Genomic DNA, 124,869 nt, shown 5'->3' on the forward strand with positions numbered 1-124,869 from the left:
CTAATTTTTTGATTTATTGTAGAGATGAGGTCTCGCCAAGTTGCCCAGGTGGGTCTCGAACCCTCAGGCTCGGGCAATTCACTCACCTCGGCCTCCCAAAGCGCGGGATGACAAGCTGAGCCACTGAGCCCGGCTGATATTAATTTTATATGTGAGGTTGACACAGAGGTGGATATGCTGCCAACCCTCCAAGGAAGTATTTTTCTCCCTTGTGGGTGCGGTGTGCTGGGTCTTCCAAGTACTTTGCTCACTGGATATTATCAGGCTTTGATGAGGCTGAGTCCTCTTTGATGTGTATCTAATGAGACAGAAACACTGCAGATGCAAAGAAGGCTCAGAGGGACTCCTGAGTACATGTGATTTAATCATAGACGGCCCCAGCTGTTTGATCTAACCTCAGTGAAAAGGCAAGCGTGCTTCATAAGTTGGAATTCAATTTTGAGTGGACGATCAATACACTCAATGGTGTGATTTGGAAGTGAACGCAGCTGCTGCTTTTTTAATATTTTAAGTCAGTTTTATAAGGATACTAAATCTTATTGCTTATACATTTACCATATGTTCCAAGCTTATGCACTTGTATCATGATAGTAAAAAAATGCAAATGCCTTATGTTTTTGTATTGTTCCTTGCCTTTAGATAAAAAGGAATTTGATGCTTTTGTGTCCTACGCAAAATGCAGCTCATTTGAGAGTGATGCCACTGCATCTGTGAGCGAAGAACACTTGGCTCTGGATCTATTTCCTGAAGTTTTGGAAAAGAAATATGGCTATACCTTGTGTTTGCTGGAAAGAGATGTGACCCCAGGAGGAGGTAGGTTTTTCATGTCAAGAAAAAAATACAGAGCCAGAAAGAGCAGTTAAATGCAAGCTCGAAGTTTTTTTTCTGTAATTCTTTCTTTGGGGATATTCATCTTCTGGGAGGTTTCATGAGCTTAGGGCATCTTGGGTGACAACACAGAAAAATGTGTCCAGAGACATACTCCGTCATTAAAAAAAAAAAACAATCCATCATTAGAAGAAAAAAAATGATAGGGGGCTTAGGGAGGATTTCCGGAACGAAGATATCTTCTCTGGCTTCACAGCTGTCTTTGTTATCCCAAATAGGTACTTCTTCCTGATTTCTGGGGCTGTATTCCACAAATATTAGCACTGGGTCAAGTAGGCTTCTTGGACCTGAGCCCAGTCCTGGCCACCCTAAGATGTTCAGACCTCAGCCTGTCCTGCTGGCCTTTTCTGCCTAAGATACCCCCATCAAGGAGCCTGTGGCATTCCATGACCCCTGTTATCCTAGCTTACCTAGGACCAGCCTACTTTGCTTCCGGAGGTATTGTCCATTTGAGGAGACAGAACACAAAGGAAGGGATGTAAAATTGGGAGTCACTAGACACGAGAGTGTATCTTCAGCTGTCAATAGGGTTGACACAGTAAAAGTGATAAACATGTCTCCTTCCCTCCTCATATAAGAGTATCCATTGCAAGCTCTCTGACTCAAGGTTTAACAATATCGATTGCAAATAAATTCTTTTTTTCCCCAGTGTATGCAGAAGACATTGTGAACATCATTAAGAAAAGTAGAAGAGGAATATTTATCTTGAGTCCCAACTATGTCAACGGACCCAGCATCTTTGAACTACAGGCAGCAGTGAATCTTGCCTTGAATGATCAAACCCTGAAACTAATTTTAATTAAGTTCGGTTACTTCCAAGAGCCAGAGGCTCTACCTCATCTTGTGAAAAAAGCCCTCAGGATTTTGCCCACAGTCACTTGGAGGGGCTTAAAATCAGTTCCTCCTAATTCCAGGTTCTGGACCAAAATGCGCTACCATATGCCCGTGAAGAATGTTAAAGGATTCGTATGGAGCCAGCTCAAAATCCCCTGCAGGGTTTTCCCTGGAAGGGATTCCACCAGACAGAAACCACTGGGAGGAGCTCCCAGCTTGGGAATGGTGAAATGAGCCTCCTGTCCAGTCCCCGGGACAGAACACAGCATGGATCAGGCCGACAGGAAATCAAGAGTACCCAGACAACCTGGATCCGAATGCCAAGGTCAATGGACACTGGAGTGGGACTGTGGCCGTGGGTTAGAGCCTTTGGTTCCCTGAATGGGACAGAGGGAGAATGAACCCTCTAGACCTTGTGCGCCTTCAGCCCACGGCACTCCCAAGATGTCCCCTGTGGTCTGAGCAGAATCAGCAGATATTCTGCTACTTCCTCTCTATGGGTGTACACTGCCATGTCTCCTATGGATTGCGCATGTGACTTTACGAATAATCAGATAAATAAAATATGATTTTATTAGAAATGAGTGATTTGAACTCTGCCCAAATCTCTTCTATAACGAAGACAACTCTGACTGCATGTTCACCCATCAACTCTGGAGTTCAGGACGTAAGAATGAAGGGTGGACACCAGTGGGACACAGGCTAGAGAGATTGCAGTTCGTTTCTGCCGTGTCCTCATAGAAATTGCTCTCTCTGGGCAGATGCGCTAGGGGAATCATCCCTTTCCTTTAAGCAAGTGCAGGTCTGTGCTAGGATGTAGCTTGGGAAGAAGAGTAGGGCTAATTTCAGTTTCTCCTTGTGCTGTTGCCCAGACACCTTTGTGATGGGTACAACGCATATGACCTTCCTCGCTGGTCACTAAAAGAAGGGACCAATGGGGCCAAAGTTATTAGGCCAACGAGGAGACAAGAAATGGACTAACGGTTATGTACAAAGCAGAGGGGCAATTGTAAAAGTCTCCCAAGCTAGAAGTCTGGGAAATAAGTGTGTATTCTGATTAAGGCAGCAAGAACGAAGCTTGAATAGAGCGTCAGTCTGAGCCATTTGCCCCTTCAGTTGGGCACTTCTCCTGTGTGCTTCCTGATTTGTGGGTGTCAGTTTAGGTTCCCCAGAGAAATGGGGTGGTAGGAGAGAGGACCAAGTATTTGTTTCTGAGAAACAAGGCTAGTTTCATTCTCACAAGTGTGTTTTCTTAACCAGAGTTCAACCTGTGCTTAAAACAGTGTTCTAGTCACCCGTGGATTTCAGACACTCAGACTCTGTCTTCCGAGTTGGAAAGAAATGACTCACCATTTGAGCCACAAAGGAAAGCAACTCCGGCGCTCATTCATACGTTATGTGTCACGTCCATCCATCTGAATGTGATCCAAGTTCAGAGTGGCTAAAAAGTTATTTATTATTTATTATTTACTATTTATTATCATGGTTATTTAGCCACTCTTGGTGCCTGTGTGAAATGCTCTTCTGCCTTTTTATTTACAGAGGCTTCCACATCATAAAAACCACTATGGCTTTGGCACCAAGCAACATCCTTGTTGGAAATTCCAGTGATGAAGTTAAAGATGAGTTCAAGGGTATCAATTATTCCTTCAGGAAGTTTCTTGTGGGAAGGAGCATTGCAGGGTCTCAGTGTGGAGAAACCCACACTGTGATTGTACCATTGTGTTTTAGTGATGGCCAGGATCCCTGGCTTTCCTGCCGGCCACTCTCTGAGATCCAAGAAGAATCGTCTTTTGACCGGTTCACCCAGGTTTATTTTATTCCAAGACAGATATTGCCATGACTGAACTATCTGGAGATCCAGAGTTTTGTCGCTGGTTTTACCCCAAACAAAGCAGACAACCAAAACACGTTCTACATATAAGAGACTGGTTGTAATCGAACAATCAGACCCAGTGGAATATAATTAGAAAACACTATTATTTTCCCATCACACCTTCTAAATTAGGTGGTCAAATGTTCTGGTTTCTGTTTTACACCTGTTGTCAAGAGATCCTTATTATAGTGTTCTCTTTCACGCCAAGAAAGTGTCCTTATTTCGTTGACGACCAACCTACTTCTAACACACCTCATAGAGTACTCCCAATTGACCCTGTAGGATAGCTCAGGTAGTTCTCACAGCTTTTCCGGTTTCTTTTGGGTTTTAATGCCTCTATTTAACATCTACATTGTTTCCAGGTTGTAACTTCAGGTGAAATGGAGTAAGCACATAACATCTTCCTTCTTCCTATTAGTGCAGCTATAAAACATGAATAACACGCTTAAAAATCAATTTGAGGATCCTGAAAAGTAAATAGAAGGAGGCAGATTGAAGAAGAAAAAATTCAAAGTTTTGAATTTAACTTTCCTCCAATATTCCCTTACTTAGATTCAGCACAATCTGAAACCCAGAAGTAGACTTAGGTGATGGCAGAAAATCGTTCCAGCAGAAGGCCTCTAGTTTTGACTTGAAGACTGGGAAAGGGGTTCCCTAATGCTTCTGTATTTTCTACTTGATTGTTCTTCACTGCCCTACCCTTAAGCAATCCTGTAGAAATAGCAGTAGCACCTACAAAAGCAATGATAATAGGGACTGTCAAGAGCTTACATCTCTGAGGAAGGGGAATTTGTTTTCTTACTTTGATATGGGGAGCGATGGTTTCAAGAGGGTGTGGCAAACCTTTGTTGACTTTTTTTTTTCTCTGTCTTCTTGCCATTTGGTTATGAAGGTGAAAGCCAATTTTGGGACATGCACTACAGGGTAGCGTAAGTAAAGGCCCCAAATTCTGTTCAGAGAACCGAACAGAGGAGGAGAAGGAGCCTATGGAATTAGAAAGTGCTGTGGAGATTGCAGACAGATTGGAGCTCAGAAAAACAAACTCATAAAGGGGTTCATAAACTCCTCGGCTTATCACCAAGATGCACATAGATGGACGTGACTTTGCATGGAATACCATAAACTTAGGGAATTGAGCTTTAGGACGGTCAACTTTTTGAGGGTCAGATTGGCCACTAGAAGGTGTGGCCGCTAAGGCGGAGCGCCAACAGATGTCTTCACACACGCTCCCTGCTGACTGATGGGGAAAGAAAGAACACAGTGCAGAAGCTGGAGCCAGGAAGACCCTGCTTCAATCCCCCACCCCCGCCCCCCGGCCCACTGAAGAGCTCAGCCTTGTGCTCACTGTAAAGAATTCATGCTCTAAAAATTAAATCCATGACACAGAGCACATACCAAATGGTGAATTTACAGCGGAGAGGTAATCAATAAATTGATAACTTGCACAGGGTGAATTAATCAATCAGTAGTTACACAAGCAAACAATTGAATAATTTTCAGCAGTGTAAAAGAATTCATTTCTGACACATGCAACAACTTGGATGAGTCTCAAGGCTTAGGCTTAATGATCAAAGCTAATCTCAAAATGGCCCATTTTCCCATTCATGTGACATTCTCAAAAAGGCAAAACAATGACAGAACAGATCTGTGGCTCCCATAGGTTAGTGACGGAGAAGGGTGTGACTGAAAGGGAGAGCCAATCATCTGATTGTCTTGGTGATTATAGGGATTAAAATTATTAAAATCCATAGAGCTATCAACCAAAAAAGATATTATTATCGTATGTTAATTTAAAAATACATTTTTGAACATTCCTCTCCCCTTTCTCCCCAGCATTACTGCGACTGCCACTGCTCCTGGTGTAGTTTCTCTGGCTCAGTCTCATCTTTTGTCGCTGCAGCGAGGCCCCTAAGGGCTGATTCTGCCATGTGACTGCCAACCTGCTTAGCTTGCATGACACTCGCCTGGCTCACAGGGGGGGATCGCCCTCTTCCCCTCCATGGCTCCCATGGGCTTCCCTCTCTTTCTTTGCTTTCATTGCAGTTGTTGCAGTTGATCTGTCCCTGTCAGTGATGTCCTGCTGACGATAAGGCACCAGTCTGATTTTTGAGCCCCAAAGGAAAAATACTAATCACTTTGAATATTTTTTATTATTATTATTCTGCATCCCAATTCCATGATGCTTTCAGACGATAACTCCTTTGCTCCATGTGCCTTCCGTGGAGTGTGAATGTCAGTCCTTCCAGTTGGCAGACCTGTGTCTGTGTGTCTGTGAGTTGTCCTCTTGGAGTTCTCTCACTGTGAGACTGGAATGTCTCCTGTATAGGTCACTAGGAAGTGTGATGTGATTGTTGGACTAGTTTGGCTGCCCTTAGCAAATCCTGCAGGGGTTTTGTCTAATACCTCCGTTTGGACTGAGCGGCAAGTATCACTCTCTGTCTTTAAATTTGAGACCTGTGCCAAAATTCTGAGTCAACTGGAAAAGTTCCATTTAACATCTGATTGTACCCATTCCCACATAAGTTCCCGTGCCCTCTTAAAAACCAAATACATTCAGGCAAGTCTCTGACCAGAATTTTGCGTAGTTAAATATCACTCACCGGCTATTTTTACCTTTCAACTCTGACTCCTTTCATGCCTAGGAGTTTTTCAGTAACCTCTATGGCTTGAGTAGATTATTGAACAGGCTGCATTTACTAACCTACAGAAAATACAGAAAATAGCATTATTTTTCTTCCACTGTTTCCTCATTACATTTTAGGGGTCTCCTTTGTTTCCACTGATCAGATTCCATAAGAAGCAATTTACAAGTCATCCATTCATCTACGGATGGATGACACTTAAGCAAGCATAACTTGAGTCTAATTAGATCTAACTGCAATGGAGACAATTAGAGTCTAGTTAGAGCTAACTGCAGTGGGAGACAATGCTGTGTGTTCACCAAAGTCATCGTGTTTTTATGAAAACACAGGACAGCCACTTTCCCCAGCAACCTTTGTAGTTCATTTAGGCCGTGTGACTAATTTTTCTGGGAAGGTGAGTAGAATGACAGGTGATTTCTAGAACGAGGCAATTTCATGCAAATATAACTTTTGCACACAGTGTGCCTTGCCACTGTGACCGTGGAGGCCACCCCATGCTCGAGGTGGCATTGCCACATGATAAGGGACTTCCCAACCCCTGTCGGACAATAATGTGGGTGCAAAGTAAACTTGTTGTGTCGAGTCACTGAATATCGCAGCAGTGTGTCAATTCATTAGTCCTGATTAATATAAGAGTGAAAACTTTTCTGCTCTCCCCCTTCACATCTCAGAGCGTTCTTGGGATCTTATCATTTGAGATTGTCATACTTTTCAGAGTGAAATTCATGTTGAAATAGTTCTACTTTGATGTCCTGGTTTCCCTTTATATTGTTCTGCCTTATTTCTTTCGTGGGCTGCCTCCTTCTCACCTTCTTGTTCAGGACTGTGTGTCTGTGGCAAAGTGGTTCAGACACTCATTGCTGAGCTGAACTGTGCTCTGGAATGCCGCTTCATGTACTGCTACAAAAGTGAAGATACTGGTGAAGAATCCATCCCATCCCCTACCGGACTTGCACAAGCGGTGTCAACAGCTTATTCCAACAGGGGCTCTTTCCAACACGTTTCCAAGTCTTTCCACTTTCCTCCTCTTAAAATTGGCAAAATGTCTCTTCTCTTCTCCCAGGGAGGTAAGACCTACATTTCTCAAAGAGCATAGAACACACCGGAATCCCATTTTTTGCATATTTCTCAGTGAAGTGGGATTCGCTGTAAAGGATGTGGGTACCCTCACGCAAGTGGATTTAATTGGTGTGAAGAGCTCACATAAGCCCACCCAGCGTGACCAGTCCTCCCCAGCAACACACACGTTTGCTGAACGGAATAGAATAGAGCCAGCAGCACCAGGAGGAGAACAGGCAGCACAGCTTGCAGGGATTTCCTGCCCTTTCTGTTTCCTATGGATCACAGCATCCCATCAGTTTCTCTGTGGGATGAGATTCTTGACAGAGTTGACAAGATGGCCTCATTTGTGGTGCCCTGTAGGTCTTGATCCTAAGGACTTTTATCATGATTCCACATGAAGTTGCACGAACCATCTATGACTTCTGCTTAAGGAACTTACAAGCCCTCTGTGCCTTTGGCTCTTGAGGCACATTCAACATGGTTAGGCCACGCCTTGGAATGGGAGGAGGTACAGTTAGCATCTGGGTCCTTGAATTTTACCTCTGTCTCTTTTCTCCTGCACCCCTAAAATCCGTTAATTTTCTCTTACAGAAAACATCCTGATTCTGATTGTTGCTGTTCTATTCATGGAAAAACATGGAACCAACTGTGTTGCCCATAGAAGCTGGACTGGATAAAAAAAATGTGGTACCTATGCACGATGGAATATTATGCAGCCATAAAGAAGGACAAATATATGGACTTGGCAGCAGCTTGGATGGATTTGGAGTCTATCATACTCAGTGATCTATCACAGAAACAAAGAACTGAGTTCCATATGTTCTCACTTACAAGATAATCTTGAACAATTATAATGCTATAAGATAGCGATTGGCAGTAGTGGGAAACTGATCATGCAGGTACCTTTGTTGATGAGGTATGTCCCTCCCTGCCCTAGCAGTTTCCCTCAACTACCACTCCTACCCCCAACCCCTGACAGTTTATATACCTAACCCTGAAATGTACCCCACATCTTTATAATAAAAATTAAAAGAAAAAAAGAAACTCTTTTACCTGAGTGGTTCCAGTAATGACTTTGAACTAAGAACAATGTGGAAATGTCCATATTCCTACAGTAACACACGATTGCACCCAAGTTGGTTCAGTTTTAAAAATGCAACCTCATTGTAAGAGGCTTTCTTTGATACCTGAGTGCCTGGCAAATACCCCATGGGCAGGCCCTGCCTGTTGTTTGACAAGAGTCTGTTATCCTCCCACTTCCAGTCTCACATATTTCTGGAATTACACATGTTGTGTTACCTAGGACTTCTTTGCCCAATATCAGCATTGTTTTGAGCAAGTGTGTGTGTGTGTGTGTGTGTGTGTGTGTGTGTGTGTGTGTGTGTGTGTATTCTGCTCAGGAGCCTGTAGTCATCTCATTGTCAAAAAGGGGAAGCCAACTTCTCAAGCAGAGGAAGGGAGTATTCCCCCAGCTGTAGAAACTGAAGCCAGCAGGTAGGTAACCAAAGGCAGGGTGGTATTTCCAGCCCATGTGGAAGATGTGAGAATTTTAATCTGGGCTCTAACTTCAACCATTGGGGAAAACTCAATGTGGAAGTTTAGAATCTTGCTCTCCCCTTTGAAGGCATGCCTAGAAGATTGGTTAACTACAGCAATGCTTACTGGTCTCTGCTTCAGTGACCACTCAGCTGGTAACCACAAGGACGTTTCTTCAGTTCCGTGGAAGAGCCTTCTGGGATGAGTGGTCCATTTTCCTGATTTATTACAGGTGAGCCTCTGGAGAATTTATCTAAGCCTTCATCAAAACCCCTCTCTTTCCTAAAGTCTGACAATTCTAAATGTTGTATCATTAAGGGACACAAAACTCTGCCTTGCAACATAAAATTAATCTCAGAAGTTAAAAGCTGCCTGTGAAAGCTTCCTGGGAATATTGGAAGATACACTTTTCTGTCTTAAAAGAGGACCTAAGAAAATTCAGGTCCTGCCAGTTGAGACAGCAAAGAGAATAAAATTTCTTTTTCTTTTTTTTTTTTTTTTTTTTTTTTAGGTGAGAAAGCAGGATTTGCTGAGAGAATAGAAAAGCTCCCACAGTGGGGAGGGGACTCGATGGGGTTCCCTTTAAAGTTCTTTTTACCAGTAACAACTAGCTTTATCAGAGGAAGTTAGAGCTGGACAGTGGTGCAACTCTTTCAAAGTTCCTGTGGACTGAATTGTGTTCTCCAAAATCCATATATTGAAGCCTTGGCATCCAAAGTGACTGTATTTGGAGACAGGGACTTTAGGAAGTAATTGATGTTAAATGAGATCATTAACAATGGGGCCCTGGACCAAAGGGGGATCATTGTCCTTATAAGAAGAAATACCAGATCTCTCTCTCTCTCTCTCTCTCTCTCTCTCATGCTGGTATGCACAGAAAAAAGTTCACGTGAGGACACAGCAATAAGGTTGCTGTCTGTAAGCCAGGGAGTGAGGCTTCATCAGAAACCTAATCAGCTACCAACTTGGTCTTGGACTAGCCAACTTCTAGTACCATTAACAAATAAACTTCTCTTGTTTAAGTCACCCAGTCTGTGCTATTTTGTAATGACATACTGAATAGATTAATACCATTTCCAAACTTACCTAGGCAAGCAGAGCTAGATATGATGCAAAGCAGGCAGAAGCCTTGAAGAAAGAACAAATTTACCTGAGTGGAGTCATAGATAATGGGAGGTGGCAGTAGTTCACTGGCATGCAAGTGGGTTCCTTGAAAACTAATTGTGAAAAAAGGTCAGCTGGCTTCCTCCAAACCTATATGTGTGCTTGAAGGCTGAGCAGAGGTCAAGACTGCAACCTCCTCTGGTCCATGCTATCTTCCCATGTTTCACCAGCCTATGACTGTCACATCCACTTACCTAAACCACTTGAATATCTATCAGCATTCTTCTGGACTATCAAAAGTAGCCTCTTCCCAATGTTAGCCATGCCTTATATCCACCTTAATGAGAGTCAGTGTCCCCTGAAATGTAGTGTTATAGTCCTCCTTTGGGAATAGGAACTTGTTTGAGAAAAGAAAAGAAAGGGAGGAGCTGCTTTAGAAAAAGGAGAGGGATATGGCTGCACCACTGCACTCTAGCCTGGGCAACAGAGCAAGATAACATCTCTAATAAAATAAAATAAAATTAAATTAAATTAAAGAGAAGAGGGAGAACAGATCAACTAGGCATTGCCAGTATAAGTAATGGTGGTGGTATATGTGGTGTGAGGGGAAGAATTTCAGCTTCTGGAAGGGAAAGGAAAGAGTGGAAGAGGTACAGTTGCTAGCTCAGTCGTTTTAGTCTGGGCTCAACTAGACTCGTGACTCATTTTTGGAACAGTGGTGACTGGTGATAATATGAGTAAGTAGAAGACGGTGATACATTTCACTTTTAACCACCCGTTGTCTTCTTACTTCCAACCATCCAATGCATTTAGGGTATGTTGTGAACAAGAAAATTTTTAGGAAGTATTATGGATACTAAGGCATATATGATTTATATGGCGTTTATAATCTCTTTGAAATAAAATGAATCTAATACTTATCTAGTATCTATTATGCAATAAGCATTTTCCCCCGTGTTATATGTTATGTCACGTAATTTTCAAACTATCTTTAAGACAGGCATAACATCATTATCATCATTAGTGTAGATACAGCAGCTGAGGCTTGAAGAGGTTTAAGACATTCCAAAGTTCACATGGCTTCAAGTTTTTCCTCCTTGAAAAATTCCTATTTCCTTAGGGAACCCATCACATTAGAACTGTAAGAATGTAACATTCACTCTGCTGTGACGATCTGTCATATTGCAAAGCTTGCGTTCCTGCCTACCAATCCACCCACACAGCACGCGGTACCTACTCTCTCTTTCCTATACTGGGGAATCTCCTGGACTAGCCCTCTCTGAGGAGTGGAAAGTTGATTTGGGGAGCAGAAACAGCTCAGCTCTTCTGTCCTGAAAGAAGGGTCAAAGCTCTTGACTTCTCTCCAGCTTGGGATCCAGGCTTTCAATTTAGGAGTATGATGTACCACAATTTGATCCAAGGCCATCCAGCTTAATTGCTAGCTATGGGCTTGGAAAGCAAATCGTCTTTCTGGACAACACTGACCAATTCTCTATCACTTCTCTTTTTTCCTTCTTCTTCCTAAAAAAAGAATTGAAATTTGAGCCCTGACAAAGTAACAAAAGCTCATGGTCGAGCAACAGATGCTACAATCTCAGAAGTGCTGCAAAAACACTTTCTGGTAAAGTCAGTTACAGCCACACATTATGGAAAGGAAGAAAGGGTGTGCTGACCATTTTGTTGAAAACTGTCCTTGGAGAGAGACGACTTTCTAATTCATCATGTGTAGGGACAGAATATGGAGTCAGTTTTGCTCCTGTTTTGGGAGGGAGATTCTATAGACCAAGAGGTGCCTCTAGGAAACTGAGGGTAAACAGGGAAGGAGCCCCAAAACTCCTCCTCCAACTGTGCACAACTGAAGTCCTGGGGGAATGCAGATTTTCCTGCAGGGTATACCACCCTCAATTAGTCCCACGAGAGTAGACAGGATATGGCATTGCAAATTATAAGTCATTCACCGGAGAAAGGAAGTCAGGCCATTCATTGCTTGCCACAGTGCTGTGTGTGTGAGCGGGTTTCCCAGAGCAGATGACAAGAACCACAAAGATTCTTCAGACTGGCACCAAAAGGGGTCAGGAAGGCAAGTGAAAGAGGGGAGATTTCTAGTGCCGGTACAATTATATGGATAATTAGATCAAAACCTTCAGGGAAGTCATTAGCTTTTGCGGACTTAAAATTCTAGAATAATTTTTTTAATTCTCCCCTTTGGAATATTTTTCCTTTCACCTTTCAAATCCCTACATGTTTAAGTATAGACAGGTAAGTGTCCAGCATTCTATGATGCCCTGGTATGTCTGTGAATGGATCTTTTCCAAGAACTTAAGTGAAGTGATAATCATTGTTTGGTTCTTATTACTACATGGACACATCAAGATGAGTTTGGTTTTAATTAAACTATGATTAAACTATTAGGTTTCTTCTTGGTTCTAGTCAGAGAAACCTGCATACCACAAAGGGTGTTATTTAAACATCACAGTCTCTTCCTGAGACACCTTTTCTGGTGTTCCCAGGATATATGACAGCAAATTCATTTGAATGAATAGAGATTATTCTCATTCCCATTCAGTGATTGCCCTCCTTTTTATTACTTAGTGTTTTCTGTATGCCAGACATTGTTATAAGAATTCTATGACACTGTTTTATTAATATAAACTTATTTAATTACTTTTATTAATTTAGGTTTCATTCTTTTGTAAGTGGACATCAGGTTTTCCAGCACCATTTATTGAAAAAGGTATTTACAGTCTGAATTGTGATTGCCTGGCAGACTTGTAAAAAATCAATTGACCATAAATATAAGGGTTTATTTCTGGACCCTCAATTCTGTTTTATTGATCTTTACATCTATTTTTATGTCAGTATCACATTGTTTTGATTATTCTAGCTTTGTAGTAAGCTATGAAATTGGGAAGTCTGAGCCTTTCAAGTTTGTTCTTTTTAAAATACAGTTCTTGACTTGTCTGGACATATTTCATTCACATTTTAGGACCAGCTTGTCAATTTCTAAAAAAGAAAGTAAAAGATACACCGAGGACTTTGATAGTATGTTGAATCTGTAGTTCATTTTTGAGAGTATAGCCATTATACTAGTATCAAATCTTGTGACCCATGAACAGGGATTTCCTTTCTACTTATTTGGATCTTCTTTGACTACTTTCAACAATATTTTGTTTTTCAAGATACAAGTTTGACACTTCTTTTGTTAAATTTATTCTTAAGAATTTTACTTTTTGATGCTACATTACGTTGTTTTCTTAGTTTTATTTTATTTTATTTCTGAATCATCGTTACTATAAAAAGCAATTTATTATATATATATACACACACACGTATATATATATATATATATATATATATATATACATACACACACACACACACACACACACACACACACACACACATCTTTTTTTTTCCAGCCAGAATCTCACTCTGTCACCCAGGCTGGAGTGCAGTGGCACACTCACAATCACCATAGCCGCAAGCTGCTGGACTCAGGTGATCCTTCTGCCTTAGCCTTCCTAGTACCTGAACTACAGGTAAGCACCTGTTATATTAATTTTTTTTAATTTATTGTAGAGATGAGGTTATGCCAAGTTGCACAGGCTGGTCTCAAGCCTCTGGGCTCAGGTAATCTCGCCTTCACCTCCCAATGTGCTGGGACTACAGGCATGAGCCACCGTGCCCAACCCGTTCCTGTATATTGCTCTCATATTCTGCAAGCTTGCAGAACTCATTTGTCAAATCTAACAGTTTCTTAGTCAAATCTTTAAAATATCATGTCATCTGCAAATAGAAATTGTTTGACCTTTTTCCTAACAATCTAGAAGTCTCTTATTTACTTTCATTGCCTAATTGCTCTGACTAGAACCTCTGGTAGAATGTTGCATAGAAGCTATGAGAGTGTACATCCTTGTCAAGTTCCTGTTCTTTGAAGAGATGCATTTAGTTTTTTCCCATTATGTATGACGTTGCCTGTGAATTATGATGTTGAGAAAGTTTTCTTCTATTCCTAATCTATAGTGTGTTTTGACAATGAAAGAGTGTTGATTTTATGAAAAGCTTTCCCTCAGTCTATTGAAATGATCAAGTGGTTTTTCCCTTAATTCTATTGATATGGTTTGTTACTGTACATTAAATGACTTTAGATATTAAACCAACCTTGCCTTCCTAAGATAAATCCTGATAGGTATATATGTTTATCATTGTTATATAGTCTTTATGGATTGTTTTTTTTTTTATTTTTTTAAAGTTTATTTTGTCTATTAGTTGTAAAGCCACTTCAGTTCTCTTACCATATTTTTTGCATGGAATATTTTTTTTTACTTTCAACCCACTTATTTCTTTGAATCCAAAAGTATGTCTTCTGGGGACAGTATAAAGTTTTGTATTTTTTGTTGAAAACTGGCTATTTTAGATTACATTTTGTAGCAACTCTTGATATTGATTCCTGTTTCCCAACTCCAGGGTTTGTTGTTGTTTGATGGTTTATTTTTCAGTGACTTGACTAGACTATTTTGGTAAAGTCTATTTTCCTGTGCTGCTTTTGATATTACTTCTCTGTCAGTTTAGACTTGGACATTCTCATAATCCTCCTAAACCCTTCCTCTCTCTCCCAGGAGGACAGTGGTTTCCGCAGGCTTCTCTTTGACTCTTTTCCCACTGATCTCCCTGTTAACTTTCTAGCTGATCTGCTGTCCTATTGACATCACACTCAGTTGTTAGCCTCTGGTAATTGCTAGCAGAATGGTCCATTGCATTCAACAGTGCCTTGGGCCATAAATTGCTTCACAGTCTGATTCAATTAGTTCAGTTTCCTTTGCAGGGTAAACTTTGAGACCTGTCTTTGAGATTTGCTTTGACTTCAGTGGGGGCTCTCCTTAGATGTCTCTTTTTAAACTTCTAGTTGGTCTACTCTTTCACTTGCTGCTATCATGAAGTTATTAGCTTTTCTTACTTTCTTACAATCTAAATCTCCATAGTTTTTGACAGTGCCCTTAAGCTTGAACTTTATTTTGTTCCAAAGAAAGTCAGTCTGCTTAGAGATGGCTGTAAAGTTCTCTGTTCTATCAACTGCTTCCTTTATTTGTCAGAAATTCTGTTCTACCACTGTGGAGATGGAAACAGGGACAACAACCTGCTTTTCTTGGAGTGGTACCTGTACTGTATAAGAGAGAGGTTGGGCAGGGGTAGTGGTCGCTAGTCTTCTTGGCTTATTCCTCTTGGTGTGAAAATCCAGTCTTATGAGCAAGCTGGGGTGACAGTGATTGGGGCTCAGTATTCATGACCTGCTGTGTCTGTAGCAGTGCTTCTATCCTTTGAGTGGGACTGTCTGGAAGAAGGGCTCACTCCGTTATACTTGCCTGTAATGCAGCTTTGGGTAACACATTGCTGGGGCTAGGCTGAGGCACAGTTTGTTCACAAGTACTGACAGCCTGACTTTTCTGAGTAGAAAATGGAGCCTTAAACTGGGATCTGGAGATAGAGGGAAACGTATAGTCTTTGCTACATTTACCCAGAGAAGAATTTTCCTTACACTGAGTCGAGGGGTGGGAAGAAGAAACAGAGCATGCCACAGACTTTTGCATGTCTTACAGATATATAGAAGATTTGCTTCAATTGCTCTATGCCCTTAAAACAATTTCCAGAGGCTGTGTGGTTGTTTTTTGCTTTTAATGATTCTCACCAGTTTCGGTTGTTTCATTAGGGACAGAGTCTGTGGAGCTCCTCACGCTGTGGTTCTGGAAATAAGTGCTTCTTTTTTGCTCTCCTCTTTCTCTCAATTTTGTTGCCCTTGGTTTGCGCCACTCCTGGAAGCTTTGTCTCATACTCTTTACTGGGGAACTTAGATTAAGGAAGCATTTTAGGAAGAGTATTCAGTCATCTCTGTGAACAGATTTCATGGGTGAAATGATGCCAAGGGTTGACAAGTCAGAAAGCTAAATCTTTTTATTTTTTTGATTGAATTGGAGTCTCACTCTGTTACCTAGCCTGGAGTGCCGTGGCACACTCACGGCCACCCCAGCATCGACCTGCTGGGCTCCGGTGATCCTTCTGCCTCAGTCTTCCAAGTAGCCAGAACTACAGGTGTGTGCTACCATGCCTGGCTATTTTTGTTGTTGTTGTTGATTTATTGTAGAGACAAGATCTCACCAAGTTCCCCGGGTTGGTCTTGAACCTGCAGATTCAGGCAATCCACTTGCCTTGGCCTCCCAAAGTGCTGGGATTACAGGCTGAGTCACTGAGCCTAGCCAGGAAGCTAAATCCTAACCTGGGCCACTAAGCTGTGGCAGAACTCAAATTGTTCTCTTACTGTGCTCTGTGGATGGTCATGCTTTTTTTTTTCAAAATAGAAAATGAATCCTAAATATAAAGTTATGTTTCTACTTACTGATGATACCATCATTGCCTAAATGAATAAACAGAACTAAAAAAGTTCTTTCCCGCCCCAAATTTACCAGTTTAACCATTTTTAAGTACAGAGTTTAGTAGCATTAAGTACATTCACATTATTGTGCAACAAACACTGCATCCATCTCCAAAACCTTTTTATCCTCCCAAACTGAAATTATATATCCATTAACCAATAATTCCCCATTCTCCCCTCCCCTACCTCCTGGTATCCACCAATCTACTTTCAGTCTCTGTGAATTTGATTATGCTAAGAACCTCATAGAAGTGGAATTACCATATTTGTCCTTTTGTGTCTGGCTTATATCATTTAGCACCATCTATTTTAGAGTCATCCATTTTGTAGCATGTGTTACAATTATGTTCCTTTTTAAAGGCTAAATAGTATTCCACTGTATGTTGATAGGGGAAAACCCCAAGATTGTATGAAAGAATGTTTTCACAAATTGGGAAGAAGTCAAGAGACTAAAGAATGACTTGGACAAGTTCAGCTTGATGAGTAGAGGAGTTTATAAGGGCTTACATATAGGGCACTCCTGGGTTCTTGAGATCCATCCCACCACCTGCCTCTGAGCTGCTTTTAAGCTAATTTTCTGACTCTTTTCCTACTCTGTGCATGCCATGAGCTTGTCTTCTTTGGTACATACCTACATATGATCCAGTGTGTTTGGATTCTCAGAGACATCTGCTCTTCGGACATGCCTTTTTTAAAGAGGGATTATACTTTAACAATCAGTTGATTGTAAGTCTAGACAGGTTGTCATATATTCACAAAGATTTGGAATTTTAGAGCAAGAAAGGGCTACCTATCATGGACAGCATTTTCATTATATACATGAGAAATCTGAGACTCAAACAGGCAATTTTCCAAACTCAATCAAATAATTAATGCCTGAGAACAGAGATCTTCTGATTCTCAGTTGTGATTTTTTTCTCAGCGCACCATGGTAAACTCTCTCTCATCTCTTTTTTTTAAGTACAATAAAAATGCAAATAAAAATAGAATGCTTATCATAAAGTAGCTTTCTATTATAGGCTACTCATATATTCCTCTTTGAGGAAAAATAATTGACCCAATATGGTGCCCTTCTTGTAATCCACCTGATGATCTCATTTTAGTGACTAAGTCTAATTTATTCTGGAGTCAAACTAAAGGAAAGAGGAAAAACCCATATGTGAACTCTTAATTTTGTTGTCTTACAATAAATTTGCACTTAGGTGTTGACCCTTTACATCCATTTCTTCCTCAGTTTTCTAATGATTTTTTTTTAGTTGGGGTCTCACTCTGTTGCCCATGCTGGATTGCAGTGGCATGATCATGGCTCACTGAAGCCTCAAACTCCTGGGCTGAAGCTGTCCTGCCACCTCAGCCTTCTGAGTAGCTAGTACTACAGGTATGTGTCACCACACCTGGCTAGTTGAAAAAAGTTTTTTTTTTTCTTTGTAGAGACAAGGTCTTGCTACACTACCGAGGCTGAACTAGTGATCTTCCAAGTGTGTATGTGTGTGGGGGGGAGGGGCGTGGATCACCTACACTCACTATTTTGAACTAAGAAAAAACACAAATCATCTTGCAGATTGATGTAGAAGAGATACTGGGGAAGTATATGGTTTACAAATAAAAATAATCCCCATTTTCTTCTAAGTACTATTGATCATTACAACAGTGTGCATTTATCTTATTCTATAAACATAAGCAATGTCACTAAAATAATAAAAAACTAACATTTGCTTAAGTGTCAACTATATGGCAAATTATTTATTTGCTTTAGCTTACTTAATGTTTCCAGCCACTTGATGAGGTAAATATTATGCTCTCCTTTTCAGATAAATAATCTTTGACAGGTAAGTAACTTGGCCAAGTAGGTAGAAGAACTTGAACTAGATTCACAACATTCATTTCAAAATTCTTCTATGAACACTGCGAGACTGCTTCTTTTGAACGGCTGGACTTACCAGAACAAAATTCTTTAAAATGGAAAATTTGAAAGTGCTGTGTAATTTTTCAGGATTTGATTTTTAGGTGTATTTATGGATCTTGTCCTTTGACTTCTTGTTTTTTAAAAAAAATACTGTGTGAAGTTTATGAAGAGATGGATCTTTATCCTCTTATGAATTACTGCTCATGGAGTCAGGTAAGGCGCAAAAATGTCAGTGTTTGTTACCATCTTTTTCATTGCCACCTCCTCCTTCTTCCTTGTTTATAGAGACCATATACGCAGTTTTCCTGGACAACTCTGCTTTACACTGATGACTTGGCATAATCATTAATAGTCCTTCATTCTCAAAAGTGTTCTGACTTGGGTGATAACCACCGGGTCACCTTAATGAGTTCATTGTTGTACCTGCCCAGGGTGTTGTCTTGAAGGTGCCCACTAGGTGTCAGCAGTGTGACCTCTGGAGAACACAGAATTTCATTACAAAAGTCAAATCAGAGCAAATAATTAAGTGTAGCTCAAGAGCTACCTGCAGCCTTGGCTATTCAAAACAAGTCAGAGAGCAGGGGGAGGAGAGAAGGGACAGGTGCAGGATCCTTCCTGGAATCTGGTAGAGAGGGAAGGATTACCTTCTGCAGTAGAAGGACTCCAGTGACATATAGAATGAGCACTGTTGTGTCCTTTAAAGTGTTCACCCACGAGATGAAACCAGTATGCAGCAAAGTGAGGAAACGGCTTTAAGTGAAGATTTTTTTTCCTTCCTGAATGACTCTTCAAGTCATGATTCGATGGAGGATCTACAGGTAGCTCCTTGAACTTTAAATGATCTATTGAATAACTGCGTTTGAGCCGGAAGCTGAGTTGCCTGAGTACAAGTGACTGAAAGAAGATTTGGAAACATCTAGACGCAGAACTCAATGACACACTCGGAGTCTTCCGGAATGACCCACGGACTGTATATAAATGACCTTTGACCCAGAAAGAAGCCTTCCCCACTTCAGATGGGTCGCACACGTCGACACACTCAGTGTAGGTAGGAGAAGCCCACAAGCATGTGTTTGCAGATGTTTGTGACTTTCAGTCCTCGGAATTGGCTGCTATTGCTCGTGGTCCTTGAGTGTGCTAAAGCATCTTCTGATTTGAATGAATCTGCAAATTCCACCGTCCAGAATGCCCCTAAGGCTCTGTTTGCTGCTGCCAGCTCAGAGGGAGAGGAGAGAATATCTGTTTTTGAACTGGATTATGACTATGTGCAAATTCCTTATGAGGTTACCCTCTGGATACTTCTAGCATCTCTTGCAAAAATAGGTAAGTCCTTAAACACTGGGCTTGGGGACTTTTTTTACATGAGATAATGAAGGTGAACATGCCTTATAGATGATAGACTAAATGGATTTTAGCCGTTATTGCAATTACATTAAACATGCTCTTCCCTTCAGTAAAGGGAAAGTCATGACTACTTTGTACTAAGCTGCTTAATTCTTCAGTGTTTGAAATTTAAGAATATACTCCTGGGTCCTGAGCTGTTTTGGTTTCTTCTCATTTCAGGGTGACAACCACGTGACATTATATGGCATATAAAAGTTTCAAATTCTGTGCTTTAAAAAATATGAGGAATAAAGTATGTAGACCTAGGAGTGATGCCAGTTGGAAATTTCAGGAACCACATAATGTTTCTTCTGTAGACAATTCTTCCTTCATTCTTGGCTTCATCAATGGTCCCCATTGTTAATTCTTTAAAAGTGGCGCGTGCTCCTTGCAAATCGACAGAAAGCACAGAACAAGACAACCACAGGCAACTCTTATGTCACTCAATGATGGGATTTGGGGGCATACAAAGTGGTATCTGTTGGGAAAATATTGGTTTACACCTCGGCCACATGGAGCCAGGGACGCACCTCTGGTTTCCTTTGTGAAAAAAAGTAAACTGAAGTTCATGGATCAAATTCCAATCAAGGGTTCTTTGTGTCAGAAAAGTCAAAGTGGTGGTTTATAATCTGTGACCATTTCATCCCTAACTACACCCCTTATCTCCTTCAAACTAGCTCATTCCAAAGTGGGAAATCGATACAATTATATCAATTACTAAGCATAATGTCTCCTTTGCCTCGGCTAGAAACTTTATGCTATTTGAGTGCATAGATTATTTACTGAGATGGAATCTGCAACAATATTTTAATGCATATGTATGCATGTATATGTATATATACACAGGCGTGAAATATGGATTGAGTCTCAGGGTCTGGCGGTTAACATTTGTGGGCTCTGTCTATTTCTGACCCGGGGTTGGGGAGCTGGCACGGGTGTATTTATTAGGCACTCCTTCTTAACGGCTCTTTATTTTGAGCTTCTAAAGTGTGAAGATTGAATGGGAGTTGTTAGTCTGAAGAACTGTGCAGTTTGTTAAATGGTTAAATTACACAAAAGATCTCACATTATTTTTAAAGAAGAGTTTAAGTTAAAATGACTTTCCAAAGAGATCACATTCTCAGTTCAGAGCAAAGGATCTAACACCTTTCATGAAACCACATAGACACTGATTATGTTCAAAGGAATCCTATATGGCACTTGAGTTTTCTTTTGTAAACACTTCTAGAGTTTCTGAGCCCCCTACCCCCCCCCCCTCAAAACTCAACATCCTCTTCACAGTAATGACTCAAGTTGGTCTGAGAATCAGGAAACCAGATCTCTCACTGGCTAGCCAGTCACACTGCCTATCAGAAAACATCAAAATGCAGAAAGGAGGCATTTTATCTTGGTTTTATATTAGCGTAAAACATAGCTTGCGCTTTAAAGTCATTGCATGTGCCCAGATTTACTATGTCTACAAGTGAAGAACACTACCATTCAAAGACCTGCTTAAATGTTCTTGCTTTTCATATTGATGTAATCCAACATACTTTAGAAAAACAAAACAACTTAAGTAGGTTATCAGTCGCAGCATGGCGATTCAAGAACAATTTCATATTTGCTTGCCTTCAAGAATTCAGGTAATTTTTATATCTCAAATGGACAGGAGGAGTGAGGGGGGAGAAGATATCACATTTCTTGAATATATATTATGTGCCAAGGACTGGGCTGGGAGTTTTGTCATAATGGCTTATTTGCCAGGAGCAAAATAATAATAATTATTATAGTGATTTTTAAAACTTTAACATAAGAAATTCATATGTTTTTAAAGATTATAACAGCTGAATCAGAATATAATAAATAATAATTATTATGATGATTCTTTCTTTTATTTCTCATCTGTACATTTACTGAATACCCATGCAATGTGTGAAAGTGACCACGGTCTCTAATCAAGGAATTTAGACTAATGAGAAAGACAGGGTAACCTAGTACTGCCTGGGAGACATTCTGGCAGAAAAACACCAAAATTCTCCCCAATCCTTTTTAAAACTCCCAACAGTGCATTTATAAAACATCGATGTTTGAGAACAAAGATAATACAAAGTCACCTCAGACTTTGTGGTTCTTTTATTGCAGTTTCACTTCTTGGAACATCATGGAAGAATATTCCTTGAATCACTGGAAGAATGAAAATGTGGAGTCATCTTTTATATTCCTGTTCATCTAACTTCTAAGCCCTGAAACTGTAAAATCTTAAAGTGATGGATTCTACTGTCCATCATGAAAGGGAAAAAAAATTTTAAAATGTGAAGTGCATGCAGTATTTCCCTTTACAACGCCCTGTTTATGGGTATGTCGCCTCTTTCTGCCACAACCAGGTAGGGGGCACCTTGGCTTAAGGCAGGTGATTGCTGAATCCATTTCAGGAAACTCACTTCCTGGAAGCTGGGGCAAGCTGGGTAGACACAGGGCCTGAGAAAATCACCACAGTGACCTGCTGAGCTCTGATCACTTACCGTATTTGCTGGTATGTTCAATGCCCCTCATTGTATACTTATTTGTCACACAGTTTACATCTTCCACCTCCTTTACATGTTAAGACAAGTGAAGTTTGGTCGAAATAAGCACTACTGAAGAATTAAAGGAAAGAAAGGAGAAGGAAAAGGAGAAGATGGAAAATAAGAAGAGGAAGGAAAAGGGGGGAGAGGAAGAGGATGAGAAGAAGTAAAAGAAGAAAGAAAGATAATTTTTTTCCTAGAAAATGAGGAGTCCAATTTTCTAGAAGGGGGACTTCAACTGGACTTGAGGCCAGTGGGATAGAAGTGGGAGAGAGATGGTATTCAGGGATGATAATTATACCCCACTGAATTAACCTGCCTGCTTGGAGTGAAAGGAAAAGTTCAAAGCTGTGGTCAGGAAAGCCCATATCCTCTTTGGGTGGCTGAACATAACAGTTCCCAAGGAGAAATTCACTGACTCTCCTGGCCTATGGGAAGAAGCCCACTCTTTCTTAGCGTCTTAGCTTGAATTCAATGTCTTCCGTTTTTTGGTTCAAAATTAGATTCCAGTCTTCTCCTGATACTTTTTTAAATTCAAAATTTGTTCCAATCAGGTGGGCCTCCTCAATGAATGTCAGAGATACCTGGCTGGGCCATTTCCGCCTCTCTTCTTTGGCTCTTGAAGTTCTCTCTTTTCAAAATGTCTCCCATTTTTATCCCCATATGCAACTTTTTGCCACTCCCCAACGACCTGTTCAGTTTCTTTCCATGCAAAAACTTCTCTGAGCAATATTTAATCTGTCTATTCATTCATATATATACTTAGAGATTCTTTTAGCAATTAAACCAGCTGTTGTGGACAAGGCTCTTTGCTATGCACTTGGGGAGGTGTGAAGATATAAATCATTCTGCCTGAGTTCGGGGAGTTTGCAGATTAGTAGGGGTCATAACTCATGCACACACAAAAAAGTGGTAAACAGGGATCATGGTTATTAGACAGGCAGAGATAAAATGTTCTGGTAACTCAGAGAAAGCCATATCATAAAATCACGAGAAAGATGGGAAAAGCTTAGCCTCAAAGGCTGGGCAGGACCTAAAAGGATAATCCAAGCAGTGATAATAGAATAACAAGACAAGAAAAGGGACCTGCAGAGTGACAAGGTGTTTGGCTATCATGTAGGACATGTAAAGATAGTGGCAAACAGACTTGGAGAGAACACCACAGTGACATGCTAAGCTCTTATATCTTACCACATTTGCTGGTATATTCAATATGTCCCTCATCATATACTTATATGTCACATTGTTCTCATCTTCTTGGTTTGTTTGGTTTTTTTTGAGTTGGAGTCTCACTCTGTTGCCCAGGTTGGAGTACAGGGGCATGCTCATGGTCACCCCAGTGTCAACCTGCTGGGCTCTGGCGATCCTTCCACCCCAGCCTGCCAAGTAGCTGGAACTACAGGTGCGTGCTACCACGCCCAGTTAATTTTTGATTCATTGTAGAGACAAGGTCTCGCCAAGTTGCCCGGGTTGGTCTCAAACCCATGGGCTCAGGCAATCCACTCACCTCAGCCTCCCAAAGTGCTGGGATTACAGGCTGAGCCACCGAGCCCGGCCTCATCTTCTTGTTTGTCCATGTCTTGTTTCTAAAACTTTATCAGCAGTGGGAATTGTGGTAGTCTACCTCTTTGGTCTTCCACCTTGCAGTACATAACAGTGGATTGGGCTTTTCACAGGGATTCTCAATGAGTATCCCTTAGTTTACAACCCATGAGAGACTTTGTGTGCCTCCAGAGATTTCGGTGGGAACTGAGACAATTGGACATATATGGCACGGAAAAGTCATCTGGCAGTAGAGTGTGGGATGGTTCAGGGAGTCGAGGGTGAGACTGGAGGTTAGGAAGACGTTGCAATAATTGGAATGAGGCGACCCTAAATAAAGGCTGTGGCTGAAGAAATGGAGAGGAGGGGATGGACTTGAGGCGCAGGTAAGGGAAGTCGTGATTGAAGGAGTACGGAACTGATTGCATGAAGAGACAAAGCGGACAAAGGGTGGCTTGTGAGAATGCAGCCTCATTGTCCTCTTCAGTGGCTGGCCAGATGACAATGTCGTTGGTTAAATAAGGGGAACAAAATAAAGGACGTTTAGTTTTTGTGTATTTATTTGGTGAAGAAGGGATTGGAAGAAGTTTCGAGGACGCTGAGGTTTGGGTGACTAAGATACACCCTGCATGAGATTGACAGTTGGGTTTTGCATGAGAGCAGAAGTCTCATCCTCTCTTCTCCTTTCCCTCATGGACCCTCTCTGATCCCTGTGCAATGGGGAAGGTATGAAGGAGGAAGGGGAAGGTGACCGCTGTCTGAGAATGATTCTGTGCCCTACGCTAAGCTGGGCGAGTAAGTACTTAACCTCATTGACGGCCCTCGTGACACTTCCAGCTCCTGTGTAGATGGCTTCTGGGGCTCAGAGAAGGAGCCAGCTTGCCCGAGGTCCTATCTGCTGGGCTTGAACAGGCCTCGAGTACACCCAGAACCATTTCATCTGCATTCTAAATACCGTTCTCTGTTCTCTCCCAGGTTTCCACCTCTACCACCGGCTGCCACACCTCATGCCAGAAAGCTGCCTCCTCATCCTCGTCGGGGCTCTGGTGGGTGGCATCATCTTTGGCACCGACCACAAGTCACCTCCAGTCATGGATTCGAGCATCTACTTCCTGTATCTCCTTCCACCCATCGTGCTGGAAGGCGGTTATTTCATGCCCACCCGACCCTTCTTTGAGAACATCGGCTCCATCCTGTGGTGGGCCGTGCTAGGGTCCCTGATCAACGCCTTTGGCATTGGCCTCTCCCTCTACCTCATCTGCCAGATCAAGGCCTTCGGCCTGGGGGATGTCAACCTGCTGCAGAACCTGCTGTTCGGCAGCCTGATCTCGGCCGTGGACCCCGTGGCGGTGCTGGCCGTGTTTGAGGAGGCCCGAGTGAATGAGCAGCTCTACATGATGATCTTTGGAGAGGCTCTTCTCAACGACGGCATCAGTGTGGTGAGACGTCACGGATGTCCCAGGGGAGATGAGTAGACGAGGGTGGGCCTGGGACAGGGAGCTGTCCTCAGGGTCATGGGGAGGGCCTGAATGTGTTTGGGCCGCTGCAGGACAAGGCTGGTGTAGCCTGGGATCTGATGACCTTCCCCAGGGTCTGAACTGTGTACATAACTGCTCATGGATGCTGCTTGTCAGGAAGACAGTGCAATACTTGTCACCCCCGACCCAGCTAGTTTCTTTAGAGAGCAAAAAAGGAAAAAGAACACGTCATTCTTGGGTTCAATTTAGTTTTTCACTTAGCAAGCAGAAGCCACCACGAGTGGCTCTTTGGGGTTCTCACACTAGCAAAAGTGTGTAGCGTGTGCGTTCATTTTCTCTTACTCATCAGACCTCATTTCCATTCCCTTTATGTGCTCTTTAAAAAACATGCTTCGTTCGATGAGGTTAAATAAAAGATGGGGGTTAGGGGAAGGCGACAGAAGATTTGCAAAAATTTGTGAGCATCTGTATTGCTCAGTTGCAGGCCTCTGTGGGAAAAAAATGTGAACGAGGCATTTTTGCTTAGGGGATTCTTCTGGAGGGAAGCAGAGAACTTACAGGCTCAAGCAACACGTAGTTTTGAGGCCCAGGAGATGTCTGCAGGCTGAAGGTGCTGGAATATCCAGAACTAGCCGGCCCCACTGCTCAGTTTCATGAATTACTACAAACCGTCACCAATGGTCAGTCTATAAGACTTTTATACTTGTATACACTTTCATACACTTTCTCACTTTTAAATTCCTATTACATCACGTAATACCAGAATCATTTTCATTGCAAGAGTCAAGCAGGACAAAACTTAGAGCATAAAGCACAAAAGCTTCCACTTGTCCCCTCCTTGCCCTCTATGCAGGAGGAAGTCACTTTGATCAATCTGACTTCTCCTTCGGAGACTTTATTATATGCACAAATGTACACACATAGAGGGAGAGCCATATCTTTTTTCCATAAAGTGGGCTGATTGTATGTATTGCTTAGAAATAACAAATCTTGGCGTTTTTTCCACATCTTTTCAGCGGTTGCATAGTATTTCATGGATTAAGTTTACATCAACCTATTTAACAATTTCCTGATGGAAGGTTATTTAGGTTATTTCCAACCGTTCATTCTTATAAAAAATGTTGCAATGAATATTGAATATTACTGTTTCCGCGTTCCTCACTTTCTGCATTTCTGAGTATATTTATAGGATATTTTCTTAGAAGTGATATTTCCAGGTTAAAAATGTGAAATATGCTATTGTTTTAATCTCCACTTATGCACTCCACTGGTGAATGAGAGATTCTCACTCTCTAGGGTTATGGGGATGCCCATGGCACCCGACACCGGGCAGATGAGATCAACAGTGGTTTATTGGTCACTTTAATAGCCTAGGGGATGGGGATATCACATGCCATGCTGAGATACCCAGGGGCTGCACTTGGGAACAGAGTGAACAAACAGGAGCTGTGGGAGGTAGACTTTGCAGTAACAAGAGGGCAACGTGCTCCCTGGTTTTTCCAGGAGGATACGGTTGGCTTGCTTGAGGAATTTTGCAGGGAGTTGAAACCTGCTACTCAGGGATGAGCAGGAACTGTGTCTAGTTCCCTTGATACAGAGGGTGTTTGGCTGGGACCCCTTCGGCAGGGAACAGGGTGGGAAGGAGACTCTGCAGTTAGGCCAATTGGGGTCTTTCCAATTTTGTCAAACGTCAAGGCGGTACATAACATCAGACCTTAATTGTAGGCCTTACACCAAAGCTGCCAAGATTTTCCAGGAAGTTTTTATCAGCTTACTGTTCCACAGACAGTGTAATGAGTGTGTGTTTTCTTATGTCCTTGACAATGAGGAACATTGTTGTCTTAGTGTTTTCTAATCTAGTGAGCAAAAAAGGATTTTTATGTTTGTTTTACTTTGCATGATCATATTAAGCAACTTTTCAACCGTTGTGGATTATTTCTTTCTATGCTGTAAATCTGAAGTTCATATTCTTTTGGGGTTGACAGGCTTAAAAAATACGGTACACCAAATTAAATTTAAATTTTAGGTAAACAATGAATAATTTTTCAGTATGTCATATACCAATTATTTCATGCAAATATATTGCATCTTGTCCATTTTTCTTTGGTATGACTTGCTTTTAAAATGATTTGTGAGAACCTATTAAAATAAATTACCATTTATTTATTACTTTTTGAGTTCGGGTCTTACTCTGTTGCCCAGGCTGGAGTGCAGTGGGCAACAGAATCACAGCTCATCACAGCCTGGAACTCCTGGGCTCTGATGATTCTCCCACTTCAGCCTACCAAAGTGCTGGGTTTACAGGCATGAGCCACTGTGCCTGGCTGATTTCAAACTTTTATATGTGACAGAAAAATTAAATATTTTATTCCATTCTGTCACTTAAAATTTTTTAGATTATGATGTCTTTTATCCTGTAGATGTTTCCAGCTTTTATGTAGTCAAAGCTACTAATGTACTCTAGTATTGCTCCTGGCGTTCATGTTTTGCCTCTAGAGATTGTGTCTCACTGAAGGACAGGCAAACATTCTGGATTTTTTTTCAATTTAATATGAACTAATCCACTTGGCAAGCAATATATATATATATTGAGTTGGTTCCTCACTCTGTCACCCATGCTGAAGTACAGTGACACAATCATGACTGGTTCACTGTAGCCTCAACCTCCTGGGCTCAGGTGACCCTTCTTCCGCTTCAGCCTTTCAGGTAACTGGGACTACAAGCACACAACCACACCCAGCTAATATTTTTGATTTTTTTTTTTTTTTTTTTTTGTAGAGACAGTCTTGCTATGTTGTCCGGGCTCGTCTTGAACTCCTAGCCTCAAGCAATCCTCTCACCTCAGTCTCCCAAAGTGCTGGGATTATAGGCATGAGCCACTGTGCCTGGCCTTGGAAGTCAATATTTTTATTGTGGAAACTTTATGCAAAAATAGTACAGAGAGGCAAGGCTCTATTGAGAGATAATCTGAGCTATCTGTATGAATTTACCACGTGAAGACGGCCATATAGGAAACCAGAAGTCAGTTGATTTGTTCATAATGAGAATCCCTAACTGTCGAGGCAAGACACTGGAATCATCAGGCTTGTCTGTTGCACCCTCCTGGGCAAACTTCACAAAAAGTCACATTATCAGAAAGCTGCCATGGGAGTCAGATATTTCTTTTCTCAGAGTGTGGTCCTCAAGTCGTGTGCCTTGGAATCATGCAGGTGGGCTGGATGGGTATTCAGGTGTCCAAACCCACTGGCTTAGACTGTCAGGGGGTGGAGTCTGGGGATGTATATTTTTAACACTGCAGGTGATTGCCGAAGTTTGAGAACTACTAATTTATTGTCTTTAGGTGAGAGAAGCTGATGTATCTTGATCTAAAATGATAACGAGCCCAGAGCAAGGACGGCACGCCTCTCCCCAGATTGGGTTAGATTGGCCTCTGGGATTCCCTTTCCCAACCCATTCCTTATTCAGATACTTTCACAGTTTTGGCTTTGTTACAATTGTGTGTCCTACAATTGTCTGGGAATCCATTCCGTCTCTTAAGGTAGCCCCTCTGAGCCAGGCCAAGTTCATTTCTTAGGTCATCTCCCTAGTTCATCTCCCAGCCTCATTTCACGCATATCTAAATTCTTAGGGTTACTTGCTTACTCATACTCCCACCGCTGACTATGCCCTTAAGGATATTCAGCTGCGAAAACATCGGAGCCACTCTTGGAGGCTCATTCTGAGTCAACCTCTTCTTTGTCATTTATTAAAGAAGTCCAGAAATGACTTTCTACTTACCACTTCTTTCATTTTCACAAAACACGTTGTTTTCTTCATCAGGAAAACTATGAGATAATCTACAAAAATTCTTGCCAAGAAAAAGTCTTTATTAATGACCAGCAAAAGCATTTGACTTTGCTGTCTCTGTGGTGCTGTCCTCAAGCCTGACTTCACCCTGGGCCGACTCTAGATCTCACACCTAGAGCCAATCTAGGCGTGGCTTCTGGCCGGGGATTCTTTGCTAGCAATGTGGGTTTGATTTCCCCAAAGTTTAATTGCTTTTGAGGAGACATTTTTAGGAATGATCATTTCTGGATAAAATTATAGTTTTCGAGCGAGCGGCGGATCCGCCGAGGGCACTGCTGTGAGCTCCACCAGGCAGAGTGGCTGTTGCGTTGGCTCTGATGGGGTTGCCCACACGCCACTCCTGGGTCACTCTGTGGTCTCCCACAGCACAGTGAGTATTAAGTGTGTGCTGGCACTGCTGGGTCCCTAAGTGAAACCAGAGCAGCCCGGTGGCCAGATTTAGAAAGAGCCTGAAAGCCACGGGTACTTTCTTGTCGTCCGGTTGTATTTTGAACTGAGGGCCTTGACCTCACCCTTTCATTGAGGAGGGAGCCTTCGGAGGGCAGCAGTGACAAGCGTGCCCTTTCAGCAGGAAGTCTGAGTCATCTAGAAACGGCCTGTGATCGTGGGTTGCTTGTGACAGCTCTGAAGATCTCCATCCATCCATGAAAGAGCTCCCTTCCTACCAAAGAGAAGAAGCTTTTCCCAAACAGTCAAAATATCAATGGATTTGATTCGCCAGGTCTCTTGTTCCACTTACCTATCCATTTTGCTGAATAGTTGAGGTTGAGATGCTAATTATCAGAACCCACCCTTAATGGTGGGCAGAGGGAACAGAGACAAAACCCAAATTGCTTTAGAATGATAACCAGTACTGTTTGCAAACTCCACTGGACATTTGCAAAGAGAGTAGATTTTAGATGTTCTTAAACCTCTCCCCTCCACACACACACACACACAAAGAAAAATATGGTAACAATGTGAGAAGATTAAAATTTTAATTAGCCGCCGTGAGTACCTGTTTCTCTCCATACGGTACACTCAGAGCAAAAGTCTTGTTGTACAACTTGAATATATACAATTTTCATTTAAAAACTAAAGGACATTCCGATGATTGCATAACTAGTATTGCTAGCTGAATCTTATAGCTGAAAAATAAATCACAACAGGAAGACAGGTCCCATGGGGGTCTCTTTTGCATTTATTAGCATTTTATTAACTCTCTTAATCTTACTAAGAGGCATGGATGAATACCTTTATTTCACAAATAAAGAAGGCCAATGAAGTTAAAACAATCTGAACAAGAAACGCTGCTTGGCTGATGACAGAGCAGACACAGACACACAGCTCTGTCTCTTTCCAGTATACATTATTATTTTTTTACTTTTTTGCCATTTGAATTTTCAACTCATGGGTCTGGGAGAGACAGATGAGAACTCACTTGTTGCCAATCAGAAGAATCACCTTAAGGCCAGCAAATGAAGCCTGTGTTCCTTCTCCAAAACTGTACTGGTTGGCTCGGTGGATTCCAACGTGTGACTCTAGGTAAAATCCTGATCGTCTCGTGTCTTCTCTGGATGTAAAATCATGACAATGATAGTTCTCAGCCCAAAGGGTTACAGGAAAATTTATATTCAACTCTTGGTAAGTGACTGCCCAGGCTGGAGTGAGTGCTCAGTGAACGCTGGCTGTGACTTTGCATCAGGGCAGCTCATGGACACTGAATGGTGTTTGGCTCATCCTGAACAGGCAACTGATTTCAAGTATGATGCACCCTCATTTGCTGTAGGGTAGATTGCTCTTATAGTTATAACTCCTTGGTTTACCTGGGTCAACTTGCTGAATAAGCAGCAAAGTGAGACAGTCAAGGTTTCTATCACCTCCGTCTCTCCCCATCTCCCTGCCTCTTCTATCTTGTCTGAGAGGTCCAAGGGTCAATGGGCCAGGGTTGAGGCTGGAACTCAGACAACCTGGCTCCAGAGTGTCTCTGCTCTCAAGTCCCCTCCGTGATGACCCTTCATGTTCTCCCATCCTCTGGACTCTCTTTCTCCTCTCGTTTTCTCTCCCTTCTCCAGTGGTACCTTCACAGGCATCTTGAGGACTCTGTATTCCACCCTCTGGAAATATAGTGGTAGAGGGAGGGGGCTGAACTTCATAAGCACAGGCCCTGGGCCTGTCATCTTGATGGGTGCTGTATGTAGTTTTTAAAACACAAGCCTCGGCCAGGTGCATTGGCTCAAGCCTGTAATCCAGCACTTGGGGAGGCCGAGGCGAGAGGATTGCCTGAGCTCAGGGATTTGAGACTAGCCTGGGCAACTTGGTGAGAACTTGTCACTACAATAAATAAAAATAAGCCAGGTGTGGTGGCAGGCGCCTGCAGTTTCAGCTACTTGGAAGGCTGAGCTGGAAGGATTACCTGAGCCCAGCAGGTTGAGGCTGAGGTGGCTGTGAGCATGCCACTGCACTCCAGCCTGGGCAACTGAGTGAAACATCGACTCAAAAGAAAAAAAAATTCAAGCCTCACCACAACTCAGTGAGGGGGGACACCATGTAGAAGTTAAAGGTAGACACCCCTTGAGCCTGGACTGTCTAGGTCCATATCTCTGAACTGGTCCTTCCTTGAGCCTCTCAGGTAAGTTACCCCATCACCATGTTAAGTCTCATCTGTGTTATTTTCTTTCTCAAGACACAGATGCTCAGAGAAGTCATGTATCTATTTGTTGAATAGAATTTTTGTTCTATGCAGCTCAGGACCCAAAAGAGAGAGTGGAAAGTTGTCTTTGCACGACTTTGCAGTCAGCAATCCCTTCAGTTAGGGTGATCTGTAGCACAGTTTCTAGCAGAGACTGTTCCCCTTTATTCAGTTTGCAATTTACCCTCTATGTATTATAATTAATTGTTGCTCTCATTAGACGTGAAATCTCCGGATTTCTCATGCTAGAATTTCTTTACTCTTTTCTCATCAGCCCAACTTTTGCCATCTAGTTGCCCATTGGCTCTTTTTTTATATATACCAATGACATTTTTTAAAAATTTATTATAGATAGGTGGAGTACAAGACAGGATTAGGTACACAAGCAGGCTGTGTGCAGGTGAAAAGTTTGAACCTTCAACTAACTGGCCCCCACTTTCCCTGGTTTAGGACCAGGTACCCTTTGTAATACTTTGTTTCCCCCCCAACTCCCTTCCCTGGCAGTGCCCATCAACTGCTGATCCCTCCCTTGTGCTAATGTGATTAATGTTGCAGGTGCCACTTATGTGTGAGAACATTCAGTATTCAGTTCTTTGTTTCTGTAATAGATCACTGAGTATGATGGTCTCCAGCTCCATCCAATTTGCTACAAATTCCATGATTTTTCACTTTATAGCTGTGTAATATTCAATTGTGTATATGTACCACTTTTTTGTTTTTGAGTTGGAGTCTCACTCTGTCGCCCAGACTGGAGTGCAGTGGCCGCTTCTGGCCACCGCAGCCTCGACCTGCTGGGCTCCGGCGATCCTTCGGTCTCAGCCTTCCAAGTAGCAGGAATTACAGGCGAGCGCTACCACACCTGGCTGATCTTTTGATTTATTGTAGAGATGAGGTCTCGCTGCCCAGGCGGGTCTCAAACCTGCAGGCTCAGGCAATCTACTCACCTCAGCCTCCCAAAGGCGCGGGATTACAGGCTGAGCCACCGAGCCCGGCTTGTACCACTTTTTCTTTATCCCGTCCACTTTTGAGGGGCAATAGGGTTGACTCCATGTTTTGGCTATTATGAATAGTGCAGCTATAAACATGCATGTGCAGGTGTCTTTTTGGTAGAATGATTTATGTTCCTCTGGTTATATTCCCAGGAAAGGAATTGTTGGGTCGTTTGGATGGTCAAATTTTAGTTCTTTTAGGAATAGCCACACAGCTTTCCATAGAAGCTGAACTAGCCTATACTTCCACCAACAGCGTAGAAGCATTCTCTTTTCTCGGCACCCTCACCAGCATCTGTTGTTTTCTGAGTTATTGAGTGTCATCCTTACTGGAGTTAGGTGGTATCTCACTGTGGTTTTGATTTGCATTTCTCTGACGATTAGTGTGGCTGAGCATTTCTTCATGTATCTATTGGCTGCTTGTATATCTTCTTTAGAAAAGTGTCTGTTCATGTCTTTGCCCACTTTTTTAAACAATATTTTTTGGTTTTTTTCCTTTCAACTCTTTTGAGTTCCTTGTAGATCCTGGATGTTAGGCCTCTGTCAGATACATAATTTGCAAATATTTTTCCCATTCTGTGCCTTGTCTCTCCACTTACTTGATGGTTTCTTTTGCTGTGCAAAAGCTTTTCTGTTTAATGAAGTCTCACTTGTCTATCTTACCTTTTATGACTTTCACTTTGGGGTATTTGATCAAGAATTGGTTGCCTACTCCAATGTGCTTAATTGTGTTTCCTGCATTTTCTTCTAGGATTCTAGTTTAAGGTTTATGTTTAGGTCTTTGATCCATTTATAGTTGATTTTTGTATATGGCAACAGGTAGGGGTCCTGTTTCATTCTTCTGCATGTGGTCAGCCAGCTTTCCCAGCACCATTTGCTAAGTATGGTCTCCTTTCTCCACTAGTTGTCATTGGTAGCTTTGTCAAAGATAAATTGGATGAAAGATTGAGTTTTTGATTTTATAATCTTTTTTCTGTTTCATTGGTCCATATATTTATTCTTGTACCAGTACCAGACTGTTTTGGTCACTGTACCCTTGCAGCAAAATTTAGTCTGGAAGCTTGATACCTCCTGCTTTGTTCCATTTGCTGAGGATTGTTTTGGCTATTCATGCTCTTTTTTTTTCCATGTGAATTTCTATATGGTCATTTCCAGGTCTGAGAAAAATCATGTTGATAATATGATGAGTATTGCATTGGCTCTGTAGATTGCCTGGGGTAGGATGGACATCTTGACAATATTGATTCTTCTAATCTATGAGCATGAAATGTTTTTCCATTTGTTTGTGACATCCTTTATTTCTTTGAGCACCACTTCATAGTTCTTGTTGTAGAGGTCTTTCACTTTTCTGGTTGAGTGGATGCCAAGGTATTTCATTTTTTGTGTGTGGCTATTGTGAATGGGATTGTGCTTTTTTACTTGGCACTCTGTCTGCTTGTTGGTGGTGTATAGCATTGCAGCTGTCTTTTGCATATTGGTTTAGTACCCCAAGGCTTTACCAAAGTTGAGTATCAGTGCAAGGAGGCTTTTGACAGATTCCCTAGGAGTTTCAAGATATAGGATCATATCATCCGCAAAGAGGGATCGGTTGACTTTATCTTCTCCTGTTTTCCTTCTATTACCTGATTGCTCTGTCTAGGACTTCTAATACTATGTTGAACAAGAGGGGTAAGAGTTGGCATCCTTATCTAGTTCCCATTCTCAGGGGGAATGCTTCCAGTTTCTGCCCATAGAGCAAAATGTTGCCTGTAGGTTTATCATAGATGGCTCTTACTGTTTTAAAGAATGTTTCTTCAGTGCCTAGGTGCTCAAGAGCTTTTCTCAAGAAAGGTTGCTAGATTTTTGTAGAATTTTTTTCTGCATCTAATTATATAATCACGTGGTTCTTGGTTTTACATCTATTGGTGTGCTGAATTATGTTTATGGTTTTATGAATGTTGAACCAACCCTGCATCTCAAGAATGAAACTCACTTGGTTGTATTGGAAAATCCTTGTGATGGGTTGTTGGATACCATTTGCTAGAATCTTGTTTAGAATTTTTGCATCTGTGCTCATCAAAGAGATTTGTCTGTAATTCTATTTCCTTGCTGGGTCTTTGCCAGGTTTGGGTATCAGTATGATGCTTCCTTCATAAAATGAGTCGGGGAGCTTCCATCTTTCTTGATTGCCTGGAAAACTTTCAGTAAGATTGGTATCAGCTTCTCGTCATATGTCTTGTAGAATTCAGCTGGGAAGCCATCAGGTCTGGAGTGTTTTTGGTAGGTAGATTTCTTTTTTCTTTTGTGGGGGGGAGTTGGAGTCTTACTCTCTCATGCAGGCTGGAGTGCAGTGGTACACTCACGACCACCCCAGTGTCAACCCGCTGGGCTCCTGAGATCCTTCTGTCTCAGTCTTCCAAGTAGCTGGAACTAGAGGCATGCGTTACCATGCCCAGCGAATTTTTTATTTATTGTAGAGACAAGGACTCACCTATCTGTAATAGTCAAGTTACCCGGGCCGGTCGAACCCGCAGGCTCAGGCAAACCACTTGCCTCGACCTCCCAAAGTGCTGGGATTACAGACTGAGTCACCTAGCCTGGCCAGTAGGTGAATTTCTTATGACTGAGTCGATTTCCTGGATTGTTATTGTTATTGTTCTGTTTGAAGTTTCAAGTTCTTCTTATTTCAACCTTGGGAAGTTGTGTGATGTCATAAAGTGCTCCATTTTCTTTAAGTTTTCTAATTTATTTGCATACAGCTGTTCATAATAATCTCTGATAATCTTTTGAATTTCTTCAGGGTCAGTTGTGACTTTATCTTTTGTGTTTCTAACTGTGTTCATCTAGGCTTTCTCTCTCTCTCTCTCTTTAAAGTCAATCTGGCTAGGGGGTCCATCAAATTTATTTATCCTTTTAAGGAACCAGCTTTTTGTTTTGTTGATTTTTCCTATAATATTTTTGTCTTCTATGTCCTGCACTTGTGACTTTATCTTGGTGATCTGAATTCTTCTGCTGAAGTTAGGATTTTGGTGTTCTTACCTTTCCAACTCCCTCTGTGACGCTAGGCTGTTTAATGGTGATCTTTCTGCTTTTCTGATATGTGTGTACAATGTTATGAATTTTCCTTTTAATACTGCTTTCATGGCATCCCAGAGGCTCTGAATACGTGTCTTTGCTTTGTTTCCAGATATCTTTTCTTTTTCTTTTATTTTGTATCTTGAAACTTTAATTTGTTTTCAGTTCTAACAGTGTTTTGGTGGAGTATTTAGGGGTTTTCTATGTATAAGATCATCTTATCTGCAAAGAGAGGTGATTTTATTTCATTTCACTTGGTCTTTCTGTGTGTGTTCCTTGCAGGAATCTTTTGATTTCTCTCTTGATTTTCATGTTGACCCAGAAGTCGATCAACGGTGTCTGTTTAGTGTCCATGTCTTTGTGTGTTTTTTGGGGGGGACCTTGTTGGTGGTGATATTTATTTTTATTCCTCTGTGATCTGAGAATATGAATGGTATTATTTTGATCTTTTGGTATTTGTCTATGCTTTATTGATGTCCAAGAATGTGATTGATCTTACAGAGTAGAATGTATACTCTGTAGTTGTTGGGTGAAGTGTTCTGTAGATGTCTATTAAGTCCATTTGGTCAAGCGTCGAGGTGAGGTTCCAGATCTCCTTATTGATTTTTTGCCTTGATGATCTATCTGGAGCTGTTAGTGGGGCATTTAAGTCTCCAGTTAAGATTGTATAAGGGTCAATGTCTTCTCTGAGTTTACTTCGTAGTTGATTTATAAGTCCTGGTGCTTCTGTGTTGGGTGCATATATGTTTTGGATGGATATTTCTTGCTGGTGGATTGAGACTTTTATGATTATATGTGTCCTTCTGTATCCTTTTTACCTTTGGGTGGCTCTAAAAAGAGCCTTTGGGGTATGGGTAAGGACAGAACAGAAGCCGTGCAACAAGGGGCTCACTTGGAGCTGGTGTACTTGGTGATGACCCTGGGACATGCTGACTGGGCCAGCTCCACAGGCAGCAGTAAGTGCACAGCCATCTGGATTGCCCTGGAGATGATAGTTGAGCGCTTGTGGTAATGCACCAAGCACAACACCTCACCTGCCATGCACTCGAAGATGTCATTGACGAATGAGTTCAGATGCCCATGGCCTTAGACAAGATGCCGGTGTCAGGGTGGACCCGCTTCAGTACCTTGCACACATAGATAGGACAGCTCTTCCTGTGGCTGCATTGGCTGTTCTCGCCATCCTTCCTCTGTGCCTTATCAATGGCCTTCTTGGATCCCTTTTTAGGAGCAGGGGCTGATTTTGCTGGCTGAGGTATGGTGCCAAACAAAAAATGAAAGCTGAAAAAAGCAACCCTGCTGGCTTTCTTGATTTTCTCCCATCTGCTCTCTCCTGGCATCCCAGGACCCAGTCTCAAGCACTGAGTAAATGACTATCACGCAGCAAGGAATGCTCTATAGGCATTGAGTAAATGAATAAGGGAGGGAGTGATGAGGGCCAGGAGAGGTGCACAGGAACTATGCTGGCCCCAGGGCCAGGCTGCTGTCACTCTGGCTGGCCAGCTGTCTCCCCGTCTTGGCAACCCTCCATTCCCAGCTCCCGGGAGGGAGCAGACTGGGGTGTTTTCCCTCAGACAAACTGCTGCTACCAAATTTCAGCTTTGTTTCCTGAGCCTAAGTGATGGGGGTGGGATAAAACCAGGGCCAAGAGCGGGTGAAAAGGAGGAGGTTCCAGCCTCCTTTCTTGCACCATGGTGCACACTTGTCCTGATCCTGTACTGTCCTGGACCTAAGGCACGTGACGTTGAACCATGCGTCCTGCCTGTTCATTTGAGGGTGAGTTTTCCTTTGTGATTCTGTTTGGTTTATATTTTCCTGTCTCTAAAGGGGTCCTAGCAATCTCATCTCTCATTCAAGAGGCAGTAAAGCATAGCCAAGAGCATGGATGGGAGGCCTTACGCTTCAGTTCAGTTCTGCCTTCATACTTACAGACTGTGTGACTTGAGGCGAGTCACTGAACCCCTGTGGGCCTCATTTCTATTCTGTAAAATGGAACTAAGGTAGTGTGAGGGTTAAAATGAGCACACATGAGCATTTAAAATAGTGCCTGGCACAGCATGAGCCCATGTAAGTGTTTGGAATTATTGGTGGAAGTCCACCCACAGGAACACTTCTGAGCCATAGACCTCTCCCACACCCCAAGAGATGCCACATTGTCTTGTTTGTCTGTCTGGACTTTGCAGTCTCAACTTTTCCTAGAGAAGAGCTGTACACAGGCTTGAACAGAATCTTGAAGGGGCGTAGCCATCTTTTTGTTTCCTTGTTTCCTTTCATTTTATTCAGATTCTGAGGTCGCAGGCGAGAGAATATGGCTTTATAAGTTATGTCTATCTGTGAGGCATCTTCCCCAGTGCTGCTTTTGATGCTTTTTGGTGGAAGGGCAGAAATCTGATAACCACCCAGCCCAGGACCCAGGGCTTGGCCCTCAGACATGTGCTGTTAGCCAAAATATTTGGAGGTTTGCCTGGGGATCTTCTCCTCAGTCCATAGATGCCGCTGTCAGTAAGACATGGTGCTGGCTGTGTGTGTGTGTGTGTGTGTGTGTGTGTGTGTGTGTGTGTGTGTGTGTGTGTGTGTGTACCTCGAGCACCAAGATAGCTTGAGATGAAGCTTGGACTGGATAGGAGGGGGCAGACGTTCACCACATCTGACTCCTAACCTTCCACAACTGGTGACACCTTTCACTGCTGCACATCTAGCATCTAAGCTGCAGACTCTCCCTTTCACCAGGAGCCTGCAAGGCCTGTTCCTCAGTTGTGAGCTCATCATTCGGAGGCACGTGATTAAATGCAGGACTGGAGGGGTGCTCAACTAGTATTTCATGGCAACTCCTCAAGTTTGATTCGTGAATACTTGTTTGGTTCATTTTCTTCAGGTTGAAGAAGCACAATGGTTAAGTTTGAATTGTACAAATTAGTTTTCAACCTCGCTATGCTGTGAGTCGCATAGTGGTGGTAAGAACTCATTCTAGTTCACAAGCTCAAAAATAAAACCTACAAAACAAAAAACACAAAGTCTCGTGGGTCATCGAGTTGTCTCTTCTTTTCCAGGAGGCAGGATTGAACTGCCTTGGAAACAGATTTAAGGAAGAAACACTTATGGAGAAAGCAATTTTCTTTAGCACTTAAGGAAATAGTAAGAATGCGCAGAAAAGCCTGTAGCTCTTAAGGAAATAATAAGAACATGCAGAAAAGCCTTCTTTCCCTACCAACTGTTCTGTGGCTGAGGATACAAAAGTAAACAAGCTTTGTCTCCTGCCTTTCAGGAGCTGCAAGCTAATAACATGTGACTCATTTCTTGTCATTTGTAAATTGCTCTTCTTAACCTACCTAGTCTTCTGTATTTTATTATAACCCTTTCCAGCCACAGAGATTTCCCAGGAGGTTACATGATACATTAATGCAAACTCTTGACTTGGGAGGAAAAGCTAGAGTTCCAAGCACAATGTAGAGAGATTCCCAGTCCTGTGGTTTTCAGTACATTCCCTCATACCACCAACATGTGTGCACACATTCTCTAGGGTCTGCGGGCATGTTGGACTGTAGTGTGAAAAAAATATGCACAGCCTAATGTGAAGAGTCCCATGAGTTGGCTGTTTGGGAGGTGCTGGTTCATAAATAATTTCCATAGCTTCCTCAATGGTTGCATAAATGGACAACGTCCAGTTGAACCTGTTATACAGGCCTGCTGGGGAACATTTGATCCAGGTGATGGGTGGGAGAGGAAGCCTCTGATCCTGGCTCCCCGGTCTAGGGGAATCCAGATTTTGCTCCTTACCATCCAGGACCAGCTTTTGTTGTTGGTGAGTAATAGACTAAAACCACTGGAGAGAGTGAAGAAAGCATGAACTCAACTTCTTATTTTAAACAAGGAGTTTAGTCACTTTGGGTGAAGTCAGAGGTCCCCTGAATCCTAATCATCTGTTCGTCCCACCCACCCATCCATTTATCCATCCAAAACTATTGCTGAACAACCAGTTTCTACGAGACACTGCTCATTCCACTATGCTGTAGCAACCTCCTTCTTGGATAAAATAAATCACAGAGCTGGTCTTCAATGAGCTTAAATCTACTGGGCACATCTTATGTTTGTTTTTAGAGTTAAAAGAGTTTTGAGGTTAAATAGCCTTTAGAGACCTTCCATATCATGTAGGTATACTGACATCAGATGTTGAAAGATAGTTTTAAGGTTGTTTGCTCCAAGTTGGTGTGGGGATTAACGGAGGGTTAAATTTGCAGACTAAGGGGTATTGGGCTCAGGCAATTCCTTGGATGGCATCATGGGTGAAGAACAGTGTTGGTGGAGGTGGATGGCTACTGTTAGGTTAGTTTTGAACTGTTGACTCTGAGAAACTTAAAGGGAATCGAAAAAGATGTTAGAAATAGGAGTCTAGAGCTTGGTCAGAGCTTGAACAAGATGCATATTTGGGAGTCATCAGTGAGTAGGTGGTAATTGCAGCTGGGAATGATGGTAATCCTCAGTCCTTCTTCAAGCTCAGAAGGATTTCCAAACCGTTTAAATTGGAAAGGAATTCCTTAAAGGAATTTCTAAGCTGTGTTCTAAGTCAATACAAATAATTTACTGGCTCACACACACACTTTTTTCCTCATTACATTTTCTGCCATTCATTCAGTTCACCATCTTAACTTCTATTCTCTGAGGTTATAAGCAATGCATGTTCAGGGATCTCAATCCCAGGAGGGTTGGTGTACACCATGTTTGACTCTCCTCTCCTGGGCTGCAGGCTTTATCTTTTTTTTTTTCCTTAAGAGGGAGGTAAAAGAGCTTCTTTTCTGATTTTACACCCTTATACAGGAGTTGCTAGGTAATTGCTGGTACTCTTGGTTGGTTTCCTTTAGTGGTCAGAGAGTCAGCGCATGTGGTTGCCAAGAAACTGCCCTATGACAAAGTTTTGTATGTCAGTGCCCCTAGAAAATCGAGTGGATTCATTATGTGATTTTTTTGGTATAAAACTGATGAGTACCATTATTTATGATATTCCTTGTACCAATCCAGTATCTGGCATGCTGTAAAGATCATTTTTATTGTACTATATTGTGACCCTGACCTTCCAATACTTTCCATAGATATGTACTGACAGTTTTTAGTTAGACTTTTGTTTGTAAGAAACTGAGTTTATGGTACGCTCAAGCGATGAGTACCAATTATGAGGATACACAAGGCAATAAGGAAGACATAGATCCTGCATTAGTTTCTAAAATTGCTGTAACATAATGCCATAGAATAGATGACTTGAACAACAGACATTTATTTTCTCACAGTTATGGAGACTGGAAATCCAAGATCAAAGGTTCTGGCAGGATTGGCTTCTGATTGGTCCTCTCTCCTTGGTTTGCGGGTATCCACCTTCTTACTGTGTTCTCATATGACTTTTCCTCTGTGTGCCTCTCTCTGGTACCTCTTCCTCTTCTTATGATACCGGTTATGATGGATTAGGGCCCCATTCTTATGACCTCATTTTAACTTAATTGTCTCCTTAATGATCCCGTCTTCAAACATAGGCACATTCTGTGGTCCTGAAGTTAGCTTTCAACATGTAAACTCCTAGCTGACCTCTCAAAAACTCAGAAGTAGGAAGCACTTTATGATGAAGGCTCACAAAGGTCACAACTAGAACCAAAATGATTTTAGGAATTTCAGAAGAAGTGTTCATGGATTGCTTACCATGGATTGCTTAGACTGGGTTTTGTTGTGATAATAAACATACCTCCAAACCGAAGTGACCTAAAACAACAAATGTTTATTTACTTCTGTTTTGCTGGCCAGCAGGGCCCTTCCTTCACACTGGTTACTCAAGGTTTTGGAGCATCTAGACTATTGAACATTGACCATGGCCAGTCACTGTGCCAGAGGGAAGAAAGATTTCTGGAGAGTCTCACTTCAGCAATCAAATATCCCATCCTAGAAATGACACTTGTCGTTCCTGCTCATAACGTTTTCAAACTCAAAACTTGGCCATAGTCACATGGTGGCAACCAACCTCAAAGAGTCTAGAAGTACAATCCTACAAGATGTCTAGAAGGAAAAGCAATATGTGGTAAACTGTGCTGATAACTGTTGCGTTATAATTCTAGCTCCTCACCATGATTGCATTTGTTCACTTGCTCAGATTCTGCTCCTTTAAAAAAATAGATCTTTTTCTTCTTCCCAGTCCACATAGTCTATTCAGTTATGTTTTCCCTCCACTTTGTTTCCATTAGTCACATATTTGTGTCCTTATAACTCATAGTTCTTCATGGTCCTTTAACCTATCTCACAGTTTTTTCTGTTTTCAGTAGAGAAATATATATTCAATTTTCTGTTCTCTTCAGAAAAGAGGGTTTCCAGAGCTCATAACCAGGGTTTCTCCTCAAACTACTTCTCAGCCTCCAGTATATAGACAGGGTTTTTGAAGGTCTTGAGTAGAAGGTCTCGTGTTGGGAGTAATAGCCAAACAAGGCTACCCCTTTGTCAGATGCTATATCATAGAGGTTACCCTTACACAAACCAATTAGTGTACTAAGGACCATGGCTCTCATGACCAGGAAAGTTTTTATCACAAAAAATGCAATAGACTATCATTAAGGTCTCAACTATTGATGTCAAAAAAATCCATGAGATTTAATATTATAATGATAAAGAGCTTTCTCACTTTGGTTCTCAATGATGGTTTAAAGTCAGTGCATTTAAAGGATCTACACAGTTATAAATTTCTTAAATTTTATGTGAAGTGGTATGATGTTAACCCAAAGTGTATTTTTAAAAGTTAAGGATGTTATTGTAGAGCACCACTAAACATTATCCAAAGAAGTATGACCAATAGATAAAGTTAAAATGGAATTCTACAAAGGACTCAATAAATCAAAATGAATACAGGAAGGAACAATAAACAGAGGGAGAAAGGAGAAAAATTACAATATGTAGATCCAATTCTAACCATAACAACAATTACATTAAATGTGAATGTATAAATACTCTAAAAGCCAGAGATCACCAGGACTGATTATAAAACAAGATCCAAATAGAAGGTCTTTGTTTAAAAAATACAATTTAATGACAAATATATAAATAAAGTGAAAGAAAATGGATGCAAAAACAAGCAGCAGGCAAACAGTAAGTACAAGAATACTTATGTAGCTACATTAATTCCAGTTAAAATAAACATAAAGATAGAGAGATTTACAAAGATAAAAAGGGACAAATCACAATGATTAAGAGAAGCCAATTCATCAAGAATACCTAAAAATCATCCAGGTGCATGCATCTAACAGTAGTGCAATTAAATACTGGAAGGAAAAATTGACAAATTGCAAAGCAGAAAATGACAATTGTGCAACCATAGTAGGAGATTCTAATACCTTTCTATTAGGAAATGACAGAAAAGGTAAATAGAATATCAGAAAGACATAGAGGATATGAACACTTCAACAACCCTGCCCTAACTGCTGTCTGGAGCATACGATGCCCTAATACTGTAAACTAAGCATTTCTTTAAAGTATATATATATGCTCATCAAAGGTTAGCATGTATTTGACCATAAAAGGAGCCTCGATAACTTTAGAAGTCTTAATACTATACAGAATATGTTCTTTGAACAGTATAGAATTAATTTTAAAATAAAGTATGTAAGAAAATAATATTTGGAAATTAAGCAGTTTGCTTCTAAATACTCATGGTTCAAAAAAGAAAGTACAAAGAAAACAAGATAACATTTTAAACTAACTGGTAATGAAAATACAACATATAGAAAATTGTGGGTGCAGCTAAAGACGTGCCTAAAGGAAATTTATATCTTTAGTTGGTTGTATTAAAGAGTTGAAAGACCTAAACTCAGTGATGGAAGGTTTCACCTGAAGAAACTAGAAAAAAAAAGAGTACTGTAAAGCCAAAGTAAAAGGAAAGCAATAGTAAAGGTGGTAATCAATAATAATAAGAAGAAATATTTGTCTATCTAATCCTGAATTGCACCTCACACTTTTAAAATAAAATAAAATTAGAAAGAAGAAATAGCAAATTTTAAAGTATGATACCTTATCTGTTTCTTAAGGATGAAATCATGCTTAGTCTTCGTAAACTCTTTAAAAAATACAAGAGGAAGTATCCCTTTTCAACAATACTATGAGGCCAACTTTATCCTGACACTAAAATAAGGCAAAGACAATTCAAGGAAAGAAAACTACAGGCAATATATATATATATATATATAATGAATATAGAAAAAACAAAAAACTCTTAAACAAAATATATTTAAATCAAATTCAGCAACATATAAAAAGTATAATAAATCATGATCAAGTAACGTATCCCAGAAATGTTTCTTAAATATTGGAAAAACAATCTATTTATGTAATTCACCATAAAAATAGAACAAATTCTTATATTAATAAATGCAAAAAAACTATTTGTCAAAATTCAACAGTCGTTTATGGTAATAACTCTTGGCAAGGTAGGAAGGGTAAGCAAATTCTTCAACCCAAAAAGAGATATTTATGAAAAACCTATGACTAACATCATAGTAAAAGTTAAATATCCAATACTTTCCTCCTTTGTCAGGATCAAGATAAAGATACCATCTCTCAAAACTCATTTTTTTTAGGCAAGGGGAAAAAAAGGTATAACGATAAGATCACTAAGGAAGTGTTATGTACGTTTATTTGTGGATGACATGATGGTTTATGTGGAAAATCTGCAGGAACCTATAAAACATCTACCCAAATTAGTAAGTGAACTTATCAGGGCCACAGGAAATAAATCTAATGCACAAAAATCAGTAGAACTTTAATATATTAGTGACAAACCACTTTACCAGTGGCAAAGGGAAAACTAAAATTCCACTTAAAAGTACTGCTACTAGCTGTAGTGGCTCATGCCTGTAATCCCAGTGCTTTGGGAGGCCAAGGCAAAAGAATTGGTTGAGGCCAGCAGTTTGAAACCAGCCTGGGCAAAATAGTGAGACCCTATCTCTTCACAATGTTTTAAAAATTATCAGGGCATGGTGGTGTACACCTGAGACCCTAGCTTCTCAGGAGGCAGAGACAGGAGGATCACTTGAACCCAGGAGTTCAAGATGCCAGTGAGTTGTAATCACACCATTTCACTCCAGTCTGGTCAACAGAGTGAGACCCTGTTTCTCACAAATAGGTAGATGGATGGATAGATAGATAGATAGATAGACAGACAGACAGACAGACAGACAGATAGATAGATAGATAGATAGATGAAAAGAAAGAACGAAAATGAAATTCACAAAGCTGATTCTAAAATCTGTTTCGAAATTCAAATGACCTAGAATGCATGAAACAAATTTTAAAAATAAAGAGAAAGCTAAGAGACTTATTTGAAGACTTGCCACAATGCAGCAATAACTATAATAATGTTACAAGAATCACAATGTTGATTAAAGAATAGACATATAGGCTATAGAAGAGACTAGAGAGTCCAGAAATAGACTCACATATACTGGTCAACTGATTTTTTTTTTTTTTTTGAGTTGGAGTCTCACTCTGTCGCCCAGACTGGAGTGCAGTGGCCGCTCCCGGCCACCGCAGCCTCAACCTGCTGGGCTCTGACGATCCTTCTGCCTCAGCCTTCCAAGTAGCCGGAATTACAGGCATGTGCTACCACGCCCGGCTGATTTTTTGATTTATTGTAGAGATGAGGTCTTACTGCCCAGGCGGGTCTCGAACCCACGGGCTTTTTTTTTTTTTTTTTTTGAGTTGGAATCTCACTCTTGTCGCCCAGGCTGGAGTGCAGTGGCACACTCCCAGCCACTGAAGCCTCAACCTGTTAGACTTAGGCAATCCTTCCACCTCAGCCTTCCAAGTAGCTGGAACTACAGACGCACACCACCACACCTATCTAGTTGTTTGTTTGTTTGTTTTGTGATTTATTGTAGAGATGAGGTCTTATCAAGTTTCTCAGGCTGGTCTGGAATCCCCAGGCTCGAGCAATCTTCTTGCTTCGGCCTCCCAGAGTGCTGGGATTACAGGCTGAGTCACCGTGCCTGACCTAATTGATTTTTGATAAAGGAACCAAGGCAACTCAATGGAAGGGGAAAGTCTTTTCAATAAATGGTCCTGAAAACATCTGGTATCCATGTGAAAAAATAGGAAAATCACTCCTTACCTCAAGCCATATTTAAAATGTGAACTCGAGATGTATTATAGATTAAATGTAAAAAAGTAAAACTATAAATCTCCTTGAAGAAAATATAAGAACAAAATTTTTATAGCCATAGAAACAAAGTCTTGGAGTCGTCAAAGGACATGAAAAACACAAACAAAAAAAGAGGGGAAAGTAATACATTTGGCTTTATCGAAAGAAAAAGAATTGTGCTTAAAAACGTATGATCACAAAAGCAAACTACATAATAAGAGAAATTATTCACTATGCATGTATCTCACAAAGGATGTTCATAGAGCATATGCAAATGATTTTCAAACTCAAGAATATAAACAACTTAATTAAGATAGGCAAAATATCTGAAGATACGTTATAATAGATATATTAGTGACCAATAAGCATATGAAAGTATGCGCAACAAGATAATCAGGAAAATGCAGATTAAAATTACAAAAAAAATCACACATTCATTAGTATGACTAGAATCAAAAAGACTGACAAAGTCAAGGGTTGAAAACATCACAGAGCAATTGGAAGCCTCATGCATTTCTGAAAAGTAAAATGATACAATGACTTTGGAAAACAGTTTGGCAGCTTTTTAAAACTTTAATATGTGTCTATCATATCACCTAGTCATTCCACTTTTAGGTATATATCCAGTAGAAACGGAAACATATGTCTACAAAAAGACTTGTATATGCATGTTCATGGCAGCAATATTCAAATAACCAAAAACTGGCGGGTGGGATGTGGACAAATATATATTAACAGGTGAATGGGTAAACAAAATATGCTATAACCAGGTAGTAGAATACTACTCAGGTATAAAAAAGCATGGAACACGGATGTCTGCAACAACATGGGTAACTCCCAAAGACATTTTGCTGAGTTAAAGAAACCAGACACAAAAGAGTACAAACTTTATTATTCATTTTTCATGAATTGTAAATTCATCTCTAGTGGCAATAATAAATCAGAGGTTTTTCTCAGGCCAAGGTCAGAGGGAGGGATGGACTTCAAATGAATGAGGTGCTTTTCTGGATTCATGGAATTGTTCTATATCTTGACTATGGCAATGAGTGTATACAATGGCCAGAGCTCATTCATTTTAGATACAGTTTGTCATGTGGAAATTATTCCTAAAAAATTTGATAAAAAAAAATGTCAGCACTTTTGGAATTGATTCTCTACCCCAGTTGAGCCTTGTTTGGAGGGCTGGTATTTGCAGTCATTGTGTGAGTTTCTGTGTGTTAAAAGTCTTTGCAAACTTTTGCAGTGGTATTAAAGGGTTGCCATTATTATAATGTTAGGAGGTTAAAGGTAACACAGAAGACCCATTCCCTGAGACAATGAGTGAGAGAAGAGAGAAATTCTTCTATCTAGGGCAATGGACATGTTCGAGATTAAGTATTGGTTGAGCTTTTCCCTTCAGTATATAAAAGATACACATTATTGTGATTTGAAGTGAATCCAAAGAAAATTTTTTGCAACTGTAATGATACCCAGAGCCTGGTAATTTGAATGGTAAGCACCATTTCTCATGTCGTCATAGGGATTATAACTGCAAATGCAGTCTTCTTAATTATATGTATTGCTTTAGCTTCTGAAATGGCCATGGCATCTTCCTGCCAGAGCACACTGGATTCCAGAGGCCAGGGCTGGCCCAGCTGGCTTTCCCAGGCGACTGGAATGGTTTAGGTAGCTACTTATAATCTGTCGAGCTATGTAAAAGAGTTTTAGTTTGTGGCAACAATATTCAAATCTTTGAGTCTCAATCATATTCCCTGCATTTCCTCTGAATTTGAAAGTCAAATAAACTCTCAGGTTCCCCTTAACCTCATTTCAATCTGCCTTTTCTGGGCTTGCAGATAGTGTCTGGATCCTCATCTTGGCTTCACTCCTAATGTGAGCTCAACTCCAGAGGTGCAATACTAAGGGCTTCTGAGACCTGTATGTGGATCGCTCTGAGGTCAGGCAGAAGGTTAAATTGGACTAAACAAACTCACTGAGTTAAGATACAACCACTAAGTTTCCTTTGGGTTCGTTTTGAAACCATAAGTCACAAATTATCTTCAGATACTCAGCCAAGGCCTTTCTTGAAACATAGCTTCAGTTTGCTTAAAATCTGTTTTATAACAGATTGGGATTACAACAGTTGTGAAAAATATAATACACAAACAGACAGATAGATAGGTATTGTTCAGGTCGTCCATGGATCAGAAATCCAGAGGGCATTTGATGAGCAAGAGGTTTATATTATTTTCCTTCCTGTAAGGGAAAATAAAGAGGGAGCCTGGAATATGGGGGAAGCCTTCAGGCAGTAGTGCAGTGGGACCCCAGGAGAAGGTGATAAGGAAGGAGAGAAGACCAGATGGGTCTTTCTCATGGCATTTCTCAGAAGAGTTGAATCAAGTCCATTGGTAGCCCTCAAGCTGAGAACAGCTACCAGAGCAGTCCTGTGTCTTCCAGGAGGAAGTCTACCTCACTGTTCCTGCCATGCTCTGTCCTTAGCTGAGAACAGCAGATAGGCATCCCAGCAGCTCGAGATCTGAGGGACCAGAGAGAGGGCTGATAGATACTCTTAGTTTGGTGCAAAAGTAATTGCGGTTTCAAACCGTGAATTTCAAATCATCATAACTAGGCTCAAACACATCTTTATTCATCAAAATAGGAACCATTGCAAGCAACACATTTTTTGCCAATGAGAAATAAGCTTGTTTATTCCCGTAGCATAAAAATCCTTGCTTTAGGATTCACCAAGTTCTTAGAAAGCATTTTGTGCACCCTGCCGGTTGTGGAAGCATTTTCCCTGCAAAAAGTTGTGGGAATGCTTGCAAAGTGGTAGTTGGTTGGTGAGAGGTCAGGTGAATATGGCGGATGAGGCAAAATTCGTAGCCCAAGTTGTTCCACTTTGGAAGCATTGGTTGTGCGGTGTGCAGTCAGACGTTGTCGTGAAGAATGAGGCCTTTTCTGTTGACAAATACCAGCTGCAGGCACTGCGGTTTGGGGTGTATCTCATTGAGATCAGGTGTAATGGCTTCCCCAGGATTCAGAAAGCTGCAGTGCATCGACTGGCAGCAGACCACCAAACAGTGACCATGGCTTTTTTCTGCTGCAAGTGTGTCTCTGCGAAGTGCTTTGGAGCTTCTTCTCAGAATGACCACTGAGGTGGCCATTGCCAGTTGTCATATACAATCCACTTTTCGCCGCACGTCACAATCCGATTGAGAAGTGATTCGTTGCTATTGCATAGAATAGGAGAAGACGACTCTTTGCAATGACAATTTTTTGATTTTCGGTCAGCTCATGAGTCACCTGTTTATTTTTTTAATTAATTAATTATTATTATTTTTTTTTTGAGTCGGAGTCTCACTCTGTTGCCCAGACTGGAGTGCAGTGGCCGCTCCCGGCCACCGCAGCCTCGATCTGCTGGGCTCCAGCGATCCTTCCGCCTCAGCTTTCCAAGAGTCACCTGCATATTGAGCTTTTTCACCTTTCCAGTTTGCTGCAAATGCCGAACAACCATAGAATGCTTGACATTAAGTTCTTCGGCAACTTCTCATGTAGTTGTAAGAGGATGAGACTTGAGGATTGCTCTCGATTGATGGTTGTCAACTTCAGATGGCCGGCCACTATGATTCTCTTCTTCAAGGCTCTCGTCTCCTTCACAAAACTCCTTGAACCACCACTTCACTGTGTGTTTGTTTGCAGTTCCCGGACCGAATGTGTTGTTGACGTTGTGAATTGTCTTCACTGCTCTACGACCCATTTTGAACTCGAATAAGGAAATCACTCGAATTTGCTTTTTGTCTGATATCATTTCCCCCGTCTAAAATAATCATAAAATAAACAGCAAGTGTTGTTATTAGCAAAAAACATAAAGCGAGAAATGTGCATTAAAATGATGTATAACAGCCGGGCTCGGTGGCTCAACCTGTAATCCCGCCCTTTGGGAGGCTGAGGTGAGTGGATGGCCTGAGCCCACGGGTTCGAGACCCACCTGGGCAGCGAGACCTCATCTCTACAATAAATAAAAAAATTAGCCAGGCTTGGTGACGTGCGCCTGTAGTTCCAGCTACTTGGAAGACTGAGGCAGAAGGATCGCCGGAGCCCAGCAGGTCGAGGCTGCGGTGGCTGGGAGCGGCCACTGTACTCTAGTCTGGGCGACGGAGTGAGACTCTGACTCAAAAAAAAAAAAATTGTAAGACATATTGACTCAAAAAAAAATGATGTATAACATGACGATATTTAAGAATGTATTCCAATATCAAACAGCTAATATCAACAGTGCAAAAGCTGAAATTACTTTTGCATGAACCTAATAGATAGATGTTAGGTGGATAGATGATAGATTAGATAGATAGATACACAGATGATAGGTGATAGACAGATTAATAGATAGATAGGTAGACAGCAGGATAGATAGGTAGGTAGACAGATAGGTAGATAGATAGGTAGACAGCAGGTTTAGAAAAGACATGTTTATGATATTTACCATGATTTTCTCGGAGAAGGATTGTGGGACATTTGTGGGAGTTTTCCTTTGCACTTTTGTTTCTGAAATTTTCTGCAGTTTGGCATGTGTGTATATCCATAAGCAAACTTAGTTAAAGATTCCCTCAAGTCTTTGTCTTTATTATATTCTTAATTTCAGAAATTCACCATGTTTATGGTGTGTGTGTGTGTTTTTGTGTGTCCTTGCTTGGGTCAGTTGGGTTCAAGCTTTCTGATTCTTCTTCTTCACCTTCCCCAGCTTCCAAGGAAATACACTAGAAACATGTGATGGGGTAAGGAGATAAGTCTATTTATACACTTCTATCCACATTCTCTTATCTAACCAAGCTTACTGGCTACTGGTTGCTTATTTTTAGTCATTAAAAAGAGTGCACCAATGCATACACTCAAAATATGTGACCCAGACTCTCCTAAGAAACATGATTGAATCATTTGGGGGGACAAGCCACAGTTTAGGACCTTGTAAAACTCAAAATAAAATTATTTGTGCTCTGAGAGAATTATAACTGAAATTTGCTAGTCTGTAATACAAGTTAATTCTATTGTGTGGTCATTTTGTTTATAAAAGCTGTACTGGCCGGGCTCAGTGGCTCAGCCTGTAATCCTGCGCCTTTGGGAGGCTGAGGTGAGTGGATTGCCTGAGCCCGCGGGTTCAAGTCCTGCCTGGGCAGCGAGACCTCATCTCTACAATAAATCAAAAATCAGCTGGGCATGGGTAGCGCATGCCTGTAATTCCGGCTATTCAGAAGGCTGAGGCGGAAGGATCACCGGAGCCCAGCAGGTCGAGGCTGTGGTGGCCGGGAGCGGCCACTGCACTCCAGTCTGGGTGACAGAGTGAGACTCCAATTAAAAAATAAATAAATAAATAAAAAATAAAAGCTGTATTGGAAAGAATCGTGTCCCCAACAAAAAAAAATCATGTCCACCTGGAACCTCAGGATGGGACCTCATTTGCAAATAGTTCTCTACAGATACAATTAGTTAAGATGAGCTTCCACTGAACTAAGGTAGGCCCTGATCTGATGACTGGTGTCCTTACAAGGAGACCATGTGACACAGAAAAGACACGCAGAGAAGAAGCCCATGCCAAGACAGAAACGAGAGTGGAGTGATGCATCTACAAACCAAGGAACATGAAGGATTGCCGACAACCACCAGAAGCTCAGAAGAGGCAGGAAAGAATCTTCCCCTGGTGACTTCAGAGGGAGCGTGGTCCCACCCAGTATCTCAGTTCCAGACTTCTAGTCTCCAAAACAGTGAGAGGATACGTTTCTGTTCATTGAAGCCGCCCAGCTGGTGGAACTTTGTTTGCAGCATGCCTAGGAGATGACGACAGAAGTCCGGGGGACAAAGCTGCATTGTGGCGTCCTGTGGACCAAGAACCTGGGAGCAGAGGGCCATTGGGCACCCTCCCTGTGCCCTTCCCTAGTCAACAGAGTGCATTGGCAAGGAAGCATCCCAGGTGAGGACTGGTGACACCTGAGCTACTTTGAGGAATGTCCGGCACTGCCAACACACATTCCAAAGCCCAAAATCATGCTGTGTGATCTTTTTTAAATGTCTCCATGTAAGGGAGTAGCGAAAAGTGTACAAACAGTGACACAGTGGCTCCAGTGAAAGATGCTCATCCCGTAACCGATCGCTTCTTCTGCTTCTGTCTGTTCCTAGACGACACTTCTCTCAAACAAATATGACACAATCCTTGGAAGAGAGGGCAAATGGGACGAAGGGGGTCTTTGTTTTCAATGCACTCCAACTGCTTATGATTATGAAACTAACAAGATGGCCTTTGCAATCACTTATTGCCTGTCTCTCTGTGGGAAAACAGTAATCTTTAATCATAAAACTGACGCCATGGGGAGTGAGCAGAGACCATGCCTCCAGCAGACCTGGAGAGGTCAGGCCAGGGAAACGAGCCGGGGAAGGAAGGCCTGCGGTTGCCTGCCGGCTGCAGACCACAGTCAAGGGGGCCAGCCTGCCTGTAAAGCAGCACATCATCCCGGAGAGCCCTGAGGGCAAAGCCAAGGCCAGATGCCAAAGGCCATTGGGCCACATTGAGGAATCAGGGTGACATTGAGTGTCTCCATAAGGATGCTCAGAGTGGAGCAAGCCTGGGGAAGCCTGGTTGGGTGTAGCATGGGGGTCTGTGGCCCTAGGGGGGTGACAGTCCACTGTGACAATGAGGGGAAGGGTGGGGACAGACCCGGTCACCTCCAGAGGCTTTGTGGCAGTCCTTCTGCACTTCTGCAGCTCACAGAAAGAATTATAGGCACACAATATCCCTGAGTTGTAGCTTCTGTCCTCTGCTCTGATTTAAAACTTTTTTTCTGGTATAAACAAGCAGAGGCTAATAGGCATGTGCTGTGGTCAACAGACTCTTCAAGGGATGATACTCTCAGGGGTCTTCATTTTCTGCAGAGATCTTGCTTCATCTATTCTCTGCTATTATTTTTCAGAAGCTCGATCCTGATTTAGGACCATGGATTGACACTGAAATAGTCACGTAGATCCCTGCAACTTCAAAATGAATGTTGAAAATAGAGAAATAGTAGGAAAATAAAAATTAAGAGCGTGTGTCACACAGGCTAGTGCAGAGAGTGTAGCAAACTGGGTCTAATCAGGAAGGAGAAACCACACAGAAGGTTAAACAGAAAAATATGTTAATGTATAATTTATTAGCTATGATAAAGGAAGGACTATAAGAGATGAAGGAAATCTCTATGGTACCCTAAAGACAGCTTAGAAGTTCAACTCTCCCTGGGGAAGATGTGAATCAGCCCTGCATAGCAGAGAAGTTGGCTGGTTTGGCGAGATTGAACCTGGTCTAGAATTGCCGGCCAGACGACAGACCACCTTCTGGAAGGCAACTGGGGCCGCGTGTCAGATAGAAATCCCTGATCCAGGACTGCAATGGGAACCTGTGTGAGGGAGGGGACAGAGGGTCTTCCAGGAAGCAGGATGCATGTGGGGGAAAGGGAGAGGTTCCCAAAGGGAGAGCATCTCCAGTGGAACCCCGGACCACAGACATGTTGCACATGGCCATGCTGGGGCTTTTTGCAGACAGCTGATCGCCAGGCAGAAACTGCAGGGTTGCAGAGGGATCACTTTTCAGGGTCTGTGGCTCAGACAGTTTCCACCAGAAGTCTTCACATCCACATGGCTAACTCTCCTGGCAGGCCTCAAAGAAATTGTTGCACGCCCCTTTCTCCTGCAGTGTTCTTTTTGTGTACTCTATTGAGAAAACTTAACCTGGTGCTCCCTTTAAAGGAGAAATGCTTAGAGGCACTCCATTGTTTATTATAGAGCAAAAATTTAAAAATGAAAAATAAAACTGGAGCTTAGAGGTGATACATTAACTGACACAGAAAGTTTAGCAAAAAATGCTGGCACATAGTAGATACCCCGTGATTGGAAACTATGTTATACCTATTCAGTGAGACTGAATACATCTAAATTATTTGGAATACAGTTAGAAGTTACGTAGCCATGTTTACATTTTTTGCTGTGTAATGTATTGTTGTATGCTATTTTACTAGGCATAAAGCTGGTCATCTGTGTGTACGGTATTGCTAATTTCTAATTATGTTTATTTTCTTTTTGTCTAGGTCTTATACAATATATTAATTGCCTTCACGAAGATGCATAAATTTGAAGACATAGAACCCGTCGACATTTTGGCTGGATGTGCTCGATTCATTATTGTGGGGGTCGGAGGAGTATTGTTTGGCATCTTTTTTGGATTTATTTCTGCATTTATCACACGTTTCACTCAGAATATCTCTGCAATTGAACCACTCATCGTCTTCATGTTCAGCTACTTGTCTTACTTAGCTGCAGAAACACTCTACCTCTCCGGCATCCTGGCGTGAGTACAAACCGGGGACCACGTCTCCTAGTAATATAAAGCACATTCAGGACCACACCGTGTACTCCAGGCATCTATAAAAGGCATGACTTCTGACGTTAATCCTCAAAGACACTGCAGGACTTAGGAGGTTTTAAACTTGTAAAATCTGATCCAGGTTCTTTGCCAAACAAATATTCTCTCCACATTTGTGTTTGCTCTCTTCTTGTGATTTGCATTAGGAGAGCGTAGCAATTTTAACATCCACCCAGAACGCTAAGGAAAACTGTTGCTGTGGAGATCTGGGAAAAGTTCAAGGCTAGATTCTCACTTCAACAGGTATTTTTTCCCTTGAAAAATGAGGTTTAAAGATGAAGAGAGGAATGCAGGAGGGACGCCTGCTGTGGAATGAAACTAGGTAGATGGGATAGAACAGGAAATCTAGATTTCTTTGTCCTTATGAAGATAGTTTTAAAATGCCTGTCCTTGTATCCTTGAAATGCTTATCTCAGAATGTGGCTTCTCAGTCTGGTTTGCTATTTTTGGCCATGTTGTTTTCCCGATGATCCTCCTTGCCAGTTACTCCGGCAGAAATATGTAATTATATTGTATAGAAATGCTTTTTTTCCCCAATTAAATACCATAGTGTAAACTCTAGGCATCCATCATTTTCCCACTTTGAACGTTATTAAAACGACTAAGACAAGGCAAGTTTCTTTCTTTCCCCCATCCTTGCTAGATGTCTCTAGGACAGAAACACTTGAAATGAAAAATTTCGTTTATAATTGTAAGACAGCCGGGCTCGGTGGCTCAGCCTGTAATCCCGCGCCTTTGGGAGGCTGAGGTGAGTGGCTTGCCTGAGCCCGCGGGTTCGAGACCCGCCTGGGCAGCGAGACCTCATCTCTACAATAAATCAAAAAATTAGCCGGACGTGGTGACGTGCGCCTGTAGTTCCAGCTACTCGGAAGGCTGAGGCGAAAGGATCGCCGGAGCCCAGCGGGTCGAGGCTGCGGTGGCCGGGAGCGGCCACTGCACTCCAGTCTGGGCGACAGAGTGAGACTCTGACTCAAAAAAAAAAATTGTAAGACATATTGTTCGGTGGGAGGAAAGGGGGGCTTTGCTGACTTATTCCATCTAGGTACTGACGCGGATTTATTCTGGTTTAAGGCAGAGTAAAGGAGAGAGAGTTAGGACTGACAAACTCTTGATGAAGGTGAGCATTTTGCTTCCAGGAGCCTGAATTTATTGTGGGAAGACCATCCACACCCACTTTCCCCATATCACTCAGCTTTACCTTGTAGAGACTCCTCAGGGAGGGAAAAGCAGAAGAAAGAAAACCTGTGGGCAACCGCCACCAGGGAAGGGGAATGGAGATGCTGTTTCTGGATCCAGGCAGCCTTCATGTATCTGTGGCATCATCTGTGGCGAGGACTTTTGTGGGGAGGCAAAACCTTGCTGTTTCTCTCTGAGACTCTGCTCCTTTGTAGAATCACGGCCTGCGCGGTGACAATGAAAAAGTACGTGGAAGAAAACGTGTCCCAGACATCCTACACGACCATCAAATATTTCATGAAGATGCTGAGCAGCGTCAGTGAGACCTTGATCTTCATCTTCATGGGCGTCTCCACCGTGGGGAAGAACCACGAGTGGAACTGGGCCTTCGTCTGCTTTACCCTGGCCTTCTGCCAGATCTGGAGAGCCATCAGTAAGAGACAGCAGGGCCCCCAGAGTGTCCTGTCCTGCTTCATTTGTGGTGAACTGATGATTTTCTGCAGTATGAAAACATGAGCAGTGAGTGACTGGCAAACACTAACTGGTTTTACCAGTTAGGGGAGTCCCGGTACCTCATAATGACCAGGAATGTTTTCTATCTGCCCCTTCAATCAGCTCAAAGTAATTAGTGGCTGATAACGGTCTGTACTGATGCCAGGCTGGAGCAAGGAGTACTTTCTTTCATTGAAGAGAGAAGTTCACATTTACACATTGATGTATAACTCAGTAAATGAATCCTTTGCTCTTCACTTCTTTGCCAGTTTGTATCCGCTTGCACCTTAAGTCAGATATAGATTATAAGCTGTAAGCTTTATTTACACTTTTGCTACAGGATAAGTGAGATCTCACAAATTGTATTATATGTGAAACAAACACTGTTAGACAGCATCCCCTAAATAGTACAGGTTTTATTTGAGGGTTGAGTACAAGGGCGTGTGATATATGCCCAACAACAACAATAACAGACCAGAAAGTGAATATTTTAAAAAGAGCTTAGTATTAATTAGTAAAGGCAACTTTATAATGTAATTGTGTCACCCCTGTAAAATATGACTAATCTTCTAAAATGAGATGTCTGTAGTAGCTACTGATTTATCTTATGCATTTATGTTTCAGAGCTAGAAAAGAACATTCAACACTGAACTACAATATGCATGTTGCCCTTTGACCAATATTTGAAGCTTTTTGTTAAATGACTTTGACCAATATTTTCAAGCCTATTACTAAAAAAAAAAAGATCTTGAATTCATCAATTCCAAATTAATTTAGGATGTGCTCTGTATCTAAGAAAGAATAGCAAGAATACATAAATATTAAAAATTCATAAAAGTAACTCTGCATATATAGAGGGTGCCAAAAATGTATACACATTTTAAGAAAGGAAAAAAAAACTATTACAATTGTTAACACTCAATATATACCAATAACAAAGGATGAATACAAGTCACTTTGACCTCTGCAATTACAGGGGGTACTCAAAGGGGTTACCATCAACGTCCAGACACTTCTGATGATGGCAAACTAAAAATAATACATAGATAACACCTCTTAAAATGTGTATTCAATTTTTTTGGCACCCCTGGTATATGTTTGCTGAGTTCTTGGAGGGAAAATAATTTAGGAAACTATGATACAAGTTTATTCTATCAAATCAAATCCTGGCTCAATTACTAACTAGCTATTTGTCCTTGAACAAACGTTTAACTACTCAACATCTTTCTGCAGTGGTATGTTCTCAGCCATAGATTGAAGGATTTGGGCAAATTTCTTCATTTCCTTTCAGTTCTACGGTTCTAGAAATTTATGAGGGAGTAAAGCTAATGTTAAGAGAAGCAATATTGTTGAGCTTTAGCCTGGCCAACAAGAAAGGAAACCAAGAGGGAAAGGATTAATTATTCAGGTACCTCAACATCCTTGACTCTGAGTGACCCTCCAGTCCAACTCCACAATCTCATAGTTGAGGGAATTGATGGAGCAATCAAGAGAGTGACCACATTGGCCTCATTGTGGTAACTGACAAAGCCAGGTGTCAGAATCCAATTCTCTCACTCTGAGTCTGTTTCTCACCACCCTAAGTAATTATAACTAATGGTAGCTCACACTCATGCAGGCTTATAACACATAAGGCTCTCTTTTATGTCATTTATGGTTTTTAAATTTATTCAATTTTTACATATACCTTCATTATCTCCATTAAGCAGGTAAAGAGTCTGAGGACATAAAATGATCAAGAACCTTATCCTAGGTCACATGACTGGTATGTTGAGAAATGAGGACAAACAAAACAAAACAGCACTTTTCTTTTTTTTTTAGTTGGAGTCTCACTCCGTCACCCAGCCTGGAGTGCAGTGGCAAGCTCACATCCACCCCAGCATCGACCTGCTGGGCTCCGACGATCCTTCCACCTTAGCCGTCCAAGTAATCGGAACTACAGTCGTGTGCTACCACGCCCGGCTAATTTTTTAATTTATTGTAGAGACGAGGCCTTGCCAAGTTGCCCAGGTTGTTCTTGAACCTGTGGGCTCAGGCAATCCCCTCACCTTGGCGTCCCAAAATGCTGGAATTACAGACTTACATCACAAAACAGCATGTGTTAAATGTTGCTATCTTTTGTACTATCGATGCGCCTATTACTTAAAAAATGAAAAGTTTGCCATGAAGTCTGTGTGACTAGAAGTACATGAGGATTTGGAGAGCTTTATTGTCCTAAAGTGAAGTCTCTTCTGTAGCTAATTCGAACTTGAGTGAAAGGACACTTTCCACCAAGGTGGTAGCTAAGTGGTATGGGACACTGAGGATGGGAAACCCGTGCGGCAGAAATCTGTTTTAACCAAGATCTTCCAACCTACACCTTCTGCTTATAAAGCTCACTGGCAAAAACAACACCCAACCCTTCAACACTTCCAACTTCCTTTCTTGTTCATATTGAACCTCAAGAAGAACCAAGCCAACCAGCAAGGATTTGCTCACTCTGTAGAGACCAGTCACTGAGAAGGTTTGTTCTTCTCACTTTTAAATTACAGACCTCCACTGGGTATCCAATAAAAATAGGAGATAAGAAGAATGCATTTATTCTCCCAAGAATATTTTTTCCTTGACTAGTTTCACAAGGAAGAGCCAAGCAGGGTGCAGTGGCTCACATCTCTAATCCCAGCACTTTGGGAGGTGAAGGCAAGAAGGTGGCCTGAGCGCACGGGTTCGAGACCAGGCTGGGCACCATAGCAAGACCTTAATTCTACAATAAATCACGAAATTAGTCGGGCGTGGTGACACACGCCTGTACTTCCAGTTACTTGGAAGGCTGAGGTGGAAGGATTCCCTGAGCCCAGCAGGTAGAGGCTGCGGTGGCCGTGAGTGTGCCACTGTGCTCCAGCCTGGGTGACAAAAGTGAGACCCAACTCAAATAAAAAAATAAAGGAATGAAGGGAGGAAGAGCCAACATTATGAATATGGGTTAGAAAATACATATCTCACATTTTTAAAAAATCAAGATTTTATCCCTTTAAACACACACAACACTCACAATAAGAAGCTACCAGAGAAGATTCCAACTTGATTCACTGTCTCATAACTAGCCCCTAAGTGGAAGGCCATAAAAGATACTCTACTTGGGGCAGACAGTCATGAGTTTGTGATGGGATTTGGATGCCTTATTTGGAGGGTGCATGCACACCCCCTCAGTTCACCAGCACTGAATCTCTGTTCACCCAAGACTCTGCTCTAATACGTGTTTCCCCCCTTCCAGGCGTGTTTATTCTCTTCTATGTCAGTAACCAGTTTCGGACTTTCCCCTTCTCCATGAAGGACCAGTGCATAATTTTCTACAGTGGTGTCCGAGGAGCTGGAAGTTTTTCACTTGCATTTTTGCTTCCTCTGACTCTTTTTCCTAGGAAGAAAATGTTTGTCACTGCTACTCTAGTAGTTATATACTTTACTGTGTTTATTCAGGTGAGTCGATTTTCTTCATATTTAAAATATGTCGTTTCTTTCAGGACAGGGTATTAAATTAGTAAAATACAAGTGAAGTCACTTTATCTGATTTTTCAGATCTGTGTTCAATACCCAAATGAAATTCCCAGATGTTTCTAGATCATGTTTGTGGTCATCCCTTAACTTATAGAATATTTTCCCTTTAAATCAATACAGCACATTAATCAAAATATTTCTAGGTAACAGGTGAATAGTAGCTACTCTACCATGCATCTCTGAAAATGAGGTTCCAATTAGTCCTAGATAGCACCAGTTTTTAGCTGGAGTTCACTCTTAATAAACTAATGAAGTATTATTTTAAGGAATGAAGTCAAAGTCCTGTACTATAATGTGGACAACTTTATCCCAGCGTTTAAGATAATTAAGAACTAAAGTAAACATTGGAACATTTATCCCGTAAAAGCTAATGCAAAACAAACACATGCAAATTGGACAATCTAAAGATTATGCTAATAGTCTTCTCTATGAAGACAATATTCACCACAATAAAACTCTATTTTGTTATTTCTGACCTAGGGAATCACAATTGGCCCCTTGGTCAGGTACCTGGATGTTAAAAAAACCAATAAAAAAGAATCTATCAATGAAGAGCTTCATATGCGCGTAAGTTAACTTTATGTCATAATTAATAGTTGAATAAGATGTTTCTATTTGTACCTTTGATGAGACGTGTATATGCAAGACTAGAATTACAGTCTCTTTCCTCCTCAGATGCAACAATGGTGTCTGCTAGTTTCCTATTGCTGCTGTAGGAGATTACCATAAACTGAGTGGCTGAAAACAATACAGATGTATTATCTTATGGTTCTGGAGGTCAGAAGTTTGACACAAGCCTTCCTGGACTAAGATCAAGGTGTTGCAGAGCTGCATTCCCTTCTGAAGGCTCTAAGAGAAAGTATATTTCCTTGCCTCTCTTAGCTTTCAGAGTCTGTCTGCATCCTTTGGCCCATGACTTCTTCCATCTTCAGAGCTGGCAATGAGACGACATACAAATTGGACAATCTAAAGATTATGCTAAAAGTCTTCTCTATGATGACAATATTCACCACAATAAAACTCTGTCCAATTTGTCCTTCTCATACTGTATCACTCAGACAATGACCCTTCTGATGGTCTCTTCAACATTGAAGAAATTTTACGATCCCAGTGGGGCCACATGCATCATTCAGGAAATTCTCTCTATTTTAGGTAAAGCTGGTTAGCAGTCTTAATTCCATCTGCTACCTTAAATATCCTTTAAACTAAACTAACATATTCACAGGTTTGGAGGATTAGGACACGGACATCTCTGGGAGAAGGAAGCATTATTCTCCCTACCACAGCTGGCCTTTATCTCTCAAAGACTCACGTCTCTTCCATATGCAAAATGCAAAATGCATTCTGTCTATTCCTCCATCCCCAAAGTTTCAGTCCACTACAGCATCAATTCCAAATCCAAAATACCTTCTAAATTTTTTCAGTTAAAAAGTTTCAAATCTCACCATCTCAATCACCTAACTCTGGGTGAGACTCAGATAATCCATCTCAGACACAGTTCCTCTGCATCTGTGAATGTGTAAAACTCCAGAAACAAGTTATCTGCTCCCAAAATATATGGTAGAACCATCATCCGATAACAGTTACAGACAACCCCTTTAAAAAATGGGTAAAATGGAAGAAAATAAAAAGTCATTGATCCCAAGCAAATTTCAATGTTTTCCAGTGCAGGCTTTATCGGTTTCAAGGCCTAGAAATAATATCCGGCAATTCTTTGTTTCACCCTCTGGGTTCTTGACTTCTCCCTCTGAATCATTCTTCCTTTTTTATAAACATAGCATGAGTTTGCAGGTGAGTAGTTTTATCAGCTTCTTCCTTGTTTGTAGAATTGTGGAGGTCTGACAGCCTTCTTTCATTTTGTCCTCTCTCTGAGCTGGGCAGTGTTTCTATCAGAGTTCAAAAGAGAAGCAGAACCAATAGAAGATTGTATATATATATGAAGAGATTTGTTGTAAAGAATTTATTTAAACTATTCTGGAAGTTGGCTAGGAAAGTCTGAAATCTATGGGCAGGCCATCAAAAAGGGCATGTTGAAACTCTCATTCATGAGTGAAAGCTACTGTCTACAAGTAAGATTTTTTCAGGAAACACTCAGTTCTGTTCTTTTTTTTTTTTTTTTGAGTTGGAGTCTCCTTCTGTCTCCCAGTCTGGAGTGCAGTGGTACACTCACAGCCACCCCAGTGTCAACCTGCTTGGCTCTGGCGATCCTTCTGTCTCAGGCTACCAAGTAGCCAGAGCTACAGGCACACACTACCACACCTGGCTATTTTTTTGATTTATTGTAGAGATGAGGTCGCACCATGGTGAACAGGCTGGTCTTGAACCTGTGGGCTCAGGCAATCCTTTCCCTTCGGCCTCCCAAAGTGCTGGAATTACAGGCTTGAGCCACCGTGCCCGGCTCAGTTCTGTTCTTTAAGGCCATTCAGCTGATTAAATCAGAGCCACCAGATCATCTTGGCTCATCCATCTCCCTTGCTTAAGACAACTGATTGTGGACTCTAATTGTGTCTGCAAAATGCATGTATAACAACATCCAGAGTTGTGTTTGATGGAATAACCGGGGACTTGCCTAGCTAGATTGATACCTTAAAATACCTCAAAAGACTATTACAGTGATTGACACTCAGAGTTGTCCTACTCTTTTCTAAAGTCCTTATCCCTTGGAACATGAGGTCCTCTGCTCTTTCTGAACTCTTAATAGAGAAGGGAGTAAAGATTGCCTCTACTTCTGCAAACATGATTTAGTGGCATCTCAGTCTGGGATAGTCAAATATGAAGGTGAACATGGTTTCCATCTGTCGTTTAAGCTCAACATGATATTCAAGAAATACCGTTCTATTTTTTTTTTCTTTATTTCAATAACTTTAGGGGGCACAGATTGTTTTTGGTCTGGCTTTTAAATGTGCCCACCACTCTCGTTAGTGCACATTGCACCTGATGGGTGACTTTTGTCCCCTTTCCCTGAACCCCCTTCCGAGTCTCCAGTGTACCTCATACCATTCTCTGTCTTTGCAGATCCTTGATTTAATCCCACTTTTTAGCGAGAACATGGAGTGTTTGATTGTCTGTTTCTCAGTTAGTTCACTGAAGATGATATTCTCCGATTCCATTCAAGTTGTTGCAAAAAACATTATTTTTTTTTGTTAACCGAGTAGTATTCCATAGGGTATATATACCACAATAGATGCTGGCAAGAATGCAGAAAAGATAGAATGCTTTTACACTGTTGGTGGGAATGTAAATTAGTACATCCTCTCTAATTGGAAATCGGTATGGAGATTTCCCAAAGAACTAAAAGTAGATCTACCATTTGGTCCAGCAATCCCACTGCTAGGTATCGACCCAAAGGAAAAGAGGTCGTTATATAAAAAAGACACCTGCACCCGTGCGTTCATCACAGTACAATTCACAATTGCAAACATGTGGAATCAAGCTAAATACCTATCACCTTATCAGTGGATAGAGAAATGCCATTCTGTATGGCTTCAAGGAACAGAAGTGAGAACTAATGTATGAAAGGCATAGGAGGAGAGACTTCAGCTTAGCTAATGGAAGAACATTCTGACAGGTATGTCTCAATTGCCACCCTCAAAGGTGAAGTGGATGTGTGCAAGAGTCAGGCTTTGAGGGGTGACCAAACCTGATAAGTTTTAGGTTTCTTTTATCCCTGAGAGGTTACAGCTCTAATACTGGAGAAATGGATAGAGTCGTCCAAAATCTGCCCTTGAATTTCATGTTCAAAGTCTGAGGAACATAAGTAATTTAAATTCCAGGAAATCCAGATTTTAAAAAAAATTCAAAGCCATTTGAAAATATTTAACAGATGAGACTAGAGAGCGACTGCTTTAAAATATGTAATGCATGCCTCAACCTGACTGTGGAGTTTTGTCTCTATCTTTATCTTCTCTGATCTATAATTTTAATATATTATACCTAAGTCCACAGAACTTGGATATTTTACTCCTTTCTCATTTTTTTCTCAAAAAACTTGTAATTATTGGCAGAAGACAGGGAATCAATTAATTTAGTAGTACTATGTTAGTCATCTATTTTGCAAAAAAAAGTCATCTATTTTTCAAAAAAATTCAGAAGCCTGTATAGACTTCAATGATTTCTAATTTAAAATATCTGACAATTAATTCTTAATTATTTGGAAGATTATATCTTTTCCTAAATTTCTGTAAACAATTTGGGATAAAACAAATGTATTTGGCTTAAATGGTGAAATATAAACACTTAGACCAAATGACCAGATGCAAATAGGGAATAGAAATGTTTTGTTCTTATGTGTTAGCATAATAGAAAATCTGTTATGATAATACATAAACGTCATATCTTTAGAAGGTGTATGATTTGGATACTGGTGTATCCTTTTCTCTTGCAATGAAATTAAAAGTAACAGTTAATAGTGATTCTTTGTATCCATATTATGTCAATAATGAGAAATTTCCTAGATAATTCTTGAAAGTTATTATTCAAAGTAAATGCCAGGTGCCTCGTTCTCCTTGCAAATGATGTGAATTAACAAGCACCTTATCTGCAGAGTCTTTAAATCATGAAACTAAGTTGAATGACTCTGAAAGGCATCTTATTACATGAACAGAGCTATAGAAAAGCGGATACGCTCCAGGAAATTAAAGCCTCCCTTGTTTTCCCAAATGTCTTGGCTGTCCTTGTGTGTCTTTCAGAGCTAGTGTTTCACCAGCGTTCATTTTCTTGTGTCTGTTTGGCAGCTGATGGATCACTTAAAGGCTGGAATTGAAGATGTGTGTGGGCACTGGAGCCACTACCAAGTGAGAGACAAGTAAGGAGGCCAAGGATTTCATTTCCTAATAGAGAATATTTGGGGCGTGGGGAACTTCCAAAGGTTTCATTGGAAACTGGGTGTAAAAGGAGAAAGAATCCAGAGTAAGGAGACCAAGAAGATAAAGAACCTGGGAGTCATGGTATACAGGAAGCAATTGGAGGTCCTGGATGTGCCCGGATGAGTCACAGACCAGGAAAATGGAGAGCAGTCAGGTGGAGGAAGGCTTACACTTAGGTTTAAGTCGTTTCAGAGAGAAACAGGACAACTGATGGGTGGAAATGAGAAAAGTCAGATACGAGCTTAAAACAAAGACAAGGCTTCCCATGGTAAGAGCAGCTCATGCGTGGAATGACCAGCTTCATGAGGTTGAAAAGGGAATTTGTTGGCTCATTAAGGATCATGGGAAGATATTCCTCCATTGTGGGAGAGGCCACAGTGGAAGATCTTCAAAGATCTTTCCAACATAATAATTCTTTAAAAACACCAAACTCCCTCTTCTTGAGGATTCTTTCCCTGGGTTTAGCCTAAAGTTCAGGAGGAGGATTGTGGCAATTTAAAATTGTAACTTGTCAGTGAGCAGCTGGAAGCTCACTGCGGACAGGACTCTGAGAGGCTCTCATGCATGTGGTACAGGTAAGAAAAAGAAAGAGTGGAAGAAGATTGAGAAGTCAGAAATTTAGCAGGGAAACAGGAGTGAGTAGGGTTGTCGAGGGTACAAAGGAACCATCCAGCATGTCAGGAGACAGGACTCAGCCAGAAAGGTTAGGGCAGTGGCAGCCACTGGAGTTGAACAGGACAAGGTCAAGGTAAGCTCAGTAAGAGAAGGCGTGAAAGTTAGGGAGCCGATTACAGTGGGCTGAGAAATAAACAGGAACCAGACTCTCATGACGAAGAACAGAAAACTAGAAGACTGAGAGCTGACCCGTTTGGAACAAGGGGAGACCTGATCTGAGCCACGCACAGATAACAGAACTCAGGAAGTCAGCTTGTGAATCCCAGCAGGACTTCGCTGATAGAGTCCACTCACCTCACAGACCAGGAAAACAACAACCAGATTATAAGCCAGCCTCCTGGAAAGTTATGTTCCCCTCCAGAAAGCAAAGCAGGCAGAGAAACTACTCGTTGAATGTAAAATGATTGGAAGTGTTGAAAATTCCAACTCCAAACAAATGGCTGACTCCAAAGGCACCACATGCATCCGTCTAATGGGTCAGCCAGAGGTTCCTTACAATAGTCGGCGGCCATTAGTGTCTAGCCTATTCAGAGTCTCCATCAATTCAGACTGTTGGGACATATGTGGGTTTTTTTTTTTTTAACTCCTCCTTAATTGGCAGGATTCAAAATGATCTGCAGCATAATGGGGCAAAACTACTGTAACTACTGGGCCATTTAAACTTATTGGGTTCTGGTTGAATAGGCCAGTATTACTGTAAGTGCAGCTGCTGCTGTTATGAGCTATTAGAATGGAACACTTGTTCAAAAGCCTCAGCCCTCTCATTTCTTCTCTTACAATTGGAGCTGAGCTGGGCTGGGCCTCCCCTGCATCTCACTTAGGCACACTTTTTGCCCTGATTGCAGCTTGTCCCTTCCTTTTGTGTAGCTGATTTTCAATGTATTCAGGCCAGTAGGCCATTCTTCCTTTATTTAAAAAAAAAAGCATAAATACCATGAATTTTTAAGAAATGTGCTTAAATGCTATGAATTCTAGGCACTGCCCTGATGTTTTTTTCAGAATAAAGTTAAGTCGTAAGTAGTTTGTTTTAAGAAAAATGCATACTTACATGACACACACAGAGATGGGAGACTTCTAAAATGTTGGTTTTTCATCTTTTAGGTTCAAGAAGTTTGATCATAGATACTTACGGAAAATTCTCATCCGAAAGAATCTGCCCAAATCAAGCATTGTTTCTTTGTACAAGAAGCTGGAAATGAAACAAGCTATTGAGATGGTGGAGACTGGGATACTGAGCTCTACAGCTTTCTCCGTACCCCATGAGTAAGTCCTATCTGCTCTTTGACTCAGACGGTTCACTGTCAGAATTCCAAGGGGCACTGACTTGTTCTTCCGCTTAAAGGTAGCACCAAGAGTGAAGAGACAGAAATGCAAGGAAGGAATCGTGAAAAATGTAACCTGAGTCTTGGCATTTTTATTGTCTGGCCCAGGCTCAGCGTGTTTCCTCCTGTTTCTGAAAATTACTTTCTAGCCCAAGTTGCCTTGTTTCTGAAAATTACTTTCTAGCCCAAGTTGCCTTGTCTCTGAAAATTACTTTCTAGAAAAAGTTGCCTTGTTTCTGAAAATTCCTTTCTAGAAAAAGTTGCCTTCTTAGAAATGCATATTTTAGAAGATTTTCCTGTTTTCCTTCTGCCTAGAAACCTCTGCTCTTTAACCCCTACTCAGGGAATTCTATCCTTCCTGCCACCGTGTTTCTTCCCATAAGTCACTTCTCTTCCTCTTTGATGTGAGAGACAAGCTGGCTTTCTGAGGCGCTCATCTGGCTTTGGGAGTGAGTTATGGTAGGAAGCCGTGTGGTAGCTGGTGGACTATTTAAAGAGAAAGACTATTTGTAATCGTCTCCGGGGCAAAAGTTTATGTGAGCTTGGGAGGTTTTCCTTGAGTCTTTGTGCTGCCAGCTTGAAATAGGAGCAGGGAGTCTCCTGGGTCCCTGGGGAGCAGAGGACTACCATAGGAAATCTCATGGAGGTGAGGATGTGTGGTGCCAGTATACGAACCCACCATTGCAAGATGATATTCTGTGGTGTGTCTGTGGCTGCACCTAGTAATCAATTGTCCTCAGAGCTGGTTAAGTTTTAAAAAAGCTGTTTCATCTCTCTGACACTTAACAAGAGCCCATTCAATGTCAAAAGAATTAATTCACCTCTCAAAGATGCCTAGTTTTCCACCAAAGAATGGTTTATGAATTGGGAAAACTGTTCACAACGCACATTTAGAATAAGGAGCACAGACGCCCTCCGTTCTGTCATCTTCAGCAGGTGAAGACGCTTGATCATGAGCTTCAATTACATCCTCACATTCGAAAGGCAAGTTGAGAGAAAAGCTAAGAATAGATAGCCATAACATTATCACTATTGCCTGCGTGCTATTTCTCAGATAACACCTCCATCCCTTACCTGTTAATGAATCAGAAACACCCTTGCTTTTCTTACATGGCCCGGGATATCTTAACTCATGTCCCTAAGGATATCTCGGTGTAAATAAAAAGCTTTCTGCCTTATTTCTCAGTGAGATTCTTTCGGCGGGTTGTTTGTTTGCTTGATGCCGCCCATTTCATGGCTTTAAGGAAACTTCTGATACTAAAATGGGTGAGTGCTAACAAATACATATTGGCAATATTCTACTGGACTACAGTAAAGCCTGAGACAAAAAGAAACGTCAGGCATACTGATCCTGTTTCTATTTGAAACGTTGATATTTCACTCATCAAGGATTCCTTTGCATTGACCTTTATTTTCTAAAAGGATTGTGTTCAAATTGGACTTCTCTTAGCTGCAGGGCTTCTTGGCACGCCTCGTATTTTGTACCTTAGACCCAGTCCTGTCCGTTAGATGCCTGGACTGTGCCAAGCACTAGGAAGCAGACACAAGCCCTACCCTCCTGGTCACCTTACTCCAGGAGGGTCGTGACCTTCGTTAAAAAGTCACACAAACGTATAATCGTAAAGGATGCCAGGTATGCAGGTCTGCGAGGGGTGAGCCTTGTCTGGGCTCTGCACATCTGACCTGGTCACTGAAGAATGAATTCCAGTTCCAGCAGTGGAGGAGGCTGGGCAGTTTCAGGCTGTTTAGACCATTAGAAACTTCCTTGGTTGCTTTGCTCACTGGTTGTGTGAGCACTTGGTCTGAGAATGCAGGGTGGTTTATCTCAAATGGGAATCAGTCTATCAGGTGGTCAAACATGTTTTGAATCTCTGTATTACATTATATCAGCCATGAACAACTGCCCCAGTTTCAGACCTCAAAGCAATTTTTGCATTAGCTTTATTGGGAAGCGGCCTGCCGGTTGAGTCAATTATTTCTTTAGACATTTAATTAAGATTGGTAATAAGAGATTCTTATAGGTAAGCTAATTTTTTTTCCTCCTATACCCCAAACTAGTTGGCTGACTGAGTTGGGAGAGGAGTTTTTTAAAGCTAATATTTAATGCAAGTTTAGTGTTTAAATTGCATGTATTTGATCTCATCAGAAATCTGTAGGATGTCAAGCAAAAAGGAATTCCTCTCCTAAGATCAAAGCAGTGAATTTCTTAAAAAACAAACCTTCATACAATAATAGGAAAAAGAAGTGTGTACCCAGCTCGCTTTTTATTATTCTGTATGAGATGATAACAGCAAAATACACATATATTTCTTTTCTTTAGAAGTTTAAGTAATTGTTCTACAAAAGGTTTAGATTTTCAAATTCTGTGATCTTCAGGAGAAAGCAACCACCACAGTTGTTTATAGCACAGCTAAGATGATACTGATTTTTGTGGAATTCCATTGTTTTTATTTACATTATCTTATGTAAACCTCAAAACAACTCTATGTAATGAGTAGAATATATGCCTTGATTATTATTTCAAATATGAAGCAGTTTGTCTCACCAATGAGTGGTAAACTGTTAGAAATTATCAGAGGATAAAGGTTCGAGGTGATTGAAAGTGTGGAGGCTTTAAAATTTTTTATTAATATTAAAGATACATCCAACATTTTAAATGTATAGGCATAACAAACAACTGTACAACCTCAAAGTATTACATTTGAAAACTCCTAAATAATTTTTAACATGCCATTTATTTTTAAGAAAGCAAAGTGACTTCATCGTACTTTAAGAATTTTTTTAATTGATCACACATTGACAGGTTTCAATTTGAATTTCTGTATTCTCACAAGGAAGATTTTAGGATGGCCAGTCTGATGTCATGTTTCACTTCTATAATGAAATGTTGTATTTTGGGTAACAGGGCTGTCTTCGCAGCTACTTATCACTCATTCCAACGCTGGTCACCCTAGTGACCTCTGTAAAAAGATGCAAGGCAATTGTACACACAGGGCAGCTGGTGGGTACCACGAGGTGCACCATGGGCAAATCTTCCAGTAATCTGAACATCCTCTTCCTATGGATTGCACATCTAAGCTGTTTAAATAAGATAGATTCTTCTCAATGAATCAGAGTGTAATATTGAGTCTCTCTTAATTCATACTATGGCATGAATATAGCATCTACTTGATTTTATGATAGAATTGAAGCCCCTTTTTGCATGATTATAGATCTGACAAAGAGTGGGGGGATAAGATAAAGAGAAATTGATTAGTGGGTACAAATATACACTTAGAAGAAATAAGACGTGGTGTTCGATAGCACAGTTAGCATGACTGTAATTAACATTAGTCAATTATTCATTTCAAAATAGCCAGAAGACAATCATTAAAATGTTCTTAGGGTAAAGAAAAGATAAATATTTAAGGTGATGGATATCATAATTATTCTGATGTGATCACATGAATGTATCAAATTGTCACAAATACTCTCCTGATATGTACGTCTATGATATGTCAATAAAAACACATGGAGTTATAAGAAATATGAAACTTTTATTTGAATACAGTTAGATTTAGATTTTCCCAGTTTGATTTTAGCAGCCATGAAATTACCACAGAATTTTTATTAAAGGTGACAGAAATTTCCTTTCTGGATAATGAATGGATGTTTCAGTGTCAAGAGTCTCTCAGTTTATAGTTTGACCCCTCTGATTACCCATTTGGTATTTTTAACGGGTGTATCTTTCATGTGCTTGTGATATGAGTGTTTCAGAGATGATTTTGCTAATGAAGAGGCATGAAGAAAACTCCAGGTATCACCTTGCCTCGATTAGTCATGCATCTATAGAATTTTTAGCTGCAGATTCTCACTGTAACTTGGTGAGAGGCTATGCCTTTGAGATACCTGTAGTCTTCATTTCAGCCAGAGCCTGAATGGACTTTAATTAAGTCCGATCCTCCCCAAAGCAGTCAATTATAAACGGGGGGACGAGGAATGCCAGGTTAGATCTGCTGCTATATCAAGTTTAACTTTACCATTTCCTTTGTCAATGTTTTTTCCCTCCTATTTGGTTGTTTTAATGTAAACACAGAGAATGGAACTATTTGACCAGCTGTTGTTTCTGCTTAGCAATACATTGCACTCACCATATTAAAGGAATGTGTTCAGATTATGGGAGTACGTGGGCTTATCTAAATCAGAATAAATTTTATTTGAAGGACATTGAAACTCTTAGGCTAAAATGCCCTGATAATAATGTTTAGATCCCAGTGGGGGGTAACTGAATATCAACACGTTTGACATTTGCAGCTCTAAGATATGGAAACTCTGAACTCTGATTTCAGTCAGTTTGTATAAAGGGCATCAGTCAGTCTACCGATAGCCCTGCTAAACAAAATCCAGGCACACTGTGATATTCAGTATCCAAGTCCCTTAAAATCTTTTAACTATACATAGCTTTCAACACACCCTTGCTATTTCTGGCTGCAGTGCTATTAATGTTTGGAAAAACACATAACAGTTAGCTCATTTGAAATCAATAATTGCTTATCTTTGCGATCAATTATCTTAAGCACATATGCAAGCTGATATCAAAGATTTCAGCGGCCTTACACAGTCAAAAGAGCCATAGCTAGAACAAACAAACAGAAATCCCCCTTAAGGTTTATACCAAGATGTTGAGGAAGGTGCTAGTCTTAGGAGGGTTTTTTCTTTAGTCCTCTAGTTTTTGTTCTTATGCTCTATAGTGAATATATCTTACTTATGGAGCTAAAAGGTCTTAAAAATTATTGCCACTAAATTATAATCAAATATATTTGTCACATGAGAATTCTTCCATAGCAACGTCATGGCTTTGAAATTCCCAGAGAGCAATTGTGCGTTGACTGCTAACCTGGGCATGCATAACCTGGTTTTTGAACCCTTCCAGAGGTGGGAGGAGGTTACGGCTCCCAATGTCTCAGAGTTGACTGACTGTCTTGGCATAAATGGCCTAATTGCCCTTATAAAATGTGATCCTAGGTTCTTAGACCATTCCTTAGCCCAAGATAAAAACCCTAAAGGTACAATTTCAATATAAATGCAATTTTAATATTCTGTTAGATCAGTGTACAAATGGTGTTGGCCCGTTAACTCTCTGTCACGCGTTCTCAATGGGATAGATAGGTACACAACTAGCAAAGTGCTAGAATTTGAGTAATTTATTTCTGTTGCATTTAACAGTAAAATATTTGGGTTTCATTGTATGTCATAATGTCCTAATAGTTTATTTCCATTGTAGTTTACAAACATATCAATGAACAGATTTGAAGGGGAAAAAATCAACTTGATTTTCAATACCTTAAACCGCTGTTAAAAATTAAGTTCGAACAATTACCACATAAAAACTGTAGGCAAAGGAACAATATTTTCAAAACTTGAAGTCAAGACACATGTTCTGACATTTCAAATCAACTCACTAAAACAAAAGGAAAAATGATGCCAAAACAGGGTTGTGGAACCTAAGGTCCCCACCAGGTCAGGGCAAAGTCCATCGATATTTTGTGGCACCTCTTGCTAAGACAGAAGAATAATGCTTGACTCTTTTCCACTGACGTTTCCAGAGCCCAGCGGATGCAGAGAATCAAAAGGCTTTCCCCTGAAGATGTGGAGTCCATGAAGGACATTCTGACACACAACATGTATCAAGTTCGACAAAGGGTGTGTATAAGCTGCCTGTGTTGTCTCTATTGCCTGTCCTTGGAAACAGTCCTTCGGAAATCTTCCCTTGTCCACGTTTTCCTCTCTAAAGCAGCCTTTTGCTGAGCATTTTCTCTCTGCTTTTCTTGGAGAACAGAAAGTTAATTGTCCTAATTCTGCAAAATTGGCACCTGTGGCAGAAAAAGAACTGCAATTCCAGTTCCCGTCTCTAGGGGGCAGGCTGCCCTAGCCCTGCGGGCTGATGCTGTCCTGAACCAGCTGGGCTTTCTGCAGAGAAACTCATCCCCCACACCAGGGAACAAAGATGGCCCGGGATGCTGATCGCGGTGGAGTTGTCTCAACTGCATGACTATAATAAAGACAAGAAAACTGAGATAGTTTAGGTTAGAATATCTAAACCATGATACTGAAAGCTCGAATAAAAGGGGACATTTTCTTGATCAATTTTGGAAATAGATATGGAATCTACACTAGTCATTGGCATCTGGTCCAAAGTGCTTACCAAGAACGTTGCTGGGAGCAATGGATGAAGCCTTCTGAAACCTTAACTTAGTCGAATGATATTTCATCTTGCTTTCAAGTTCGAGGATTTGATTATTTACCCTAATTTGGGGGTATGATTATAAATGAATTTATTGTGCGCGCCTTTGTTTTTGTGACTATGTCACAGATCATAGTCTCAATGGGACAAAAACAAAATCATCTGCTCAAAGCTCATTTTCTTTTTTCCCCTTTTTATTTCATTCTAAGGATGTGGGGTACAAATCAGGATTAGATACATAAGTGGTTTACGTACAGGTAAAGTGTGGGGCTCCCACTGGTCCTCAATTCCCCTGTTTTAGGATCAGGAACCCTTAGTGATGTTATGTGCCCCTACCCTTTCCTGGCAGTGTGATCCTTGTTCAGGCCCCACTTATGAGTGAGAACATGTGGTATTCAGTTCTCTGTTTCTGTGATAGATCACTGAGTATGATAGACTAAATCTATCCAAGTTGCTGCAAAGTCTATAATTTTGTTCTTCCTTATGGCTGAGTAATAATCCATTGTGTATATATGCCACATTTTAAAAATCCAGTCCACTTTTGATGGGCAGCATGGTTGGGTTACATGTTTTTGCTATTGTGAAGAGTGCTGCAATAAACATGTGTGCAAGAGTGTCATTTTTGAAGAATCATGTGAATTCCTCTGGGTATATACCCAGGAGGGGGATTGCTGGGTCATATGAGAGGTCAATTTCTAGATCTTTTAAAAATCGCCACACTGTTTTCCATAGAGGTTGCACTGGTTTGCATCCCCGTCAACAGTGTAGAAGTTTTTCCTTTTCTCTGCACACTTGCCAGCATCTGTTGCTTTTTGATTTAACGATGGCCATTCTTACTGGAGTTAGGTAGTCTCTCAGTGTGGTTTTGATTTGTATTTCTCTGACAATTAGTGAGGCTGGGCATTTTTTTGTGTATCTGTTGGCTGTTGGAATGTCTTCTTTTGAGAAGTGTCTATTCATAACTTTTGCCCACTTTTTAAATAGGGCTGTTTGTTTTTTTCCTTTCAGCATGTTTGTGTTCCTTGTGGATCCTGGATGTTAGGCCTTTGTCATATATACAGTTAAATATTTTTTTCCCATTCTGTGGGCTCTCTCTCCACTCTCTTGATGGCTTCTTCTGCTTTGCAAAAGCTTTTCAGTTTGATGAGGTTCTACTTGTCTATCTGATCTTTTATGTCATATGCTTTTGGAGTTATGATCAAGAATTGGTTGCTTGTTCTGATTTCCATACGGATGGCTCCTGCGCTTTCTAAAATTCTTATAGTTTGAGGTTTTACATTTAGGTCTTCGATTCATTTAGAGTTGATTTTTGTGTGTGGTGATAGATAGGGGTCCTGTTTCATTCTTCTGCATGTGGTCAGTCAGTTTTCCCAGCACCATTTACTGAATAGCTTCTCCTCTCCCCAGTAAAGCTCCTCATTTTCAAGTAGAAGATGTTGACATTAGCAAAGTTGGTTATCTGACTTGATCAAGGTCACAAAACAAATCCAAGTTGAGAACACCGGTGTTTCGTCCACCTACCCAGTGTTCTTTGCATGCTGCCAGGCTCATTTTATTTAGTGAAAGTGAACGTTTTAATATAAATCAATAAATAAGAGAGTGAAATGATGCTTGTGGCTTCCTGCTTCAGAAAGGCCACTGATTAAGTGGCACATGTCATTGGAAAACTCCGCACCAGCTTTTCCGCATGCTTAGAATAAATCCCACAGCTTTCAAATCATTCCAAGTGAAACTGTTTCAGTAAGGTTATCACATCCTTCCTTAGATACATAGATAAGAGCTTCCTGGTTCGAAGAATGGCTAGCTTAGTGAGGACCAGGACCAAAGGGGTACCTGGTTCTCAGTCTTTTCCCTATGTTGATAAAGGTCAAATTTCAGGAAAAGTCCAGAAAAGAAGATGGATCTCCTGGGACTTCATCCACCTAAAGTAAGTTCAACTGCTCGTCCCCTTTTCTCCTATGGATGTAAGTTTCTAGATGGCCTCGTTTCTTCTCTTTCTGTCAATGTCCTAGGTAGTCTGCCCTCCAGAGTTTGACTTAAGCTATGCTACATTCCACTTTCCTGTTGCCCTTTATTTTAAGCACATAGTCCTCCTTTCATGGACAGGGTTTATTACTGAGCATCATGGAAGTCAAGTGGAGAGAACATCATTCTTAAACAGATGGCGCCCGCTAGCCTATGAGGTGGCTTTTTGCCTTGACTTTAGTGAATTTGAGAGTGAAAGTCATCAACCCTACCCCTCCCATCTTCCTTTTCTAACCCATGTTTACAAAGGCCATGAGACTCCTCTCTTCAACCATGGTCCTCTTGCTCTCTTGAAGGAAAAATCATTCTGAAAATGCAGCTCATACATACACCCTCTTTCTGGTGGACAATCTGTATTTTTGAGGAATGTTTCAAGGAGTGTGCATCAGCTAGCTGGGTTCTCCAGCCCATGTGATAAGTGAAGGCTTGGCGATTGGGGCATTTCTCAAGTGTCTACGATTTGGAAGAGGCTATCTGGGGTGTCAGGAGTCACTTCTGGGCCAGGATGAGGGCAGAGTTTGACTCTGGGAGGATCCTAATACACAGTTGATCCCAAACTGAGCTGACCGTGCTGTGTCTGTTGCACCCACTCCTGTTTGAAGTCCCTCCCCTCAGCACACCCAGAACAAAATCTTCATGGGCTGAGAGGTTGAGGGACTAGCCTCTGGACATTCCCAGTGGGGCAACCACAGAGGAGGCTTTCTGAAACAAAGTGAGAATGGAGAGTAAGAAACGCCTCTTCTAAACTTACAAAAGAAGAAATTGACCTCAGCCCAGACTTCCTGGATAGGTCACAGATTGATGGGTAGTTCCTGGGGTGGTCTAAATGGTCAGATCTCTCTCAGAATTTCGCATACTTTCAAAGGAGGAAAACAATATTTAATGGAAGTTCCCTTCAGCAATTAGTTAATGAACATCTAGAATGTGCCAGAAATCGGGAATACTGCACTAAATAAGACAAAGTTCAAGTTTCAATGGGAAATAATGAGTTTTAATCAATCACCAACTCTTCCGCTAAAGGGCAGAAATAGAGGAAGGAGAGGGAAGAAACTTGCACATATGTTATGCATAAAACCATCTATGCTCCCTGAAGGCAGCAAAAATAGAGAAGCAAGTGGGTTACGGGATGTGTGGTGAAACAGAAGACCAAACGCCCAAGTGTTCCTTAAAGTACAGACATCCTCAAGTCTAGGTGTAGGAAATTCATACTAGCAATATATATATATATATACACAAACACTCACATACACATAGTCACACACACACATAGTTGTACACACACACATACACACACACACACACACACAGAATTCAGTTTTGCATGTCTTTACCATTTATGAAAAATTGTAGAATTTTGACTCTGTATTTTTTATTCTTAATTGTTAAATATTTTATGATAGTGTCATATTAGTAATATCATTTTTAGATATTTCACTGTATGAAATGCACTTAGATTGAGGTCTATTGTTAATGGCAATAGATAAAAATCTGTATTTCGGGCTGGGCGTGGTGGTTCACTCCTGTAATCCCAGCACTTTGGAATGCCAAGGAAGGAGGATTGCTTGAGTCCAGGAGTTTAAGACCAGCCTAGGCATCATAGTGAGACTTTGTCTTTACAAACAATTTTAAAAATTAATCAGGTGTAGTACTGTGATCCTGTAGTCTTAGCAAAGGGAACTGCCGAGGGGAGACTGAGGTAGAAGGATTACCTGAGTCCAGGAGGTTGAGGATGCAGTGAGCCATGATCGTGCCACTTCTCTCTAGCCTGGACAACAAAGTGAGATCCCAATTCAAAACAAAAATGTCCAGTCCGGGCTTGGTGGCTCAGACTGTCATCCCAGCACTTTGGGAGGCCGAGGCGGGTGGGTTGCCTGAGCCCACGGGTTGGAGACCATCCTAGGCAACTGGCAAGACTTTGTCTCCACAATAAATCAAAAATTAGCCGGGTGTGGTAACGCATGCCTGTAGTTCCGGCTACTTGGAAGGCTTAGGCAGAAGGTTTGCCAGAGCCCAGAGGATTGATGCTGGGATGACCATGAGGGTGCCACTTCCTTCTAGCCTGGGCGATGGAGTGAGACTCTGACTCCAAAAAAAAAATCCGTATTTAAAACTGTTTTCAAAATTCATTTTGGGGGGCAAATTATTGTCATATCAGTTAATTTGTCTAAAGGGGGTGATGAAAAGTTCCTATTAGGAAAAAAAAGAAAGTCAGGTTTATTCTTTCCTTATTGTCCCTTGGCCTTCGACGCATGCCTTTTTAATGGTACTGTTCTTAGCCAACTGTCTATTTTGTGAGGATTTGTTTACTTGGCAGATGATGAAAACCACAAATTTATTTAACTGGATGTATATACACTAAAAAAATACGAAGAAACTGAAGGCCAGCAAGACCAGTGATGACACTATTGTCAATCCCTCCTTGAATGACCATCTCTTGTACGGACTAAGTGAGGGCCCACTGCAAATCCGTACATTAAGTACTAATAAAGTTTAATCTGTTTTGAAGCTTTGGGATAGAAATCAGTAGAAATAGAAGTATTAGGATTCTCCTTTCTCATCCTGTGGGTCATCTCGTGGCATCCCCTGGTGTGTGTGCACTCACCTAAGAGACATCTGACCTGGAGGACGAAGCCTCCACTCCTTGGTAGGTTGTCCGTGACCTGGCCCAGCTTCCCCTGCCATTCCTGTCTCTCAGACCTCTCCCACACTTTGAATAAAGTGCTTTATTCTCCTGGGATAACAAGCCCACTCCCCGCTCTTTTGCAGACCCCCCCAAGTTGGTTAACAGTTCATGTGTTCCCTCTTCCTGCAACTTGTTCCCAGATTAGTGTCTCTCATCTTGCAAGACTCAACTCAGCGCAATAAGCCTTTCCCATCCAAGACAGGGAGGAGTGTCCTTCGCCTGTCCTCTGCAGCTCCCTGGGGACCCCAGTGCCTTATCACTTACCCGAGCACATAACATTGTATCCTTATTTGTTTGGCTCTCCTAGGAGACTGTAAGCCTTTTGAAGACCAGAATTTTAATTTATTCACTTTGCAATCCTGTGTCTGCCACAGCACCTGACACACAGAACATTTGCTCTACTGCAGTTGAGCTGACTGTCCTCATCAAAGCATCCACTAAGCGGGAAGGATAGCGCCTGTAGTCCAGATTCTATTATCTTGTTAGACAGCGGTTCATCAGCGCGCAGCTTGTCACCTACTGACTCTGGGCAAATCAGGCATTCACTGGTGAACCTCGAATGAGCAACAAGGGGGGAAAGAAAATTCCAGCTGAGCATTTTGCAAATGCCTATCTGAGGATGGACTGATGTTGGCTTACAGTCCATGACAAGTTTTCACAGACCTCAGGTTAGGAAGATAGTTTTCATAAAGCTAAACTGATTCAATTGAAAGGACTGTTTTTTATCTGAGGTCATGTTCTCCCTACTACTTTGGTTAAAAGACCTCTCCCATTCTGAATGGATGAGAATGATGATAGAAACCGGCCTTTTGTGTGTGTGCGTGTGCATTGTTAATTAACACAATTCAAAAACAGCAGTCCTGTGGGAATTCTCAAAGTAGCCTTGATATTTCTCTGCCTCATCAAATCCAAATGCCCAGTCTGGGCATAAAAAATACAACTTGGGAAAGGAAGCATGTGTACAGGGCATGCAAAATCTGGGGGTACTTTAGAGGTGACCCTTGCAAGAACAATAGCAGAAGGCACAGACTCCAGTCACAGCTCTGCCCTGAGAGCAGTGACCTGGGGTCACAGATTTTTCTTCTTGGGGCTGAGGCTTGATTGACTTCAAATAAGGCAAGAATTCACGGTGCCTGCCTGATCTATTCATCCTAGGTTCCCGGTGTTTGCATGGCTGCCTGGGACTGACAGTTGTGCTGGAGAAGTCCTTGTGTATTTGACATTCTTTTCTCTCTGCAGACACTGTCCTACAACAAATACAACCTTAAGCCCCGGACAGGTGAGAAGCAGGCTAAGGAGATTCTCATCCGCCGTCAGAACACCTTAAGGGAGAGCATGAGAAAAGGCTACAGCCTGCCCTGGGGAATACAGGTACGCTGGGGACCGTGGACCGGGACATTTCTTCAATCTGCAGGTGTTTGTCACCTGGTAACTGCGCCTGTCCCTTCAAGTGAATTAGTGAATTTCATCAATATTTAAACAAATAAACCCACACCTTATTGCCAGAGAGACACAAAAGCAAGAGAGTGCAGGACACCAAGGCCACCTCCCTCTCTGGGTTTAGATTCTTAGGGACCCGAGGGGAGCTGCCCCCCAGGGTGGGCCAGAGACTGCAACACACCTGCTAGGTTGTGATTCCAAAGCCACGCCCCACAGTGACCAGGTACTGAAGATGTCACGGGGTCTGGGTGGGCCAGGCCCTTGGCCCTGGGAGACTGATTTCTTTCCCTGGAAGGTCTAGGGAGGGTTTTGTTCTTTTTAAGACACTTGGGCCTCACCTTCACATCCTGCACAGTGCACCTGAACTCTTCCCAGGTGAGGCCATTTCAGACTAATCTTACTGGGACTTCTGGATGGAGCCTGACCCAGAAGCAGACCCTCATCTCAACCCCAGGCTCAGTGGGGCTGTGGGAGTGACTTTGACAGGTTGATAACGGTCCATTTTTTCATGAGAGGGATAGGAAATACTGTAAAGTGTTTTGCTTTCTTGAAAAGAACAGAAAACGAAAGGCAGAAATCCAAACACAATGCCGCAGGACAGGTCTGTGTTCTTCACTTTATTTCTCACGTGAAGCTCTTAATGGCAGTAGCTCATTCTGCTTTTTATTTCTACTTGCTATCCACAGGCTGGCACCAAAAACATCCGCTACCTCTCCTTTCCCTCCAGCCACCCTCAGCCCGCAAGAAGAGAAATACAGGCTTCTGACTTCATAGGTGAGCTGTGTGCTTGGCTGCTCTGGAACTTTTTCTGTAAGAGTCAGATGGTAAACATTTGAGCATTTGTCAGCCAAGAGGCAGAATCAAGAACGTTATGTAGGTTACTTACATGACACAAAGAAGAAGAAAATTTCTATGGTAGATGAAATTCCGAGAATTATTTATGGATGCTGAAATATGAATTTCATATAATTTCTACTTATCACAAAATACTATATGCATTTTTTTGAGTCAGGATCTCTCTCTGTCACCTAGGCTGGAATGCCGTGGCATGATCACAGCACAGAGGCATGATCATGGTTCACTGCAGCCTTGATTACCTTATGTGATTCTTCCACCTCAGCCTCTCAAGTAGCTGAAACTACAGGAACACACCATCATGCCCAGCTAGTTTGTGTGTGTGTGTGTGTGTGTGTGTGTGTGTGTGTGTGTGTGTGTGTGTGTGTAGACTAGATCTTGATATGTTGCCCAGGCTGGCCTTGAACACCCAGACTCGAGATACTCTTACTTTGGTTTCCCAAAGTGCTGGGATTACAGGCATGAGACACAATGCCTGGCCACAAATATTGTATTCTTTTGATTTTTTCAGCCATTTAAAAATGCACCTGCCATTTACATGTCATAGGCCAGGCAAAAAGAGGCAGCAGGCAGGACACAGTCCGGGGTCATAATTGGTTACCTCTATCTTAAAGAAATATTAAAAAGCCCTTCATTGAAGTTGTGGTACTTACTCACTGTTTAAATATGAGCTGAATTCTCCAAAGTTGGTTAAATTTTACAGAATGAAATTAAACTGATTTAATCAAATTTACTTATGAAATATTTCCCATTTAATATTTATTCTCAAGTGGAATTCTTGCGATTATTGAAACTGCTTATTCTAATAAAAGCTGTTGCTATCTTAAAAATATGTGTATAAAATGATTTTCTACTAGCAAAAGGTGACGTATAATATGTGTAATATGCCATGTTGTCTATTTTGATTTTTCAATTTTTTAAGCCTTAAAAACACATCGGAAATTCAAATAAACTAAGCACATAGGATTTTAGAATTAAGTATCTTAAAAGTAAATGTAATCATTCTTTGAAATGAAACATTTTATGGATTTAAAAACATACTCGATGAAAAATCAAAATCAATCAGCTGAGAAAAGCATAAAAAAGAAAGTTAGAAGCTCTTAAGCCTCAAACACTCAGGTGTAATCACCATGGAACATTTTTGGTGAGTGTCCTTCTGTTCTTTCTACACTCTTTTGACTTCTCCTTCACAACCCATGCCTGACTCTCTCCAGAGTCACAAAATATGGTATTATATTATACATAAAGATCAAAGTATAGCCATTGTTTTGCAATTTTATAAATTGCCTTGTTCACTCAACAATAGTTGTAGACAGATTTCTATTTTAATAGATTTGAGTCTAATACTCATTTTAATGACTGAATAATAATTATATAGACTCATCATAGCTTATTTAGTTAATTCATAATTCATAAATCCTTAAAGTACTTTCCAATTTTAATAAATATAAGCAATGATGTCTAATAAGCACCCCGGATCACTTGTGATTGATTTTTGCATAAATATCCAATTAGTCCCTTAGCATATTCTTCTGGAGGAAAAATTTTGAGGTCAAAAATTACATGTATTTAAATTTTTGCATATATTGATGAAACATCATCCCAAAAGATTATATCACTAATTTACCCTCACACCAACGGTTTGTAAGAATAGTCTTTACCAGAACCTTTTCCATAATTGGGCTGTTGTTAAACTTTTTTTAGTACTCTATGATATGACTGTATAAAATGTATATAGCATATTTAATTTGCATATGAATCTCTTTTTAAATGAGGTCAAATATCTTTCATATTTTGGAGATAACTATATTTCTTTTTGAGCAATTTTCTGTTTCTGCTTCACCCAAGTTTTTCTATTTGGCTCTTGATTTTCTTTAGATGAATTTTATGAGCTCTCTGAAACAAGGATACATCCATTTTCTCTCCTATTTGTTGCTAATGATTTTTCCTCAAGTTTCTTATTTACCTTGTAGTTTTCAGATAGATTTGGCCTTCAGGAAGTTTTTATTAAATCTGCCTGATCTTCCACAGAAAAATTAGAAAATAATTCACCCAATTTTTCTCATTGAATGCGTTAATAGTTGAATTTTCCAATTTAAATATCAACCCTCTGAGATTTGTCTTTGCGTGAAGATTAAGGCAGAGATGCACTTCCGATTGTTTGCAAAGGGCTCTGCTGTTCCAACATTATCTTTTTCTCCAAGGTGAAACGCCACTTTTGCTGTGCTAAAGTCATTATTCCTGGATAGAGTCTTGGACGCTCATTTTTATTTCATTGATCTAGTCATCTTTTTCCAGACCATATTCTAGTAACTGCTATTATTTTATGTTAGCTCTTCCACAAACAAAAGCAAATAAAACTAAACTAACAAGAGAGCACCAGACAGGTTTAGGGCATACAATAGTTTAGTTTTTTTGAATAAATTTTCTGGCACAAATAATCTGGCCCTGTTTTTGTTGTTTGAGTGAATAGAACACAAGGTAGCGTCCTGGTTATTTCTGATGGAATGAGCATCAATACTGTAGGGTTATGGTAGGGAGACGAACACAGGACAGCCTCTCCTGAGTACTAATGTGCAGAGTTTAAATAAGCATTATAAAGACAATAGGAGAACATTAAAGGAATAATACACTTCACAAAGAGGGCTTAATTTCAGAAGGCAACATCTGAACAGCTGAAACTATATCTACATCATTCACTAGACTAATAGGCCAAAGAAACCTAGCCTTTCCATAGATGCTCTTACTGAAAGACATCTTACTCATACTTTTAATAAAAGCTGTACAATGTCAGGAAAATAAATATAAAACCAAAGCGAAGAAATAATAAAATCCTACTTCTCCATGCTGTCTTCTCATGTCTGTAAAGGAGATCATATTGGTACCTCCCACATACAATTGTATCATCCAGAGGTGAAGTTAGTCACATACATAGAGGGGACACACATGACGGAGACATAAAGTTGTTAGGCCAGGGCCTGGAACTATATAGATGTGCAAGAAATATTAGCCATTATCACTGCTACAGCTGATGGACATTGAAGAAGTCCTGTACCTGAGCCTGCAGGTTTGAGACCAACCTGGGCAACTTGGCGTGACCTCGTCTCTACAATAACTCAAAAATTAGCCGGGTGTGGTAGCGCGCTCCTGTAGTTCTAGCTACTTGGAAGGCTGAGACAGAAGGATCACGGGAGCCCAGCAGGTCAACACTGGGGTGACCTTGAGTGTGACTGCACTCCAGCCTGGGCCACAGAGTGAGACTATGACTCAAAAAAAAAGAAGTCTTGACATGCATAGATCAAGGTGTTCTTGGAAAGAAAGACAGCACTTTAAAATGTCAATTCCAAATGGATTAACCTAGATTTGAAATGAAATCTTAGTTCTAATGAATTTTTTTTCTTTCCAATGTATGTAACTGGTTCTAAGTTTCATCTAGGTAGGCAAAGAGAGTGATTAAACTAAAAATCTGAGAAAAAAATAATGAAGAGGCACCTACTTATAGTCCCAGTTATTCTTAGTAAGTTTTAAATAATAACAATGATCAGGGTGAGCTAGAGATAGTCCTCAGTGTAACGAGGCAAAATGGATTCTCTGAGTCCACCATCTCTCCAAACCTGAAGTCTTTCTGTACCAGGGGAAGGTCAGGGAATAGCCATAAAGGCTTTGGGGGAGACCTCAGAGGGACTCATCCCATAGGCAATCCAGGGCCAGCCAGCCCGAGACTCAGTGATTTCCTTTCCTAGCTGTCCTGATTTTCCTCCAGGATAAAGACTTGCCTAGCACTCAATGTCTGGAAGCTTCATGTTGGCTTGAGGAGCTCCACATGCTCTTCCAAGGCTCCTCGGTTTGTGGAGGGTTCACTTGGGGTTATAAGTTGAGAGATCTTGCCTTAAAACCCCTTGTATGCCCTGAGAACTGCTTAAAACCATGTAGTTTGTGGGAGATGAAAATGCTCTGGAGATGGATGGTGATGATGGAACTTAATGCCACTGAACTGTACACTTATAAGTAGTTAAATGGAAAGCATGGTTAAAATGGTAAATCTTATGTTATCATTTGCCACAGTTTTTAAAATTTGGAGGGAAGATGGGATGAAGATGGGCTCTCCAGGTCTGTGTCTCCAAACAGTACATGTTGGGTCAGGTGGTTGGTTATCCTCCAAGTGTTTGACTCGGCTGTGTCCTGAGCAGAAGGACTTTTCCTGTTTCTTGGGGGGTGCACGTGTCCAGGAGTTCAAACTGCCAGTCAGGCAGAAGGCAGAACAGATATTCAGATTCTGCTGCAACACTGTCCACGCCTCTCTCCCTGGATGCTCACGTGAAGGAGGTTGAGTCAAGAGGGACAAAGCACAGTCCCCGCCCTTCCTCCTTTCACCTCTACTTCCCAGCTAATGTCTTTCTCACATTTTGAGCATCCTCGTCACTTAGTTCTAGTGGAACCTTGGAAGTCACACGCTCATGCCTCTTCCTGGGGCTTGGATCCCACTATCCAGTAAGCCAGAAGATGATCAGAAAACTCAGCGAGGATCTGTCCACTGATGGGGAGCTCACGTTCAAAGGGCATGGTCAGAGTGAGAGAAGGAACAGACTTTAGGGACAGAAATACGCAGAACACTGTTCTCTTTATTGAAAGTATTTGCTTTCCCCTTCCCCACTCCAGTGAATTTCCAAGTTACCTTTTCAGGATAATTTAATCACATTTTGGAAAAACAGTACTGAACAGGAGAGTTTAAGATTTTCTTTCTTTTTAAATTAAGGTATGAATTATTATTATTATTATTTTTGTAGTCACGGTCTCACTCTGTTGCCCAGACTGGAGTGCAGTGGCACACTCACGGCCACCCCAGTGTCGACCTGCTGGTCTCCAGGGATCCTTCCCCCTCAGCCTTCCAAGCAGCTGGGAACTATAGGCACGCGCTACCGTGCCAGGCTAATTTTCTATTTATTGTAGAGACGTGGTCTCATCAGGTTGCCCAGACTGATCTCGAACCTGTGGACTCAGGCAGCCCACTTGCCTCGGCTTCCCAAAGTGCTGGGATTATAGGCTGAGCCACCGAGACCAGACTATTTTAAGATTTTCTAGTGTCCCACATTCTAAACACATTTTATCAATGGGCGCATTCATTCTAGCTTTGGGCACATTCATTCTAGCTGTGGGATTTTTTGTTTTGCTTTGTTTCTTAATAAAGAATTCGAGAAAGAACATGGTTTTCAGATTTAAATATATGTCTGAAAATGCCTAAATTCTCAGAAGAATACTTAAAAGGAAGAGGTATAAGGTTAAAACATTGAAGAAGTGAGAATAAATGAGATTGTGAGAAATATTCACACATTGAAGCAGGGAAAAGGCAATGTCCTAGGTATGGGTCAGGTGTTTGGAAGATCATCTGAGAGGGGACATCACATAGTCACCCAACGGCTCTTCCTCTCATGACATAGCTCTCCTCACCTGTGCATTGCGTTGGTGAAGTAGAAAGGTTGGCAGCTGGATGGCCAAGCTTTGGTCCCATCTTCACCAGCTGGGTGATATTGAATGTCACTGGATGTTGTGAGACCTCAGACACTTATGAAATGAGGACCATAATTTTACTCATCTCAAATTGCTGTTATGAGGATTCAGCGGCATGACATTATATGTCATGCAAAATGATTAGCACAGTGGCAGACACACAATCGTTTCTCAAAGAGTGGGTATTCCCATCGTGATCATTGCCATCGCATGCCAGCCACAGTGTGTTCAGTGACTCATTCTTTTGAAAGGAGAACATCTGGTCACACCCTGGTCTCTGCTGTGACTCCTACATATCCTTGCTTTTTCTGAGTCAAAGGGGGTGAAACTCAAATACAATGATTCCTGGTAAACATTGATTAAAAACCAACCCAGATAAAAGCAACCACTTACATATGGTGATACCCTGTAACCTTCTGTTGAGCATTGGTGTTGGACAAGGAACGGCATTTTTTGTGCTCTGTGGCCTATGTCTATGGCCAACCAATCTTTCTTTGTGTACCTGAAGTCTGTTCTTTGCCTTTCTTGTCATGATATTTTTCTAGATGATGACAGCAGCGATCCAGGATCTCTGCCCATCGTATTCAGCACACCATCTCGCAAAGCATCGCTTCAGGAAAGACAACTGATACAAGAAATAATCCCAATGAAGAGTGCACACAGAAGAGGGAAGGCATTCGACTTTGGTCGTCAAAAAAGCACAGGCCAAGAAGAGTATATGGGTAGAGGCAAGCAGGTGGCTTTAAGACCTAAACCTCTGTTTCATGCAGTGGATGAGGAGTATGAATCAGGAGGGGAGAGTGAAGAGGAAGACTCCGCAATTGGGTCCAGATGGACAGCTGGCCACAGATACAGCAGGGACCACCACAAGTCCCACAGTCCTTTGCTCCAAAGAAAATAATGATGTTGTCCACACGATATTGTTTCTATGCTTCTCAAGAGTCGATCAACCCGGAAAGGAGGATTTTTAGGGTCCAGAAGAAAGCTATTGAGTTTGCTTTTTGGAAGCTATTACTCATGTATTTATAAGAGGTTGGAAAGTTTTCCAGAGGACTGGGAACAAACTGGGAAAAATATAGGCTGTGCCATATTCTTGGTGTGGTGTACCTTTGTAGATGAATTTTCTGGAAGTGAGAGAAGTTAATCACTCCAGGAATTAGTCAGTAAGAATTCTTAAGAACTTTCTATCAGGAGTGTCTGACCTACGTAATATAGTGTGATACAAGTGTGATTGGTCAGTATTTCACATTGACTTATGCATGTGCAACTTGCAATCAAATTAAAACTAGAAGGGACATTTGAAGTCACCTGATTCAAACCCGTGTTTATAGACAAGGACAATTTGCCCAAGGTCTCATGGTTAGTTCAGTCTGATGGTCTCCCCTCCCAAGTGAATGTATTTGATTTTGATTTTAATATTCAATATGCAATAATTGTATTTCTTTTTTTTTCTTTTCTTTTTTGAGTTGGAGTCTCACTCTGTCGCCCAGACTGGAGTGCAGTGGCCGCTCCCGGCCACCGCAGCCTTGACCCGCTGGGCTCCCGTGACCCTACCGCCTCAGCCTTCCAAGGAGCTGGAACTACAGGCGTGTGCTACCACGCCCGGCTCATTTTTGACTTATTGTAGAGATGAGGTCTCGCCAAGTTGCCCAGGTGGGTCTCGAACCCGCGGAATCAGGCATTCCAACAGACATAAAATTTGTTATAATATTGCTATATTGAATTAATAGCAATGATAGCTGTGATATGCACTATAGGATTAGTCTGTGAACAATGGACTTACAGTCCATTTTATAATTGAAATATTCATTGGAAAAATAAATATTAGAAACAAAACAGCCATAGACGGAGTTTCATAGCAATGACATGAATTACAAGTATTTGTTAGGTATGCATTTGTAGGGTGTGATATTTTGCCCTAGGGTTTAAAACTGTTTTCTAATTTAATTTTCTATCCTCGTCATACCCAAATCCAACCTTAAGTCTCACATTCCAGCTCTCTGATTTGTTTAGACTACTTTACCTTTCCTCTCTCCTTTTCTGTTCTTCCCCTTCCCTCTCTTCTGTCTGGCCACTTGTAGGTTAACCAACATTTGTTTCTTGGGCAAAATGACTAATCTACAATACTCAAGAAAAATAGTGTTTTTTTTTTTGAGTTGGAGTCTCACTCAGTCACCCAGACTGGAGTGCAGTGGCCGCTCCCGGTCACTGCAGCCTCGACCGCTGGGCTCCGGCGATCCTTCCGCCTCAGCCTTCCGAGGAGCTGGAATTACAGGCATGCGCTACATGCCCAGTTGATTTTTTTTTTGATTTTTATTGTAGAGATGAGGTCTCGCTGCCCAGGCGGGTCTCGAACCCGCGGGCTCAGGCAATCCACTCTCCTCAGCCTCCCAAAGGCGCGGGATTACAGGCTGAGCCACCGAGCCCGGCTGCAAAATAGTCTTTTACTATTACTATTTTTGGCATCTCTACCACCTCCAACTGATTTAATCTTATGAAATGCAGTAGTCAAGTGCTACCTGCTCTCTAGACCCATCTTGATCCCCTTGGTGCCCCTGTATCCCTTTGGACATGGTACAGAATTTATCTGTGAATTGCACTCATACATGCGCACATAGGTCTGTTCCGGTGGTCTGTAACCTGAAAGACAGAGAGGATTGCTTGTTCAATTTGAATTTTATCCATTTAGCCATTGTGTTTTTATCTCCTCTCTTTACCTTTTTTTATATTTCTGGCTTTTATCAATTTTTTTTCTTAGCAGTCGTCATAGTGCCTTATACAAGGTAGATTATCCATAAATGTTGAAGTGACAGTAAAATTTTAGAACTGGCAAGGACATTAGAGAAGGTGCTGTCAGACACTCTTATTTTCCAGATGACAGCAATGCAGTCATGAGATGCTATCTGATGCCAGTTCAGGTTTGTTTTTCCTTGAAAATGTGAACTTGTCCTCTAGTATAACGTATGGACGCTAGTTATAAAGTAAGGACATATGCTTTCCTCTGAATGAACGTTCTGTGAATAAATTTCACTGAGGTTCCTGCTAGAGCAGTAGAAATGGCCGTCAAAGACCCCATGTGTCTTTCTTCTTCTATAGAGCTGCTCCTAATTGTATAAATTTCTTGCTTTTAGGAAAAATTACACACTACCAAATAATAGTAATCAGCCCTAAGGGACAGAAGCACATAGAAAGCCCAGGGATCTCTGGGTTTTTCTTGGTGTTTAAACAAATAAGCAGTCAAAAGCAACAGAAAACACTTTATGCCCCGTGAGATGGTGGCAGTGAGTCATTACCCTGAAATTGTAGATGGAGATACAGAGAGAGAAGAATCATCAGAATTAAACTTTCCAGTGCCATAAGTAAAATTGATTTTTGAGAGGTGAAGAGTGCCTGTATCCCTTACCGGACTCTATTCAAATAATGACAGAAGTCCAAATGACAAACGCCCCTTCCTAGAGAGGTCAGCAAGGCCTAAGGATTAGTGGGATTCACTGAAGCCTCCTGTTTTTCTCTGAGGTGATGGTACCATTAAGGGGAAGGGTGGTAGGAATTAGAGATAGACTGGAATTTTCCCCTCTAGTTGGTAGGAGCCATAATAGGGTTATTTTCCTCAAGGTGAGTTGTCCATCTAGACACTCACTGGCCTAGGCGGCTTGAGCCTCGTGGTGGCCCTGAAGTTTCTGCCTAAAACAGGTTGAGGGTCCCAGTGATCCTGGTGGCTCTGTCAGACTCGGAGAGTCAAAATGACCTCTTTATTAGATCATTCAGTATCATTTCAAAATGCAGTGTGATCTGATCTACTTCCTATACTCTCCCAAGTAATAGCCCACTTCTGAGACTGGCTTAGTGTCTAACAGGCACTCCAGAAATACTCTGGTTATTGATTTCACATGACAAGTTTTCCCAACAGGCACCAAGCAGTGCGGCAGAGAGGGTTTCCTCTCAAGTGTCGAGGAAGACTTGGTTTTTGTACTCTACTCACCTCTGGGAGGGAATTAAATTGTCTAAAGATTCCTATCCTGGGCCTAGCTTTGGGTCCACTTAGCAGTCAACATTCTCTGCCAACAGCCTCAAAATTTTGTCCTTCAATCTTCAACATAAAAAAAAAAAATCAGACTCATGACATACAAAATCCCAATTTCCCTCAATGTGACTTGGCTTTGTGTTTTGTTTTTTTAAACACTTTGTTTTTAACTTTCTGAAACCTATTTATGTTGTTAACCTGAAGGGTCTTGGGTTCCAATGAGTTGTGAAGTTGATCATGGTAACATTTCCTTTTGTTTTTCATATGTAGCAGCCTTCCATCTTAGAGGTTTTCCACACGTCTTCTGGTGTTTGGGATATGATAAATTGTTATTTTCTTTTGAGTTGGTGTCTCACTCTGTCACCCAGGCTGGAGTGCCATGGCATAATCATGGCTCACTGCAGCCTTGACCTCCTGGGCTCAGGCGATCCTTCCACCTCAGCCTTCTGAGTAGCTGGAACTACAGGCACACACCACCACACTCATCTAATTCTTAAAAATTTTTTATAGAGATTATGTCTCGCTATGTTTCCCAGGCTGGTCTCGAATGCCTGGGCTCACAATCCTCCCATCTTGGCCTCCCAAAGTGTTGGGATTATAGATGTGACCACCACACTCAGCCAATAAATGTTCTTATTCATCCTCCTCCAATCTGACATGTTGCCATGGGCACCTCTCCTGCTAAAAGAGAAACATTGGTCATAGAAGGGAATCTGCTATGACAAAGTAGAGAATGAGATTCTGGATACTTTATTATGCTTCCTTCATTCTTTTCTTTCTCTCATAAAGGCTATATACTTTTGTACTTCAGAACAAGTTAAAGGGTCATAGAGGGTAGAGCTGGAAGTGCCACCTGGATCTCATGATCGAATTACCATTCCTGTATAAGGGATGACTTCTAAGGCGGTTGGTAGGTGGAATTCAAGTCTTCAGTTCAGAGTATAGATGTCGGTGTGCAGGGAGACCCTGTGAAGACTTCCCCATCTGTTGAGATGCTTGCCACTCTGATCATTTAGATTTTAAATCAATAGTTAGGTCAGAGCACAGGCTCTGAAGTCAGACAACTTTTAGCCATGAGACTTTGAGCAAGTTAATTATCATCCCGAAGCTTAAATTTGCAACTGGATAAAATTTTATCTATCTCATAGAATGATTGTGAGGATCGAATGAGATAACTATATAAAATACTTAGTGTTTGTTTTATAGTAAATAGTTTGATCATTATTAGCTATAGTTATTTAGGCTAAAGTATGTGTTCGTGAAAGAGAACACACATTGATTTAGTTACACAAAGGGATGTGAATAACTGGCACGGAGACTTCTGAGATGTAGTGATTTGCAGAAAAGAGGGTACTTGAGGGGACTTTAGGGAAAGAATGGGACAGAAATAGAGAATATCACCAGCTTGACCCTAACTCTGCCAAGATAGGCCTCCATCCAGTGTTCATAAGGTAAGAGCAAGCCAAAGATAATGTCTTCCAATCAAAACACATAACCTCATCTTGCTTATATTTGTGTCATTACCTCAAATTGCAGGAATATTGCTTTTTGATTTTTTTTGTTTTGTTTTGGGTGTACAATTCTAATCTTGTCTCATTCTCAAAGAGTCCATGAATGTGAAGGCCCGCCCTCTCATGATGGGCAAACAGAGAGGAAAGGAAAACTGTTCTTTATTGCGATAAAACTCAGAGGATTTTAATTCCTCAGCTTGGAACTTATTTTCTTTAAGAGCTCTTTCCTCCAAAAAAGTGATTCTCTTAATTTGTTAATATTAGCTAAAGAAATACGTGTTTAGGCATTTCAGCGTGGAAAAAAGTACTTTCTAGTATGCTTCATAGCTCTCCAAACTTAGGCAACATACTTTTTAAAAATAAAATAAATGAAGTCAGTGAATGGGGCATTGTTGTTTAAAGCTGTTGCTAGTATATTTTATCCACAAATAAAACAAATGATTTCTTGTAGTTTTTTTTTTTCTAACTAAACTCTGTCAAGTATATTATTTTCAACTCCTCTTGAGAAAACCCAGCAATGCAGACAGATGCTTTCTTTCAGGACATCAGTCACTGTTCCTTGTTAACAGGGCCATAAGCTGAGAATAAAAGAGATGCCTGCATCAGTGCTAGCCACTCCTGTAATTAGTAAGTGACGTGCCCTTTCATCTGTGCACAATAATTGATTTAATAAATTCTTTTTCTTTCTGAGACGTTAATGAGCTTCTGAGCCATGAGCACTCAAGTAAGTATGGCAGGTTAGAAATCAAAATTTCCATTGCCCAGCCATCTTCAAGTTAGATTTTATTCAACAAAGCAACTAAAAACCACGTTGTGGACTGAACGAAGACAATTTTCGGTTATACTAATACAGATCTCAGACCAAAATAGGTGGTCCTAAAATCAAGGCATTTATTTACTCTTGTTCTAAGAAATCACACTTGAATAGAATAGCCATAGCCAACGTTTGTAGAATGCTTACTATATGCTGGGCACTACTTAGAATGCTTTACTTACATAGATGCCAGTTTCAGCCCATCTTAAATGAAGAGAAACAAGTTTGGAGAGATCAAGTAACAACTCCAAGGTCTCCCTACTTCTAAGAAGGGTCTTGGCACAAGGTCTGTCTTGATACACAACCATTGACCCAAATCTCCTTGAGTAGAACTGGGAATTTAATAAGTGACTCAGATCTACAAAAGGTTCTTTCTCAATTGGGAAAGATCCAATAAGAAGAAACAGAGAAGCTCTATTCTGCCCAAAAAGAACATTGCTTTAAAATGGACAAATAAATACAGTGGAAGCTATTGTCATTTTGAAAATCTGCTTTTATAAACTTAATGGATGATCTAAAAATCAGATAACAGGGAAGATTGATAATTTGAGTAATTATGACTTTTTTGAGAATTCATAAAATGTTTTGTGTCTGTTTTTAAATTGAGTTTCTTTTTGAATTTCAATTATATGTTGTTTCCAAAGAAATATTGATTCCCAAATGAGTCCCTGGCCAGACAATCTCCACAGCCCCTGGCATCGTGGAAACATTTAACTGTGTTACTTACTTCTGATGAAAATATAAACCAACAGTCTCACTGAAAAAAAAAAGGGGGAGCGTTGGGAAGAATGACTTTGGTATTTACACATTCAAATAATACTTTTTTTCCCTAGGTATCCCACTGAGTTTATTTTTATTTGTTTATTTCTTTTATTTTGAAGAAATGGATACAATTCAGGATTAAGTATACAAGTGATCATCATACAGGAAAATTTTGGTCCCTACTTTTGGTCCCTACTCTGCCTAGTTTGAGGTCAGGTATGCTTATTAGTGTTATGTGTCCCCTGCCCCCCGGCAGTTTCTGGCTACTGCCAATCCATTTCTTTTTTTATATATATTTTATTTTTTAATTGTGGGGTACAATTCAGGGTGAGGTATACAAATATTCATTGTACAGGTACCCTTGTTGATGAGGTGTGTCCCTACGTCCCCAGGCAGATCTCGACTACGGTCAATCCCGTTCCCCCTCCCCCCCGCGACATAGTTTCCCACTACTATCAATCCTTTTTTTATAGTATTATGGTAGTTGTTCAAGGTCCACTTATGAGTGAGAACACAGGATACCCAGATCATTGTTTCTGTGAAAGATCACTCGCCAATCCCTTTCTTATAGTATTATGAAAAATGTTCAGGGTCTGCTTATGAGTGACAATATATGGTACTCAGTTCTTGGTTTCTGTGATAAATCACTGAGTATGATAGATTCTAAATCCATCCAAATCGCTGTGAAGTTCATGCTTTTTTTCTTCTTTATGGTTGCATAATATTCCATCAGGTATACGTACCACATTTTTTTTTTATCCAGTCCAGTTTTGATGGGCAGCACAGCTGGTTCCATGCTTTTGCTATTGTAAACTAAATAGTGCTGCAATAAACATCCGTGTGTTTCATCAGTGTTAGCCACTCTTTTTTGTAGAGTGATTTAAGTTCCTCCAGGTATAATCCCAGAAGGGGAACTGCTGGATCATATGGAAGGTCAATTTCTAGTTCTTTTAGGAATTACCACACTGTTCTTCACAGAGGTTGATGTAGTTTGCATTTCCACCAACAGTGTAGAAGCATTCATTTTTGCCGCATCCTCGCCAGCATCTGTTGTGTTTTGTTTTATTAATGACGGCCATTCTTACTGGAGTTAGGTGTTATCTCAATGTGGTTCTGATTTGCATTTCTCTGATGATTAGTGATGCTAAGCATTTATCATGTATCTGTTGGCTGATTGTATATCTTCTTTTGAAATGTGTCTATTCATGTTTTTTGACCACTTTTCAATGGAGCTGTTTGTTTATTTCCTTTCAACACATTTGAGTTTCTTGTAGATCCTGGATGTTAGGCCTTTGTCAGACATGCAGTTGGCAAATATTTTTTCCCATTCTGTGGGCTTTCTCCCTGCTCTCTTGATGGTTTCTTTGGCTTTGCAGAAGCTTTTCAGTTTGATGAGGTCCCACTTGTCTATCTTATCTCTTATGGCATGGGCCTTCAGGGTTTTGATCAGGAATTGGTTATCTATTCCAATTTCCGTAAGGGTGTCTCCATTTTCTGTTTTGTTTTGTTTTGTTTTATTTTTGGAGTTGGAGTCTCACTCCATCGCCCTGGCTGTAGTGCAGTGGTTCACTCATGACCATCACAGTATCGATTTGCTGGGCTCCGGCGATCCTTCTACCTCAGCCTTCCAAGTAACTGGAACTACAAGTGCACACTGCCACCCCTGGTTAATTTTTTAAATTTCATTGTCTCTCCAAGTTGTCCAGGCTAGTCTCAAACCTGCGGGCACAGACAATCCACTTGCCTCCGCCTCCCAAAGTGCTGGCATTACAGGCTGAGCCATGGAGCCCGGCCTACATTTTCTAAGATTCTTAAAGTTTGAGGTTTTACATTTTGGCCTTTGATCCATTTGGAGTTTATTATTGTGTGTGGTGATAGGTAGAGGTCCTGTTTCATTCTTCTGCACCATTTACTGAATAGGTTCTTCTCTCCCCAGTGGTTGCTGTTGGAAGCTTTGTCAAAGATGAGTTGGTTGAGAAATTGAGGTTTTGCTTTCGGAATCTCTCACTTGTTCCATTGGTCTATATACCTGTTCTTGTACCAAGACCAGACTGTTTTGGTTATTGTAGCCTTATAATAAAGTTTAAAGTCTGGACGTGTGATACATCCCACTTTGTTTCTTTTTGCTAAGGATTATTTTGACTCTTGTGGTCATTTATGATTCCAAATGAATTTCTGTATTGTTGTTTCCAGGTCTGAGAAGAATGATGTTGGTAATTTAATGGGTATCGCGTTGAATCTGTAGATTGCTTTTGGTAGGATGGACATCTTAAAAATGTTGATTCTTCTAATCCATGAGCATGAGATATGTTTCCATTTATTTGACTTCTTTGAGCAAAGTTTCATAGTTTTTATTGTAAGGATCTTTCACTTCTCTGGTTAGGAAGATGCTGAGGTGTTTCATCTCTTTCTCTTTTTTTGTGGCTATTGTGAATGGGATTGTGCTTTTTATTCGGTTCTCTGCCTGTTTGTTGTTGGTATATAAGAATGAAACTGTCTTTTGAATGTTTATTTTGTACACTGAGGTTTTGCCAAAGTCCTTTATCAGTTCAAGGAGGGTTTTGACAGATTCCCTTGAATTTTCAAGGTATAGGATCCTATCATCAGCAAAGGGGGATAACGACTTCTTCTTTTCCTATTTGGATAACCCTGATTTCCTTCTGTTGTCTGTTTGCTCTAGGTAGGACTTCCAACACTACATTGAACAGGAAGAGTGAGAGTGTCAGTCTTATCTTGTTCCAGTTTTCAGGAGAAATGCTTCTAATTTCTGTCCATTTAGTAATATGTTGGCTGTGCGTTTATCTTAGATGGTTATTTCTATTTTGAGGTATGCTCCCTCTATGCCTAGGTATTCAAGGGTTTTATCAAGAAGTGATGCTGGATTTTCTCAAAAGCTTTTTCAGCATCTAATGCTATAATCATGTGGTTCTTGTTTTTACATCTGTTGATGTATTTAATTACATTTATGGTCTTGTGAATGTTGAACCAGCCCTGCATCCTGGAGATGAAGCCTACTTGGTCATGGTGGATGATTTTTGAGATGTATTTTTGGATCCAATTTGCTAGAATCTTGCTGAGGATTTTTGCATCTATGTTCATAAGGGATATTGTCCTGTAGTTCTCTTTTTTTTGTTGGATCTTTACCCGGTTGGATTTCAGTGTGATGTTAGCTTCATAAAATGATTTGGGGAGAGTTCTGTCTTTCTCAATTGCCTGGAATACTTTCATGAGGACTGGCATTGGATGCTCCTTGTATATTTTGTGGTAATCCACTGGAAATTCTTCTGGTTTAGGGCTTTTTTTTTTGTAGGTAGTTTTCTTATGACGGAGTCAATTTCCTGGATTGCTATTAGTCTATTTAGGATTTCACTTTCTTCTTGCTTCCACCTTGGAAGGTTATGTGATGTTAGAAAGTCCTTCATTTCATTTAGGTTATCGAGTTTGTTTCCATATAGGTGTGATAGTAATCTCAGATAATCTTTTGTATTTCTTCAGGGTCAATTGTGACTTGATCTTTTGCATTTCTGATTGTGTTTATTTGGGTCTTTTCTCTCTTTTTCAGGCTAGGGTTCCATCAATCTTGTTTATGCATTCAATGAACCAGCTTTGTGTTTCTTTGATTTTTTTCTGTGGTATTTTTGTCTTCTATATCCTGTATTTGAGCTTTTACTTTGGTGATCTTGATTATTCTGCTGAAGTTAGGGTTCTAGTGGCTTTGTTTTTCCAGCTCCCTTATGTGATTTTTTTAGACTGTAAATTTGTTCTCTTTCCATTTTCTTGATGTGTTTTCATAGAGATATAAATTTCCCTCTTAGTATTGTTTTCATGGCATCCCAGAGGTTTTGGTAAGATGTTTCTTTGCTTTCAGTTGTTTCCAGAAATCTTTAAATTTCTGTTTTGATTTTTATGTTGACCCAGGAGTTGTTCAGCACCGTGCTGATTAGTGTCCATGCCTTTGTGGATTTGGGGGGAATTTTGTTGCTGGTAATATTTATTTTTATTCCACTGTGGTCTGAGAAGGTGCATGGCAGTATTTCAATCTTGTGAAATTTGTTTTTGCTTGATTTATGGCCAAGGATGTGGTTGATCATGGAGTACATTCCAGGTGATGATGAGTAGAATGTATATTCTGTGTTTGCTGGGTGTAGTGTTCTATAGGTATTTACTAAGACCGTTTAGTCAAGCATCAAGTTGAGGTTCCAGATATCTTTGCTGATTTTTTTTCCCTGATGATCTATCTAGTGTTGTCTGTGGGGAATTTAAGTCCCAGCTAGTGTTAACATCAATATCTTTTTTAGTTTACTTAGTAGCCGCTTTATAAAAGCTGGTGCTCCTGTGTTGGGTGCATATAAGTTCAGGATGAATATTTCTTGCTGGTGGATGGAACCATTTATCGTTATGTATTATCCTTTTGCATCTTTTAAAATTTTTGATAACTTAAAGGGATTTTTTTTGTCTGATATTAAGATCATGACTCCTGCTCTCTTTAGTGATATGTTCACCTGAAAATTTGTTTTCTATCCTCTAACTTTGAATCTGTGGGCATCCTTTGTGGTGAGATGAGTTTTCTGGAGGCAGCAAATTACTGGGTCATGTGTTTTTATCCAGCTTGCTGTTCTGTGTCTTTTCAGTGGTGCATTTACATTCAAGCTGATTTTTGAAATGTGAGAGTTTGTCCCTGTCATAATGCTCTTATAGGGCTATTTTGTTTTCATTTAGCTTTTGTGTTCATATATATGTGTGTTTTCATTTTTGTGGATATGCTATGTGTTCTGCTGCTTCTGTGTTTATCTGTGACCTTGTGGAGTACACAGGCTTCCTTTTTTTCTTTTTTTCTTCTGTGCACAGCACCTTTTTAAGCATCTCCTGTAGAGCTAGTCTTGAAGCAGTATATTCTCTTAAGAATTGAATGTCTTGGAAAGATTTTAATTCTCCATCACTGATGAAGCTTAGTTTGGTTGGGTAGGAATTCTTGATTGAAATTATTTATCTTTGAGAACATTAAAGATTGAGGTCCAATTCCTTCTGGCCTGTAGTGTTCCTGCAGATAAGTCTGCAACAATTATGATTGGTCTACCCTGGTAGGTAATCTGACCTTTTTTCCTTCCCGCCTTTTGGATTTTTTTCTTTTATACCTACTTTGTGTAAGAGAATTACTATGTGTCTCGAGGTTTGTCCTCTCATAAGATGTCTTGCAGGGGTTCTTTGGATCTCTTGTGTTGTATAGTCATTGTTATGGCCTGTCTTGAATGACCTCATGGACTGTTTAAAGTTCCAAGGTGTTTCTATTTCTCTTTCTATTTAAGGTATTTCAATCAAACATAGGTTTGGTTTCTTGATAAAATCACACATCTCTTGAAGACTTTCCTCTTTCTTCTTAAATTTGCTTTCTATATTTTATTTATTTATTTTGAATTGGAATCTCACTCCATCACCCAGGTTGGAGTGCACTGGCACACTCACAGCCACCCCAGCATTGACCTGGTGGGCTCCAGTGATCCTTCCACCTCAGCCTTCCAGGTAGCTGGAACTACAGGTGAGCGCTACCACACCTGGCTAATCTTCTATTTATTGTAGGGACGAGGTCTTGCCAAGTTGCCCAGGTTGGTCTTGACCTATGGACTCAGACAATCCACTCGCCTTGGCCTCCCAAAGTGCCGGGATTACAGGCTGAGCTACCGAGCCCTGCCTTCTATATTTTTAATAAATTGGATTAATTCTATATTTTGATCTTCCAGCTCTGAGATTCTTTCTTCTACTTGGTCAATTCTTCTTCCCATGCTTATCACTTTGTTATTTATTTTTTGGATGGAATTCTTTCTTTCTGTTATTTCTAAGTACACTCTCTTGAGCCTGTCTAGCTCCATTGCAATTTCCTTTAGTTTTAACCCCTTTATTTCTTGATTTTTACTCATTCTATCCGGTGATTCTCTGATCGCCATAAGTACCTTCTGGGTACTGTTGCTCTGGGAGATAGCCATTGTTTGTGCCCCAGTAGCTGTTCTTTCTAGCACTGACTTTTTGCTGGGACTCTGATGGTTACTGGCAGCTTTTCTTCATTTGTAGCAGTTCTCTTATCTTTGTCTTTAATTCAGTTGCTCAGTGGGAAATGGAGAAGCAGGTACTTCTGATATTTGCTCTAACTTTTGTCCTTCCTTAAGCCGGGGTTTCAGGTTTGTTCAATTATGAATTAGGGCTGGGGGTGGAGTGTTGTGCTGTCTTACAATTTTGAGCACTTACTAGGGAGTGGAGGGGCTGCAAGGATTGAATCTATTGCCAGGTCATAATGTTTGCTATCTGGTGAACGGGCCAGCTGGTACTCACTCTTCATCTCTGTACAATATGATCTTACAGTGGATATGCTTGCATAGTTCCTGTGTCCAAGACAGGGTAAAAGAAAGAAAAAAGTCGGCGGGGGGAAGGAGGAGAAAGAGAGAAAAAGAGGAAAGAAAAATAGAAAGAAATAAAAAAACATAAAAAACAGAGAAAGAACAAAGAGAACTAGAAGACAGAAAGAAAAGAGGAAACAAACCAACAAAGCAACCAAATGAGATAACTAAACAAACCAATTCCCCTACCCCCCCCCAAAGCATTGATAAAGAGCTCTCAACTTTAGTATGTCTCTTTGAGATGGCGGGCTCCCTCTTGCAACGGGTTCTGCGACTGCAGGGCTGTTTCCTATTTGCTGTTGGAACTTAAGTTGATAGAATTTTCACCCCCTGCTGCCTGCAATTGGTAGATATCGCACGCCCCTGTGAGGGAAGGGGGCTGAAACAACTTGACACAGCCACAGCATCTCTCGAGATTTCACTGCCTTCCTTCCTCTCTCAGCTTCGTCACAGCTCCCAGGGCATCCAATTCACAGCAGTGGAATGGGGACTCTTGTCTCTCCTTTGCCCTCCTGATCTCTTCCACTTGTTGCTAGGAGTGAGGGGAGTCAGTTAGGCACTTACCAGCTTCCTTCTCTGACAGTTCTGCTTTCTACATCTGTCAGTCAGGAGCTGGCTTAGGATGGGGGGTGGATCACCTGGGGTTCCTCATCTGCTGTTACCTGCCAGGGCTTGTGCACTGGGGACAATCTCCTCTGAGGAGGCAAAGAGCAGCCTCAATGCAACACAGAGACAGCACCTTGTCTCAAGATGCAGTTCTTCTGTTCTGCAGAGGCTACCCTGGAGTACTTCTCTACCCAGGCATTAGAGCGTCTGCTCAGTTTCTCTGCCAGCTGATGTTCCCATCACCAATGAGGTCGATAACTGCCTCTCCAGCAGTTACCACAGTCTCCAGATCTCGGGACCCGGTGACAAGGCTCTGGAACCCAGTCCAGACACGGTGGCTTCTCTACGCTGTTTCCTCAGGACTCTGCCCCAGACTCCCTTGCTATACTCCCTCTACAGCTCTTGCTGCCAGCTTTCAGCTGGTGAGGTGGTGTTGGGGACAAGAATCACTCCAGCTATTTTTCCTGGGAAAGCTCTGCGATTTTAGAAAACAGCACTCACCTTCTGCCCTCCGGGAAGCACCAGGGTCCAAGGAGAGCAGCTGGGCACCAGTGGCTTCACCAGGAGGACCATGGCCACTTGCTTTTGAGTCCCCACTCAGTCAACCCACACTCCCACTTACATACAGAAACACGCACAGAATTGTGCAGACAATCATTCACACACACAACGACTCAAGCAGTTCACCTGGTCGCACTGCTATCTTCAAGATCTTTCTCATATAATGCTTTTAACAAGGAATTTATATTTTTGGCAAGCACTATTTCAGGAATTGAAAATATACTATGTGCTCCGTTTTTTGCTAAGCACTCTATATACACATTTTTAAAATTTAGTGCTTGTAGTAATCTTATAAAGTAGTTATTATGATTATTGGCCCTATTTTACAGATGAAGATACTGAGTCTCAGGTAAGTTCATCAAGAACACACAGCTAGTAAGTGTCAATATCATTTAGAGCAATATGACTCCAAAGCCACTATCTCTGTCTACTAAGCTGTAGATACCTCATGAAGGGCCACCGCCAGGGCCACCGCCAGGCGCTAGCAAACCATATCCCCTCCCTTTCCTGGAAAGGGGCCCAAACCCAGCCCCTGCCTAAAATGGCGACCCGGCAAACAAAGGGGGCACCTGAAACAGCACCTTCCGGGTTCTTCTTCCACAGTCCGATTCACCTTTTCCTGCGCCCACGAAAAACTCACCAACCTGGATGGAGCTCTGCCAGCTGACCAATAATCGACTGACAGGTCGCCCTAAGCCCCCATAAAGGCTGGAGCACCCTTGCTTCTGCGCTACAGCCTGACCCTCAGGTTCTGTAGCCACCGCCTTCGATCCATTAAATCTTTTGGCCTTAACGGGTGTTGAGTCTCATTGTGCGCCACCGTCTTGCACCTCATAGCTGTTGTAGAGAATTCTCTGAGTAACCTCAAGAAACAATATGCTGCTTGTCACCATCATTTGAATTCTAAAGATTACTTTTACCAAACTGGGTAAAATTTAGTTCTTGTTTACCTTCTGCCACCACTGTTCCAAGGTGCCTTTTCATTTTACTTGATGCTGATGTGCTAATTCATGCTCACAGTGTTTATTATGGTCAGTCACTCATTTAGGGTGTGTATCTGTGATTAAGTATGGTGAAATGAGGATATGAGTTATGCTTTAATTAAATTTTTATTTAATATCTTTGTTTCCATTGGATTTCGTCTTTGAGCTAGTGAAAAATATTAGAAATTGAGCCAGTTAGAAACTTAAAAAAAAGGGTTCCCTAGCACCATGGCCCTGGATCGGTTTAGAAGGAAGGAAGGCCCCACAGTGTTTTATTTATTTTGTTTTCTTACAAGAATTTTTCTGGGTACCTAAGAGCAAGTGAAACTCCAACCCCGGGTTTCACTGGTGTACTATTTCACCTATGAAGGCTGCCCTTGTTTTGAGCTTATGTTTATCCTGGACCTGGATCAGAAGGCAGCTCTATTATCTAAGTGTGCCATCTTTAAAAGGGGTTGTGTATATAGGGGTGGGAGGCGAGGATGTCACTAAAGTTCTAAATGGAGTAGTTTCAAAAACCAAACAGTCAGAAGGAGGAAAAAAGGATAAATACCCAAAAAGGGATAGTTGTAAAATGAGAGGACAAAAGGACAGAACCTCACCCGAAAACACGCCCACAGAAAGTCACATAGAGCGGGCAGTACAGGCTGGCAGTCATCAGAGCACAGGGTTTAGCAAACAATGCTACCCCACCCACACCCCTGGAGCTGAATTTCAAGTTCTGAATTGAGACAATGCGGTTGGGATTTCTGCAGTTTCACTCCACAACACATGGGGTTTCAGGTAGTTCTCTGGTAAAAAGTATTTGGACAAATGTTACAGGAATGAAAATGAAAATTTGGAATGTAAACTATGGTGATTTGGGGTGATTAAATTCTTCCAGGCAGAATGAGCAAAAAATAAGATATCTGGGGGTTACTTTACAAGAGAGTTCATTTCGTAAGGGCTTGAGGAGGTAAGGTGAACTTGGAGGAGAAAGGTACTCTTGTGATTCAATCACAGCACTAAGCTCTTCCTCATATTTAGGGTAGGCTCGAGAAACTTTCATACATAGGAAGAGACAATTTTTCATTTGTAAATTATTTTCAAGGCTAAATGTACTGCTCAGTATTGTCTTCAAGACTATAAATGCTTTAAATGCCAGACATAAAGAAAGCCCTGGAAAAATGTTGCTGCATTAATGTGCCTAAGAAGTTCTAAGATCTAAATATCTTAGAGTAGTGGTTGAATCTTGATTTAACACTGTATGGTCAGCTCTTACAGGCTTTTGAACTATCTCCAGCATTACAATGAGTGTAGCTTACCTTGCAGTAGACGCTTTTCCAATAGGCGTTAGCCACCTGTCTGGAGATGGCCCTGTAGTCCACTCTTCCGAAAGAGAAACAGACAAGAATTGAGAACCAGCAGGTGTGGGTTGGAGTGCTAACTCCATCACTAAGTAGTTGTGTGATATTGAACAAACCCTTTTAACTCTCAAGTCAATTTCAAGTCAGTAAACTGGGGACAATGACATCTGCTCCACCTACCTCATGAAGTGGTTGCAAGACTTGAGCGAGGTCAGGAGTTTAGTAAACTTTCGTATAGAGCCCCGTATACATCTTGGACAAGCCGAGCATTTTTGTGCCTTTGAAAGTGCTTAAGGAGGAAATACAAATGATTAAGTGCTGGAAAACAAGAGTAAAAGAGACGTGAACTGGAATTCTGTTTGTGATTTTATAAAACCATACTTAGGCAATTGGCTTAACCCTTCCAAGCATTAGAGAGTTTGACATATAGTTTAGTGCACAATAAGCATTAGCTATTACAATAGTGATGGTTTTAAATAGTTTTGCAGTTAAAAATGTGTTAAAGAAAAAATGATTCAATGACACTTGTTAAAACACAGTCAGGAAGACTTCATTCAGGACCATCATGGTAAATATAGAGACTGCTGCAATGGGATTTTGCAGTGAGGCATAGAAGTTGGGCTCAACTTCAAATGCAGCATGGGCAACTGAGCGTTTATGGCCATGGAGCAGAGTGAAAGTAATTGAAAAGAAAACTACTAGAAGAAAACATCAGGGAAAAGGGAGATTCTGGCTAAACCGATCCGACAGGATTCTTGTTAAAGATCCACCTGCCTGTGTACTTTCCTCTCATGGTCACCTGGGGGTTTGTGGGGAAAGAAAGACCCAATGAGATATTGAGAGCAACCAGACATCAAAGGGAGGGGTGGTTCTTGCTAAACTGACTTAGCAACGTTCTTTGCTAAAACCAATTTTACAAAGAATTGCACAGATGGGCCTAGGAAAAAGTTCAGCCTGTCTAATGTTTGCTGAAGCAAAGAATCATTATCAGGCATGGACTATAGGGTCAGTCTGCCTAGATCCCATGAAAAGATATTTTTTTTAAAAGATAAAATCATGACTCTCAAATATAAAATGAACAGTTGTCAAAGATTATATTCAACTCACTCATTAATGAGAGAACCAATATGATGTTTCAACCAGTTTGGAGGAAAATTCAAAATACCATACATTTATAGGCAGTCAAGAATGCTAAAATGGGCCTACACATAAATTCAAAACAATATTTTTGCACGATGCAAGGAAAAATAAAAAGAAAATTCTTTTCCTTACAGAATCTATTTGCATGTTCATGAACAAGAATTATTAGCAATGCTAACAGTTTTCTACCATATTCAGAGTTGTAATTAGCTGAAAGATAACACAATGCAAGGACAATGAAAACTAAAACAGGCCAGGTACATTGGCTCAGTCTGTAATCCCAGCACTTTGGGAGGCCGAGCCGAGAGGATTGCCTGAGCTGGGGTTCAAGACTAGTCTGGGCAACTTGGTTGAGAACTCGTCTCTACAATAAATCACAAAAAATTAGCCAGGCTTGGTGGCATGCATCTGTAGCTCCTGCTACTTGGAAGGCTAAGGCAGAAGGATGGTCTAAGCTCAGCAGACTGAGGCTCCAGTGGCCATGTGCGTGCCACTGCACTCCATCCTGGGCGACAGAGTGAGATTCCAACAGAAAGAAAGAAAGAAGGAAAGAAAGAAAGAAAGAAAGAGAGAGAGAGAGAGAGAGAGAGAGAGAGAGAGAGAGAGAGAGAGAGAGAGAAAGAGAGAGAGAGAGGAAGAAAGAAAGAGAGAAGGAAATAGAGAAAGAAAGAGAAAGAAAGAAAAGAAAGAGGAAGAAAGAAGGAAAGGAGGAAGGGAGGAAGGGAGGAAGGGAAGAAGGGAGAAAGGGAAAAGAGAGAAAGGAAGGAAAGAAAGAAAGAAAGAAAGAAAGAAAGAAAGAAAGAAAGAAAGAAAGAAAGAAAGAAAGAAAGAAAGAAGGAAGGAAAGAAAGAAAAAGAAAGAAAGCTAAAACAACACTGATTGGAGCAGATTAAAGCTAATCTAGAAATTAGAGAAAGTGAAATATTTTTGCATACTGATGCTGTGAGCTTAAGTTTCACTTTTGTGAAAATTGATGGGAACCTTTACTACCCCAGACATTTCCATTTCCTCTGCCAAAAGGGATAAGCCTCAACCAGATTGCTGCCTAGTGTTCAATATTGCATCTCATTCAAATTTGAATCTTGTACTTGTGCTTTCAGTAAATCTGACACATAACAAATCCACTTAGTATACTGATTCTTGAATCTAAGATCAGCAGTGGCCTTTATTTATTATTAACTTTGTCGACAAATATCCTGAGATACAGTTCAATTTTCTGTTTAAATACCCCTTTTACCCTATTAGTTGTTTTTATGTTTGCTTTTAACCTACTTTCAACTTTTGCAAAGTTGTTCTACAATCAAGTTGAAAATTTTTTCTTTCTGTTATTCAGGATGTTCGTTTTGATGTATTGGCAATAGCAGCTGGTTTGGGTATGCAGTTGGCATGGTGTCAGATTCCAGCTCTGTAACAGACGCTCTCTTGGAAATTAGACAAATTATCATAGCTCTTTGAATCTTTATTGATCTTTATTTATTTTGGCAATCCATAAATCTGTGAAATGGGGACACTAATGTTACCTCTTATATTAAAAATAAAATAGTTAATGTAAAATCCTAGGCAAGGCACTAATAAAAACATCGCTACTTTACCCTCTATTATTTTTCTAGAAAGTTTGTGTCTGTGTGTGTATATATATGTGTGAGAGAGAGACAGAGAGACAGACTAAGGCACTGACAAAGTCTCTTTGTGTACAGAATTCCAAGCTCTTCCTTGAATGAGGTTTCTGTGTGTACGTCGTTGCCTTGTTAGGATTGGGTATGGAATAGGAAAGGAGACAAACGTGGACAATTTCCCCCATGCTTCCTAGGGAGAGTGAACTATTTAACTGTTGCCAGCACTGGCAAAACTAAATCAGTATTGCCTCGGTTGTCTTTGATTCACTAAAGATAAATAATATATAAAATAAAAGTTATTTGGGCTGGGTTCGGTGGCTCAGCCTATAATCCCAGCACTTTGGAAGGCCGAGGCGAGGGGCTTGCCTGAGTCCATGGGGTCGAGACCAGACTGGGCAACTTGGCAAGACCTCGTCTCTACGATAAATAAATAAAAAATTAACCAGGCATGGTAGCACACCTGTAGTTCCAGCTACTTGGAAGGCTGAGATGGAAGGATCCCTGGAGCCCAGCAGGTCAACGCTGGGGTGGCTGTGAGTGTGCCACTACACTCCAGCTTGGGCAACAGAGTGAGACTCTAACTCAAAAACAAACAAACAAACAAATACATAAATAATTTAAAAAGTTATTTGTTATAAGGCAACACCTATAATATCATTTATACATAAATGGTTTCATTGCCACTGGCTTGGTGATCTGAGTGCACACGGATCTGGTAATCTAGCTGAGAACTCTTGGGTCCCACTATCTGTGTGAGTACATGTGGAGTTGGTGATCTGTCTGAGTACACTTGGATCTAGTGATCTGCTCGAGTTCCCATGGAGCTGGTAATCTGCCTGACTGTGACTATTTCATTTCTCTTGGTCGCAGAAGCTCCCAGATCTGCATTATTTAGCTTCAGTTGATCTATATTTTTCCTGTGGTTGGAAATTTCTTTTGGATTAAAAGAAAAACTTTCTAATACGGAAAATTTTGATATATCCAAGACTAGGAAGAAATTACAACTAATGCTCATATATACCCAATATCAGCTTGAATAAACATTAACTCAATCAATCTTAATTTCAGGTACACCTATACTTGCCACCACATCTATCAGATTGTTTTTCATGTAAATTCGAAGATATATCACCAATTTATAGTAAATATTTCAGTGCTTGTCACTAAAAAATAGTGATGATGATATTTTGAAAATCAAGGTAAAGTAAAAATCTGTTAGTATTTTACCTAAAGATGGAAAAGGATTTGATCACAGAATTAACAAACGTTTGAAGGTTGACAATAAGTAATTGGTGCTTGCTTTTTGTTATAAAATATTTTTTATATAAAAATAATATATGTAATCATGTGCAAATTATTAAGCAACAAGTTATTAAGCAATAGATTGTTAAGCAGTAAAATAACCAAACATGAATCTATCACCTAGCGAAAGAACTAGAACAATCCTTATATATCAGTGAATATGTTCTTTATCTCATCTCTCTTCCTCTCCACTCTTCTGTACAGTCATCAATATCCTAAATTTTATATTTATTCATTTAAGTTTATGACTTTCATCTCAAATGTGTTAAGTCCTATGTGACATATTGTTCCATTTTGTTCCTTTTTCAGATTTTATAAAAATGATATGCCATATATAGTATTTTGAAACTGACATTCGTTCAGTATTTGTTTCGAAGATTATCTATATTTTTTCATTTGGGTATAGTTCTTTCATTTTTTACTGCTGCACAATATTCCATTGTAAAAATATATGACAGTTTGTCTATTTTATATAAAAGATTACTCAAATTCTCTAAGCAAATTTACTAAAAATAAATTGCTAACTCATTTAGTATTTGAACAGTAAAACTTAGAAGATAATGCCAGATAGTATACCAATTTACATTACTATGATAAGTATGTATATGTCCTTGTTATTTCAAATTTATACAATTTCTTTGTATTATTGAACTTTGTCCCCCTGCGAAATGATATACCCGTCATTTTGGATAAAATGATAAAAACGTTTTTTGGAAGCTATTATTAAAGACTCAACTGAGGAGAGAAGCTAGCTAGGAAGACTCATCATGATAAAAATGTTGATTTTCCCAAATGAATCTATACATTTAATGAAATCTTGATAGAAATTCTTTCAAGCTTACTATGAAAGCTGTGAAGATGATTTAAAAATTCATATAGAAGTACAAAGGCTCAAAAATAGATGAGGCATTTCTAAAGAAGAAGAAAATTTGGAGGACTAGTTGAATCAGATCTCAAGTCTCTTTATAAATTCAGTAATTGTGACAGGGTAGTATAAAAAGGGTATAGATATAATCACTAATAGAGCAACAACAGAGACTCCAGAAATGGACTCACATGTATAGGGAAATGTATTTTTTGATAAGATGTTGTACATCTCAGCAGATTAATCAAGAAAGAATGATGAGACGACTTATTGTCCACCAAGAATAAAAAGTGAATTGTCACCTTTTATCACATATAAAACTCAATTATTATTGTATTTAATACTTCAATATGATAATATGGCAGGCTTTGAGTTACTTTCCCAATGACAATGATTAAAACTACAGGATGAAACATTTTTTAAACTTCTAGAAACACTATTGAGCAAAAAAGTGCAAAATACTTGAGTCATAGCCTAAATAAATGTGTGAATCCAGAAAGGTGGAAAGAGATGAAAGCAGATATCATCTTCAAAGGTATTTGATAAATCAGGTGAAACCAATTTATTTTTTAGTAGCTTTAAAGGGCTTACAAAGGTACAAGTTAATAGGCAATATTTTTTCCCGTAAAATTGGAACTCCGCAATTCACCTTTGGTGTAAGGATGGACAAGAAATGAAACTGACTCACCAATAGCCCACCAGATTGGATTTGATCACAGGGAGATCAATCACTGGTCATGCAGACCTTGCATATTAAACTAACCATGACAGTTCCCATTTTAAACTAACAAATTATGCTTTAATTCCTTAATTCATGTTTATCTGACTCACATTAGTTCATGATAAATTCATCAAGGCAATCAAAATATTTTCAAGAGCAGACTATTTTAATACGTAATAGTAATTGTGGCCATTAATCAAACAATTGAAGATCCATCCTTGAAGAATAGGTAAAAAGTTGTTGACTTCTGATGCCTATTGGAATGGAAAAGTGTATTATTAAAAATTACCACCAGGAAAGGAACTTATGAGTTCTTTACCATTAAAATCATTTATTGATAAATTTATAAAGACTATCTTTGTAGTCAGGGCTCTTAATTATAAACAACAGATACAATTTAGTTTAATCATAAATAGGAATTTACTAATGGATGTAAAAAAGCTTATGAAGGCTTTAGTAGAGCTGTCAAATTAAACTGGAAGTTAAACGTCCAGAAAAAAATGTATGCAACTAGGTGCAGAATGAATGCTTGATGAAGAAATCGCTTTTTCTGCGGCTACTACTGCTAACACCAAGCACAAAATGCTAAAAATTACAACTGGCATCACTTACTTACTGCAGTGACTACACTCCTTAGACATTCCACTTACCCTGTCACTTTTGATTCAGACACTTGATTTTGCAAACTCCAAAAGTTACTATTCTCACCCTGAAAAGCCTCTTGCACAAACTGCTTCATCTGAAAAAGTCTGACTCAAGTATGCTTCCTTGTTGGAACCTGGGTCATGTTACCACATCCTAGTAGTCAAAATTGTATTTTTGGCTATTTTGACACAATTTTGACTATCTTATTGGGAAGACAACTCTCACATAATTTTCCTATGCTGCTCTGGGGTCTCCAGTAGCAGATTTCCAGGTAAGATTAGACATGAATGAGATTTATTGGGGAAAATATTTCTGAGGGATAAATGGAGAGATGCTGAGTGTAGACAGGGAGAGAATCCAGACTTCAGAATTCAGTGTGAGATTTACACTTAAGAAAGGAGAGAGGAAAGAAAGTTTTGGGTAAAGAGAGCCTCACATGGCAGCACAATTATGAGAAAGTCTTAACCATGCTGGTGTTTATGAGGGGTGGGGTGTGAGGATTCCTGAGCCTAAGATACTCCTTAGAGGAATCTATACTTGGGCAGGAGTGGTTGCTTCAAATAGTCCTCCTGTGCTCACTCATTGACTAAGAGCAGCCCAGGGAAAATGTGGCCTGGTGTAGATCCAAAGGTACATCAGCTGGAGGCTGTCAATGAACTGTGTTCCCCACAGCAAGTATTCTTGAAATGGAATCTGAGCACAGCACCTCTGTAACTAGTATATGTTCCAAATATGAAAATATTCAAAGGCTGCCACAAAAATGAAAAACAGTACCTACCTTTCCTTTCTCAAGAATTCAACACCAAAACTATATAGTACTTATTCCATAGCACAAAACAGCCACAACTAATTGTTTCTAGTCAGTACTAGTTCTCATATGATCCAATCTCATCCTTAAGTTGAAATTGAACAAAGATTGGTAAGTCAAAGTTAACCAGAGTCATGAGAATAAAAAGGAAAAAAATATTTTCAAGTATAATAATAATAAGTGCAAATATTTTCATTGGGTGTAATAAAGATAAGAGCCAATCCCACCTCTATCCTTGATTCCTGAACCCTTATATTTGGGTTACAATAAACACAGAATCACATATTAATAATTAATTGAGCTTACATACCATATCCTGTTCACCTGTTCAGATTAACCCAAATTTATAAGACAATTTCTTGTGACCCTCCAATTGACTATTACTTATTCTACTTTTAGGTGGTCGAGTATATGATAAAATCAGTGAATTCATCAGTTTAAGTGTATTGTATTACTTCTTTTGCTATAAAATGTTTCTTTGTCATAAGCAATGTTTGGTGAAATATCATGACTATAAGTAAAATCTTAAGTAAATCCATAGGTGGTGTGGTTGCCAGAATAATGTAAAGCAAGGTAAGCAAACTCACATTCAGAAGTGCCTGGGAGTGGCAGAGGAAGGAACCTCACAAATCCACCCCTTCATAAAAGCAATAAAAATATCAATATCTTCAAAATCAACTTCAGAACTCTGGAAGTTAACCACAAGCTCACAGTAATCTGAAGATTGTTAATTCAAAAAAGTGCCAAATTTCTGTAGGAACAGCAGGTTTTGTGATATTTGACATGGCCTACTTATATTCTCTAAAAGCTCCATCCTCATGGTACTGTAATTACTTGATTTTTATGACAGCTCCCTAGAAAAGTATTATTCACAGGACTTTTTTTTTTTCTTTTTTTTGAGTCATAGTCTCACTCTGTTGCCCGGGTGGGAGAGTAGTGGCACACTCACGGCCCCCGTAGCCTTGATCTATTGGGCTCAGGTGATCCTTCCACCTCAGCCTTCCAAGTAGCTGGAACTACAGGCATGTGCTACCATGCCTGGTTTATTTTTTGGTTTATTGTAGAGATGAGGTCTCAACAAGTTGCCCAGATTGGTCTCAAACCCCTGAGCTCAAGCAATCCTCTTGCCTTGGCCTCCCAAATTGCTGAGATTACAGACTTGAGCCACCATGCCTGGTGGCATATTTTTTCTTATCTGCCTCCGAGCCTTCAAGCTCACTGAGTGAGGAGTACTCTATTCCCAGTGTGTCTGTCAAAAACAAATTAGCAGCAATTATTCAAAATTATAGTTATCTAAGGTTGTTGAACACCACTTAACAAGAACTGGCCAAAAATTTAAGAGAAGATGTAGGAAATAAAATGTTTATAGGGGCTTTTAAAAGATATTTACTGGGGCTTTAGAAAGCTTTACTCATATGCAGGGTTGACCTGAGAGGACCACAGTCACTAATGAGTGCCATTAAGTTCCTGCACAAATAAAAAATAAGGGCTAAAGCAGACCTATAAGCTTTCTGAGCATTTAGGGCATTAGACAACCAATGCAGAGAGCCATTGGAAGGCATATTGGCTTAAAGCATTCAAAGGAAGATTCTAATCAATCATCAGGTAACCACTAAGCTAACAGAGACTTCAGTGGCTGGACACTACATGTAATGTGGACTTTATCAAATTATTCCAGGAAACTTGCCAAACAAACAAGCAGTCAAAAAAGCAAAACTAAAAATGCAACAACAAAAATCAAGCAGACAAAAAAAGCAAAAATAAAAATTCAACAACAAAAATCCTTAGGGGAGGAGGTTGGTTAATTTTCAGAGTTGCCACATTATGTTTTCTAAAATATCTGATTTTCATTAGGGAACAGAAAAATATAGCCTAAAGAGTGAAAAAAGCTGTTCCTGTGGTGGCTCTAATGGTGGGTTTACTAGACAAAGACTTTAAATCAGCTATTATAAACATGTTAAAAGAAGTAAAGGAAGTCATGCTTCTATAATCAAAGGGAAGTATAGTGATGATGTCTCATTAAATATACGAAATATTAATAAAGCAGCAAACAAGAACCAAATATAAAGCAGCAAAAATAAGAATCAAATATAAATTCTGGAGTTTGAAAGTACAATAACTAAAATGAAAAATTCACTATAGAGGGTTAACCCCAAATTTGAGCTTTCAGAAGAATTGACAGACTTGCAGGTAAGTCATTAGAGATTGTCTAATATGATTAACAGGAAAAAAAAAAGAAGAAGAAGAAGAAAAATAAACGAACCTGCAGAAACCTGTGGAATGCACGAGAATACCCATATCCATAATGGTAAATGCTGGAGCAGAAAGAGAAAAAAGAAATTTAAATAAATAACGGTTCAGAGTTTCCAAATTTTGGGAAAACATTAATCTATATATCAAATAAGCTCAAAGAACACAAATTTAAAAAGAGTCACACCTAACACCTCATTAACAAACTGTTGAAAACTGAAGACAAAGAGAGAATATTGAAAATAGCATAAGAAAAAACACCATCTCAGACAGGGATCCAAGTCAGTAAGATTAACAGATGACTTCTTTTCAGAGATCATAGAATCCAAAAGATAATGGAATGACATATTCAAAATGCCAAAAGAAAGATCAGCAACCAAGAATTCTATATCCTTCAAAAATGAAGGAGAAATGAAGACATTTCGGATAAACAAAATTGGTAGAATTAGGAGTCCTGCCCTATAAAGAAGACTAAAGGAAGTCTCTCAGGGTGTAATGAAAGGACACTTGACAATAACTTACATTTGCATGAAGAAATGCAGAGTAAGTTCCTATTCTAGTAAGAGCAAATCATTGTTTCTTCTATAACAAAGAAGTTCAATGCAATAATCTTATTAATACACTGAGGTTGGGTGCTTCCCATTGGTCATATACTAAGAGACTTGTACCCAGCACAGGTGAAAAACCAGTTCTGCGGAAGGAGAATTTATGCTAATGATCACACACATAGCTTTTGTTCCTGCTTTCATTGCATTTTTCGCATAAAGTTACCAACTCATGGCAAAGAGAAGAATGAATGATATGCTGAATTCTTCTTCATCTCATTACTGAGGGACTCTGTAGTAGTGGATTTTTGCTAAGTACTTACATGAGACTCAAATGCTCTTTCAGTCTGCCAAGGTCATCCATATTCCCTTTCCCTATACCTGCTTGCTTTCCCTATACCAGCTTCCCTGTACCAATCCTCCAGGTTCTCTAGCCCCATTCCTTTCATGACTGCAACCATTTGACCAACATATGGGTCATGTTTATATCTTAATTAATTAGGTAATCTCCCCTTCCAGACCGGAGACAAGCTATATAGGCCAAAGATTTAGGCATTGGTACAATTTCCTTCCACTATAGTGAAAAACAAAATAACAACAAACAGGGGCATCTCCATTTGTAGTTGTAATGTTGAAGTAGTTCTTTGTCCAGGCATGCCAGTATACATACCAGAAATCATGCAGAGCTACTTGTAAAGCAGGCTCAACTGGCCATGGAGAAATTAGGCCAAATTCATAGTGTTATAACCGAGTAAGCGAGAAGAAGTTATGCCAGCAAGTTGAATCTAATTAATTACGAATTCATTAAACCCATGGGTCAAGAGCAGGCAAACACCAGAAAAACTCTTGGCAAATTGGTGCAGTTTGTGACAAACTTTTATAGGTAAAATTTGCAGCACTGGCTACATAGCAACTTAGTGACCATAGCAACTATTAACTAACGACTTGGCAACCAAAATGGGAACTTCGGTTGTTAGGGAGCTTTAATTAATTTCATGTCAGGTAGGTATAGCCAGTGTTCAGAAAGTCCCTGGAGTTCTGCCCTTAAGATATAGTTTAAGGTAGTTATGTAGAGACAAGGAAGAAGAATCATTATACAATGGAGTTACCTTGGTTAGGTCACTAACAGAATATAAGGACAAACTATGAAAATGTCAAAGCGTAACATTTGATTTCAGTTAACAAAGCAAACGATTACATGGAAGCTATGGCAAAGGAGTTCTGTAACGGTCAGCAGGCAACACTCAGCATAACCTGCCCAAAGGAGACAAAGTTGGGGGTCTGTGATTATGGGAACGTTGCTGTAATCCCACGTAGGCACTGATTCTTAGGTCAGGCCGGTAACTAAGATGAAAGTTTTAAACAAAATGGAGTAAGCTGGTTAATATGATTACATTGCTAGCAATTTGATTTTATTAACTGATTTAGCTTATTTCAATAGGGCAAGCAAGAGATAGACATTGGGAGTATACATCGCATGCTCATGCATTTTATTTACTTATTTTTGTAAAGATCTTCTTCAAGCCCAAGATTATATGTGGCAAGCAGAATTTTAAGGTAGCTTCTGTGGTAAGGCTAAATTGTAACTCCCTCCCCACCATACTTCCTCATGCTAATCCCAGGAACTTGTCAATATACTTGGCAGAAGGGGCTTTACAGGTATAATTAACTTAGAGAACATGGATGTAAAGATTATTCTGGATGACACAGGCGGATCCAATGTCATCACAAGCATCATTATAAGGGGAAGGCAGTAGGATCAGAAAGCAGAGAAAACAATGAGATGAAGGACACAGGAATGGTATGGCGTGAGCTAAGGAATGCCAGAGAAACCTGTGGAGGCTGGTATGGGCAAAAAAAAGAAAAAAAAGCCTCCAGAAGACACCAGCCCTATTGACACCATGATTTTAGATTCAGACAATTTATGGTAGACTTCTCAAGAACGGTAAGAGAATTCATGCCTGTGTTTAAGGCCACAAACCGTGTGGTACTTTGTTACTGCAACAATAGGAAAGTAATACAACTCCTAAAATTCCCCGTTGGTATACACATCCTGCATAATCCCTGGGTCTGTGTGATAGAATTTACTTCTGTGATTAAGTTATGTTTTATTGCACAGTTAGACTTTTTTTTTTTTTTTTGAGTTGGAGCTTCACTCTGTCACCCAGACTGGAGTGCAGTGGCCGCTCCCAGCCACCGCAACCTCGACCTGCTGGACTCCAGAGATCCTTCCGCCTCAGCCTTCCAAGTAGCTGGAACTATAGGCGTGTGCTACCACGTCCGGCTGATTTTTCGATTTATTGTAGAGATGAGGTCTGGCTGCCCAGGTGGGTCTCGAACCCGCGGGCTGAGGCAATCCACTCACCTCAGCCTCCCAAAGGCGCGGGATTACAGGCTGAGCCACCAAGCCTGGCTCACAGTTAGACATTTAAGAAAAGTAGATTATCTGGGTGAGATTTATCTAGTCACATGATCCCTTTCAAAACCTCACTGCCTTCTCTGTCTTTTGACCCTACTGCCTCTCCCTTATAAAGATACTTGCGTTTACATTGGGTCCACCTGTGTAATCCAGAATAATCTCCACATCCGTGTTCCCTAAGCTAATTACACCTGCAAAGCCTCTTTTGCTAAACACATTCACAGGTTCCTAGAATTAGAATGAGGAAGTATTGGGGGATGATAATTCAGCCTACCTACCACAGAGGCTATCTTAAAATTCTACTTACCACATACAGTATCGGGCTTGAATAGGACCTTTATAAAAGAGAGGGTTTTCTTTGCCTGGTCTCAACAAAAGGGAGGTATGAGAGATTCAAAGCATTAGAGGCATTCAACTAGTGAGACGTTCTCCATTGCTGGCTTGAAGAAGAAGGTGGTTATATGGCAGTGAATATGGTAGCATCTAGAAGCTGAGAATTGTCCCTATCTGACAGCTAGCAAAATAAACCTTCATTTTACAAATCCAAAGAACTGAACTCTGCCAACAAGCAAAATTTCCCCCAAAGTTCCCAGAGAAGAATTCTACCATGCTAACATCTTGAGATCAGTTTTGTGAAACTCTGAGCAGAGAACTCAGCCATGTATTAATAGTACTAGACTTTTGACCTTAGAAAATATGAGATGATAAATTTGTGTTGTTTTAAGCCACTTTATTTGTGGATTTTGTTAAGCAGCAATCGTAAGCCTATACACTAAATACACCACTGCTGCTCCACAGTTATGTGCTGTTTGGCTTGGTGGTTCAGATAACACCCAGTTTGCCATGGACAAATAAGATAGCATGGACACCTGGTATTTCATAATCAGACATTTTCAAAAGAAATACAGTTTCATGTTTAAAAAAAATTAACTCCAAAACCTTTAGAAGTTTCTCCTGTGATTTTTCTACTAGCACTTGCCCCAGGCTTTAAAGGGCTTCTGATCTTTCACTATATTTTAAACATAATTGAATTTGTGGTGACATAAAGGCTAAGAAAAGCCACTTATATTAAGGCATTAATTATTTAGAGTCTTCTGTTTATCTACACCTCACTCAAATTTGACAGTCTTGTGAAAAATCAGGTAAAATATCAGAGAAGCACCTCCAAATACAGCATGCAAGGGGAACCCCCAAAACCACAGAATAATTTTTTGGAAGGTGGGCTCCTTGTAATACAGGCTTCCTCCACTAGGTACATGTTTTTGGAACCCATTGGCATCAGTGTACCAGCTAGCATTGTTGTAAGAGGTTGTATTTAGCTTCAGTAATTTTTTTTTAACATTCTTGCAGAGTATTTTCCCATTTCCTAATGGGTGATTTACATGAACAACCTGTAAACTGTGCAGAGTGTTCAGCAGTTTTTGGCCAAAAGCCACGTGACCCCTCCATGTCCCACACTCCCTATTCATCTGATCTTGCCCGAATGACATTTTTTGTTTCCCCAATGAAAAAAAGTCCTCGGAAGGAATGTTTTGCTGATGTGGAAGAGATGAAACAACAAAAAAACGGCAGAAGCACTAAAAGACATCAAAATTAATGGGTTCAAAAATTGTGTTGAACAGTGAAAAAAGCATCTCGATAGGTGTATTGCATCAGAGAGTACTTTGAAGGTGACTGAAGTTTAAACATGTTAGAATAAGTATACAATTTTTTATAAATAAATTATGGGTTTTTGGGGGTCCCTCCTTATATATTTGACTCCAACCTCCAGGGAATCTGTCATGATCAAGCCCCAGGATGGATAGAGTTGTACTGCCCATTAAATGATCAACCCTTCCGGGATACTTATGCTCAGAACGGGACAAGTGTAGAAACCTGAGATCTCAGGAGTGATCCCTAGGTATGCAAAGATGACGGAAAATATTGAAACTGCATAGGTTCTTCTGGCCATTCTTTGCCAGCAAAAGTAGCCCCATTCTTGTCATTAGAAGAAAAAAGCATTCCTTTGTATTAAAATATTTCAATAGCAACTGTGATGCTGCTTCTCAAGAAGGAAATAATTCTCTATCAGACCCATTTCAGCTCCTCTCAATACCTCTAGGACCATACCTAGAGTTAGACCACAGCACATACTAGAGTGAGGAGTACAAGGCTTGGTTCAATTGGATATATGACCTATACTGAAGGTTTTCAGAACTTTGCTAATTTTTATTGATAGGAGTGTATTTGTCTGTTTTGCTTTGCTCTAAGGGAATAGCTGAGGCTGGGAAACTTATAAAGAAAAGAAATTCGCTTAGGCTCAGATTGTACAAAAAGCATAGTGGTGACGTCTGCTTCGGGTGAAGGCCTCAGGAAGCTTACAATCATAAGGTAGGCAAAGAAGGAGCAGGCATGTCATGTGGTAAGAGCAGAAGGGATAGAAGGAGGAAGTGGTGCTAGGCTCTTTTAAACAATCAATTCTCATGCGAACTAATAGAGTGAAAATTCACTCATTACCCTGAGAATGGCACCAAGTCATTCATGAGGGATCCCCTCCCATGACCCAAGAATCTTTTACCAGCCCCACCTCTGACATTGGGGATCATGTTTCAACATGAGATTTGGGGAGGGGAACAGACACCCAAACTATATCAAGTAGTCTGGAAGCTATTATTATACAAGAGTGGGTTCTGAGGGTATTTTATCAAGGAAGATAAAATATGACTGGATCTCGCCAAATTGGAATATGAACACATTCACTTGGGACTCTGGGAGCTATAAAAGGGGGCTTTTCAAAGGGATTTGTAGCCTTCTGGTCCCCTTATTCCTCTGTACCGCCCAGTCCAGATCAGTTGTCAGGTAGCTGGGGGTGGGGGTAAGTCCCCAAATCTCCCCCTTCCCTTGCTCCTGTCTATCACCTATGGGATGAACAAAATCAGAAGCCAAAGGTCAAGGATTTCATTAATATTGTCCACGATGCTCATTGCTCCAGGACAATTAGAAAGGTAGAAAAGGTTGGAGAGTATATTAAGAAGTTGGAAGCAGCATGTAAAAAGAAAATGAATCACCATCTGAGTAGGGGTAATTGATGATCCAGGTGCTCTTACACAGTAGGGTAGGGAGGAACATGTTTGCTCCCCAGGTGATCCAGTGGGACTTCTCTGGGAAATTGGTAAAATTGGTTCTTACCTGACCAATTTTTATGGTAAAGGGACAAGTGCAACAGTTACAACCTTAGAAGGGCATGGTGAGCAATGGCTCAAAGTCAATAGGGATATGGGTCTAAACCACCCACCAGAATAGCCACCTAGATGACCAGAAGTGATAGGTAATGACGAGAGAAATCTAGAATGAATAATACAGGAAGGATATGAAGGTTATTTATTACAACCCCGCTGCAGAAGTGAGTTCATCCCATTATCTATCTTTTGTAATTTTCCTTTATATCCTGGAGGAGTTGTTCCCATATAGGGTCAACTTAGACAACACAAATGAATTTAAGTGGTATGAAGCATGTACTACATTGGATTCTGTAGTGAAACACCCGGATTCTCCTCCAGAATTTTGATACTCATATTCCCAGTTTCCAGAAGTGCTGCCTGTTGCTAGCTGGGTCCTTTCCCAGAAATTGTCCTCAGGTGAAGAAAAGTGCATTGCCAAATTTGAAGACGGAAGACAACCATCACTCCTGCATCAACTCAGAACTTTTCTGCATTGTTCTGATTCAGAACATTTCATGAAATGGGCTAAATCTTTGTTGTAACTACATTACAGGACAACTTCTTTCTGTGTCCAGAATTGCTTACCTTAGAGGCCCACAAAGATTGCTTCTAGCATCTTTCTTAAAAAAAAACTTTCTGCACACAAATTTTTTGTATAGAAGATTGTTTCCTGGAGAAAATGACCAGATTGTTCCAGACTGGGTAAATTTCCTGGAACAACTTAACTAAACCCCTGATGGCTAGTAAGCAACTAATGCATTAGAAAATGTTTTCTCCCTTCTATTCCAATAAGCAGGGAGTACCAACAGTAGTTTTCTTTTACTTGGAAGGGATAGTACTATAGAGTTGACTCTTGAACAATGTGGGGGGTTAGGAGTACCAATTCCCCTTCCTCTGTGCATTCAAAAATCTGCAAATAATTTTTAGCTCCCCCAAAACTTAACTACGAATAGTCTCCTGTTGCCTGGAGGCCTTACCTATAACATGAATATCAATTGACAAATATTTTGTATGTTGTCTGTATTATATACTGTACTCTTAAATTAAGCTAAGGAAAATATCATAAATCATAAGGAAGAAAAATAGACTGGATCCAGTAACTCAACCATATGAAGACCAAAAAAAGGACTTTTTCTTGAGTTTTGATATTTCTAGGCTGTGCGGTTAATCTGCAAGTTTTTTGAAATTGCTACAAATCTTCATAAAAATTTCTAATATATTTACTGAAAAAAAATCTATGTATAAGAAGACCTGCAGCCTTCAAAACTGGGTTGTGCAAGGGTCAACTATATTTTTGCCATTTTGTTTAAGGTTATAAAACCTCAGTTCTGTATCAAAAATTAGACTACAAGGACTTTATTTTGCCATCCCATAGGACATACTAGTCCATTACATTGATGACATGTTAAGAGGACTAGGTGACCAGGAAACAGCAAGAAATATTGATGCTTTGATGAGACATACATGTGTAAGTGGCCTCCGAATTTCATTCAGTATAGATGGTCATTGAGTTCAGGTTTCAGACAGCAGAATAAGCAAGTACCATGTTTTAAATAGCTTAAGAAAGTATATCAAATCTACTATCTCCTTTAAGTGCATCAATATCAATGTAAAATTGTTATTTTCTCTCTCTTGTCTAAAACTCTTTTAACGTATTGCCATATTTCCCATGTTTTATCAACACAAACATATCTTGAAATTATTTTGGAAAGTAAAGCTTCCCTCCTAAAGTTGGCCCCCTGGGTCGTGCTGAGATGTGACAAGAACCAGTGGTGATAGGGGTATGTGTGTGTGTGTATATATATATACCTTGCAAAGGAGCTTCCCAAGTGAGTTCATTATAGGTTCTTCAAACAAGGCAGGGCTTTATCATTCATCATGCAGGGTTGAAGGAATTGCTTCTTCTGGCTAGAGAGGTTTAGTGGAGTTTTTAAGTTCAAGGCATTATTAGTGACTCAGACTTTCTTTAATGTAACCTTTCAAAAGTTCTGCATCTCTAGCATTAAGACTTCATTACACATTTTTACAAACTAGGGAAAAAAAGTTCTGCATCTCACTCTCTCCTGAGTAGTACCTACAGTCTCACATAAGACATCTTGTGAGTTGTGAATTCAACCTATGTTTTAATTAAGTGACTCATATGTTCAAAGAGTGTATATGATTTTCAACTGTTAAGTCTGCACGTTTCCAAACATTCTCTTAGGACAATCTGAGGACAATTCCCTTCTCTGGTTCTCTGACGATGCTATATGCAGAGGAGCATTTGAAATGTTGAGAATAGCCTTATCTTTCTCTACATTCTCCAGCATAGTCAGCAGCAGCCACCACAGTGCTGTGTTTCTCATGCCCTGTACTAAGGCAGCATCTAGTCCCTCCTCCAAGGCCTTGTCTCTAATGAGTACTTAATTCCAGGTGAGCACTGATGGTAATTTCAGACATCCTTTCAGCATTACATGAAATGAACTACCAGAATCCAATCTTCTCTTAATTTGATTTTTTTTGTTGTTTCTGACCTGACCAGATAAGCAATTTCAGCTTCTCATTTTAGTGAGCACCTGTTGTTTGCATCCACTCCTGGCGAAATGACTGAATAAATTAAGAATCTCAGCTTCTAACAACAGAATCCACGATCTAGATTATAGGGAAATTATTTGTTGACATTCAGTAGTATCATTGGGAGAGTAGAAGAAATGGGTATGGGGCTAAATATCCAGAAAGAATGCCTGAGATCTCCAGAGGTGTCCTGTTAACCTAATGCTGCTACTCTTTCTGTGTCCATCGTGGACAGCAGGCACTGGATGCCAGGAAGTCAACAATCCCAATGCCATTAGCACTGGTGCCCCTTCTGTACCAGAGCCTTGAATTTACATCCCCTAACAGACAGATGCCTTACCCCAAGCCTTACCAGCAAGTAGAGGTTCTGCAGAATCAACTTCCTCTCTTTACTTCCTCCCAACTCAAATCCCATGCTAACGCACATGACTGGGGGAGCCCAAGTCTACCTGCACTACTGTGGAAGAGATGTAGATTGAGTTTTTTCTATGACATAGGAAGGCACACACCATATCATGGGAATTTACTCTCTCCCCCAACATATATATATATGTTTTGTTAGAGCTTCCTCAGATACATAGATATCTATGGCTACTGGAGCTTACCTTGAGGAAATATAACAAGAATATATATATATGTATATATATATATACACACACATATGTATGTATATATATATACAAATATATATATCTCAAAGGGATCTACAACGTGTTTGTAGCATCAAAATATTTACAATATGATGATAGTTGTAAAAAAGCAGAATGTATCATGATAAATATACTTAATTTATTTGCTTATTTATACATTTATTATTTGTTTTTTCTATTAACAAGTAAGCTTTATGTGGACTAGGAGTATCATGTTCATAGTGCTAGCTGCCTGCTCTGCCTAGGACATTGTCTAAACCATAATAAATATTCAGTAAAATATATTGAATGGATTAATAAATAAATAAATAGTGTGCAGTTAGCTTCTTGGTATGTGACCTGCAATACTGCACACCAATGAGTGCAATGTTTACTATTGTTTCCCCCTGGGTCTAAAATAGTGCTTGATATATGGTAGCTACTCGAGTAAGCAACTGTAGTTGTTATTTGGATGTAGAACAAGTGTTGTTGCATTATTTTTGATAATTTGCCTGATACTACCCAGTTATTAGAGACACATACGGCTTTGGTGTTAAAAACGCAGATTCTGCAGTTGGAATATTTGTATGTAAAGCATGGTTTCATAACCTACCAACTGGGTGATTTTGAGCAAGTTACCCTGCTTCTCAGTGTCTTGGTTTTTTACTCTATAAAATGAGGATGATAATAAGAATTATATCTACTTTATAAATTGTCATGATTTTTAAAAATTATCCTTAAAGATCCTGAAACAATGTTTGTCATGTGGTAGACAGTCAACTGCTATTTATTGATTGTTTTTACAGATGGCCAATTCATTAACTCATCATATATGAAGATATGGTTCTTACACTTGAAGGGACTCAGTCTGAAAGTCAGGGCTCTTCCTTCTCTGGCTGAGTTTTCTTCTCTGGCATTTATCTAAGTCCATGGAATATACAATACTCCATTAACAAGTTGGCCAACAAATCATTAGCTGCTTGAGAGTCATTACCAAGTCTTACTCATCTCTGCTTCTCTAATGCCTAAAAACATAGCAGACACTCATTACATAGCATTTAGCAAAATAATTTTCAATTTTACTTTAATCATGTTTAAGTAAAGGAATTATACCTATCAAGTTCTCATTCCATTAATGTTGGCTAAATATAAGATTTGTAAAAGTTTTTTTCAGAGAGTGTCTGATTTGCTATAAGGTAGGAACATGAACAAGAGTTTCCCTGGCACTTTAATATCTCATACAAGGGAGAATAAATAAACTGAGAAATAATAGGGATAAATATGACTCAGAAATCACACTCAGACAATGTAGCAATCCACCTCTGCACAGACTGAGGGAACAAAGAAAGTAAATAGGTTGAATACTGGGTGGGAAAGTGTTTGTCGTAGGAGAATGAAAAAAATGAGAATGGTGTTTTGATATTAATGTGATGTTTAGAGAGATTGTATCTCATTATATTGCAAATAATCCAATTACACACACTGAGAGCTTCCTCAGATACATAGATACCTATGACTACTGGAGCATATCTTGAGGAAATATAACAAAAATTGCAAAGATAGAACATGGAGAAATGAAGGCCAGGAAAAGAGGTGTCAAAGTGTTTACTTTTGGGGAGGCTGATACAGACTAGTGGTTAAGAGTGCAGGCTTTAGGGCTGGGTGTTGTGGCTCAAGCCTGTAATCCCAGCACTTTGGGAGACTGAGGTGAGAGAATTGGCTGTGCTCAGGGGTTCGAGACCTGCCTGGGCAACTTGGTGAGACCTCATCTCTACAGTAACTCAAAAAAAAAAAACCTATGTCAGGTGTGGTAGTGCATGCCTGTAGTTCCGGCTACTTGGAAGGTTGAGGTGAAAGGATCGCCTAAGCCCAGCAGGTCGAGGCTGCAGTGGCTGTGAACGTACCACTGCACCCCAGCCTGGGCAATAGAGTGAGACTCTGACTTAAAAAAAAAAAAAAAATGAGTGCAGGCGTTGGAATCCAACTGCCTGGATTTTTCTATCTACTTTTAACATTAATCAGTTTTACGACATTGGGAAAGTGGGCTTAATTTTTCTTATCTTTAAAGTACAGATGATGGTCATATGAGTTGTAGGAAAATTAAAAGACATAGGGCTTAAAAACCATTTCGGATACTGATTGTCACCAGTAACTGCTCAAAAAATGTTAATTGCTATGATTATTTCCAAACAAAATATGAACCTCCTTCAGAGTTCTTTTGGCCTTTTAATAATGCTGATCACTAGTATACTGTCATTTTAAAAAATTTAAACCTAAACCAGAGATGGAATTCATTCCTTGTGCCCAGGAGAATTATAGAACCACGTCCAGTGAAAGTTGTGATTCAGTTAGGTGGGGGAGTCTTATGTTTAGTCAACTTTAAAAACCTAGGCTTTACGAATGTTGAACCAGACTTGCTTCCCAGGAATGAAGCCTACTGGTCATGATGGATGATTTTTGAGATGTATTGCTGAATTTGGTTTGCTAGGGTCTTGTTGAGAATTTTAGCATCTATGTTCATCAAAGATATTGGCCTATAGTTCTCTTTCTTTGTTGGATCTTTACCTGGCTTGGGTATCAATGTGATGTTGGCTTTGTAAAATGATTTGGGGAGAGTTCCATCTTTTTCAATCGCCTGGAATACCTTCAGTAGGATTGGTGTCAGCTCCTCCTTAAATGTCTTGTAGAATTTTGCTGGAATGCCATCTGGACCGGGGCTTTTTTTTGTAGGAAGTTTTCTTATTACGTAGTCGATTTCCTTGATTGTTGTTGGTCTATTTAGGGTCTCAATTTCTTCTTGTTCCAATCTAGGTAGGTTGTATGATGTCAGAAAGTGCTCCATTTCCTTAAGGTTTTCAAGTTTGTTTCCAAACAAGTGTACGTAGTAGTCTCTAATGATCTTTTGTATTTCTTCAGGGTCAGATGTGACTTCATCTTTTGTGTTTCTGATTGTGCTTATTTGGTTTTTTTTTCTTGTTTTTTCTTGGTCAGTCTAGCCAGGGGACCATCGATCTTGTTTATCCTTTCAAAGAACCAGCTTTTTGTTTCATTGATTTTTTTTGTATTATTTTTTTGTCTTCTATGTCCTGGATTTGGGCTTTTATTTTGGTGATCTGGATTCTTCTGCTGAAATTAGGGTTTTTGTGGTCTTGCATTTCCAGCTTCTTTAGGTGGCTTGTTAGGTTGTTAATTTGTATTCCTTCCATTTTCTTCATGTGTGTTTGTAGGGATATAAACTCCCCTCTTACTACAGCTTTCAAGGCGTCCCAGAGATTTTGGTAAGATGTTTCTTCATTTTCATTTGTTTCCAGGTATCTTTTGATCTCTGTTTTGATTTCATCATTGACCCAGAGGTTGTTTAGCATCACGCTGTTTAGTGTCCATGACTTTCTGGGTTTGGGGGGGACTTTGTTGTTGTCAATGTTTATTTTTATTCCACTGTGGTCCGAGAAGGTGCATGGTAGAATTTTGGTCCTTTTAAATTTTCCTGTGCTTGATTTATGGCCAATTACGTGGTCAATCTTAGAATACATTCCATGCAGTGATGAGTAGAATGTATATTCTATGGTCTTTGGATGGAGTGTTCTGTAGGTATCAATTGAGTCCATTTGGTCCAAAGTCACATTGAGGTTCCGGATCTCCTTGCTGATTTTTTGTCCTAATGATCTGTCTAGCGTTGTGAGTGGGTATTAAAGTCCCCAGTTATGATGGTGTCAGAGTCAATATCTTTCTTTAGTTTTCCTAGAAGTTGCTTTATGAAAGTTGTCACACCTTTGTTGGGTGCATATATGTTTAGGATAGATATTTCTTGTTGATGGATTGAACCTTTTATCATTATGTAGTGGCCTTCTGTATCTTTTTTGATTTTTAATAGCTTGAAGGGTATTTTGTCTGAAATTAAGATCACTACTCCTCCTTTCTTTTATATTCCATTCACCTGAAAGTTTATTTCCCATCCTCTTACTTTGAGTCTGTGGGTGTCCTTTCTAGTGAGGTGAGTCTCTTGAAGGCAAAAGATTGTTG

General features: G+C 40.4%; 2 protein-coding genes across 2 annotated transcripts in view; both read left to right on the plus strand.

Moving 5' to 3' along the window:
- Nucleotides 1-2,123, plus strand: part of IL18RAP (interleukin 18 receptor accessory protein) — a 39,825-nt gene extending 37,702 nt beyond the window's left edge. Inside the window, 3 exon segments of the mRNA XM_008064782.2 lie at nt 640-813; nt 1,538-1,888; nt 1,891-2,123. Coding sequence (XP_008062973.1) covers nt 640-813; nt 1,538-1,888; nt 1,891-2,123 — 758 coding nt within the window.
- A 17,219-nt stretch (nt 2,124-19,342) lies between these two features.
- Nucleotides 19,343-86,058, plus strand: SLC9A4 (solute carrier family 9 member A4). The gene is made up of 12 exons (XM_008064777.1): nt 19,343-19,598; nt 24,719-25,182; nt 54,025-54,284; nt 55,751-55,968; nt 59,281-59,483; nt 60,042-60,128; nt 64,295-64,365; nt 66,203-66,364; nt 72,009-72,105; nt 78,594-78,725; nt 79,481-79,568; nt 85,703-86,058. Exons 1-12 carry the CDS (start codon nt 19,343-19,345, stop codon nt 86,056-86,058), a joined length of 2,394 nt encoding a protein of 797 aa, XP_008062968.1.
- Nucleotides 86,059-124,869: the final 38,811 nt, after the last annotated feature.

This window comes from Carlito syrichta, unplaced genomic scaffold (genome assembly GCF_000164805.1).
Source record: "Carlito syrichta isolate Samal-C Ts95f unplaced genomic scaffold, Tarsius_syrichta-2.0.1 Scaffold308018, whole genome shotgun sequence".
Taxonomy (NCBI): Eukaryota; Metazoa; Chordata; class Mammalia; order Primates; family Tarsiidae; genus Carlito; species Carlito syrichta.

Excerpts from the sequence above, each read along its gene's own strand:
- SLC9A4 (XM_008064777.1), top strand. The coding sequence starts at position 19,343 with ATGTGTTTGCAGATGTTTGTGACTTTCAGTCCTCGGAATTGGCTGCTA. Across the intron at positions 66,365-72,008 it reads GCTTTCTCCGTACCCCATGA|AGCCCAGCGGATGCAGAGAA; the intron begins GTAAGTCCTATC and ends TGACGTTTCCAG. Across the intron at positions 78,726-79,480 it reads GCCTGCCCTGGGGAATACAG|GCTGGCACCAAAAACATCCG; the intron begins GTACGCTGGGGA and ends TGCTATCCACAG.